This window comes from Oncorhynchus mykiss, chromosome 12, assembly GCF_013265735.2.
Source record: "Oncorhynchus mykiss isolate Arlee chromosome 12, USDA_OmykA_1.1, whole genome shotgun sequence".
NCBI lineage: Eukaryota > Metazoa > Chordata > Actinopteri > Salmoniformes > Salmonidae > Oncorhynchus > Oncorhynchus mykiss.
The window spans coordinates 15,648,007-15,792,185 of NC_048576.1; the positions used below are offsets into that span (position 1 = coordinate 15,648,007).

The 144,179-nt window shown below is 41.9% G+C and overlaps 5 protein-coding genes and 2 long non-coding RNA genes across 18 annotated transcripts in view; 1 reads left to right on the forward strand and 6 right to left on the reverse strand.

The window, feature by feature from the left end:
- Window positions 1-10,954, reverse strand: part of LOC110536798 (heterogeneous nuclear ribonucleoprotein K) — a 12,101-nt gene extending 1,147 nt beyond the window's left edge. The window contains exons 1-16 of one of the 11 annotated variants that reach the window (XM_036937024.1): window positions 10,781-10,954; window positions 9,356-9,465; window positions 8,730-8,783; window positions 8,536-8,633; window positions 8,231-8,287; window positions 6,809-6,852; window positions 5,583-5,655; window positions 5,351-5,464; window positions 4,943-5,071; window positions 3,536-3,843; window positions 3,285-3,338; window positions 2,812-2,854; window positions 847-862; window positions 618-650; window positions 437-504; window positions 1-166 (exon numbers count right to left, since the gene is read on the reverse strand). The exon at window positions 1-166 is cut by the window's left edge and continues 82 nt beyond it. In XM_036937024.1, the coding sequence (XP_036792919.1) occupies window positions 1-166; window positions 437-504; window positions 618-650; window positions 847-862; window positions 2,812-2,854; window positions 3,285-3,338; window positions 3,536-3,843; window positions 4,943-5,071; window positions 5,351-5,464; window positions 5,583-5,655; window positions 6,809-6,852; window positions 8,231-8,287; window positions 8,536-8,613 (1,183 nt within the window). In that variant the 5' untranslated portion in view covers window positions 8,614-8,633; window positions 8,730-8,783; window positions 9,356-9,465; window positions 10,781-10,954. The remainder of the gene's footprint in view (window positions 167-436; window positions 505-617; window positions 651-846; window positions 863-2,811; window positions 2,855-3,284; window positions 3,339-3,535; window positions 3,844-4,942; window positions 5,072-5,350; window positions 5,465-5,582; window positions 5,656-6,808; window positions 6,853-8,230; window positions 8,288-8,535; window positions 8,634-8,729; window positions 8,784-9,355; window positions 9,466-10,780) is intronic. The other 10 variants (XM_036937018.1, XM_036937016.1, XM_036937014.1 and 7 more) reach the window with 10 other exon arrangements.
- An 11,436-nt stretch (window positions 10,955-22,390) lies between these two features.
- LOC110537044 (BDNF/NT-3 growth factors receptor) lies at window positions 22,391-49,364 on the forward strand. Its single transcript, XM_036937025.1, has 18 exons — window positions 22,391-22,646; window positions 25,775-25,849; window positions 27,538-27,609; window positions 30,416-30,484; window positions 30,618-30,778; window positions 32,944-33,080; window positions 33,481-33,613; window positions 34,020-34,334; window positions 34,728-34,745; window positions 34,965-34,973; window positions 35,170-35,204; window positions 35,318-35,420; window positions 35,664-35,855; window positions 36,757-36,887; window positions 37,173-37,345; window positions 44,229-44,469; window positions 46,231-46,389; window positions 48,495-49,364. The coding sequence occupies exons 1-18, from the start codon at window positions 22,441-22,443 to the stop codon at window positions 48,678-48,680; spliced, it is 2,415 nt and encodes an 804-aa protein (XP_036792920.1). The 5' UTR covers window positions 22,391-22,440; the 3' UTR covers window positions 48,681-49,364.
- LOC110537046 lies at window positions 37,257-58,391 on the reverse strand. The gene is made up of 3 exons (XR_002475558.2): window positions 58,153-58,391; window positions 44,213-44,391; window positions 37,257-37,382 (listed from the first exon to the last, which is right to left on the reverse strand). It is a non-coding gene; the product is annotated as an uncharacterized LOC110537046 (long non-coding RNA).
- Window positions 58,392-60,560: 2,169 nt separating this feature from the next.
- On the reverse strand, window positions 60,561-70,967 carry LOC110537047 (E3 ubiquitin-protein ligase KCMF1). 2 transcript variants are annotated; one of them, XM_021622760.2, is made up of 7 exons: window positions 70,742-70,967; window positions 67,935-68,102; window positions 67,115-67,254; window positions 66,704-66,805; window positions 66,354-66,531; window positions 65,726-66,008; window positions 60,561-62,229 (listed from the first exon to the last, which is right to left on the reverse strand). In XM_021622760.2, exons 1-7 carry the CDS (start codon window positions 70,755-70,757, stop codon window positions 61,941-61,943), a joined length of 1,176 nt encoding a protein of 391 aa, XP_021478435.2. In that variant the 5' UTR covers window positions 70,758-70,967; the 3' UTR covers window positions 60,561-61,940. The 2 variants fall into 2 exon arrangements, with proteins under 2 accessions (XP_021478435.2, XP_021478437.2); XM_021622762.2 differs by lacking the exon at window positions 70,742-70,967 and adding an exon at window positions 68,334-69,182.
- Window positions 70,968-74,850: 3,883 nt separating this feature from the next.
- Window positions 74,851-109,863, reverse strand: LOC110537048 (calcium/calmodulin-dependent protein kinase type IV). The gene is made up of 11 exons (XM_021622763.2): window positions 109,434-109,863; window positions 84,884-84,962; window positions 84,716-84,778; window positions 84,528-84,610; window positions 84,366-84,438; window positions 81,163-81,253; window positions 80,821-80,895; window positions 80,388-80,463; window positions 79,646-79,772; window positions 78,149-78,301; window positions 74,851-76,627 (listed from the first exon to the last, which is right to left on the reverse strand). The coding sequence occupies exons 1-11, from the start codon at window positions 109,553-109,555 to the stop codon at window positions 76,457-76,459; spliced, it is 1,113 nt and encodes a 370-aa protein (XP_021478438.1). The 5' UTR covers window positions 109,556-109,863; the 3' UTR covers window positions 74,851-76,456.
- A 2,394-nt stretch (window positions 109,864-112,257) lies between these two features.
- Window positions 112,258-123,745, reverse strand: LOC110539118. Its single transcript, XR_002475864.2, has 4 exons — window positions 123,615-123,745; window positions 114,436-114,517; window positions 113,870-114,057; window positions 112,258-113,197 (listed from the first exon to the last, which is right to left on the reverse strand). It is a non-coding gene; the product is annotated as an uncharacterized LOC110539118 (long non-coding RNA).
- Window positions 123,746-134,624: 10,879 nt separating this feature from the next.
- The window catches only part of LOC110537049 (solute carrier family 25 member 46), an 11,201-nt gene continuing 1,646 nt past the window's right edge, over window positions 134,625-144,179 (reverse strand). The window contains exons 2-8 of the mRNA XM_021622764.2: window positions 141,720-141,762; window positions 137,419-137,476; window positions 137,080-137,157; window positions 136,827-136,927; window positions 136,195-136,251; window positions 135,888-135,945; window positions 134,625-135,498 (exon numbers count right to left, since the gene is read on the reverse strand). Coding sequence (XP_021478439.1) covers window positions 134,923-135,498; window positions 135,888-135,945; window positions 136,195-136,251; window positions 136,827-136,927; window positions 137,080-137,157; window positions 137,419-137,476; window positions 141,720-141,762 — 971 coding nt within the window. The 3' untranslated portion in view covers window positions 134,625-134,922. The remainder of the gene's footprint in view (window positions 135,499-135,887; window positions 135,946-136,194; window positions 136,252-136,826; window positions 136,928-137,079; window positions 137,158-137,418; window positions 137,477-141,719; window positions 141,763-144,179) is intronic.

Below are 144,179 nucleotides of genomic sequence, written 5' to 3' on the forward strand. Positions count from 1 at the left end.
TCTGCAGTAGATACTGGGCGTTCTGGATCTGGTCCTGTGTTCCATTGATGGTGATGATGCGGTCCTCGGAGCCCTCTAGTGGCTCGTCGATCTTGATGGACGCTCCCGACTCATGACGGATCTGCTTGATCCGCTGTCCGCCCTTCCCAATGATGGAGCCGGCCAGCTACGAGAAGTGGGAAGCCAGGGTTACTTCTCCCCAACAATGTGATCGGCACAATGACAACCAGGTAAAGGGGGCACAGTTTGGGGGGGGGGGGGGGGGGGGGGGGGGTATCAATCACATATGAATAAAGGCTGATGTGGGAACTTTTTGATCAATTGGGAATAATCTCATCTCGGTCCTTCTCATGAATATATTATAGGGATGTCTGTGTTGATCTGTGGTAAGGGTTGTTATTACACTTGGGACTTTGCGGATTAAACCTTTACTCACATCCTTGGGGATGGTAACTTGTGTCGTGATGACGGGACCCCCGATGTCACTGTATGACCCTCGGCCACCTGGAGAGACACTCAGAATTTATCCTCGTGTGGAAAGTCTCAAAACGACACGAAAACAAATACAAAAGCAACAAAATGAGACATTGATACAAATGTGATTCATTTGCACTCACCAGACTGAAAGGGCTCCCAGGAGGAAGTGTTGTCTTTGAAAATATGAAGGGAGGAAAAGGAAGGATAACAATACATCACACCGTGGCTGACAGACCACATAGACAGACCAACAAAGGACAGAGGGGAGAGCTGGTGGTGCTTACTAGACAGAAAGAACTATAATCTGACCAAAGACACATTCAAACAAGAGTGTAGACAACCATGACCAGAAGAAACTTAAAGACTCACCACCGTATCCACCACTCTGTATTCAGCAGAACATAGGGAGAGAAAGACAAATTGAGAGACTTATTACAAGACTGAAACATTCATTAAGTAAAATTCTGGTTTAAATGTGTTTGATATTGAGCTCTATAATTTGTGCATATGAATTATTTTCCACTATGCATGTTATTAGTACGGCCCGACCAACCCCGTCAGCGAATAGGAATGGTTTCACCTGAAGTTCATTTGTTAGTTTGGCGGCTCCAGATTACGTATTCAGCTGCTCCTTGGTAACCAAGGAGACAACTGTTGCCAGGCTACAAGAGGCCTAACCAGTGTGTTCGCTTGGTGAAGAGCAGCGCCAGTGTCCAAACCACCATGATTTGACTAGGGCAGGATAATAATTCCAATCCATTTATACACGTACAGTGCATTTGGAAATGATTCAGACCCCCTTTTCAACATTTTGTTATGTTACAGCCTTACTATAACATTTATTAAATTACTTTTCTTCCTCAATCTACACACTACCCCACAACGACAAAGAAAAAACAGGTTTAGAAATTGTTGCAAATGTATAAAAAAATATTTAAAAAACAGAAATACCTTATTTACATAAGTATTCAGATCCTTTGCTATGAGACTCAATTGAGCTCAGGTGCACCCTGTCTCAATCATCCTTGAGATGTTTCTACAACTTGGAGTCCACCTGTAGTAAATTCAATTGATTGGACATGATTTGGAAAAACACACCTGTGCATATAAGGTGCATCTGCATGTCAGAGCAAAAACCAAGCAATGAGGTCGAAGGATTGTGCCGAGGCACAGACTCTTCCTAGAGCTGGCCTCCAGCCAAACTGAGCATTCGGGGGAGAAGAGCCTTGGTCAGGGAGGTGAACAAGAACCCGATGGTCACAGAGCTCCTCTGTGGAGATGGGATAACATTCCAATGAGGACAACCATCTCTGCAGCACTCCACCAATCAGGCCTTTATGGTAGTGGCCAGACGGAAGCCACTCCTCAGTAAAAGGCACATGACAGCCTGCATACAGTTTGCCAAAAGGCACCTAAAATACTCTGACCATGAGAAACAAGATTCTCTGGTTTGATGAAAACAAGATTAAACTCTTTAGCCTGAATGCCAAGCGTCACTTCTGGAGGAAATCAGGCACCGCTCATTACCTGGCCAAAACCATCCCTACGGTGAAGCATGGATAGCAGCATCATGCTCTGGGGATGTTTTTCAGCAGCAGGGAATGGGAGACTTGCCAGGATTGAGGAAAAGATGAACGAAGCAAAGTACAGAGATCCTTGATTAAAACCTGCTCCTGTGAGCTCAGGACCTCAGACTGGGGCGAAGGTTCACCTTCCAACAGGACAACGACCCTAGGCACACAGCCAAGACAATGCAGGAGTGGCTTCGGGACAAGTCTCTGAATGTCCTTGAGTGGCCCTGGCAGAGCCAGGATTTGAACCCGATAGAACATCTCTGGAGCCCCCTGAAAATAGATGTGCAGCGACGCTCACCATCCAACCTGACAGAGCTTGAGAGGATCTGCAGATGAGAATGTGAGAAACTCCCCAAATACAGATGTCACAAGCTTGTAGCATCATACCCAAGAAGACTTGAGGCTGTAATCCCAGCTTCAACAAAGTACTGAGTAAAGTGTTTGAATACTTATGTAAATGTGTTTTTTCCCCCATAAATGCGCAAACATTTATAAAAACCGTTGATTGCATTGTCATTATGAGGTAGTGTGTGTAGATTGATGGGGGGGGGACTAATTAATCAATTTTAGAATAAGGCTGTAACATAAAATGTGGAAGAAGTCAAAGGGGCTGAAAAGGTTCCGAATGCACTGTAACTAAAGCCATTAAAATGCGTGTTCGACTTGCCTACTATTAAAACACCAGGCAACAGACTGAAGCTCTGTCACTCATCCATGCTAAACCCTCATCTAAAACACTTAAAATGCCCAGGTCACTCACCATGCTGTCGTAGCGGTCTCCTGGTCTTCCTCTCCTGTCGCTGCTTAGATAAGAGGGGAGGGAGGGTGTCGGGGTTAACATGACAAGAGAGGGATCAGTTCACCACCTCTGATGGACTGAAAGCAGCCCCCAAACCAATGGGCTGACAAGTCTGTACTACAAAAGAGTGATACCAGTCCTCCTGAAAGTGTGAAGAGCTAAGTTGTTTTTTAAATCTGTTGATAAGACACTGACATTGTGTTCTTATAGTCATCTACTCATGGGATGAGCGGTCATGTTTACAAAATAACTACCGTGTCATGGGTAGAACCGTATTGACGGTCATTAAATCAGCAGAAAAGGATTAAACAACATTTGACAGAGATTTGACAGAGATAGCCATTCTCCAATTGACTAACTCGATTTGGAGAGGTGAAGGAGTTCCACCCTAACCAATCTGCAGGTGCTGCCTTTGTTTTACACAAATGACTTACTTTGGTCTGTCGTCCATGTTGCCGTGATAGCTCTGATGAGAGAACCGGTCGCCTCTGCAACCACACGACAGGGTCAACATGACTCAGTGGAAATGTGTCAGAAAAGATTCCTTTAAAGGATTAGTCCAACAAAATAGGTTCATGTTCATTCTAGTTCTATGTACTCAGGCACAGCGAAGGCACATGGTTATAAACGTCACTGAGTGACTGATGAGGTGATAAGAGGTAGCCATAAACAACAAGTTCCTTACCCTCCTCTTGGGGGTGGTGGTAGGGGGAGGGGCAGGTTTCGAGCCCGGCTCCCTCCACGCCCTCTGGTAGGCAGGGGAGGGGGTGGTCCCCGGCGAGGGCTCAAATCATCATAGTCCCGCCTGGAGGAGGGCATGGGTCGGCCGCCGCGGCCTGGGGGCATGCGCTCAAAGCCACCCCGGCCCCGTACGGGGAACCCCCCCATAGGCCGCCGGCCCCGCTCCTCGAACATCATGGTGAAGCCGCCGTAGTCGTATGTCTCGTCGTAGAAGTTGGGGTCGTAAGGCTGGGCACGCCCTTTGATAGGAGCCTGAAGATAGAGAATACTATGAGACCATTGTTGAGATGCTACATATAACTGCCAAAATAAAGGAAATTAGGGCAACAAAGTATATTGAAAGCAGGTGCTTCCACACAGGTGTAGTTCCTGAGTTAATTAAATGAACATACCATCATGCTTAGGGTCATGTATAAAAATGTCCAGTTGCCCATTATTTTGGCTACCATGGCTAGAATAGATCTCAGTGAGTTTGAATGAAGGGTCTCAAAGGAGCATATGGGTTTAAAGGGTGTGTGTGTTGTCAGTCACCTGATTTCAAATCAATTCAACACTTATGGGAGATTCTGGAGCGGCACCTGAGAGAGTTTTCCACCACCAAATGATGTAATTTCTCGTGGTGTTTCCTTTATTTTGCCAGTTACCTATATAAATTAGTTTTGCTCTGGAACGACTACAATGTCAACAACTGTTGTAAATGGAATATATAAAAACAAACAAAAAGCATCTGCTGTTATTAAACAAGTACAATTCTAGTTTGACTGACTCATTGAGTTTCCATGTTTAGACACTGGTGATGGTGGTGAAGTGTTGCGGTCACTGGCTCAGAACTGAACTCACAAGAGCTGACACAATTACCGTATAATCCTTTTACCGACAATAATAGAAGACTTACAGTAGGGGGTTTAAAAATCAAATAAATTGTGGAACGAACAGTTGACTAAACACTGGGCGGCCAGGCATTTGTGCAGTCGCGTCAGTTTCCACGGTAACAAGGACCCTTTACAACACAATGAAACTTTGTTGCTCCTTGCTGAAACAAGCAAGGTGTTGTAGCAAATTAGTCTTTGGTTGCTTGATGAGTTGGCAATTTGAATCAGCTGTGTAGTGCTAGGGCAAACACCAAAACATGCACACAGGGGGGGTCACCAGGTCAGCGTTTGGGAAACCCTGGCCCAGGCAACAGCCCTCTGCAGAAGCACAGCACATGCAGTCAGGAAAAGAGGAGAAAATGTGCGTGCTAAAATGTATCCGCACGCTATTAAAACTACTATAACGGAGACTGCGTCATTTAGCTGACAAATAAGTCATCCAAAATTCCATGACCGTCACAGACCTAACTCTCACCCACCTCAGATACCAACTCCAGGATAACTTTGATGCAATCGACAACACGGTCTGGCTTTCCTCCAACCAGAACCACTCGGTCAGTGGAGTGAGGACAGCACTCCTGGAATAGCTTGATGGTAGTCTGGGTGTTCTGGTGGAGACATGAAGCCCAGCATGAAATAGACCCATAACACAACAGGAAGACGCAGCACAATGCCATATGTTCAAAATGGGTTTGACCAGTCTTCAGCTGTGAGCATTAAATGAGATCGTCAATACATTCCCCATAACCATTTGTGGACAAGTGGGCAACAAAGAAAACCTGTTAGGGCAGATCAAGCACATGCAATCTATGCACTTCAGCTAATTCTTGTAAATGAGTGTGGACTGAGTCAAGTCAGCATTTGAAATCAGTGGGATCCCATCTTACCTCTCTTAACTCCTTTATTTTGGTACCCTTCACCCCAATGATGCCTCCGGCCAGACTCTGATGGATCAGCAAACGCAGCTCGCAGTCAAAATCAATCCCGTTATAATGCTGGTACTAGGAAAAAACAGGTACAGATCAGTCAGGTGAAAGAAAGCCTTTAGCTCTCGACTTTGAGGATTAGGAAAAAGATAAACCTATACGTGTATATCTCTGGTGGCCGCGGGGCACTCACCTCTTCCAGAGTAGGGATAATCTTCAGCAGAATCTCTCCGATAGTCTCAATATCTGCACTCACACTCAGGATCCTGGTAAGGAATAGCATGTGGCCAAAGGCAACAAGGCAAAACAGAGGGAGGACAAAAAGCAAAAAATAAAGAAAAACTTACTTCCAGACTAACCCTCCTATGAAGCACAGAGCTAAAAATAAAATAAAAAAATGTAACGTTTAAAAACAAAAAGAAAACGAAGACTTTCCCAACACTGGACTGAAATGTGAACAACTTGATGGGCGCTCATTTATCTCACATCCAACAAGAGAGCGAGGCTTTAGGATTACAACATGAAGCACAAGGCTGACCACTGTCTGGAGGGGGGGGGCTCTGTCTGGAGGGAGGGGGGGGCTCTGTCTGGAGGGAGGGAGGGGGGGGGGGGGGGGGGGGGGGGGGGGGGGGTTTAACCATCACCACCAGCACTTGAGGGGGAAGAAAGAAAAAAGTTAATAAAAAAAACCTGCCATCACAATCATGCCACCGGCACACATTCTCAGTGACAGGGAGTCGGAAGGTAGAAGAGAAACAAAATAAAGAAAGCAGGGGGGATGTGAGTGGTAACCACTAGGTGGTGGACAGGATAGAGGGTGGAATGAAAGGTTTGGCAGGCAGTCTGGACTGATGGGGGGACTGAGAGAAAAACAAGAGGGGAGAAACCTAACGGAGGATAGAGAAACCCAACGGAGAGATGTAGCACAAGGGGGAAAAAAAGAGAACAGTGATGAGTTAGAGTGGGCGGAGCTTGAGCACTCAGATCATGAACAGTGATGTTGAGAACAGTGGGGTGGGGGAGGGGCAGGGAGTAGCAAGGTGGGCCACAAGGACAGAGTGGGAAAGATCATTGGCTTTCCACAAATCACAATTAAAAATACCACAGAAAGGTAACAGCAGCCAACAGCTGGGCTCCTCCCATTTAATATGATCTACTGAAAGTGGGTTCATTGATTTCATTTCTAGTGACAAAAAGGTCCAAATTAAATGGAAATACTTGAATGTGGGGGAAGAAGGGTAGAGGGGGGGAGAAGACAGAACAATTCAAATGGAACAATACACGTCTCTTGATAAAGGGAGAGGGAGGGGGGGGTTCTATATGTAGAAAATTTTCAAATGAAACAGAAGGCAGGCTATCAAAGACATGTGTTTTTCTCTGTTCTAATCAGGCAGTGAGGCAATAACTGGTGGGACATACCGCTCTGGGCCACTGCTGTCAGGGACAGATACACTGGCATTGTACTGCATTGGCCGTGGAGGTTGGCATTGGGCAAGGGCATTCAATCACAAGATGTCAAGTAAGGTGCCCGTTTAGGGAGGGGCACGTTTGTGGGCGGGCGGCGGGGCGGGGCAGGGCCAACCGGGGTGTCAGGTGGGCGGGCGTTCAGGGGCGAAGGTTGGGCCAACGTCAAGGTGGGCAACGCAGGAGGGGCATGTCGATCCAGTACATGGGCAACGGAGGAAGGTGGCCAAAAATAACAAAGTAAAGGAGAGGGAAGAGGGGGAGAAGGAATACATTTTAATTGAATACACGCTATACTCCACTATATAGCTTCCAAAAAAAACTAAACTAAACTAAAAAAAGATGGTGAGTGCACAAGAAAAAGGGCAGCTGGACTAAGCCAGCTCTAGCAAAGACACTTAGCTAAATGGACTGCATAGATACTACAGAGGCTGTAATATACTATAGGTCCGCTCAGGCTTTGAGACACCTGTTTAAAGGGGTTTTTATGGCATCGCCACAGTCCGGTATTGCTTCAGGGATGTAAGGGGCATTAGAAATCACGTTCAGAGACTAGTAGAGGATAGTTCCCTTTTATTGGAAACACAAGAAAAATGCCCACACCCACACTCTTCCCCAAATCTGATCCAATCAAGCCAAACCATGTCTGTTCACATGAGCCAACCTATAGATGTGTCATTTGGGAAAGAGAATCTGACTACTGTACAAAAACATCGCAAATATCCCTCCAAGTGTTCACAGACGTGCAACATTTGACCAATTCCACAGTAACAGAATGATGCAGACTGCAATTTTTCATTTTAAAATGTAAACCAACAAAAAAATACAATTAATGCAACAAAAAAACATAACTCGACCATCAATTTGCAAACGCAAAATTCGGTAACAGAATGATGGCACAAACCTTCCTTCTGTTAAACTTTGCAGCTGCACTGTTCAAGTAAATGTGTTTTTTGTTAAATGTTCAGTGGAAATTGTTGAAAGTAGTCCATGTGCATAGAGTTCTATGGTTTGTTTAACTTTCCAAATCATTGGTTTGTGTTTGACATACATTTTAAAGTAAAACATCTAAGTCTCTGCATCATTCTGTTAATGTGGAATTGATCCAATCAAGTCAAACAATATATTCAGATAACAGAATGATTGGCTATAGATGGGAGATGAGATATAGATAGATGTGCGTGTGTATATATAAGAGGGACACTATTTAGTACAGGGGTTACATTTCTTTAATAGGACGCATAAGGGTTGTCATTAGAATGGGGTAATTGGATACCATAATGTCTATGAAAATGTCAGGTTTATAAGGACAAAAATATAGCTTTACAGCAAATCCCCCAGTGGAGGAAAGAATTTGACAATGCCAACTGTACTCACGTCTGTGCGTAAGGCTTTTATATTCTTGCCACCCTTTCCGATAACAGCTCCAGCATTCTGAGGAGAAACAAGTGTTTCCTTAGGAACAGAGTAATGGGTCTGAGAGTCCGCTGAATGATATGAAACTTGGAAGATGGGATGTGATTAGCAAAACTCAGAACACCAGAAAAAACACCTACCTATCCAGGAAGACGGAGATGTAAGAAATACCATTGCGTATTTTACATAGTAAACAAACAAAAATCTAGGGAATTCCTGATTTAAAAGCAATAGGGCTACAATCCCATTTCTGTTGCAAGGCTTACTTTGCTCTGCAGCAGTACCCGCAACTCCACCATCTCATCAGTGTTGCGAGAGCGCTTGAAGGCCTGCTCCTCCTCCATGTCCTCAGCAGGGCGTTTTCCTGGAGGGAGAAACCTGGAAAGTTAGCCTAATGCTATGTTCTTCCCAATACGGGTTCCAGCCAAAAGCCAGGCGACAGCATCCACCCAGCCCTTACCAGTCCACTTCCTGGATTAAAATTAGGTGGAACTGCTCCCGAAACAGCAGTGACCTGGACAAGAGAAACACATGGCCATCTGACATGCACACATGGTGCCAGCATGTAGCTATACCAGTAGTCCAGAGATTTACATTAAAGTCTGAAAAGTACATGCCCATCAGGCAGGTCAGCAGTAATTTTTGGTTGCCCCTCACTTGCCCAAAAATTGTAATTAGCTATTTACACCCAGAAGTGCAATATATTGCAGGCCTTTCACCTACACATAGGGGAGGAACCAGAAAAATCAGTAATTGAATTATTAGTATTTTGGTTGTTATTCGAAAGAAATAACATATCAAAGCAGGCTTAACTTGCCATAAATTGTCTGTATTTTACATAAATAACGGGGAGGAACCAGAACGATCAGTTTTAGGCTACTGGAATTCTTTAAAAAGGTTTGATTGTTTGGTTCACTTGCCCAAGGAAAATCAAAGCATCCCTTAATGTCAATCCCTGTAGTCCCTTCTGACTGATAACAGCTATTAGAGAAAAGCAGTGTTATATTTCTAGTCTAATCAAGGCAAATGCATGACTTACACACAGCTTTGATGCGGCACTGCCAAAATAGCCTACAATAGCTTTACCGTTAGTGTCAGTGTTGCTGAAAGTGGTCTCTTCTTCCTGCTGCTCGATTTCTGTCTCCATTGTCTTGCACCAGCGGTGAAATGAGAACAGGCTCCTCACTGTGGATCTGCTGTGTGAAGGCAACAATGTAAAATTAGGCTATGCCTTTTGAGGACACTGAGGCTGCGTCAGACAAGACCGAGGGAAACTCACCTCACGATAAAAGCCTCACCAATCCAATCTTGTCACTAATGAAACCTGTTGCTGCCTTGCCCCTATTTACAATTGTAATTTGTATTAATTCTTGGCCACAGGATACACAAAAGTGTTCTCTACTATAATACAATGGAATGTATCCCAAATCACTGCCCTTGATATGAGTGGTTACCACTTAATCATCACATAATCATGATAACTGGGCTAAAATGAAAATAGTCCCCCCCCCCCAACAACAAATTGTAGGAGGTAGTTTGAGTCATTGTGAACCGCTAGCTAGGTAGTTATGTGGGTGTAGTATTCTCTGCCTCAAATATTATGAAAACCTATTTCTGGATGCCTGCAAGCCAATGAGTTACATTAACAAAGAACTGGATGATGACATTATCTAGATACTTAGCTAACGTTCGTTGACTACTGACGCAATGTTACTACTCGCAGCTGTTAACTAGGGAACTAGACAACATGCTAATGTTATACATGGAAACACTAAGTAATCTAGCCAAATTAACGTTTGCTACATAGAGTAGCTATATTTCCGGTGTTGCTACATTGAAGGCTTAATTAGTTAACGTTACTTGCTTCTGCACAAACACATATAGATTAACCTTAGCTAACGGCTAGATTACTTTTTTTTTTGTCAGCTAAATTGGTTTAACGTTAGTTGTCTGACTAACGTTAACCAGCAGTCTTAACCTGTATTAACTAACGCGAAACGATAGCCAGGTAACGTTAGTTATTATCACATTAGCTAACAACCTGGCTGCGTTAGTTAGCCACCAGCAGCTAACGTTAACTAGATGACTAACTACTCATCTGTACAAGTAGCTAACATACATACGCTGTAGATTACAGTGTAACGTTAGTGTATGTAAACGGCCTAGTGTCGTTTAACAATTGGCTGAATAAGTTAACTTGCAGCACATAGAGTCCAAATAATTGTAATACTTAACTAATGTTAACTGACGTTCTCAAAAGGGCAAAACAAATATGGTATCTAGCTAGCTAAATTAGCTAGGCTAGATTGCTAACGTTAGCTACATAGCTAGCTACCATTAGTTAGCGTAGCTAATATTAGCGATAGAGTTCACGAGGCTTATCCCCAACTGAGCCTAAAAGTAATTTAATTCTCATTGACCGATTACAATGCAAATGAACTAACAAACAACCTCTTTATAATTTAACTTTAACCACAAACCTAAAAAATGTAAACAAAATATTTAACAAACCGCGTTCTCCACAGCAATTTCTTGTCCTGAAATTGTCAGCAACTAAAACCTTCCGAATACAGTGAAACAGCAAAATAGGGAGTCAGTCTACTTTCTTCTTTCACTGATTGGAGAGAGCAGGTTCAAGATTGGGTATGTTAGTTGTCTCTCAAAGTCAACACGTCTTCAAAGAAATGTAAGAGGTCGACAAATTAGCTGACGCCAGGCACGAACCTTTGATTTACCAATCATGCAGAGCTATGTGGGAGTCGTTATAGCAACTGGGCGGGACTTACAAGTCCCGAGCCCCAGAGACGGTGCCTATCAATTCCTACCACTCAGTGGCGACCCTTCATTCAGGACGAGTGAGGCTCCACATTTTTAGCAACAAAAAAAAACAACCAAACAATTATTATTTTTTAAATGTAATTAGGGGGGCTTGCCTGTTTTACATGTTATTTTGGCATTAATAGTGTCACAAATCAGTTTGCAAACAATGTAAAAAAAAAAAAAAGAATAATATATAATTCAGTTAATAAAGCTGCATACACACATGGTCTCTTTTTTGTTTTCTTGCGTAAAGCAGCTCCACAATTCAGGTGTTTCAGCCTAGCTCAGTGCTTTCTGTGGTGGTGGGGAGAACCAGCAGAAAATAGGAGCATTGCGCCGTGATTGGCTCAGTGTTCCGTCACTCATTGGGACAGTACGTCACCGCCAAGTTTAAGTCCTTAGTAAGGGTAGACATCCAAAATTTCTGCCCTTTGGATCCTGCCATAGAATTATATTACAAGTGCCTTTCCAATAAGGTTCAAGGTCACTGGCCACAGATAAAATGACGTCAAATCACGTTATTTGTACAGTAGATTGGTCTGATCATGTCAACATCTTACTTTCAAAGCAAGCTGGCAGTCATCATCATGAATCTAGTCAACAATCTACTGGCAAATCCTTTTTAATCCTTATCATATGAAGAGAAATAATGAAGAGAAATTATAGATAAAACGTATCGGTGCTCATCGGCCATTGGACAAAGATTACGCAACAAGGTGGAAATCGCAAACTCAACAATGAGTAGATTGGAAGAAATCAGTGACAAACTGCAAGCATTGCAAAGCAACCACGAATGTCAGCCTGCTATTCAATGGAGTGGCTGTGTGTTTTTTCTTCTGAGTTCCCAACATAAATCCAGAGAATTCCAGACTTTGATGACAAAATTTGCCCACAAAGTACGACCGCGGCCCCTGCACATGGCGAGTCCAAAAATGTATTGTATGCTGCTGTATAAATGATGTAATATGCAAGGGAGATACAGTGGGGCAAATAAGTATTTAGTCAGCCACCAATTTTGCAAGTTCTCCCACTTAAAAAGATGAGAGAGGCCTCTAATTTTCATCATAGGTACACTTCAACTATGAAAGACAAAATGAGGAAAAAAAATCCAGAAAATCACATTGTAGGATTTTTTTATGAATTTATTTGCAAATTATGGTGGAAAATAAGTATTTGGTCACCTACAAACAAGCAAGATTTCTGGCTCTCACAGACCTGTAACTTCTTCTTTAAGAGGCTCCTCTGTCCTCCACTGGCTGTATTAATGGCACCTGTTTGAACTTGTTATCAGTATAAAAGACACCTGTCCACAACCTCAAACAGTCACACTCCAAACTCCACTATGGCCAAGACCAAAGAGCTGTCAAAGGACACCAGAAACAAAATTGTAGACCTGCACCAGGCTGGGAAGACTGAATCTGCAATAGGTAAGCAGCTTGGTTTGAAGAAATCAACTGTGGGAGCAATTATTAGGAAATGGAAGACATACAAGACCACTGATAATCTCCCTCGATCTGGGGCTCCACACAAAATCTCACCCCGTTGGGTCAAAATGATCACAAGAACGGTGAGCAAAAATCCCAGAACCACACGGGGGGACCTAGTGAATGACCTGCAGAGAGCTGGGACCAAAGTAACAAAGCCTACCATCAGTAACACACTACGCCGCCAGGGACTCAAATCCTGCAGTGCCAGACGTGTCCCCCTGCTTAAGCCAGTACATGTCCAGGCCCGTCTGAAGTTTGCTAGAGAGCATTTGGATGATCCAGAAGAAGATTGGGAGAATGTCATATGGTCAGATGAAACCAAAATATAACTTTTGGTAAAAACTCAACTCGTCGTGTTTGGAGGACAAAGAATGCTGAGTTGCATCCAAAGAACACCATACCTACTGTGAAGCATGGGGGTGGAAACATCATGCTTGGGGGCTGTTTTTCTGCAAAGGGACCAGGACGACTGATCTGTGTAAAGGAAAGAATGAATGGGGCCATGTATCGTGAGATTTTGAGTGATAACCTTCCGTCAGCAAGGGCATTGAAGATGAAACGTGGCTGGGTCTTTCAGCATGACAATCATCCCAAACACACCGTCCGGGCAACGAAGGAGTGGCTTCGTAAGAAGCATTTCAAGGTCCTGGAGTGCCCTAGCCAGTCTCCAGATCTCAACCCCATAGAAAATCTTTGGAGGGAGTTGAAAGTCCGTGTTGCCCAGCAACAGCCCCAAAACATCACTGCTCTAGAGGAGATCTGCATAGAGGAATGGGCCAAAATACCAGCAACAGTGTGTGAAAACCTTGTGAAGACTTACAGAAAACGTTTGACCTCTGTCATTGCCAACAATGGGTATATAACAAAGTATTGAGATAAACTTTGTTATTGACCAAATACTTATTTTCCACCATAATTTGCAAATAAATTCATTAAAAATCCTACAATGTGATTTTCTGGATTTTTTTTCTCATTTTGTCTGTAATAGTTGAAGTGTACCTATGATGAAAATTACAGGCCTCTCTCATCTTTTTAAGTGGGAGAACTTGCACAATTGGTGGCTGACTAAATACTTTTTTGCCCCACTGTATGTATACGGTAGCTAAGAAAGTAGTACTAAGTGTATGTTGTATAGCAAGCTGTTAGTAGCCCATGTGCCTCACCCTAATAATTTGGTCTATTTTCACCAACGCGATATTGTACTCACATCGTTCGTGGCCGATGTGTGCTTGTTTTGTACAGCTTTGACAGTGCTACTGATAGAAGTGGTGGCGCTTGGCTTGCACGTGCAAATTCAGCACACACAACATTCTATAATATAATTGTGGTATTTGATGTGTCAAATTAAAAGCTTATTTAATGTGTCAAATAGTGTTATATGACGTGTATCTTTTTGACGAGTAAAGACACAAACGGCATTCAATGTGCCTCACGCTAATAATTTGGTCTATTTTCACCTCTTCATTTCGCCTACTGTTCTAACTTGGTGGTGCACATATAGCCTATGATGTAATCATGTAATATTGTTAGAACTTTCATTGCCTGTTTATATGCCCCTTTTATTTATCCTACGGTTCTGACTTGTTGTACAGGGAGAACACTGTAAGAACGGCCCATGTTCTCAATTCTGTCACTGTACATTTCAAAAGTGCTGAACAAATAGTTATATTGACTACGTCTGTCGTCACTCGCTCATTGTCTTAATCGAAATTAGGGATTGCCTCTTATCCGCTTGTCATCCTCTTATGCCATAGTTTGTTCATCTCAATTGTCAGTAGAAACCACATTTGTTTAAGAAAGTCAGCCATCTCAGCTATGTTTTTTAAAAGGCAGTAAAGGAGGCTGAATGAACTGTTTTGCTGCCAGACAAGGCTTAGCTGAAAGCCAGGTGTAGCAGTGGTAAGGTGTAGGGACTGCTGTTGGGACTCTGCTGTTGAGACAGCTTTATGTAGGCCCTAACAGTTTGTGGGAACCGTTTTTCACCATTATAGTGCAATTCATGTAACGTTTAGTGTTGTGTTATGTAGTGACTTCACTGGCATGCACCCCACATTTATTTTTTTGCCCCACCAAGATTTACATGATAAAATCACTACTGTGTACACTGAACCAAAATAAAAATGCAACATGTAAAGTGTTGGTCCCATGTTTCATGAGCTGAAAAAAAGATCCCTGAAATGTTCCATACGCACAAGAAACATATTTCTCTCAAATTTGTATACATCCCTGTTAGTGAGCATTTCTACTTAGTCAAAATAATCCATCCACCTGACAGATGTGGCATATTAAGAAACTGATTAAACAGCATGATCATTACACAGGTGCACATTTTGCTGGGGACAATAAAAGGCCAATCTAAAATGTGCCGTTTTGTCACACAACACAATGCCACAGATGTCTCAAGTTTTTAGGGAGCTTGCAATTGGCATGCTGACTACAGGAATGTCCACCAGACCAGTTGCCAGAGAAATTAGTGTTAATTTCTCTTCCATAAGCCGCCTCCAACATTGTTTTAGAGAATTTAACAGTATGCCCAACCGGTCTCATAACCGCAGACCACGTGTATGGCGTCCTGTGGGCGAGTGATTTGCTGATGTTAACGTTGTGAACAGAATGCCCCATTATGGCGGTGGGGTTATGGTATGGGCAGGCATAAGCTAAAGACAATCAACACAATTGCATTTTATAGATGGCTATTTGAATGCACATAAATACCATGACGAGATCCTGAGGCCCATTGTGAGGCCCATTTTTTTAAGGTATTTGTGACCAACAGATGCATATCTGGATTCCCAGTCATGTGAAATCCATAGATTAGGGCCTAATCGATTTATTTCAGTTGACTAATTTCCTTATATGAACTGTAACTCAGTAAAATCTTTGAAATTGTTGCATTTTGCGTTCATATTTTTGTTCAGTATATTTTGCAATAAATCTGTGCATGGAGTGCGTGGCTGAACTATTGACAAAACATGAAATGTGTAAAGGGGAATGAGGTTGACACAGGTTGACACGGGTAAGATATGTTACATTGTGAACGGATGAAAAGGTTTACAGGTTACCAAGTTTCCTATGTTATAGTAGGTGATCATCATTGCAATGATTCAGAATAAACTAAGTAGCCTAACATCTGTTTTCAAAATGTAGCCCAAGCTAATTGTTCAGTCATGCATCGATATACATTGGTTTTATTATAATGTAACAATTAAAATCAAATCAAATCAAATCAAATTTTATTTGTCACATACACATGGTTAGCAGATGTTAATGCGAGTGTAGCGAAATGCTTGTGCTTCTAGTTCCGACAATGCAGTAATAACAAGTAATCTAACTAACAATTCCAAAACTACTGTCTTGTACACAGTGTAAGGGGATAAAGAATATGTACATACGGATATATGAATGAGTGATGGTACAGAGCAGCATAGGCAAGATACAGTAGATGGTATCGGGTACAGTATGTACAATGAGATGAGTATGTAAACAAAGTGGCATAGTATAGTATAAAGTGGCTAGTGATACATGTATTACATAAGGATACCGTCGATGATATAGAGTACAGTATATACGTATGCGTATGAGATGAATAATGTAGGGTAAGTAACATTTATATAAGGTAGCATTGTTTAAAGTGGCTAGTGATATATTTACATCATTTCCCATCAATTCCCATTATTAAAGTGGCTGGAGTTGAGTCAGTGTCAGTGTGTTGGCAGCAGCCACTCAGTGTTAGTGGTGGCTGTTTAACAGTCTGATGGCCTTGAGATAGAAGCTGTTTTTCAGTCTCTCGGTCCCAGCTTTGATGCACCTGTACTGACCTCGCCTTCTGGATGATAGCGGGGTGAACAGGCAGTGGCTCGGGTGGTTGATGTCCTTGATGATCTTTATGGCCTTCCTGTGACATCGGGTGGTGTAGGTGTCCTGGAGGGCAGGTAGTTTGCCCCCGGTGATGCGTTGTGCAGACCTCACTACCCTCTGGAGAGCCTTACGGTTGAGGGCGGTGCAGTTGCCATACCAGGCGGTGATACAGCCCGCCAGGATGCTCTCGATTGTGCATCTGTAGAAGTTTGTGAGTGCTTTTGGTGACAAGCCAAATTTCTTCAGCCTCCTGAGGTTGAAGAGGCGCTGCTGCGCCTTCTTCACGATGCTGTCTGTGTGAGTGGACCAATTCAGTTTGTCTGTGATGTGTATGCCGAGGAACTTAAAACTTGCTACCCTCTCCACTACTGTTCCATCGATGTGGATAGGGGGGTGTTCCCTCTGCTGTTTCCTGAAGTCCACAATCATCTCCTTAGTTTTGTTACTATTGGATACACTGCTCAACCATGAGTCTTTTCATTAATCCGAATAGAAATGTCCTCTGGTCCTCTGGTCCTCCTTGTAGAGACAGTTGGAGCCCCTGCAGAATTGAAAGGGGGTGGAGCACCAATCTTAGAAATGACTTGATAAGAAGTAGCTGATGAACTCCATTCTCTTACAGTGCATTCGGAAAGTATTCAGACCACTTTACTTTTTCCACATTTGCTATGCTACAGCCTTATTCTAAAATGGATTAAATAAAAAAAACAATAGGGCAAATGTATTAAAAATTAAAAACAGAAGTACCTTATTTACATAAGTATTCAGAAATTGAGCTCAGGTGCATCCTGTTTCCATTGATCATCCTTTAGATGTTTCTGCAACTTGATTGGAGTCCACCTGTGGTAAATTCAATTGATTGGACATGATTTGGAAAGGCACACACCTGTCTGTATAAGGTTCCCCAGTTGACAGTGCATATCAGAGCAAAAACCAAGTCATGAGGTCGAAGGAATTGTCCGTAGAGCTCAGAGACAGGATTATGTTGATGCACAGATCTGGGGAAGGGTACCTAGAAAGTTCTGCAGCATTGAGGGTCCCAAAGAACACAGTGACCTCCACCATTCTTAAATGGGAGAAGTTTGGAACCACCAAGACTCTTCCTAGAGCTTGTCGCCTGGCCAAACTGAGAAATCGAGAAGGAGAAGGGCCTTGGTCAGGGAGGTGACCAAGAACCTGATATTCACTCTGACAGAGCTACAGAGTTCCCCTGTGGAGACGGGAGAACCTTCCAGAAATATAACCATCTCTGCAGCACTCCATCAATCAAGCCTTTATGGTAGTGGCCAGACGGAAGCCACTCATCAGTAAAATAAACATGACAGAACAATTGGAGTTTGCCAAAAGGCACCTAATGGATGCTTAGCCCATGAGAAACAATATTTTCTGGTCTGATGAAACCAAGATTGAACTCTTTGGCCTGAATGCCAAGCGTCACGTCTGGAAGAAACTTGGCACCATCCCTACATTGAAGCATATTGGGGGCAGCATCATTCTGTGGGGATATTATTCAGCGGCAGGTACTGGGAGACTAGTGGGGATTGAGGGAAAGATGAACGGAGAAAAGTACAGAGATATCCTTGATGAAAAACTGATTCAGAGCCCTCAGGACCTCAGACTTGAACAAAGGTTCATCTTCCAACAGGACAATGACCCTAAGCACACAGCCAAGACAACGTAGGAGTGGGTTCGGGACAATTCTCTGAATGTCCTTTAGTGGCCCAGCCAGAGCCCGGACTTGAACCCAATCCAACGTAAATCTAACGTCTCTGGAGAGACCTGACAGAGTTTGAGAGGTGGTTGGAAATTGGCAGAAAAAGCTTGTATTTTTGGTTCAAAAGAGATTCAATACAGTACAATATAGTTTGTATCCTTCTGCACTTGACTTCCCCATCTAGGTACAATTGAGGACATGGGACTTCTCCAACTATTTGAACCCTCATTAGTCAATTTCTGTAATAACAACAAATTTATCTTCCAGTTGAATGAATTGGAAAGCTCTTGGATGATTACCTTTATCTTGGTTATGCAAAATGCCATTTCTCCCTGATTTGCCAGGCCTATTGAGATAGGCAAGTGTCAACTATAAGCAAAATAAAGAGCTCTCATCCTTCTCTCAAAGTCTGAGCCGGTTACCATGGAGACAGATATCATTCCGTACTTGACGTTTCTCATAGAAAAGCCTGCTTTCACATTTTCATCTGCATCCATAGCGACACTTGACATTGTCCATGCTATTTGGAAAGCCCTAAGTATCCATAGCGACACCATCCAGGTTGTGTATGTGTGTGTGTGGATCAGAGTGATGAGTTTAGGCACAGAATACCTCAGATCATGTCCAACAGTGTCTGGTCAAGAGGTTAAGCACTAAAGCACCTCACATTCACTCATTCCATCACGTCTCCCCCAGAGCTATATATTTAGATGTAAATACATGACTCTGGGTCCTCTACTGATTGTTCAGTGAGTAAACCATTCAAAGTAATCTGATCCTAATGAACAAATGTGAACAAAACATGACCTCATAGAATCACTCTATAGTACCAATCCCACACTACTCTGTTCTATCTTATACATTGGGTAAATCACAACTGGATACCTGTATCTATTTCTATTCTTCATAAGTGCCATGTGATTAAGCTAAGGTACAGGGTCAGAAAACTTATGCACATGGTTGCAATGTTTTATCCAGCTGACTTTATTGTTGGTCTCAGTTCATTAACCATTGATGTCTGAAATGTCCTTCACTTGCACATTGTGCTATTTCTGTGATCACTAAAAGACCTTGTCAAAATGATAGCCATTATCCCACAGAGATTCAATGGTCACACAACATCACAGCAGCTGTGTGTGTTGTTGACCACCCAGAATGAGAAGAACTGTGTCAAGTGACACTACCGTGGGTAGTTGATTTACTTTTGCGCAAGTGGAAAAGTTCCCAGATTTAAAAAGTTGAACTGAGCATATTACATATTTTTTAATAATCTATATCACTCTGTTGTATTTCACTGGCTATTCAATATGCTTCAATATGCTTCAATATGCTAACTTCACAATCACTCTTTTTTTAAATGCATAGATAGCAGACATATTTCATCTCATGACCCCCAAATAACATGTGTCCACCAACATTTCATTTTAAAACCATATGCTAGGTTAGGCTATTTTTGCTTTGACAAATTACAAGGAATATTTCGCTAGTAGCTATTTCTCCACTGTCTTTCTTCCTTGACTGGGATGGAAGACTCGGGCCAACTCTTTTCTCTGTATATATCAATGATGTCGCTCTTGCTGCGTGCGATTCCCTGATCCACCTCTACACAGACGTCACCATTCTGTATACTTCTGGCCCTTCCTTGGACACTGTGCTATCTAACCTCCAAACGAGCTTCAATGCCATACAACACTCCTTCCGTGGCCTCCAACTGCTCTCAAACGCTAGTAAAACCAAATGCATGCTTTTCAACCGTTCGCTGCCTGCACCCCCACGCCCGACTAGCATCACCACCCTGGATGGTTCCGACCTAGAATATGTGGACATCTATAAGTACCTAGGTGTCTGGCTACACTGTAAACTCTCCTATCAAACATCTCCAATCCAAAATCAAATCTAGAATCGGCTTTCTATTTCGCAACAAAGCCTCCTTCACTCACGTCGCCAAACTTACCCTAGTAAAATCGACTTTGGCGATGTCATCTACAAAACGGCTTCCAATACTCTACTCAGCAAACTGGATGCAGTTTATCACAGTGCCATCCGCTTTGTTACTAAAGCACCTTATACCACCCACCACTGCGACCTGTATGCTCTAGTTGGCTGGCCCTCGCTACATATTCGTCGCCAGAACCACTGGCTCCAGGTCATCTACAAGTCCATGCTAGGTAAAGCTCCGCCTTATCTTAGTTCACTGGTCACGATGGCAACACCCACCTGTAGCACGCGCTCCAGTAGGTGTATCTCACTGATCATCCCTAAAGACAACACCTCATTTGTCCGCCTTTCCATCCAGTTCTCTACTGCCTGTGACTGGAACAAATTGCAAAAATCGTTGAAGTTGGAGACTTTTATCTCCCTCACCAACTTCAAACATCTGCTATCTGAGCAGCTAACTCAATCGCTGCAGCTGTACATAGTCCATTGGTAAATAGCCCACCCAATTTACCTACCTCATCCCCATACTGTTTTTATTTATTTACTTTTCTGCTCTTTTGCACACCAGTATCTCTACCTGCACATGACCATCTGATCATTTATCACTACAGTGTTAATCTGCTAAATTGTAATTATTCGCCTACCTCCTCATGCCTTTTGCACACAATGTATATAGACTCTTTTTTTCTTTTTTTCTTTTTTTCTACTGTGTTATTGACTTGTTTATTGTTTACTCCATGTGTAACTCTGTGTTGTCTGTTCACACTGCTGTGCTTTATCTTGGCCAGGTCGCAGTTGTAAATGAGAACTTGTTCTCAACAGCCTACCTGGTTAAATAAAGGTTAAATAAAAAATAAAAAAATAAAACATTTGAAGCAAACACAGTCATATTTAGTTTTTTTCAAAGATGCAGCCCTACTTGTGCGTCAAACGGCACGTCACACTGATAATGGCCATCCATGGAACTGTGGTATTGTTGTGGAAGATGCACTGTCTAGGCCTATGGAACGAGTTTGTGGGTATTCAGAATAAAATTGGCACATCAAATATAGGTAATGTAATTACATTTTATTCAAATATTCAACCCCTTATTATAACTTAAATATGATGGTGATGTAGGGCTATAGTGAGTAGCCTATTCCCACCTATTTTTCCGAATATGTGTACATGATAAGCATGCAAATTGAAAGCTGTTGAATTAAATAGTCCAAAAACTGATAAATGTTGATAAACTGTCAGCCATACATATCACTGTCTCGAGCGTCTTAACCATCTCCCTTTAAAAGCAATTCCAGTGATGGCTGGCAGAGATGCGCTCGTACACAGCCATAATCGATAGACGAATGCAGGTACCCTGCCTCCATGCACAAGCACTCTGTCGCGCAACTTGGTCTCAGAGAACGTTGTATTATTCTGTACGTAAATCCGAAGTTTATTAATTTGTGGATGTCCACCATCCATTTTGTATATGTTAAGAATTAAAATTGGTATGGTATGTTACGATTTGAAATTTGTCTGATATGTTACGAATTTGCAATACATATGTTCTGTTGTGAATTTCAATTTGAAATGGCTAATGTTAGCTAGGCTAGGGGTTAGGGTTAGGTTAAGGTTCGGGTTAGGAGAAAGGTTAAAGGGTTAAGGTTATGGGAAGTATTAACTAACATGCTAAGTAGTTGCAAAGTAGCAAACAAGTAGTAAGTAGGTGCAACATTTCTAATTAGTAAAAAATCTAAAGTTGTTCATGATGAAATTCGAAGGCGTAACCTTTGGGTTGCTAGACGTTTGCATTATATGACCACCCAGCCACCCCAACCAACTACCCTCCTTTCGTTTGAAGTAAATGTCTTATTTAAACACACCAAACATAACATATCATATTTATTCGATTGTCCCGGATTTACATTCACTATGTTACGTCTAGTCTATGAGAACAGGCTGTGTCGCTACATCGCCACGCATTCTGACTCCACGGTGCTGTCTCTCTTATTTCGATCTCCATCAGTACTACGTATGAAGAAGAATCACCACGACAACGGTTTGCTCCTCAAAACATCTGGAGCACAACGTTTGACCATGCAGAGACAGTCGCTCTGCCCCTAAGAAAGAGACGAGAGAGGCAGCACCAGGACCGAGCACTTGACACCTTGCTTCACGGCATCGATATGCAGTAGTGTGATACCAATTCTGCGGAGACAGGGATTGCGCATTCGTGATCAACTGTAGTCTCATTCGTGGTGCCAAACTGATTCATTTGGCTATAGGGTGGGGGTGGGGGGTGGGAGGCGGGGGGATTCATAATATCCAGATTTGATCAATAGCCTACGGTACTGTGTGATATCGTTGGACCTGCGATGGGCTACAACGTATGGGGATATGGAATGGCTCGCTCGGGAATCTTTATCGTGTTGATGGGGTTGTGGAGGTTTAGCTCTGCTTGCCCTGCATCCTGCACTTGCAGCATCTCAAGGCTTGTTTGTATCGATCCTGACCCAGGGATCGAGGATTTCCCTATCCTTACGTTAGATGACATGGAAATGGACATCAACATCACCGATATGTAAGTAAAATGAATGGCTACACCATTGTAGACATGGTGAAGCCTACAATGAACTGCACAATAGTATAAATGTTAACGTTTTTAAGCACACCAATGTCAGATTGCTAAAACAAATACATAATAAAAGGGGTGTCTACTATGCCATGCAGGCTGTTAAACTCTCATGTTTCTCAGTTTTGTATGGGAACAACAAGCAACAACAAGCAAATATAATAGTGTGGGATAATTATCATGCAAAGGAGAGTTTTGTGCTTGTGACTGAGTGTGTGTGACTGTGTGTGTGAGCTTGCGTGTCGGGTGGTGTGGGTGCGCGCTGTTTGGAATATTTGAATTCGGGTATTTTCCTCTAGAAACCAGGCCCATGCAGTGATAGTGGAAATTATATTATGGAGGATTATGGCACGATGTCTGCCGTGGCCCCAAAATACAGGGACTGTGGGAAGAACGAAAAAAAACACGACGGAAAAATGTCAGATAATATTATGGACTCGAATCTATGTCGCCCCAACAAAATACCCAACGTAGCAATGGACTATGGAGTGGTTCTTGTCAATATCAAACAGGTACAGTGCCTTCAGAAAGTATTCAGACCCCTTGACTTTTTCCACATTTTGTTACGTTACAGCCTTATTTGAAAATGAATTAAATATATGTTTTTCCTCAGAAATCTACACACAATACCCCATAATGACAAAGCAAAAACAGGTTTTTAGAAATTTATACACATTTATTAAAAACTATAATAGAAAGAAATACCTTATATGTATTCCGTCCCATTTCTATGAGACTTGAAATTGAGCTCAGGTGCATCCTGTTTCCATTGATAATTCTTTAGATGTTTCTACAACTTGATTGGAGCCCACCTGTAGTAAATGCAATTGATTGGGCATGATTTGGAAAGGCACACACCTGTCTATATAAGGTCCCACATTTGGCAGTGCATGTCAGAGCAAAAACCAAGCCATGAGGTCGAAGGAATTGTCCGCAGAGCGCTGAGACAGGATTGTGTCAAGGCACAGATCTGGGGAAGGGTACCAAACAATGTCTGCAGTATTGAAGGCCCCCAAGAACAGTGGCGTCATCATTCTCAAATGAAAGAAATTTGGAACCACCAAGACTCTTCCTAGAGCTGGCTGTCTGGCCAAACTGAGCAATCGGGGGACAAGGGCCTTGGTCAGGGAGGTGACCAAGAACCCAATGGTCACTCTGACAGAGCTACAGAGTTCCTCTGTGGAGATGGGAGAACCTTCCAGAAGGTCAACCATCTCTGCAGCACTCCACCAATCAGGCCTTTATGGAAGAGTGGCCAGACAGAAGCCACTCATCAGTAAAAGGCACATGACAGCCTGCTTGGAGTTTGCCAAAAGGCACCTAAAGACTTTCAGGCCATGAGAAACAAGATTCTCAGCTCTAAGGAAACCAAGATTGAACTCTTTGGCCTGAATGCCAAGCATCACATCTGGAGGAAACCTGGTACCATTCCTACGTGATGCATGGTGGTGGCAGCATCATGCTGTGGGATGTTTTTCAGCAGCAGGAACTGGGAGATTAGTCAGGATCGAAGCAAAGATGAACGGAGCAAAGTACAGAGAGACCCTTGATGTAAACCTGCTCCAGAGTGCTCAGGACCTCAGACTGGGGCAAAGATTCACCTTCCAACAGGACAACGACCCAATGCACACAGCCAAGACAACCCAGGACGGGCTTCGGGACAATTCTCTGAATGTCCTTGAGTGGCCCAGCAATAGCCCGGCATTGAACCTGATCGAACATCTCTGGAGAGACCTGAAAATAGCTGTGCAGCGAGGCTCCCCATCCAACCTGACAGAGCTTGATAGGATCTGCAGATAAGAATGGGAGAAACTCCCCTAATACAGGTGTGCCAAGCTTGTAGTGTCATACCCAAGAAGACTCAAGGCTGTAATCACTGCCAACGATGCTTCAACAAAGTACAGAGTAAATGGTCTGAATACTTAAGTCATTTTTTTTTTTTTTACATTACATTTATAAAAACCTGTTTTTGCGTTTTCATTATGGGGTATTGTGTGTAGATGGACGAGGAAAAATGTCAAGGGGTCTGAATACTTTCCGATGGCAGTGTATGTAGCTCAAGGTCACAGTAGTATGTGTATAAGACAGTTTGCTTGCCATTTATTAAGCTTAGGCCACAATTTTTTTAATTGCCAGAGGTGCACGGGGTGAGGTCTGTGTAGAGAAGATAGTCTATAGTCCTTACCACTGAAAGTTGTTGGTGATAGTGAATTGTATCAGGCTTGTTATTGCAGCATATGTAGGCCTGTAGATTTGCCATATTTCAGTACAGTATGTCTAAACAATACATGTATATTCATGCTCATATCATTCTCAGAGTAAGATGTAGCCTAGTGTAGAGTACTGTAGATTAGTGTGCCTGTCACGTACATGGCTCCTAAACAAATCCAGATAGTGAGCAAACTATCGACACCAGCGTGCAGGTGCCAAACATCTAGACAGGGTGGTGTTTTATTTAACTGTCTTGTCCGAGACCCTGTCCACCTTCCTTACTTTAATCAAAGGAAAACCTTCATTGATGACGGTCTACTGGCATGTCACCTTGGCATACAAGGCATTCTCATTAAAGATTGAAAATGTTACATCTAGTTCATTCTAAACCACCATCACCCATCCAGGAGTTGTGTACTCTAGCATAAAGATGTATATATCATCTTAGCTGTTCTAGTCAGTAGATAAAGTATTTGGAGGAGTGTCTGAAGAGACACCAGTTTCTACCACTATCAAAACAGTTCAGAATCCTGTAAAACTGCCCAACGTGGGCATGATGGCCAAATACTCAGATATTTCCATATTTTTGAAAATACTATCCATCTATTGTCCCTGTATATCATCAGACACTAAATGCCTAAATATGGCTTGAGAAGTACTTTTTAAACCTTGGTGAAGGTCTATTGACCAACACGTTGGTTTACCATACATTGTGGACCATACAAGAATGTCAGTGTGTTGGAGTTTCTTTATGAAGAATTTTGAAAGGGAGTGCTATTTAAAATACTAATTTAGGGACAAGAACATGTGCATGTACTTTATTTGTAATAATACTAATTTGTAAATGTTGTATTTCAATTTTACAGATACATTGCAAATCAAAATCGACTATTTGACATTAATGATAACAGCTTGAAGTACTACTCGAATCTCAGAAATCTGTAAGTATTAGTACTACTCAAATGTTAATGTCATTACCCAGACTATTAGCATGTTATGGAATATGTCATGGCCAAAAGTTTTGAGAATGACACAAATATGAATTTCCACAAAGTTTGCTGCTTCAGTGTCTTTAGATATTTTTGTCAGATGTTACTATGGAATACTGAAGTATAATTACAAGCATGTCATAAGTGTCAAAGGCTTTTATTGACAATTACATGAAGTTGATGCAAAGAGTAAGTATTTTCAGTGTTGACCCTTCTTTTTCAAGACCTCTGCAATCCGCCCTGGCATGCTGTCAATTAACTTCTAGGCCACATCCTGACTGATGGCAGCCCATTCTTGCATAATCAATGCTTGGAGTTTGTCAGAATCTGTGGGCTTTTGTTTGTCCACCTGCGTCTTGAGGATTGACCACAAGTTCTCAATGGGATTAAGGTCTGGGGAGTTTCCTGGCCATGGACCCCAAATATCGATGTTTTGTTCCCTGAGCAACTTAGTTATCACTTTTGCCTGATGGCAAGGTGCTCCATCATGCTGGAAAAGGCATTGTCCGTCACCATGGTTGGGAGAAGTTGCTCTCGGGGGATGTATTGCTACCATTCTTTATTCATGGCTGTGTTCTTAGGCAAAATAGTGAGTGAGCCCACTCCCTTGGCTGAGAAGCAACCCCACACATGAATGGTCTCAGGATGCTTTACTGTTGGCTACTGATGGTAGCGCCCACCTTGTCTTCTCCGGACAAGCTTTTTTCCGGATGCCCCAAACAATCGAAAAGGAGATTCATCAGAGGAAATTACTTTACCCCAGTCCTCAGCAGTCCAATCCCTGTACCTTTTGCAGAATATCAGTCTGTCCCTGATGTTTTTCCTGGAGAGAAGTGGCTTCTTTGCTGCTCTTCTTGACACCAGGCCATCCTCCAAAAGTCTACGCCTCACTGTGCGTGCAGATGCACTCACACCTGCCTGCTGCCATTCCTGAGCAAGCTCTGTACTGGTGGTGCCCCGATCCCACAGATGAAACAACTTTAGGAGACAGTCCTGGCACTTGCTGGACTTTCTTGGGCGCCCTGAAGCCTTCTTCACAACAATTGAACCGCTCTCCTTGAAGTTCTTGATGATCCAATAAATGGTTGATTTAGGTGCAATCTTACTGGCAGCAATATCCTTGCCCATGAAGCCCTTTTTGTGCAAAGCAATGATGACGGCACGTGTTTCCTTGCAGATAACCATGGCTGACAGAGGAAGAACAATGATTCCAAGCACCACCCTGTTTTTGAAGCTTCCAGTCTGTTATTCGAATTCAATCAGCATGACAGAGTGATCTCCAGCCTTGTCCTCATCAACTCTCACACCTGTGTTAACGAGAGAATCACTGGCATGATGTCAGCTGGTCCTTTTGTGGCAGGGCTGAAATGCAGTGGAAATGTTTTTTGGGGATTCAGTTAATTTTCATGGCAAAAGGGGACTTTGCAAATAATTGCAATTCATCTGATCACTCTTCATAACATTCTGGAGGATATGCAAATTGCCATCATACAAACGGAGGAGGTGGACTTTGTAAATTAATATTTGTGTCATTCTCAAACCTTTTAGCCACAAATGTAGAGTAGGTTATGCTGAACTTTGTTAATGTGTAACTGACTTTTAAAAAGTTCTCTCTTTCTAAATCTCCCTCTCTGAACCAGAACTGTGACAAATACGGGACTGACTTCTATCTCATCAGAAGCCTTTTTCAACAATACAAGACTTCAATATCTGTAAGTACTGTAGTCTTTGATTGATCCTCTGTTTGGTGTTTTTCTTCTCATCCTTCTCCTCACAGATATAGTTCATGTACTCTCAAAAAGAAAATCTAGGGGCCACAAGCCAGTCAAAAACAATTAAGCCAAGTTCATATTATAGGGAAGTAGATTTGTACTATTTACCTCACACTGAAGTCATGGCTTCTAGTTGTATGGTAATTTTGGTCCAAATCTGCATGGATTGGCATGATGATGTATAGTCGAAGGAGTTGGCTCAAGCACATAGCGATCTGGGACCAGGGCATGGTAAGGCTCATGGCTGGGTAACAGGACAACACGCTCAGCAAACAGTGAGGAACATTGTGTTTAACTGAGCTGTGTGATCACTGCCAATAGAGATCCTATTAAATTACTAGAGGAGCTACTGTATGTCATTAAACCAAAAAAGTTCCAGAATAGGGTGAAAATGGCAGCCATATTGGTCAGGAAGAAATCCAAACCAGTCTATTTGGAATGAATGGCAGTAGAGGCATAATCCTGATTTTACTTATGCAGGAAAGGAAAATAAAAGTAAGACATGATATATAAGAAATGGTGTAATATAATTATTGTCAACCTAAAAGTGTAATGTAATTATAAATGCAGTTTATATGGGTTATATACCAATTTTCTATATAGATAGCCTCTAAAAATATGTAAACAGGCCATAAATGTCTAAATTTTTGTTTTCTTGGAAAGCTGAGTGCGATTATATGATGCAATGTCAGTACTTGTTGCATTTACAACTTGTCTAAATCAGATTTCAGCCTGTGTATGACTGTGGATTGACTGCATTGTTTGATTGGAATGTTGGCGTATTGGCAGTTAATTCATTAAAATGTATGGAATCGGCCTCCCGGGTGGCGCAGTGGTTAAGGGCGCTGTACTGCAGCGCCAGCTGTGCCACCAGAGACTCTGGGTTCGCGCCCAGGCTCTGTCATAACCGGCCGCAACCGGGAGGTCCGTGGGGCGACGCACAATTGGCCTAGCGTCGTCCGGGTTAGGGAGGGTTTGGCCGGTAGGGAAATCCTTGTCTCATTGAGCACCAGTGACTCCTGTGGCGGACCGGGCGCAGTGCGCGCTAACCAAGGTTGCCAGGTGCACGGTGCACCTCTGACACATTGGTGCAGCTGGCTTCCGGGTTGGATGGCGCTGTGTTAAGAAGCAGTGTGGCTTGGTTGGGTTGTGTATCGGAGGACGCATGACTTTCAACCTTCGTCTCTCCCGAGCCCGTACGGGAGTTGTAGCGATGAGACAACATACTACAACAATTGGGGAGAAAAAAAGGGGTAAAATAATAAAAAATGCATGGAATCATTGGGAACCCGAGTGGTGCGGTCTATGGCACTGTATCTCAGTGCAAGAGGCATCACCACAGTCCTTGGTTTGAATCCAGGCTGTATCACATCCGGCCGTGAGTCTCATAGGACGGCGCACAATTGGCCCAGCGTTTTCCGGGTTTGACCGGGGTAGGCCGTCATTGTAAATAAGAATTTGTTTTTAACTGACTTGCCTGGTTAAATATATGTATCTTTTTTAATTCCTCTAAAAGGATCTGGCTACAGTGTGGATAAATTCTTAAAATTCATTATTTTACACAGGGGTTGGGGAACAGAAGCAAAAACCTGAAAATAAAGGAAGGAACAGAATCAGAAAAGGGAACGAAAGTGCTCTATACTGTTCCCGGAACAGAACCGTCATTTGAAAAGCATGGGAACCAGTTAATAACTTTATTTTATGTTCTGGGCATTTTTTTTCTTCAGTCCCACAAATAATGCAACAAGGCGCCCATGCCAAAGCCCTCATTCCGTCACACATAAACGTATTCCAGTATCTGCCTGCCAGCTGTACATCTTTGCATATATGTGTGTGTGTAGGCAACGTGCCCCTCTCCCTCTGAAGTATAGGCTACTGTAGCCTACTGATGGCATTACAAGCGTGATTAAGAAATTAGAGAGGGATTTTTAATTGGAGAAGAATGGATGAACCTTTTCAGTGCTAGTTGCGTATACTATAGTATTCACATTTCACATTGGATTAATTAACTACAAAAAGGTAAGACTTTAGAAGCTTTTAATTTAGAAGGTTTTTAATTCTGATGCCGCTCTACACACACAAGCATGTTCGCTAGCTAGCTAGCACTGGTCCAACTCTCAGAGGTTCAAAGGCATTCAATGTTCCTCCAAAGAAGCCACTCTTTCGTAGGTATAATACTGTGGCCCTCAATTCAGATAATGCATGTCATACCAAGATGGCCAGTATTTCAAGCCCCCCACCCCCCTGGAACAGTGGAATGGAACAAAAAAATAATGGTTCTGTTCAGAATGAAACTAATGGTAAATAGTTTTGGTTACAACCCCTTACACTATATCTTATCAAATCACTGGCAAACCACGGTTGACCAACTCCCTGACCAAAATGGCTGACCTTTATCCCATCATTAGAAGGTTCAAGTCCATTCTAGTATTCTAATTACTAAATCTATGTTACTGCCAATCAAGGGAATAATTCTAATCAGTAGGAGAGGCGTAAGAGAGGAAGGAGTCCTGTCCGCACAATGCAAAGATAATGGCTGGACCGTACTTTTTCCATGCATAGTTAAACTGTACAAGGTGCAACATTTGAAAGGTGATAGAGCAAATAAAGCAAGCGTTCCAACATCGCATACTGTTTTGTTGTAACGACACACTGGTTATATAAATTGATTGTATTACAGTATTTATGTTTGACCTACAAGAGTTGTTTCATTGTAACCTTTATGATGTATTACTTTGACTTGTAGGAATCTGAGAGACAATAACTTGTCAACACTGTCCTGGAGGACATTCATAAACTTAAACATGACATCTTTGTAAGTACCTATCTCTATTTACTATGTTATGGGACTTATGTTATAGATAAAATGCCAATAAATATGTGATAGGAAGTATTTGAGCGTACTGTGTGTGTGTGTGTGTGTTAATGCTCAGTTTTTCCCCCTCTAGTCCTCTCCTGTCTGGTAACCCTCTGGAGTGTGTATGTGAGAACATGTGGATCAAACTGAGGCTGCAAGAGGACATTGACAGTTCAGAAAGTCAACAGCTGAAATGCATAGACGACCTTGGAGTGAGGAGGGCCATCTCCAGATTAATTCTCCCTGAATGTGGTAATGCCAACGAGAGAGAGAGAGAGAGAGAGAGAGAGAGAGAGAGAGAGAGAGAGAGAGAGAGAGAGAGAGAGAGAGAGAGAGAGAGAGAGAGAGAGAGAGAGAGAGAGAGAGAGAGAGAGAGAGAGAGAGAGAGAGAGAGAGAGAGAGAGAGAGAGAGAGAGAGAGAGAGAGAGAGAGAGAGAGAGAGAGAGAGAGAGAGAGAGAGAGAGAACTCTGGACCACCTATACTCCACACATGGAGACACATACAAAGCTCTCCCTCACCCTCCATTTGGCAAATCTGACCATAATTATATCCTCCTGATTCCTGCTTACATGCAAGATATAAATCAGGAAGCACCAGTGACTATGCTTGAGGCAAATAACACTGAAACATGCATGAGAGCACCAACTGTTCCAGAAGACTTTGTGATCACGTTCTGCGCAGCCGATGTGAGTAAGACATTTCAACAGGTCAACATTCACAAGGCCGCAGTGCCAGACGGATTACTAGGATGTGTACCGCGAGCATGCGCTGACCAACTGGCACGTGTCTTCACTGACATTTTCAACCTCTCCCTGGCCGAGTCTGTAATACCAACCTGTTTTAAGCAGACCAGCATAGTCCCTGTGCTCAAGAAGACTAAGGTAACCTGCCTAAATGACTACCAATCTGTAGTCTGTAGCCATGAAGTGCCTTGAAAGGCTGGTCATGGCTCACATCAACACCATCATCCTGGAAACCCTAGACCCACTCCAATTTGCATATCACCCCAACAGATCCACAGATGATGCAATCTCCATTGCACTCCACACTGCCCTTTCCCACCTGGACAAAAGGAATACCTACGTGAGAATGCTATTCATTGACTACAGCTCAGCGTTCAACACCATAGTGCCCTCAAAGCACATCAATAAGCTAATGACCCTGGGACTAAACACCTCCCTCTGCAACTGGATCCTGGACTTCCTAACGGGCCGCCCCCAGGTGGTAAGGGTAGGTAACAACCCATCCGCCACACTGATCCTCAACACGGGTGCCACTCAGGGGTGCGTGCTCAGTCGCCTCCTGTACTCCCTATTCACACATGACTGCACGGCCAGGCACGACTCCAACACCATCATTACATTTGCCGATGACACAACAGTGGTAGGCCTGATCACCAACAATGACGAGACAGCCTATAGGGAGGATGTCAGAGAGCTGGCCGGGTGATTCCAGGACAACAACCTCTCCCTCAACGTGATCAAGACAAAGGAGATGATTGTGGACTACAGGAAAAAGAGGACCGAGCATGCCCCCATTCTCATTGACGGGGCTGCATTGGAGCAGGTTGAGAGCTTCAAGTTCCTTGGTGTCCACATCACCAACAAACTAACATGGTCCAAGCACACCAAGACAGTCGTGAAGAGGGCATGATGAAACCTCTTTCCCCTCAGGAGACTGAAAAGATTTGGCATGGGTCCTCAGATCCTCAAAAGGTTCTACAGCTGCACCATCGAGAGCATCCTGACTGGTTGCATCACTGCCTGGTATGGCAACTGCTCGGCCTCTGACCACAAGGCACTACAGAAGGTAGTGCTTACGGCCCAGTACATCACTGGGGCCAAGCTTCCTGCCATCCAGGACCTTTATACCAGGCGGTGTCAGAGGATGGCCCAAAAAATTGTCAAAGACTCCAGCCACCCTAGTCATAGACTGTTCTCTCTGCTGCCGCATGGAAAGCGGTACCGGAGCACCAAGTCTAGGTCCAAGAGGCTTCTAAACAGCTTCTACCCACAGGCCATAAGACTCCTGAACATCTAATCAAATGGCTACCCAGACTATTTGCAGTGCCACCCCCTCTTTACACCACTGCTACTCTCTGTTGTCATCTATGCGTAGTCACCTTAATAACTCTACCTATATGTACATACTACCTCAAATAACCGGTGCCCCCACACATTGACTCTGTATCGGTACCCACCTGTGTATAGTCTTGCTTTTGTTATTTCACTGCTGCTCTTTAATTACTTGTTACTTTAATTTCTTATTCTTATCTGTATTTTTTAAAACTGCATTGGTTAGGGGCTTGTAAGTAAGCATTTCACCTGTTGTATTCGGGCATGGGACTAATACATTTTGATTTGATTTGTACAGTAAAACAACGTTGTTAAAAGTACTGTTTACGTTTGTCTCACAGAGGCTCCCGCAGTGGAGGTCAGTCCCTCTATCGTCACAAAGACGGAGGGAAGTGATGTCACAGCAGTGTGCAGTGCAACAGGGTCTCCTGCCCCTGAGATCTCGTGGAATTTGGACACCATCTTCACCAGCTATGAGGTGAGATGATGTTCTTTGTTTTAGTATATTATGAAGGCACAATCCTCTGACTATTACTAGAGCTAGGATGATGAGGCCATGTTGGCATAGAATAACTCCTGGCTTTATATGTAACTGAACCACATAGCACTACATTTTATTCATTATTTTAAATGGAACTTGTCACAAGTTTTTACATTTCAATACATATATTATGAAAAGCAATATCTAATTGTTTTATAATAATAGCAGTACATTATTCCATACTTTAAGGTGTTTTAGAACTTACAGCATTTAAGATTTGAACTCCAGATTTTTCACTATGATCACAATGATATGTTAACTGTATTTACCATGTATTATATGTAACTATTAATAATACCACTAATTCTTGCGCTAATAATGATAAATGTATTTACAGGTCAATATCTTGGAGCTGGAAAGCAATCTGACACTGTCAGGTCTCTCGCCTTCGGACAACGGCAGAGTGATCACTTGCAATGTGGAGAACGTAGTCGGCCAAACCGAGGCTTACCTCCAACTCAACATCCTCTGTAAGGACGTGTTCTGTTGTGTTGAGTACATGTGCCTTTTTCATTTACATTTTATTCTGGCACTGTGGTTGCAAAATGTTAAATGTCATTTTCACGGATGATTCTCCAGTGTTTTTTCCTGGATCGTCTGGTGACTCTGTGTCCTTACTGAAAATAATGTTTCTCACTTCTCCTTTAGTACTGTCCACTATCCCTCAACAATCTGATTGACTCTACATGTCTTCCTGTCACCTTGCCATACTCTTCTCCTCCTGTTCAGCTCCTGGTTGCCCTCAATGCCTTACCATACCATACCCTCCCTCCATCCCTCCCACGGCACTCCTCCAGACCTCCTTCCTCGTGTCTAGCACCCACTCCCAGTATCCTGTGACTATTCTTCCTTTCCTGTTCCTGTTGTCTCTGTCAGTTTGCCCCACTATCCTGGAGCTGCTGGAGCCATTGAGACTCCACCACTGGTGTATCCCTTTCAGTGTGACTGGGAACCCCAAGCCCGAGCTGCAGTGGTACCACCAGGACCAGGAGCTCCACGAACAAGAGTATATCAAGACTGAGATCCACAAGAGCCTTGGAAGTGTTCACCACGGCTGCCTACAGCTTGCCAACCCGACTCACATCCACAACGGGCAGTATACGCTGGTGGCCAGGAACGAGTTCGGGGAGGACCAGAAAGTAATTGATGCCCACTTCCTGCTCCCGCCAGACGAGGGCGACTATCCCTCAGGTCTCACTCCTGTTTCATTTATAGTTACTGCAATTCTATATAAGATGTTATATAATCGATATAAGCGGTTTTATACACTCTCAGAAAAAAAGAGCGCTATGTAGAACGATCTGTCCCCGTAGGACCTGAAAAAGTTTTTCAGATAGAACAGATCAGTTTCCAGTCAGATAAAACCCTTTTTGGTTACAAATAGCATCCTTTCAAGGGTTTTATTTGGAACCAGATATTCTATGTGGAACCAAAATAGTTCTATACGACCTGAAGTCTCCTACGGAGACAAATGGTTCTACATGGCACTCTGTTTTTCTGAGAATATACTGTTTTCTGTATAGCATAGTATATGTAACGGATGTGTGTGAATAACACAGCAACTCTCCTTTTCACTTTTTTCAGAACAGCCATATTACCCTTGTAAGTATTTCTTTAGATGTTGAATTTTGCTAAGAATTATCATTCTAAAATTTGCTGTTACAGAGACATGTATGTATGCGTTTTTCTCTTGACATGACATTAAGTTTAAGAGTTTAGGGATAATGACAGATTGACGATTCCTGCCTTGTCATCATTTCAATGTCCTCTGTCCACTGCTCGTCCTGTGCTGTGGGATATCGTCACCATGCTGGTCCTTAGACACCACTGGTAGGTGCTTTAACTTTAAAATCCTGTGGTCAACATTACATGACGTAGCTAACACATCTTTAATACTGTACATACCCCAACCAGACAGTATTTTCAGCGTTTGAGAGGAAATTAGATTGGATTATGTACTTCAATGTAAATGTTTGTATGCTTAATGCTATTTTCATTCTGTATTAAATATGTATTTTTCTCTCAGACTCACCACTACCCCCAATAGACGACAGTGTTGCAGTAAGTTAACATACACGCCATCATTTGTCATGCATGGTTATTTATATACAGTACTATAATGTAGTGCACTGATATTGGCAGGTATTTTATGTTGTCGAATGGTGTTTTCCCAGGTGTACGTAGTGGTGGGAATCGCTGGTGTGGCATTAATTGTATGTGTTCTGATGGTGATCATTCTGAAATACGGAAGAAACTCTAATAAGTTTGGGATGAAGGGTAAGCTTTTCTCTTTAATCTCAGTTGAGTCGTTTTCCAGACCTGTATTAAGACTTGCAGGACTCAGTTGGATTCCCATTTAAATGATAATGAACATTGTGCACATTTCTACAGTATATTTAGTCCCACCACATTGCAGCTTAAGTTTTGCCACATAACAACATACAGAAGTCAAACATGAAAAATACCTCTCACTCCTGTCATTATATTTCCTCCCACTGGGCTCCTCCACCTCCTCCTCAGGCTCCTCCTCCTCGGTCATCAGTAACGATGATGACTCTGCCAGTCCTCTTCATCACGTCTCAAACGGCAACAACACCCCGTCGTCCTCGGAGATGAGCCACGATGCGGTGATCATTGGAATGACAAAGATCCCTGTCATCGAGAACCCGCAGTATTTCCGCCAATCTGGCAGCATGCTGAAATCGGACACATGTGAGTTACCGTGCCGCCAAGGCCTGCTGGTGGCGTAACCTAGTCTTTTTCTGATAAATCCATGACAGGGACACTGTGACTGGACTGTCTTCTCCATCCACTTCCTGTCTGATGTTACCATGGCGATGACTTTGGTTGACCTCTTGCCGTGTGACCTGCAGTTAATGCTGTAGTATCAGACTGTACCGTAGAGAGGCTATCACTCAGTGGAGGCTGCTGAGGGGAGGACGGCTCATAATAATGGCTGGAATGGAGTCAATGGAATGGCATCAACCGTGATACCATTCCATTGACTCCATTGACATTCCAGCCATTATTATGAGCCTCCCCTGCTATCACTGGACATACATTCTGACCATAGATAGCTTTGGTAAACCCAGACAAACACATCTGACTTTTGCACTTGTTGTCCTGTGAGAAATGTAGTTCTGTTAATGGCTACCACAACGCCTACCATAATGGCTACCAAACTGGTCTGACAAGCGAACAGTACATCATTCTATTTTCGTCTGTGGATATCCTCTATACAGCAGTAGACTAGGGCTGTTGCTATAGCTTCAGTGTATGTAATGAGTAGGGCCAGGAGGTTTTCTTCACCTCTTGACCTGACTAATTATAACTAGGGCCAGGAGGTTTTCCTGGTCAGTTCACCCTTCTTAATAGGCCTTGTATGGGCCTTGGGCAGCAGATAGCCTAGAGCATTGGGCTAGTAACCGAGCCGACAAGAAGAAATATATTTCAATGTGCTCTTGAGCAAGGCACCTTAACCCTTCTTTGCTCTAGGGGCGTCGAAATACTATGGCTTACCCTGTAAAACAAAACATTTCACTGCACCTATCCGGTGTATTTGACAAAACATCCTTTTTTTCATAGCCTAACTGTGTCTCTCTTTACATCCCAGTTGTCCAGCACATCAAGAGACACAACATTGTGCTGAAGCGTGAGCTGGGAGAGGGGGCCTTTGGGAAGGTGTTTCTGGCTGAGTGCTACAACCTGACTCCAGATCAGGACAAGATCCTGGTGGCTGTCAAGGTAAAGTACGGTCCTCCACGCAGTTATTTCAAACTATCAACATACACTTTACAAAAGTCAAATAATGAAACAATGGGTCTTTTGTTCTGGCTTTGATATAAAAATTGCAGTTTGTGCTTTTCATTGTGCATTGTTTTGGATAATAGTACCACAAACTAATATCTCTTTGGATTTAATTGAACTTTGTAGGAAGGAGACTTTGAAAAAAATCAACAATCGCAGCAATCAATTATGATAATTATGTGTGCATGCGTACCCATGCACGCACATCCCTGTCTTCCTCAGACGTTGAAAGAGGCCAGCGAGAGCGGCCGTGCTGACTTCCACCGGGAGGCGGAGCTGCTGACCAACCTGCAGCACGAGCACATCGTCACCTTCTACGGCGTGTGTGTGGACAGCGACCCGCTCATCATGGTGTTCGAGTACATGAAGCACGGCGACCTCAACAAGTTTCTCAGGTACCGTCCTGTGTCCCGGTGTCCATTCTTCCTGTGTCTGTATTGAATAGAAAGAAATAAGACGTGTGCCAGTCAAAAGTTGGGACACACCTACTCATTCAAGGATTTTTCTTTATTTGGACTATTTTCTACATTGTAGAATAATGGTGAAGACATCAAAACTATTAAATAACACATACGGAATCATGTAGTAACCAAAAAAAGAGTAAAATAAATCAAAATATATTTGAGATAAAGTAGCCACCCTTTGGCTTGATGACAGTTTTGCACACTCTTGGCATTATCTCAACCAGCTCCACCTGGAATGCTTTTCCTACATATGCTGAGCACTTGTTGGCTGCTTTTCCTTCACCCTGCGGTCCAACTCATCCCAAACCATCTCAATTGGGTAGAGGTTGGGTGATTGTGGAGGCCAGGTCATCTGATGCAGCGCTCCATCACTCACCTTCTTGGTCAAATAGCCTTTGCACAGCCTGGAGGTGTGTTGGGTTATTGTTCTGTTGAAAAACAAATGATAGTCTCACTAAGAGCAAACCAGATGGGATGGCGTATCGCTGCAGAATGCTGTGCTAGCCATGCTGGTTAAATGTGTATTGAATTCTAAATAAATAATTGACAGCGTCACCAGCAAAGCACCATCACACATCATCCTCCATGCTTCACGGTGGGAGCTCCACATGCAGAGATGATCCGTTCACATACTCTGCATCTCACAAAGTCACGGCGGTTGGAACCAAAAATCTCAAATTTGGAATCATCGGACCAAAGGACAGATTTCCAACGGTCTAATGACCATTGCTTATGTTTCTTGGCCCAAGCAAGTCTCTTCTTATTATTGGTGTCCTTTATTTATTTTTTTATTTTTTTATTTTACCTTTATTTAACCAGGTAGGCTAGTTGAGAACAAGTTCTCATTTAACACTGCGACCTGGCCAAGATAAAACAAAGCAGTGTGACACAGACAACAGAGTTACACATGGAATAAACAAACATACAGTCAATAACACAATAGAAAAACAGTCTATATACAGTATGTGCAAATGAGGTAGCATAAGGGAGGTAAGGCAATAAGGCACTATAAGGTAAGGCAGTAAGGCACTATAGGCCATAGTGGCGAAATAATTACAATATCGCAATTAAACACTGAAGTGATAGATGTGCAGAAGATGAGTGTTCAAGTAGAGATACTGGGGTGCAAAGGAGCAAAATAAATCAAATAAATAACAGTATGAGGTAGTTGGATGGTCTGTTTACAGATGGGCTATGTACGGCACAGTGATCTGGGAGCTGCTCTGACAGCTGGTGCTGAAAACTAGTGAGGGAGATATGAGTCTCCAAATTCAGTGATTTTTGCAGTTCGTTCCAGTCATTGGCAGCAGAGAACTGGAAGGAAAGGCGGCCCGAAGGAGGAATTCGCTTTGCGTGGACCAGTGAAATATACCTGGTGGAGTGCTTGCTACAGGTGGGTGCTGCTATGGTGACCAGTGAGCTGAGATTTGGCGGGGCTTTACCTAGCAACGACTTACAGATGACCTGGAGCCAGTGGGTTTGGCGACAAATATTTTATTTATTTACCTTTATTTAACTAGGCAAGTCAGTTAAGAACAAATTCTTATTTTCAATGACGGCCTGGGAACAGTGGGTTAACTGCCTGTTCAGGGGCAGAACGACAGATTTGTACCTTGTCAGCTCGGGGGTTTGAACTTGCAACCTTCCGGTTACTAGTCCAACGCTCTAACCACTAGCCTACTAGCTACCCTGCCGCCCCAGCGAGGGCGAGGGCCAGCCAACGAGAGCATACAGGTTGCAGTGGTGGGTAGTATATGGGGCTTTGGTGACAAAACGGATGGCACTGTGATAGACTGCATCCAATTTGCTGAGTAGAGTGTTGGAAGCTATTTTGTAAATAACATCGCCGATGTCAAGGATCGGTAGGATGGTCAGTTTTACAAGGGTATGTTTGGCAGCATGAGTGAAGGATGCTTTGTTGCGAAAGAGGAAGCCAATTCTAGATTTAACTTTGGATTGGAGATGCTTAATGTGAGTGTGGAAGGAGAGTTTACAGTCTAAACATACACCTAGGTATTTGTAGTTGTCCACATATTCTAAGTCAGAACCGTCCAGAGTAGTGGTGCTGGACGGGCGGGCACGTGTGGGCCGTGATCGGTTGAAGAGCATGCATTTAGTTTTACTTGCATTTAAGAGCCATTTGAGGCCACGGAAGGAGAGTTCTATGGCATTGAAGCCCGTCTGGAGGTTAGATAAGTGTCCAAAGAAGGGCCAGAAGTATACAGAATGGTGTTGTCTGCGTAGAGGTGGATCAGAGAATCACCAGCAGCAAGAGCGACATCATTGATGTATACAGAGAAAAGTGTCGGCCTGAGGATTAAACCCTGTGGCACCCCCATAGAGACTGCAAGAGGCCCAGACAACAGGCCCTCTGATTTGACACACTGAGCTCAGTCTGAGAAGTAGTTGGTGAACCAGGCGAGGCAGTCATTTGAGAAACCAAGGCTGTTGAGTCTGCCGATAAGAATGTGGTGACTGACAGAGTCGAAAGCCTTGGCCAGGTCGATGAATACAGCTGCACATTATAGTCTCTTATCAATTGCAGTTATGATATTGTATACAGTATGTCGTGTCTTTGGCATCATTAAAGTGAAGACTGTTATTTTATCAACTCAATTCTCTGTAATTGTTATTACGTGGTTAAACTAATCATGTAAATGTAATTAAAACTTCTTAGGGCTAGGGGGCAGTATTTTGACGTCCGGATGAAAAGCTTGCCCAAAGTAAACTGCCTGTTACTCAGGCCCAGAAGCTAGGATATGCGTATAATTGGTTGATATGGATAGAAAACACTCTAAAGTTTTGGAACTGTTAACCTCTCTGATCTCCCCATCCCGGATCCGGTGTCAGGAATACAGACTCAAGCTCATTACCATAACGCAACGTTAACTATTCATGAAAATCGCAAATGAAATGAAATAAATATGCCATCTCTCAAGCTTAGCCTTTTGTAAACAACACTGTCATCTCAGATTTTCAAAATATGCTTCTCAACCATAGGAAAACAATAATTTGTGTAAAAGTAGCTAGCTAGCGTAGCATTTAGCGTTAGCATTAGTGTTAGCATCCAGCACGCAACATTTCAACAAAAACATAAAAGCCTTCAAATAAAATCATTTATCTTTGAAGAACTTCTGATGTTTTCAATGAGGATACTCTCAGTTAGATAGCAGATGCTCAGTTTTTCCAAAAATATTCTTTGTGTATTAGAAATAGCTCCGTTTTATACATCACATTTGGCTACCAAAAAAACCCGAAAATTCAGTCCTCAAAACGCGAACTTTTTTCCAAATTAACTCCATAATATTGACTGAAAACATGGCAAACGTTGTTTAGAATCAATCCTCAAGGTGTTTTTCACATATCTCTTCATTGATATATCGTTCTTGGAAGCATGGTTTCTCCCCTCAATCAAATGGAAAAGTACAAGCAGCTGGCAATTGCGCACCGAATTCCACGCAGGACACCAGGCAGACACTTGGAAAATGTAGTCTCTTATGGTCAATCTTCCAATGATATGCCTACAAATACGTCACAATGCTGCTAACACCTTGGGGGAACGACAGAAAGTGTAGGCTCATTCCTTGCGCAATCACAGCCATATAAGGAGACAATGGAAAACAGAGCTTCAGAAATTCTGCTCATTTCCTGGTTGACGCATCATCTTGGTTTCGCCTGTAGAATGAATTCTGGGGCACTTACAGACAATATCTTTGCAGATTCTGAAACTTCAGAGTGTTTTCTTTCAAAAACTGTCAAGAATATGCATAGTCGAGCATCTTTTCGTGACAAAATATCGCGCTTAAAACGGGAACGTTTTTTATCCAAAAATGAAATAGCGCCCCTAGAGATCAAAGAGGTTAATATAATGTCTATGAGTATAACAGAACTGATTTGTCAGGCGAAACCCAGAGGACAAACCATCCATGGGGGAAAAAATTTGAGGTCATAGGATTTCCCAATGGTTTTCTATGGGAAGCCCTATTTATGAGGAACCTGGTTGCAGTTCCTATGGCTTCCACTAGATGTCAACAGTCTTCAGAAACTGTTCAATGTTTTTCTTTTGAGAAATGAAGAAGTAGGGCTATTCATTCCATGTGTCACTCTGAAGGTCCCTACTATTTTGGTGCACATGAACAGAAACGTGCTTCACGTTGTTTTTAACCAGTATTAGAAACAGTTTATTCCATCTTAAGTTTTATCGATTATTTACATTTTCGGATACCTGAGGTTGGATTAGGAACGTTGTTTGAAATGTTTGGACCAAGTTTACAGGTAACTTATTAGATACTTTGTAGTCATGTTGGGCGAGTTGGAACCGGTGTATTTCTGAATGAAACGCGCCAAATAAATTTACATTTTGGGGATATAAAGAAGGAATTTATCTAACAAAACAACCATTCATTGTGTCACTGAGAGATTTGAGATTGCAAAAAGAAGATCTTCAAAGGTAAGGCATTTATTATATGGCTATTTCTGACATTTGTGTCTCACCTGCCTGGTTGAAAAATTATTTTCATGTGTTTGTATGCGGGGCGCTGTCCTCAGATAATCGCATGGTCTGCTTTTGCCGTAAAGCCTTTTTTAAAATCTGACACAGCGGCTGGATTAACAAGGAGTTAAGCTTTATTTTGATGTGTTACACATATATTTTCGTGAATGTTGAACATTGATATTCCTGTAGTTTGATATTCCTGTAGTTTCCTTGGGCACCAAGGAAAATCTTCAGATTACAACATTATAATTTCCTAATATAACTTTTCAGATATTTTAATATCTGATCAATTAGTCTTCTATCTAATGAATGAATTATTCTTTACCACACGTTAGTCTCATTCCAAATGTCGTAAGTTGTTGGTTATCTGCACGAATCCAGCCTTCAATATGAATCATCCATACATCAATTGTCTTAATCATTTATTTACTAACTAACTAAATCACAGAAATGCATAACAAACAACAATATATATGGTTACAAGGAAATGATAAGGGGAAGTGGGTATGGACTGAGAAGGCCGGGAAAGACAAGTGACACTACACAGTTGATAATTATAATAATTGAAACGCTAATCCTTTGCACATGAATGCTCTCTTATTCGGGAATAATTGCAATCAATATATATATTTACTCTCCGTGTGTTATCATGATCTCTGTAGGAATCGTCCGTCTTTCTGTTGGAAAGTTAATCTGAACTTCTCTTTGCATCCCTGGAGTCTTTCATGGTTAGAATGGATACTTCAGAGTCCCATTCAGAAATCTTCTTATAGAATAGATGTTTCGGCGGTTGTCAGTCTTCACGTTCAGTCAACATAAATTCTAGCTGCAGACTAGTAATTAGTATCGAAGATTTGCTCTTATTCTGTCGGTATCGATAGTCTCAGAGTTGAACCATTTCCACCAGTGTAGCCAATGCTCCACGTGGTTTGGTCAGGAATTCAACAACCAAGGAATGCATGGTCTCTACTCAAACCTTAGCCCTCTCGGTAATCGCGGTACGCTTGGTCTGAAGTAGGCTTCTCCAGGTGGGGTTTATATTTGGAACAGTAGAAGAGGGCTATCCCATGACGCCAGATCAATGTCTGTGCTCATGGGGCGGGCCAATGACTTAGTTAAATTTGAAAGGGAATTGGATTCTCTTTCATTAAACAGTTTAAAATCACATTACATCATTTCACAAATAGTTTCATCTTTACTCATTCATTTTATATAATAATTAGATGCAAATGTCATAACAGAGACTCTTGTATAAACATAATTATGGTAATGTGGCAGTATTGTCTCTCATGAGGTCACAAACATTAGACAAAATGGACCGGTCAAAGCTGGATTCTCCACTGACTGTTTACACATTCTCTAAAACATGGATATTGTTCAGTTCTCAAGTTCTGTGAGATAGAAGTTCCTTTGTTCTACTGTGAACCCTCTCTCTATACTGCATGGCCGGGGGGGAAGAGAGTCTCCTACAGGAATTTACGACCTGAGATAACAGAGCCTGGGTGTAGGGGGAAGAGAGAGGTGGTGAGAGAGAGAGAGAGAGAGAGAGTTGGTGCTTGCTATATCCAAAGAGGGCCACGTCATGACAGTTAGGACCGTGAGCGTGGCTGAGGTGCACCCATGACCAGCTCGGAAACCAGATTGCATAGCGGAGAAGGTACGGTGGGATTCGAAATCGTCTGTGATCTGTTTCTTAACTTGGCTTTCGAAGACCTTAGAAAGGCAGGGTAGGATAGATATAGCTCTGTAGCAGTTTAGTAGTAGTTTCTTTGCAGCAATACAACCATGAAGGCCTGATTCACGCAGTCCTCTCTGAATAGTTGATGTTGAGATGTGTCTGTTACTTGCACTCTGGAGCATTTATTTGGGCTGACATTTCTGAGGCTAGTAACTGTAATGAACTTGTCCTCTGCAGCAGAGGTAATTCTGGGTCTTTCTTTCCCATGGCGGTCCTCATGAGAGCCAATTTCATCATAGCTCTTGATGGTTTTTGCGACTGCTATCTTCTGTATACCATTTGTTTAACACTTTTCTTGGTTACTACATGATTCCATATGTGTTATTTCATACATTCATGTCTTCCCTTGTTATTTTACAATGTAGAAAATAGTAAAAGTAAAGAAATATCCTTGAATGAGTAGGTGTGTCCAAACGTTTGACTGGTACTGCATGTTAGTTTGATGGTGATACTGTATTTGAATTAAAACTGGAGAACTCCATTTCAATGCAAGCGTATGAGTTTGCACTTATCCTTCGCTGTAGTCAGCTGTAGGTAACTATAGTTTGCATTGTGTCTGACCCACCTGTGTTGTGGTGCAGGTCCCATGGTCCTGACATGGTGCTGATGGCTGATGGGCAGCACAGCCTGATGGTGGAGCTGACCCAGTCCCAGATGCTGCACATCGCCCAGCAGATTGCTGCAGGCATGGTCTACCTGGCCTCCCAGCACTTTGTCCACAGAGACCTGGCCACACGCAACTGTCTAGTGGGAGAGAACCTGCTGGTCAAGATTGGGGACTTTGGAATGTCCAGGGACGTGTACAGTACCGACTACTACAGAGTGAGTCTCATACATACATACATACATGCATGCATGCATGCATACATACATACATACATACATACATACATACATACATACATACAAGCAGGACAGGAATACTCTCACATGTATAATTTAAATTTAGTTCTGGTTTTGGTTTGTAACAGCCATGCAGTTTCAACAATAGTTATTTTAACAAAAAAAAATAATCTATTTTTAATGCCATTTAAATGCAAATTCTATAATCTGCATAAACATGCTGTTTCCATGGTTATAGGGGGCAACAGTGCAAATTGCACTGGCAGTTTTTTCCCTGAGCAAGGAGTTCATGGTTGACTTTGCGTTAACACTGCAATGCAAATTTAGCCGTGAATTCTACCTACACTATTTTAAGGCAAGTCTGTTTTTTTACTGTTCTTAAAATACCAAGATTTCATGAAAGCTCCTCCAGTATCTAACCCATTTCACATATTGTGAGGAAAAAATAATCTACCATAGCGGCTAGCCCAATCTGTTTCTGCTTTACCCAACTTTATTGTTGTTGTAATGCTGCACTGGGATTGGCTAGTTAAAGCACAAACCGATTGGGTGACCAGGCTAGCTGTTACTATCTAGTCTACACTAGAATAGTATAAACAGCCACTAGAGATTCTGGGTTAGAGTCCAGAATCTGTTGCAGCCGGCCGCGACAGGGAGACCCATGCCATGGGGCGGCGCACAATTGGCCCAGCGTCATCCGGGTTAGGGGAGTGTTTGGCCGGCAGGGTTGTCCTTGTCCCATCGCGCACTAGCAACTCCTGTGGCGGGCCGGGCGCAGTGCACGCTGACACGGTCAGAAGGTGCACAGTGTTTCCTCCGACATATTGGTACAGCTGGCTACCGGGTTAAGTGGGCATTGTGTCAAGAAGCAGTGCGGCTTGGTTGGGTTGTGGTTTGGAGGACACACGGCTCTCGACCTTCGCCTCTTCCGTGTCCATACTGGAGTTGCAGTGATGAGACACGACTGTAACTATCAATTGGATACCACAAAATTGTGGCGAAAAATGGGTAAAAGTAACAACAAATTATAATAAAAAATTATAGTATGGACAACGCTACAGACCTTACAGACAGTAATGTTAAGCCAGTAATATGATTTGTTAGTTCCAGACATGTTCTGTCTCCCAGTCCTAGGGTCTATGTAGACAACAGTACCCTCTGCTGCTGACTAGCCCTCTCTGGGGAGAATCATTACAAAATGTAACTGAGACCCATCATCCCCCAACCAGATAGCAGCATATGAATAGGCCCACTCACTAATACACATATAGGAAGACCAAGAATGCAGCTGAACAGCACTTGGCTCAACACATGTAATAATTAGCCAGTTATTGTAAACCGACACATGTGATGTCAATATTAGCCATGGCAGAAGATTGTTAATACCATTACAGGCAAAAAATGAATTGTGCGAGTTGGGTTTAAATACATTTATTTTATTTTTATATATCACATCATGACATTGCATTCCACGAGAACTCTAGGCTCACACACAATATACATATGTGTACATGTCATGTTAACCAAAGGCCTTATCGTGTAGGTTGGTTACTGACCTGACTGACTCAGTCCTTTCAGCTTCTTGTGGAGCTAAGTGACTCAACACCTATCCATTTAACCCTTTCTCGGGGGGGTAGCTTCTTTTCTTCACTACAGTTTGTTCTAACCTTCATCTCCTTCCTTTGACCTTCTCTGTGGTTTTCCTGGATGGTTCCTGATGGATCCTTTGTATGTTTCCAGGTGGGGGGTCACACCATGCTGCCCATCCGGTGGATGCCTCCTGAGAGCATCATGTACCGGCGGTTCACCACGGAGAGCGACGTCTGGAGTCTGGGCGTGGTCCTCTGGGAGATCTTCACCTATGGGAAGCAGCCCTGGTACCAGCTCTCCAACAATGAGGTCAGTAGTCTCTTATGACAGACAGCAGCACTCAATGGGATTTGGTTCTGGGTTCTGAGATGACAAGGTCAGAGACAGAAGCTCAAACCTTTCCTAAAGTAGATTGACTACACTGGTAACATAGTTAGGGACTTGTGTTTTGGACAGTCATGTCACATGACCTGGATTTTAAACTCTTATTTAAAGCTTTTTCAACAAACTGTCCCCTTTTATTTTTTATGTCAGATCGTCCGGCACCATCCTCAGACAATTGCTTTAATTTGTGGTGTAATTTTTGGAAAATACTTAAAATAAAGGTTCAAATTGAGGTCATGTGACATGATAGCCCAAAACACAGGTCCCTAACCATAGCATCTGACCTCCAATGATGAGATTTATCTCCAAATACATCACTCTGCTGTTGTCTCTTTTTCTAATCTTAGTTACAGTAGGTCACATTTGTATTGTCCACATAGATTTGAAATGTATTATGAATATACAGTACCAGTCAAAAGTTTGGACGCAACTACTCATTCCAGGGTTTGTCTTTTATGTTTTACATTGTAGAATAATAACGAAGACATCAAAACTATAAAATAACATTTATGGAATCATGTAGTAACCCAAAAAATGTAAAACAAATCAAAATATATTTTATATTTGAGATTCTTCAAAGTAGCCACCCTTTGCCTTGATGACAGCTTTGCACACTCTTGGCATTCTCTCAACCAGCTTCATTAGGTAGTCAACTGGAATGCATTTCAATTAACAGGTGTGCCTTGTTAAAAGTTTAATTGTGGAAGTTCTTTCCTTAATGCGTTTAAGCCAATCAGTTGTGTTGTGACAAGGCAGGGGTGGTATACAGAAGATAGCCCTATTTGATAGAATACCAAGTCCATATTTTGGCAAGAACAGCTCAAATAATCAAAGAGAAATTACAGTCCATCATTACTTTAAGACATGAAGGTCTGTCAATCCGGAACATTTCAAGAACTTTGAAAGTTTCTTCAAGTGCAGTCTGAAAAACCATCAAGCGCTATGATGAAACTGGCTTATGAGGACCGCCACAGGAAAGGAAGACCCAGAGTTACCTCTGCTGCAGAGGATAAGTTCATTAGTTAACAGTCTCTGAAATTGCAACCCAAATAAATGCTTCACAGAGTTCAAGTAACAGACACATCTCAACATCAACTGTTCAGAGAAGACCGCATGAATCAGGCCTTCATGGTCAAATTGCTTCAAAGAAACCACTACTAAAGGACACCAAAAATAAGAGACTTGCTTGGGCCAAGAAACATGGCCAATGGACATTAGACCATTGTAAATCTGTCCTTTGGTCTGAATTTGAGATTTTTATTTCCAACCACCTTGTCTTTGTGAGACGCAGAGTAGGTGAACAGATGATCTGCGCATGTGTAGTTCCCACCATGAAGCATGGAGGCGGAGGTGTGATGGTGTGGGTGTGCTTTGCTGGTGACACTGTCTGTGATTTATTTAGAATTCAAGGCACACTTAACCAGCATGGCTACCACAGCATTCTGCAGTGATACACCATCCCATCTGGTTTGTGTCTAGTGGGACTATGATTAGTTTTTCAACAGGACAATGGCCCAAAACACACCTCCAGGCTGTGTAAGGGCTATTTCACCAAGAAGGAGTGTGGTGGAGTGCTGCATCAGATGACCTGGCCTCCACAATCACCTGACCTCAACCTAATTGAGATGGTTTGGGATGAATTGGACCGCAGAGTGAAGGAAAAGCAGCCAACAAATGCTCAGCATATGTGGGAACCCCTTCAAGACTGTTGGAAAAGCATTCCTCTTGAAACTGGTTGAGAGAATGCCAAGATTGGGCAAAGCTGTCATCAAGGCGAAGGGTAGCTACTTTAGGACTTTATTGGTTACTACATGATTCCATATGTTAATTCATAGTTTTGATATATTCACTATTATTCTACAGTGTAGAAAATAGTAAAAATAAAGAAAAACCCTTGAATTAATAGGTGTGTTGAAACCTTTGACGGGTACATAGGGGTACATATCCCCTGTGGGGATAAATGCATTTCATTTGAATTAAATTGAAAAAGTACTGAGCAGTGGTAGTGACCCGTGGTGCTCCCCCTACAGGTGATTGAGTGCATCACCCAGGGGCGCGTGCTGCAGCGGCCGCGTTCTTGTCCAAAGGAGGTGTACGACCTGATGCTGGGCTGCTGGCAGAGAGAACCCTACATGAGACTGAACATCAAAGAGATCCACAGCCTGCTCCAGAATCTGTCCAAGGCCTCGCCTGTCTACCTGGATATTCTGGGCTGAGTGAGTCTGATCGGCTGTGTTTGTGTATGGGAGGGAATGAGGATGGAGTTGTGTGCGTACGAGCGAGCATACTGTTTGTATGGGTGCGAATAAGGGTGGAGTTTGTGTGTGTGAGCATACTGTGTGTGTGTGTATGGGTAGGATGTGTGTGTGTGTGTGTGTGTGTGTGTGAGACCATACTGTATGTGTGTATCTGGGTAGGATGAGTGTAGAGGTGTGTGTGTGAGCATACTGTATGTGTTTCTGTGTGCTGACTGTGCTTCTGCCTGCTCATCACATAGACAAAAGCCTTACATTTGATTGCCATTTCCTTTCCTTGTCCATTTGAAAATACTCTTAGGACCCGTTTCTCAAACCCAGATTAAAATATTCCTGGAGTAGGCCCAATTCTGGTTTAGTTAATCAAGAGCAAAAAATAGTATTTCATAAACATCAGTTAACCTTGAATTACATAGTCTTGGACTTTGACGGGGACTTTTTGAATAATAGTCAAAGAATAACTTAATAATGTCCATGAAACCAAATGATCAGTAATCTTTATTAAATTGTAATTTAGTCAAGGAGTAGGCCAAGGCCTCCCGGGTGGCGCAGTGGTTAAGGTCGCGCCAGCTGTGCCACCAGAGACTCTGGGTTTGCGCCCAGGCTCTGTCGCAACCGGCCGCGACCGGGAGGTCTGTGGGGCGACGCACAATTGGCCCAGCGTCGTCCAGGTTAGGGAGGGCTTGGCCGGTAGGGATATCCTTGACTCATCGCGCACCAGCGACTCCTGTGGCGGGCCAGGCGCAGTGCACGCTAACCAAGGTTGCCAGATGCACGGTGTTTCCTCCGACACATTGGTGCGGCTGGCTTCTGGGTTGGATGCGCGCTGTGTTAAGAAGCAGTGCGGCTTGGTTGGGTTATGTATCGGAGGACGCATGACTTTCAACCTTCGTCTCTCCCAAGCCCGTACGGGAGTTGTAGCGATGAGACAAGATAGTAGCTACTAATGTCACGGTCGTTCTCCTCTTCATCTGAAGAGGAGAGGCGAAAAGGATCTGAGGACCAATCCGCGGCGTGGTAAGTGTCCATGGTCAATCTTTAATAAAGAAAGTAGTGAACACTGAAAACTATACAAAACCAGTAAACAAAATAACAACCGTGAAGCTAATCATATGGACTGTGCTGAAACAAGCCATCAACATAGACAATCACCCACAAACAAACAGTGCAACCCAGGCTACCTAAGTATGATTCTCAATCAGAGACAACTAATGACACCTGCCTCTGATTGAGAACCATACTAGGCCGAAAACATAGAAAAACAAACATAGACTGCCCACCCAACTCACGCCCTGACCATACTAAATAAATACAAAACAACGGAAATAAAGGTCAGAACGTGACAACTAAACAATTGGATACCACGAAATTCGGGAGAAAAGGGGGTCAAATTCCCCCCCCCCCCCCAAAAAAAAGGAGTAGGCCAAATCTGGGTCAGCGAAACAGATCCTTAATGTACATTTTTTTATTGTACTGTGTTTGCTGTTGATAAACCAAGGGAAAATGACTGCATCTCAAAATCATCATGGACACGTGCCAACATGGATACAGCATTTCCTTGTTATTCCTAACATGAGGAACATCTCGTGTGGAGCGACATATAAAGTTGAGACGTGCAAAGAAAACTAAACCCATTGCAATGAAGTACCGCTTATATAGATGTCATGGACTATTTTTATGATGTGAGAACTTTCTAATTGATGTCAAGGGCTCTTGACTCTATTGTTTCCATGTTAAGTCATGTCTTTACATTTTGATTTGTGACTGGACTGTTGTCGTCATGGCCAACCAGAGCTGGCCATGAAGGGTACCTCTTAGGACTTATAATGACTTCATAACACATTCATAAGCAGTATGTAAGCATGTCATGAATGTTTTTCTCCATGTATTTATGAAATGTTAATGTACTGCAGCATGTAGGGTTATGAATGTTATGTTAAGTCTCTATGTATGTACCCTCAGTCCAGAGAGAATGAGAGCCATTCATCCACACAACCAACACTGTTAATCCCCTGAATGTTGATATCCATATGTGCATATTACGAAAACACATTAATCTTATTAAAATAAGCGTTTACCTTTTAAAAGACAATGGCATCTCTATGCCATATTTATGAATCTTTTTTTAATTTGTATTATTTTCTTTGTTTTTATTAATGTTTTCTGCTTGTGGTTCATTATCAGTGGTATTTTCTATCTGAATATATTTTGCTAGCTTCTTACATTGTCCATTGTCCATGTAGAAGGTGTTGGTGTTTTGAATGTGTTTAGAATGCACTACACATGTCAGTCTTAACTGCATAACTAAAGCACAGTGAAAAATATCCTAGTATAAAGTTGGAAGAGGGAGGAACTTTGAGTTGCCTCAACTCAAATCACAGCAGTATGGAAGTTGAGCATAGCATAACATTGTCCTTTTGTTTTGTCATTTGTGAAGAGCACATTCACCAGCAATGGCTGGTGATAGAGCATCCCCTTTAGAAAGAGCATCCCCTTTAGATAGAGCATCCCCTTTAGATAGAGCATCCCCTTTAGATAGAGCATCTCCTTTAGATAGAGCATCCCCTTTAGAAAGAGCATCCCCTTTAGATAGAGCATCCCCTTTAGAAAGAGCATCCCCTTTAGAAAGAGCATCCCCTTTAGAAAGAGCATCCCCTTTAGATAGAGCATCCCCTTTAGATAGAGCATCCCCTTTAGATAGAGCATCCCCTTTAGATAGAGCATCCCCTTTAGAAAGAGCATCCCCTTTAGAAAGAGCATCCCCTTTAGATAGAGCATCCCCTTTAGATAGAGCATCCCCTTTAGAAAGAGCATCCCCTTTAGATAGAGCATCCCCTTTAGATAGAGCATCCCCTTTAGAAAGAGCATCCCCTTTAGATAGAGCATCCCCTTTAGATAGAGCATCCCCTTTAGATAGAGCATCCCCTTTAGATAGAGCATCCCCTTTAGATAGAGCATCCCCTTTAGAAAGAGCATCCCCTTTAGATAGAGCATCCCCTTTAGATAGAGCATCCCCTTTAGATAGAGGATCCCCTTTAGATAGAGCATCCCCTTTAGAAAGAGCATCCCCTTTAGATAGAGCATCCCCTTTAGATAGAGCATCCCCTTTAGAAAGAGCATCCCCTTTAGATAGAGCATCCCCTTTAGATAGAGCATCCCCTTTAGAAAGAGCATCCCCTTTAGATAGAGCATCCCCTTTAGATAGAGCATCCCCTTTAGATAGAGCATCCCCTTTAGATAGAGCATCCCCTTTAGATAGAGCATCCCCTTTAGAAAGAGCATCCCCTTTAGATAGAGCATCCCCTTTAGATAGAGCATCCCCTTTAGATAGAGCATCCCCTTTATCTTCCAACGTATGATTCTTTTGGTGGCCCATAACTCTACTCCACTGTTTGTTTTGCATTTTCAGAGGCAACTTTACAAATGTTGTTGAGGTTGTTGTCGACATTGATAAAATGTTATAGTATATTGAAGCCGATAGGAAATGATGGATTTTGCCTTTTGAGGATATTTTATCTATGTCAGCTGTATTTGTGGGGAATTGACAGAGTATGGGCGCTGCTCTTAGTATGAGCCTTGAGTTAGAAAAGGTTTTCTGGTAGAATGCCCCTATTCAGCTATTTATGCACTTAAATTACTAATTTACTTGTTTCTATTTTGTATAGCATATTATTGCAACCAGGGTGTGATTCTGTGATCTTACATTGATTGATATACAGTATATCTCATATCCTATAACAGGATTTCCCACCTGTTGGCCAAATTCGGTCCGTGGGTGATTTTATTTGCCCCCCAAGTTTTTTGATAAAAAAATCATATACTTTTATTTTTGGACATAAAAATATAAAAACACCAGAAAAGCAGCCCCAATTGATTTTAATTTTGGAAATATGTTCCAAAGTATTACCACGCATAATAGAGATACAGTTGATGTCGGAAGTTTCCATACACCTTAGCCAAATACATTTAAACTCAGTTTTTCACAATTCCTGACATTTAATCCTAGTAAAAATTCCCTGCCTTAGGTTAGTTAGTATCACCACTTTATTTTAAGAATGTGAAATGTCAGAATAGTAGTAGAGAGAATCATTTATTTCAGCTTTGATTTCTTTCATCACATTCCCAGTGGGTCAGAAGTTTACATACACTCAATTAGTATTTAGTAGCATTGCCTTTAAATTGTTTAACTTGGGTCAAACATCTCAGGTAGCCTTCCACAAGCTTCCCACAATATGTTGGGTGAATTTTGGCCAATTCCTCCTGACAGAGCTGGTGTAACTGAGTCAGGTTTGTAGGCCTCCTTGCTCGCACACGTCTTTTCAGTTCTGCCCACAATTTTCTATAGGATTGAGGTCAGGGCTTTGTGATGGCCACTCCAATACCTTGACTTTGTTGTCCTTAAGCCATTTTGCCACAACTTTGGAAATATGCTTGGCGTCATTGTCCATTTGGAAGACCCATTTGTGACCAAGCTTTAACTTCATGACTGATGTTGCCTCAATATATCCACATAATTTTCCTGCCTCATGATGCCATCTATTTTTTGAAGTGCACCAGTCCCTCCTTGACATGCCCTGACCTTAGAGATCCCTGTTTATTCTCTATATTTTAGTTAGGTGTGACTAGGGTGGGTACTCTAGTTTTTGTATATCTATGGGGTTTTTTCTTTGTTGGCCGGGTATGGTTCCCAATCAGAGGCAGCTGTCTATCGTTGTCTCTGATTGGGGATCATACCCTTTGTCCCACCTTCAGTTGTGGCATCTTTGTTTGGTTGCATGTATTTTTGCACGATTTTTTCGTTCGGTGTATTGTTTATTGTTTTTTTGCTGGTTCACATTTTAATAAAATATGATGAACTCAAATCACGCTGCGCCTTGGTCTACCCTTAACGACGAACGTTACAATCCCACAGCAAAGCACCCCCACAACATGATGCTGCCACCCCCGTGCTTCATGGTTGGGATGGTGTTCTTCGGCTTGCTAGCCTCCCCCTTTTTCCTCCAAACATAACGATGGTCATTTTGGCCATACAGTTATATTTTTGTTTCATCAGACCAGAGGACATTTCTCCAAAAAGTATGATCTTTGTCCCCATGTGCAGTTGCCAACCGTAGTCTGACTTTTTTATGGCGGTTTTGGAGCAGTGGCTTCTTCTTTGCTGAGTGGCCTTTCAGGTTATGTTGATATAGGACTCGTTTTACCGTGGAATTAGATACTTTTGTACCTGTTTCCTCCAGCATCTTCGCAAGGTCCTTTGCTGTTGTTCTGGGATTGATTTGCACTTTTTGCACCAATCTCTAGGAGACAGAACGCGTCTCCTTCCTGAGCGGTATGACGGCTGCGTGGTCCCATGGTGTTTATACTTGCGTACTATTGTTTGTACAGATTAACATGGTACCTTCAGGCATTTGGAAATTGATCCCAAGGATGAACCAGACTTGTGGAGGTCTACAATTTTTTTCTTAGGTCTAGGCTGATTTCTTTTGATTTTCCCATGATGTCAAACAAAGAGGGACTGAGTTTGAAGGTTGGCCTTGAAATACATCCACAGGTACATCTACAATTGACTCAAATGATGTCAATTAGCCTATAGGAAGCGTCTAAAGCCATTACATAATTTTCTGGAATTTTCCACGCTGTTTAAAGGCACAGTCAACTTAGTGTACATTATGTAAACTTCTGACCCACTGGAATTGTGATTCAGTGACTTATACGTGAAATAATCTGTTTGTCAACAATTGTTGGAAAAATTATTATTAAAATCACGCACAAAGTAGATGTTCTAACCAACTTGCCAAAACTATAGTTTGTTAACAAGAAATTTGTAGAATGGATGAAAACTATTTTTAAATGACTCCAACCTAAGTCAAATCAAATCAAAGTTTATTTGTCACGTGCGCTGAATACAACAGGTTTAGTAGACCTTACAGTGAAATGCTTACTTACAGGCTCTAACCAATAGTGCAAAAAAGGTGTTAGATGAACAATAGGTAGGTAAAGAAATAAAACAACAGTAAAAAGACAGGCTATATACAGTAGCCAGGCTATAAAAGTAGTGAGGCTACATACAGACACCGGTTAGTCAGGCTGATTGAGGTAGTATGTACATGTAGATATGGTTAAAGTGACTATGCATATATGATGAACAGAGAGTAGCAGTAGCGTAAAAGAGGGGGTGGTGGGTGGGACACAATGCAGATAGCCCGGTTAGCCAATGTGCGGGAGCACTGGTTGGTCGGCCCAATTGAGGTAGTATGTTCATGAATGTATCGTTAAAGTGACTATGCATATACGTGTATGTAAACTACCGACTTCAACTGTATGTGACCGTATACAAACGTAAGCAAGGTCTGGAGTTCATGCGGTCTATTTGTAGTCTACAAATTACTTATAACTATGTTCCGGGCCCCTGAGCATCCGCTCAAGGAAGACATCGGCCACAGCTGAATCTATACTGAACAAAAATATAGACGCAACATGCAACATTTTCAATGATTTTATTGAGTTACAGTTTATATAAGGAAATCACTCAATTGAAATAAATAAATTAGGACCTAATCTATGAATTTCACATGACTGGGCAGGGGCACAGCCATGGATGGGCCCACCAATTTGGGAGCCAGGCCCACCCACTGGGGAGCCAGGCCCAGCCAACAAAAATAACATAATTCCAAACAGTCGATTTCTGAGTGGATAGACTATTGTAAGTATCTAAAGCCAGCTATATCTGAATCAGCCGTCTGAGTTCTCCAGAAAAGGGATTTATTACCAATAGAAATACTCCTCAGTTTCATCAGCTGTCTGGGTGGCTGGTCTCAGACGATCCCACAGGTGAAGAAGCCGGATGTGGAGGTTCTGGGCTGGCGTGGTTACACGTGGTGTGCGGTTGTGAGGCCGGTTGGATGTACTGCCAAATTCTCTAAAATTATGTTGGAGGTGGCTTACGGTAGAAATTAACATTAAATTATCTGGCAACAACTCTGGTGGACATTCCTGCAGTCAGCATACCAATTGCACACTCCCTCAAAACTTGAGACATCTGAGACAACTGCACATTTTAGAGTAGCCTTTTGTTGTCCTCAGCACAAGGTTCACCTGTGTAATGATCATGTCACACCTGCCAGGTGGATGGATTATCTTGACAAAGGATAAATGCTCACTAACAGGTATGTAAACAAATTTATGCACAAAATTTGAGCAAAATAAGCTTTGTGTGTGTATGGACAATTTCTGGGATCTTTTATTTCAGCTCATGAAACATGGGACCAACACTTTACATGTTGCGTTTATATTTTTGTTCAGTGTAGTTGATGATCTTTGTCCTATAAGCTATTGCAGTGGTTAGGATCAGTTGTGAGAGTAGCTTAAGTCTGATCCCCCATGTTGTACAGTAGAGCTGTGAGGCCTCCTGAACAGGTCCTATCAAGGATGTGATGACTTGGTAACTCTGAGGCAGTATCTACCAATATATGATTACCTAAACAACTTCCTATTAACCACCATCTCCCCTGCTTTTGACTGAATCTTCATGTTGATCATGCATTCCCTATTATGACTGGTCAATATGGAAAAGGACCATTAATGTCACAGGGATCTGTGGTGTTTCAAATCAGATTTTTTCTGCAGTGATATCAATATCAATGTAAAATCTTTCCACTTTCTCTATCTCTATGCTGTCTTTACTGGAGTAGGCTAAGGCCAGGATTCAATCTGGACTGCGGAAGATCCACGTTGTAGCACAGTTTGCATTTAACGGTCATTTCCAATTGAGCCAACATCTGCAGTGTTTACTTTGAACGCGATCTCCATGGCGACACTAACATGTATAGCCGAAAAGGGGCTATCGGATAGAATCTCGGGCCGAACTCTTACTCATAAACGTGATCTCTACACTACTGTTTTATCAGTGATACTACATAAGATCCCAGTTCCCATAACCTTTGGCTTTTGATATGGAGATTATCCAGTGCATTAATGTTTGCTGTGGCAATAATGCTCTTTAGTGAGTCAGAAGTGCACACCCAAACTCCTGTGCGTTGAGCCACTGTCAATTCAATTGCTGTATTATCACCATCATCCCTGTTGCATTCTTTGCTTAACACCACAAAAACCTGCCTTCAGCTATGTTGGACTGTCTGCAACATAACACTGAAAAAGCGTACATATTTGTTTGGCGACCATGATCTGTCAATGGTCGGTTCTTTCTTGACCAGTTCCAGCTTTTTAGGCCATTCTCTATTATAGTCATGTGTGTCTGCTCTGAATATTCTGAATCGCCTGTAATCTGCATTCCATTTTGTACAGTTCGTATATTTGTCTAAATGAATAGTATGTTCTATAGTATATTCTGTTTCAAACAGGTACTTTATCAAAAAACGTGTGACAAAAATGTGTTATGGGCCACTGGCAATATGTAAATACAAATGTATTAGTGCTAAAAAAACAAATATAATTTATTTGTGCTTGTTCATATCAGTGAGAATACTATCACATTTTTTGGTGGAACTTTCGAACTCGAGAAGAGATTCCTTTAAAATGGTATTTTCTCTATGAAGAAGGAACTGATTCAGTCCTATATCCCAGCTCACCCTTCTTTCCTATCTGGTGGAAGGACCATAGAGGTTATGACTGACTGAGTGCCGCCTGTCTGTGAGAAGGCCATAACTTCTTGGTCACCTGGAACATCGAAGGACCAAATCCAGCGACCAGGTGAACCAATGGGGACCATCATCATTTCACCACCCAACCACTCGTCTGGCCTATTGGTCTTCTTTCAGATGAATAACTGTGACTGCATCATGAATAATAGTATGTTATTTTGAATGTAATCTAGAAGGGATGGGACCTTTTTTTTGAATGTAATCTCTCGGGATGGGGGGGATTGCCACTGGTTATTTTGTAAATATGAAAAACCATTTTTTTTTATCACTGTGCAGATATGTTTTACTTGCTGGCTGAATGATGTCGAGTGAGAGTCAGAGTGTACACGGTCATACGTTTGTGAGTATGATGCCCCTGAACTGCGGTGTGTGTGTGTGTGTTTTTTTTTTCTCCCAGCAGATTGTGTCACTGCTTACGTAACATTCAATTCTATCAATCAAATCTTTGTGCATCATGCAAGTAACTTCTCTGCAGTTAATGGAATTGTTCCTTGTAACACTGTGCATTTAATAAAGGTGGTATGTCTTACAATAAGTTGTCTCCTTTCATAATGTCAGTTATAATTTACAATACCAATCTCATGCGTTATGATCCGTGAGGTTGTGTACATCTAAATAATTTATAGAACACCAAGCTGATTGAATTATCTGAGATATGGGTGTCTTTGTGCAGCTGTTCAATTGTTAGCAAGTTATGTGAAATTGTAAACCGGATATGCCAATAATATCTCATCAAATCAATTCACATGATATATTGCAAGTAGGCTACCGACCTGCAGCAGAATTCCATAGCACGCTCCCAATCTTGTACCCCAGTAGCCTCACCAGATCCATGCATCTCATAAATCACATTGATTTACTGCTCCTGCTCCACCATCAGGGCACACCATAGCAAAATGTTTTGGCAACAGAAAATGAGTTACTTGTTCAGATAGCTGTTCTTTCCAGGGAGGTACTTTCTTACATTTTGTGCCTACTGAATATGACCCAACTCTCTATTCTGTCTGATAGACAGGCAGAGTATCTAAGCAGTGTTGATTGATACTTGATATGTGCACCCACCATTGCGTCTGGTGGCTATTTTAAAAGAGCCAGCCCTCGCAGTTTTATGAAAGGAATTCCAAGGTCAAAGTTGGGATCTAACAAACACAGTTAAGTGACAACGGCAGCTGGCCCGTAGCAAAGGGCACACAGTCAAATCAAAACTAGCAGTGTGAAGTGGTCCCTAGGACAGTTCTTACATTTCCTCCCCAACTGGTTATTTGGTATTTTATCAGTATTTCTGGGGTCCACACAAAACATGAAACATAATACAGAATGACATAATACAGAACATCATTAGACAAGAATAGAACTACATACATTTTTAAAAGGCACATGTAGCCTGCATATACACACAAACTATCTAGGTCAAATAGAGGAGCATCGTTGTTCCGGTTTGCTTTCTGGTTTTGAAAGCAGGTTTGCTGTTTATTTGAGCAATATGAGATGGAAGGAAGCTCCATGCAATAATATAATACTGTACGCTTTCTTGAATTTGTTCTGGATTTGGGGACTATGAAAAGAGCCCTGGTGGCATAAGTGTGTGTCAGAGCTGTGTGTAAATTGACTATGTAAACAATTTGGGATTGATGCAGTCAGTCTCTCCTCAACTCTTAGCCAAGAGAGACTGCCATGCATAGTATTTATATCAGCCCTCTGATTACAATTAAGAGCAAAACACGCCGCTTTGTTCTAGGTTAAGATTTGGGGACCACAAATTCTTCTCTTAGTGCTTGGTCGATTTTATTAGGCACAAAATGGAGTGGTTCTCTATCTGAATTTACCCAATATAAAAAATTAAAAACCAAATTTTCCATTGCAAAACATTTTGCTACAGTGTGCCCTAATAAGCATAACCTTTGTTGCAGTCATAGGCAAGGATTCGATCAGCGGTAACCTGTGTAAACTGACAAATAGTTTTTCATTGCTTTTTAAAAAAATGTTTAAAGCGTGTAGGAGGGTGAACTGTGATAGAGCTGTCAAATCAACAAGCGGCTCCTGCATCGGATGCACGAGTAAAAATCCCATGCAGCAGTGTTACAAGTTTTTACACTGATTTTAACCTATTACTTCCTTAAAATGAATTACAATGTGTCATTTCCATATAGCTTACAATTCCTGTGGTTTGTGACAATGACCACCAGAGCTCACAGATTTGACAGCTCTAACACGGTTACACCACCAACACAACCCCACAGAAAAAGCTTATTGGTGGTTCCAAACTTCTTCCATTTAAGGATGGAGACCACTGTGTTCTTGGGGACCTTCAATGCTGCAGACATGTTTTTGTACCCTTCCCCAGAACTGTGCACAATCCTGCCTTGGCATTCTACAGTTAATTCCTTCAACCTCCCGACTTGGTTATTACTCTGACATGCACTGTCAACTGTGGCACCTTTATATAGACCGGTGTGTGCCTTTCCAAATCATTTCAGTTTATAGACACTAGGGCCTACTTGTTTCCATAGTGAGTGCAGTGTGTTGCTCACTGCTCAGTTATACTAGTAGTAAAAAGGTGCAGGCATTGATGTGCAGTGAGAGGTCAAAGTACACAGGGTCCATTGGTCTTTACAACCAGGGAAGTTGGTGCTGCACAATAGTATTTTGTTGAGCCTTGCTTTTGTAACCTTGTTTGGTACACACCCAGTTAAATAAAATAACTCCTTAAAAGGGATACTGCGAGATTCTGGAAATTAAGCAATTTTTCTACTTACCCAGAGTCAGGTGAAATTGTAAATACAATTGTAGGTACTGTTGAGTATGCTAATGTACCTGTAGACATCCAGTCATTGCTTAACTCTAGTTAGCATTGGCTCACAAAACTGCCTCTAACTTTCTTCATACTGCACGCAAAGACAAAAATGGTATCCACAAGTTCGCCTGACACGGGGGAACTAGAAAATGGCTTTATTCCCAGAATCTCACACTATCCCTTTATAGCCTAGCACATTGTGATACATATAACCTTTTACACTAGCAGATCCAAACCAAAACTGTACTGGATAAGGGTTGGATATTTTCTTCTCACATTGTCCTTTCCAGCAACTATGGTGGATGAGTAACCAGGCCAGCTCAGTTCAGCTCGGCTCAGTAGTGTGAAGAGCCCTATACAGTAGCCAAATAAGACACCACAAAGATCAAGAGGGAGGGGCTTGGTTTCATCAAAAGCTGTGCGCAGTTTATTGTATTCTAAATTTACATTAAAAATAAAAAAAAGTCTGCCCATATCCTAGAACCATTATGAAAGTTAACGCACAAATTCAATATACATCTCATTGTATTTTACAGAGGATAAGAGTATAGGCATGGAGGTGGTATGATTCATTACAAGGCTTAAAAGAATCAGAGAAACTAAAATAATAAATAGAAGGTGCTATCCTTAGCTGAGAAAAAATTATCATTCTTCAGTCGAACAAAAAACAATGCCTGCAATGTGGAAAGTCTCGCGCTCCCCTTCCTCAAAGAAAGTAATACAAATGAACTGGGCCTACAGAAGCAGAGAGATGGAGAAGAGTAGAGTGCGATCGATGAGAATGGGAGACTAGTTCTTCTGTACAGGTGCATAAATTAGAAACAACATCTGGTGGTTACACACAGCTTCTCATTAGAACAATCAACAGCTAGGAAAAATGTCAGAGACAAGATCTTGTTTTTCTGCTCCTAGTATTGTATTATTTTATCTGCTAAGTGAATGCAGATGTCTCGAGTTTCTCTTGAGTTTTGCTGTTAGTGCAGCAAGTTGATGTTATAGTCAGACGATGTCACAAAGGAGGGAAGGACCAACCGGAGCTGAGAGATAAACACATTGCATTGTTTTCTTTTTAAAGCTACTGCAGATTCCAATATGTTGTTTTTCTATTTCAAACAAAAAAGTTTTAAAAAGTTCCTAAATTATTCAGCATGTCAGTTTTTTTTGCAATATCACATTTTTCGGAAAAACTCAAATCATGTTTCAAGTAACCGTTTAAAATGGTTGGCGAGAGAAAGCGTCGGGATATTTTCTCTCTCCCTTTTTAATGATGAGGTCATTAAAAGTCATGCACGATGCAAAGAACCTCATGCAGTAGTTTATGGTTAACCATCCAAGCACTTTTTATTTGTTAAGTCATAAATACACACAGCAGCTTCACCATAGGGTGTCTGGTTCCTCTTCAGGTTTTGAATGTGGGGTATTTATAAGGAGATCATTTTGCATGAGAACAGGAAGAGAGATCTGCCACATCTACCTAATGCTTACCTGCTAAAGGAAAAAATTAGTTGTGTAGAACTGATTATCAACATTTGAGATATATATATATATATATATATAATCTCTCGCTCACTTAGCGCTGTGCACTCATCCACTTGCACTTTCCCCAATCGCTCCCGCTCTCCTTTTTTATGGTTGTACACAAATGTAACAAAGGTGACAGACCTGAAATTACAATCACCAAAAAACAAACCCCAAAAGATCCTGCTGCCCGCCCGTCACTGGCAGTGGCAGCACAGAGGACAAAGTCTGCGTGGTGCTGGGATATCATCAAAGAGGAGGTGGTGGAGGCTCCTTAGAGCTCCTAGAGCTGCTGTTGTAACCGCCAGTACCGCTCTCCCTGAGGTTGAGGTTCTCCAGGGCCACGTCTAAAGGCATGATATCCACGCAGCCCATGGCCCCAAAGCTGGCAAAGTCTCGCCGCTCGTCCTCGTCCGAAGAGGAGCTCTCCTCGCGCATCAGCGTGCTCAACAGCAGCTCCTGGACAAACAGGCTGCGGTCGGCGCGCTCACCCTCCAGCGCCTGCCGCTCCGCCTCCGACATCTTGGGCTCATTCAAACTGTAGGAGGACAGAGAGGAGGATACCTGGTTAACACAGACCAGAGGGACTACATGAAGGAAATGGGAGAGACGGTTCAAGGTAGTGGGAGAAAATACCTGGGTAGGCCTGTGGATGCTGAGAACAGATTGAGGTGGGAGACACCATGTAAAGGGGGTTGGGAGACACCATGTAAAGGGGGTTGGGAGACACCATGTAAAGGGGGTTGGGAGACACCATGTAAAGGGGGTTGGGAGTAGAGGCTGATTAATTAGGGCCGATTTCAAGTTTTCATAAATTCGGTAATCTGTATTTTTGGACACCGATTATGGCCGATTACATTGCATTCCGCGAGGAAAATGCGTGGCAGGCTTGACCACCTGTTACACGAGTGCAGCAAGGAGCCAAGGTAAGTTGCTAGCTGGCATTAAACGTATCTTATAAAAAACAATCAATCTTCACATAATCACTAGTTAACTACACATGGTTGATGATATTACCAGGTTGACTAGCTTGTCCTGCGTTGCATATAATCAATGCGGTGCCTGTTACTTTATTATGGAATCACAACCTATTTCGCCAAACGGGGGATGATTTAACGAAAGCGCATTCGCAAAAAAAAAATCACAATCGTTGCACAAATGTACCTAACCATAAACATCAACACCTTTCTTAAAATCAATACACACAAGTATTACTTTTTTTAAACCTGCATATTTAGTTAAAATAAATTCATGTTAGCAGGCAATATTAACTAGAGAAATCACTTCTCTTGCGTTCATTGCACACAGTCAGGGTATATGCAACAGTTTGGGCAGCCTGGCTCGTTTCGAACTAATTTGCCAGAATTTTACATAATTATGACATAACATTGAAGGTTGTGCAATGTAACAGCAATATTTAGACTTAGGGATGCCACCCGTTAGATAAAATATGGAACGGTTCCGTATTTCACTGAAAGAATAAACTTATTGTTTTCAAAATTATACTTTCCAGATTTGACCATATTAATGACCAATGGCTCGTATTTCTGTGTTTATTATAATTAAGTCTATGATTTGATAGAGCAGTCTGACTGAGAGGTGGTAGGCAGCAGCAGGATCGTAAGCATTCATTCAAACTTGACTGCGTTTGCCAGCAGCTCTTAGCAATGTTTGCTTCACAGCGTGATGCCTATCAACTCAAGCTTAACAACTTCTGAGATTAGGCTGGCAATACTAAAGTGCCTATTAGAACATCCAATAGTCAAAGGTATATTAAATAAAAATGGTAGAGAGAGAAATAGTTGACGCGTCATAATAACTACAACTTAAAACTTCTTAACGGGGAATATTGAACCACCAGCTTTCATATGTTCTCATGAGCAAGGAACTTCATTTTGTTTTTACATGGCACATATTGCACTTCTACTTTCTTCTCCAACACTGTGTTTTTGCATTATTTAAACCAAATTAAGCATGTTTTATTATTTATTTGAGACAAAATAGATTTTATTTATGTATTATATTAAGTTAAAATAAGTGTTCATTGATGTATTGTTGTAATTGTCATTATTACACAAACACACAGTCCGATTAAAATCGGTATCACCTTTTGGTCCTCCAATAATTGGTATCGGCGGTGAAAAATCATAATCAGTGGACCTCTAGTTGAGGTAAGGGTGTTGGGAGACGACACCGCGTAAGGGGGCTTGGGAGACGACACCGCTGTCATGACGTTCTGTTGGTGAGGTTTATGACCCCCATAAATACCTTTCCCACTTTTCTCTCTCTATAGATTTGACTCTTGGAAAGACTTAACATAGAGAGAGTATAGTAACATCAAAAGGTTGGGAACGGAACAATATTTCTGTAATCCAACCAGTTGAATGTATCTGTTGGTACTTAAATAATATGATGTCAGATCAGTTGTTGTCTGAAACATTATTACTGACGATAGGACGACATAAACTGTATCTTGGAAAGTCTACACATTCTAGTTATCGGATTCACATGGAATTGTTGTGCAATTTAAAATGTTTAAATATGAAACTATTTGTGAAAATATTAAATGTAATTTTAGCTTCTAAAAGTAAACTCTGCTCACTCAGTGGCCCCCGCCCAATTGAACAGACATTGGTTGTGAACTAGGAAACACGCCCTTCTCTCCACCACTACAAAAGCCCATTGACGAGAGTCAACCTGGTGTTCCCGATGACGTGAGGTCCATACATTTAAAAGGGCTAATATCAACTACAGAACTAAGCCAACCTCAGCGTGAGCTCTGGTTGCGAATAGTTGAAAGACTACAACCTAACGAAATTATCATTGTGTTCCCGATGACGTGAGGACTGATGTCCATACGTTTAGAAGAGCGAATTTCAACGTGGAAGTGACGATCGACACGCTGGAAGGATGAATTTTGACTACACCAGCCAGAATATAGCATGAGTTGAGTATGGCAACTTGGTATGAACATTGAACTCTTATTCACTAAAGAAGTGATACATCCTAGACGTTGTGTTATCAGCAGCAGCTGTAAACGTGGGCTAGGAAAGGACGGACAATCTCTTCAGAATGACAGGGTACTACAACAGATCCATTCTACCACACAACGATGTTACTACAACGTATCCGTTCTACCACAATACATATTCTTCCAAGGACAAGGGATATCTCAGCTGGGCAACCCAGCCTTCCATCTACCACTAATCTATCGAAGCGCAGCGCAGAGTAAATATTTATTTTATTTTCCTTTTCCAAATGGGCAGCAATTTAGAATGCATTAGATTCTGTATTTACGATAGCATAGCTTCATGAGGTCCTATAGAGACCCAATCCGTTTCTCAGTCTTCTCGCGCTTTCATTCAAACTCAAGCCCCTTTCTTTGTGTAACCAGCCGTCATATCGGCTCCGTCCGCTAGGGACGTTTTCTTGTATGACATAATTAGTAATCAATGTATGATCCATCCTGTGTATATGTAATTCTGTGTGATTATTTAGGTATTTAGTAAATAAATAATTAAACCAAATTTTCTACTGCTGATTCAACTTGTTAGCCACGGTTTGTGACGATAACCAAGAATTTTACGATGTTCAGATGTGACTGCTATTGATATAAAAGATTCCCAGGTCTTTAAGAGTTTATTCGGGAGACAACAGCTCTATAAATATTATTCCGTGGTGCCCAGATTTCCTAGTTAAATACATTTACATGATTAGTTTAATCAGATAATATTAATTACAGAGAAATTATTTTATAAAATATAATGTCATATCACTTAATCTGGCATAGCAAAGACACGACACCGAGTAGGTGTCAACCCACGACACTGCGGGGGGGTGGGAGATGACCCCCTACGACACCACGTAGGGGGGAGAAACAGGAGGATAAGGGAGGCCATGCCACAGGGAGTTGATAGGAACAACTTGGGTCCTGGGAGCTGTAACAATGTAGTAGAAGTCCAGAAGTCTGCAGAACATTGATCCATTTTTAAAAACACTAAGTAGAAGGCTCTGTCCACGAGTAGACAACTCACCGTGTGAGCAGGAACTGGGAGCTGTGGGAGGCCATGGGATTGCTCTCGGCCACGCCAACCGAGTTGGCGCTGGGAGGTGGGATGGTGGCACTGATGTTGCCGCCGGGGTTAGAGCGTCGTGTGGCGTTCCTGGCCGTCTCCAGCTGCTGGCGGGCCGCCTGGGCCTGCTGGCGCTCCAGCTGCAGCTGCATCTGTAGCTGCTGCAGCTGAGACGCAGACGGGCCCGACGAGTTGAGCTGGCCACCCGCCGAGCGCCGCACGCCCGACAGTTGAGACAATAGCTCTGTGGGGAGGGGAGATGAATGATTTTGAGATCATTTTGGTGACAGTCAAATGAACATTCTCCATTATAGACACGCTGTTGGGAGACACCACACTACTGTAGGGGTGTCACAGTGCTTTGGACAAGAGACATTACACAGTGGTTATACTTCATTGGAGACAGGAGCCATTCAGTCTCATGGAGAGAGAATTTTACTTATTTTATGTCAAATGACTCCATGAGTAACCAAGTACATAGGAGCCACAAGAGGGGAGAAACTATAGAATCTCTAACCATTTCTATGAGGAAGACCCTGTTTGCAGTTATACTGACAGACAGACTGGTCAGACCAGGTGTACTGCTCACCTGCTATAGGGTCCATGGCTTCCCTGTTACTGGGGGAGTAAGAGGAACTATGTGAGGAAGAGAGCCCCCCAGTGGAGCTGCTAGTAAAGTGCATGTTGGTCCTGCGTGCCCTAGGACCGCCCAGCCCACGACCGTGGTGGAACATCCGACGCACGTGCCGGACGCCACTGGACTCATCGTAAAACACAGTGGGTTAAGGAGTACAGACCAAGGGGCTCGCAAGTAACTGGAATAGTCACATCCACAGACGTGTATAGTTGTCGCATCCACAAAGGTAGGTAGGCACACACAAGCAGACCACACACACACACACACACACACACACACACACGAGCTGCGTAAAAGGATATTAAGTCTCTAGGTGCTCTGTGTTCAAGTGTGAGATGAGCAGCAAAGTCGTCAGTCACGTGATTGGGGTCCCCGCCCGGCAACGCAGCACATATTGGACAGATCTGAAATGAAGCAGTAAGCACCCTCTGGATATATTCAACTGACCATTCACAAGCATCAGTTGTCAAATAATTATTTGAGAATTGCGTTAATGCTTCCATGAGCCCTGGAATCAAATTTGGATGTATGAGATGTCATTGGATGCAATGTTTCCCCTAGATTTTTAGAGGTGGTAAACACCAAAACATTGTATTGAAAGAAATGGAGGCCACATTTTTTCAGGCAGAATAGCAACAGAGCTAGACTGAGGGACCAGTCTGTCCTGTCTTAGTGATGCTAGATAAAACACTAGGATGATATCCCCCACTTACCACCTCTGTGGAAGTCTCTGCATGGTCTGAGGTGACATGCTCCTGTAGGGATGTCTCTGTGTAGCCCATTTTACCACAGTAAGGACAGGAAAAGCTCTGGGGCTGCTCTACTGAGAACGCCTCGCCGCCGTAATACAGGTCTGCAAAGCAAAACCATCCATCTTTAGAGTCACATTAATAATAAATCGCCATAATACAACAAACCTCATATCGAATAATAATCACATTGAATTTGTTGAGCACATTTCACATGCTCAAAGCGCATAAGGTAGAAAACAAAAATACATTTCAAATTAATCATGCAAATACACTGAAAGCAAAAGGATCAACAAAAATCTAATTAATAATAACATTAAGTGCGAAGAGTTTTGCGGACCACATGACCTGACCAGGAAGAACAACAAGATAGCCCTGCTGGGCCACCTGACCAGGAAGAACTACAAGATAGCCCTGCTGGGCCACCTGACCAGGAAGAACTACAAGATAGCCCTGCTGGGTCACGTGGGCAGGAAAAAAAAACTCCTGTCCCTTCTCATAATGTAACATGTTTAATCTACACTGCAGATGCCCTTACCAAAGTCTACCCTGGTTAATCTACACTGCAGATGTCTTTACCAAAGACTACACTGGTTAATCTACACTGCAGATGTCCTTACCAAAGTCTACCCTGGTTAATCTACACTGCAGATGTCCTTACCAAAGTCTACCCTGGTTAATCTACACTGCAGATGTCTTTACCAAAGACTACCCTGGTTAATCTACACTGCAGATGTCCTTACCAAAGTCTACCCTGGTTAATCTACACTGCAGATGTCCTTACCAAAGTCTACCCTGGTTAATATACACTGCATGGCGTGCTCCGACGTGTGTCTCGTTGTGGTAGCTCCGCTCTCGTAGCACGATGCGCACAGGTCGTAGTCGTAGCAAATTAAACACTTGTACCGGCGCCCTCTGAAGTTCCCTTTTAAACACGCGTCACAGCTCACACCTGCAAAACAAGGGGGAGGATTCAATGTCAAAATGTACAGGCTAATAGCCCATTAAGGTAGTGCAGTAGGACACTGTGTGCAGACAGTCAGAAAGAGAGGCTGGATGACATTGGCACTAACCCACAAATGTGAATAGAGAGGAATTTTTCAAATCCACCGAACATCAATAGCAGGTCATTAATGAATGTCAGTGTGTGTGTGTGTGTGTGTGTGTGTGTGTGTGTGTGTACCTGGCTAGAACAGAATAATAGGGTCCCATCTTGTCCAGTTCTCATGCATTTGTACGTAATCATTTGCATTTGTTGTTGCAAATGCAAAACAGGCCTTTATATCACAGTGCAGTAAATTAAGCAGGCCTAAACAGCAGATGGACAGACGAGATGATCAGGAGAAAAGAAACAGAGTGTATAGACAGTGAAAATGAAAAGAAACACAAAACTGTCATCTAGCTGTCCCTTCGTGGTTTCTCGATCATATCACGTGGTGATTGCAGTGATACTGTACTGATACACATACTGTAGTTTCCTCCTTCCAAAAGGCACTATGTAAACTGCTATAACCAGCAGTTCAACTTTGTTAGTGCTGCTGAAATGAGACCATTTCACCGCTGTCATAAAGCCAAGGCATTTGACACATGTCCCTCCTTAGGTAACTGACAAAGCAAGAATCAAAATTGTGAAACTGAAAAAGGTTAGGCTATGCTGCTTGCTGTTCATTGCTCACATTTAGGGTACGTTCGTAAATTCACTCTGGAGTGCCAGAGTAAACTCTGGGCATTCTTAAATTCAGAGAGTTGTCATATTGTCCAGTTTGTAAATTCAGAGCGGTTCGCTCTTGGAGTGCACAATGGATGCTCTGGCTGAGGAATAGGGTTGATCCGAGTGTTCCGACCTAACAATGGCAGTCAAGCACCCAAGCTAACTTGCTAAAGTTGGCTAGCTTGCCAGCTACTTCCAGACACAAATGAGAGAACACCTCACTGACAATTTTACTCGGCCTAGTTAGGCTGTTTTCATGTCATCTAGAGCAAGGGTTCCTCCAGACGAGAGCGCTCTGAAATCGGAGTAGGGCTCCCGAGTGGCGCAGCGGTCTAAGGCACTGCATCTCAGTGCTAGAGGCGTTACAACCTGGAATCGAACCAGGGTCTGTAGTATCACAACCGGCCGTGATTGGGACTCCCATAGGGCGGCGCACAATTGGCCCAGCATCGTCCTGGTTAGGCCGTCAATGTAAATAAGAATTTGTTCTTAACTGACTTGCCTATTTAAATAAAGGTTCAATAAAATAAAACATAGCCAGAATTAATTTACGAACGCACCCACAGTCAGACAACTTCTGTACTGATCTATCATTAAATTGTCTGGATTCTCCAAATTGAGAATTTGCCCTTGCTCTGTGATGACAACAGCCCTTGACTTCCCATTCTTGATGTCAATAAAGCACTAATGGAAAAAAATGACACCAAATCATTTAGTTACACCCCTTGCTACACTACTCAAATGGTTTTCAGATGCCTGGTGTCTGTCACACCTATGGGTGTCTATGCAATGCTTGTCTGGACTCTGGATAAAGGTGTGCTGCTTAGGCAAACATCCTATTTGGAACTGTATGTCATTTTGACATAGCTATGGAGGGACAGTGACTGAGAACACTTTCACCATACACTGACAGGCCTTCCTTCATAAGTGCACAGATCCTTAGTTAGCTAACGTTACAGGAGAAAAAATCCAGACCTGGCTATTCATCCAGACCTAATATGACGTAGTCCAACAAGTGAGTCCAGCAAGCCAGACAGATGTCGAAGTAGCTATCAAGTAGGTTGATGCCGGGTGTTCTCCAAAACCGTGCTCTAACAGGGTCAACTTAACTAGCTAGCTAACTTATACTAGTTAGTCGATTCACTCTGTTTGCAGTTAGCTAGCATACTCTACTGATCCAATGAGTTAGCGAATTAGCTAAAGAATGTAACCATAACACCGGTAGCTAGATAACGTTAATTAAGTGAAGGTAGAAGACGGGCGAACTAGTTAGTAAACTAGGTAGCAGCTAGCTAGCTGCCTGGTTAAGTTTGGGCCACTGTGATTGAGGCCTCAAACTACCTTGATGACAGTGCATTCAGTGACCAAACCCTTCTTGGGTGGCATGGAGTATTTCAGCACTTAGTCCAGTTAAATAACTTGTTAACTAAACTACCTACGAAAACAATGTGGCCATACCAACACACACCACGCATTCACCCTTCCTAAAAAAGGCCAGTCTGGAAACTTAACTACTAGGCTAACGACGTTGTCATTGAAGAAAGCTAGCTAGCCAACGTCCTAGCTATAGCAACTGGCAGTCGGACCATCACTTTAGCTAGCTACGTTAGATAGCAAGCTACCTAGCATTAGCTAACTCGCTAGAATAAGAAACGACCGCTCACTAGAAGTATTACTTCTTTGAAACATGACTGTTCATAAATACGGAGACTGTCGTTATCAAGAATCAGCCTGGTTCTACTCAGCAATCAGGAGGTTGAGAAAATTCATGGTGGCCGCCATCATGAGCCCTGTCCAATGCATTGCAATACAAAACATGGCAACCCACTGACCAACCCCAGGAAGCTAATGTTAGCTATGGACGTCTATTTTTCACTTACCCTCATGTCGGGACATCCTACAGACGATGACACAGCCCCCTCCTCGGCCTCCCTAGCACGGATCACGCAGAAAATATACAGCTTTTAAGAGATAAACCTGGGACGCGATTTCTATTTCGTATTTTCTCTTTAAGATGGATCCTGAGCTTACAGTTCTGTGCTTCCCCCTCCCTGGCTGTCACGAAGAAGTACTGAGACAGAGAATTCGCAGTATGCTGAAGAAACACTAGGGGGTGCCCTTCACAATAATGTGGTTGTTCAACTGAAGAGAAGAGGGTAAAAAAAAAAATCTGCCTATAGAATCCATTTTATGATTCAGCCACCTTTTGTATTCAAAAGGTGAGACAAGAAAACTATTTTCCCAATGCAATCCCTGACTAGTTTGATGTAAAAAAATATATATATATACATACAGTACCAGTAAAAAGTTTGGACACACCTACTCATTCAAGGGTTTTTCTTTATTTGTTTTAACTATTTTCTACATTGTAGAATAATAGTGAAGACATCAAAGTAGCCACCCTTTGCCTTGATGACAGCTTTGCACATTCTTGGCATTCTCTAAACCAGCTTTGCCTGGAATGCTTTTCCAACAGTCTTGAAGGAGTTCCCACATATACTGAGCACTTGTTGGCTGCTTTTCCCTCAATCTGCTGTCCAACTCATCCCAAACCATCTCAATTGGGTTGTCAGGTGATTGTGGAGGCCAGGTCATCTGATGCAGCACTCCGTCACTCTCTTTCTTGGTCAAATAGCCCATACACAGCCTGAAGGTGTGTTTTGGGTCATTATCCTATTGAAAAACAAATGACAGTCCCACTTGGCGCAAACCAGATGGGATGGCATATCTCTGCAGAATGCTATGGTAGCCATACTGGTGAAGTGTGCCTTGAATTGTAAATAAATTACAGACAATGTCACCAGCAAAGCACCCCCACACCATCACATCTGACATCTCCTCCTCCATGCTTCACGGTGGGAACCACGTGTGCGTAGATCATCCTTACTCCTACTTTTGGTTGGAACCAAAAATCTCAAATTTGGACTCATCAGACCAAAGGACAGATTTCCACCGGTCTAATGTCCATTGGTCGTGTTTCTTGGCCAAAACAAGTCTCTTCTTATTATTGGTGTCCTTTAGTAGTGGTTCTTTGCAGAAATTCAACCTTGAGGCCATGATTGGGAGTCCCATAGGGCGGTGCACAATTGGCCCAGCGTCGTCCGGGTTTGGCCGGGGTAGGCCATTATTGTAAATAAGAATTTGTTCTGAACTGACTTGCCTAGTTAAATAAAGGTTCAATTTAAAAAAGGTCTGATTCACGCAGTCTCCTCTGAACAGTTGATATTGAGATCTGTCTGTTACTTGAACTCTGTGAAAAATGTATTTGGGCTGGAATCTGAGGTGCAGTTAACTCTAATGAACTTATCCTGTGCAGCAGAGGTAACTCTGGGTCTTACTTTCCTGTGGCGGTCCTCATGGGAGCAAGTTTCTTCATAGCGCTTGATGGTTTTTGCGACTGCACTTGAAGAAACTGTCAAAGTTCTTGAAAAGTTCTGGATTGACTGAACTTCATGTCTTAAAGTAATGACGGACTGTCGCTTCTCTTTGCTTATTTCAAATCAAATCAAATCAAATTGTATTGGTCACATACGCATGGTTAGCAGATGTTAATGCGAGTGTAGTGAAATGCTTGTACTTCTAGTTCCGACTATGCAGTAAAATCTAACAACTATTCTAACAAACAACACAACAACTACCTTATACCAAATAGGGCCATCTTCTGTATACCACCCCTACTTTGTCACAACACAACTGATTGGCTCAAACGCATTAAGAAGGAAAGAAATTCCACAAATTAACTTTTACCAAGGCACACCTGTTAATTGAAATGCATTCCAGGTGACAACCTCATGAATCTGTTTGAGAGAATGCCAAGAGTGCGCAAAGCTGTCATCAAGGCAAAGGGTAGCTACTTTGAAGAATCTCAAATAAACACTTTTTTGGTTACTACATGATGTTGATGTCTTCACTATTATTCTACAATGTAGACCTGACTGGGGCAAAGGTTCACCTTCCAACAGGACAACGACCCTAAGCACACAGCCAAGACAACTCAGGAGTGGCTTTGGGAGAAGTCCCTGAATGTCCTTGAGTGGCCCAGCAAGAGCTATGACTTGAACCCCATCAAACATCTCTGGAGAGACCTGAAAATAGCTGTGCAGCAACGCTCCCCATCCAACCTGACAGAACTTGAAAGGATCTGCAGAGAAGAATGGGAGAAACTCCCCAAATACAGTTGTGCCAAAGCTTGTAGAATCATACCCAAGAAGACTGGAGGCTGTAATCACTGTCAAAGGTGCTTCAACAAAGTACTGAATTCAGGGTCTGAATACTTATGTAAATGTGATATTTCAATTTTTTCTAAAAACCTGTTTTTGCTTTGTAATTTTGGGGTATTGGGTGTAGATTGATGAGGGAAAAAACAGTTTAATCAATTTTAGAATAAGGCTGTAAACTAACATACTTTACAAAGGCACTGTACATCCCTGTTAGTGAGCATTTCTCATTTGCTAAGATAATCCATCCACCTGACAGTTGATTAAACAGCATGATCATGACACAAGTGCACTTTGTGCTGGAGACAATAAAAGGCCACTCTATAATTTACAGCTTTGTCACACAACACAATACCACAGATGTCCCACGTTTTGAGGGAGCGTGCAATATGCATGCCGAAAGCAGGAAAATGCACCAGAGTTGTTGCCAGAAAATTGAATGTTAATTTCTCTACCGTCAAATCAAATCAAAGTTTATTTGTCACGTGCACCGAATACAACAGGCGTAGGTAGACCTTACAGTGAAATGCTTACTTACAGCCTCTAACCAATAGTGCAAAAAAAGGTATTAGGTGAACAATAGGTAAGTAAAGAAATAAAAACAACAGTAAAAAGACAGTGAAAAACAGTAGCAAGGCTATATACAGTAGCAAGGCTATAAAAGTAGCAAGGCTACATACAGACACCGGTTAGTCAGGCTGATTGAGGTAGTATATATATTCATGTCATTTAGCAGATGCTCTTATCCAGAGCAATTTGCAGATGCAATTAGGGTAAAGCGGGCACATTGGCAGATTTGTCACCTAGTCGGCTCAGGGATTCAAATCAGCGACCTTTCGTTTACTGGCCCCACACGCTTAACCTCTAGGTGTAAGGAGTGGAGCAGATACGGAGAGTCAAACATTTAATAGGGAACAGACATAGAACAAGACAGGAATAGAGCCAGAACACGGGTAACACGGACATATGACAATCCCGAAGCAGGGAACAGAGCTTGGGAACAGACATATAGTAATTGAGTCCAAGTGAGTCCAATGATCGCTGATGCGCGTGATGGGGGGAAGGCAGGTGTGCGTAATGATGGTGGCTTGAGTGCGTAATGCTGGAGATCCGAGCGCCAGGGGGAGGAAGAGCGGGAGCAGGCAATGACACTAGGCTACCTGCCTCCATCTATGTATGTACTATATATATATATATATATATATATATATATATATATATATATATATTACTGTATATGTATATGTTTTGTATGCAAGGTGTATGTGAGTTTTCTGCTACAAGGAGTAGTGCCCCATTGCAGGATCCATGGATCGTGCCCAATGATCATCACTCCATCACTCTTTCTCCACCTCTGCCTCTTACATTGGTGGCAGCAGTGGGATCGCCTTTGAACGAGTTTACCGTTGGCATGGGCTTGGTTCAAATGGGAGGAAAGTTTGAGAGAGAGGGGTAATTCTGTAACATGGTGTATGTGAGAATACTACTGCCTATGCCCAGGATAGTGCTCTCACATTTGCACCACAGGATCCATAGATGCCCCTTACATTTCAATCTCTCTCCACACTAACCTGTTACATACATTATGCCATAGACATTGGTCAGTATAGGGGTATCTTCCAGTACTGAGCGATGGAGACCACCCCACCTAATTCATCTACAATGTAGCGGAAACACTGGAAATGGTAGGTCACTAAAATAATTAAAAACATTTGTATACAAGTTCAAAAAGTACATAAGCCGTCTGATATACAAAACTGCCCAAACATATGTAACTTCATATTGTTTATTTTTTTAAATACTGCAGTCCTTACCAAATCAATGTTAATGGTAACCATTTTAAGACAACATTGAATTATTTAATGTTTCCTTGAGCATATAAAAGGAATATCAAGTTAATGTCTGTAAAGCCTTAAGAGGCCTCTAATACTTCACTGTTTAACACAGATCACGTCCGTCATGTGGTGTCAGCCAACTATAGTGCATTTCTACAGAGAACCGCAGCAGTTCAATTCAACATTCCTACATGCATTATTATCCACATCATTCATTTATACTGAAGGCAAAAGCATGCTAAAATTCAATATACAGCCTTTTCTTTGTAGATTAAAAAAATCATTCCATAACACGGCATGTCAGTTAATGGGTTAATTAAGCAATAAGGCACGAGGGGGTGTGGTATATGGCCAATATACCACGGCTGAGGGCTGTTCTTATGCACGACACAACGCGCAGTGCCTGGATATAGCCCTTAGCCGTGGTATATTGGCCATATACCACAAACCCCCAAGGTTCCTTATTGCTATTATTAACTGGTTACCAATGTAATTACAGCAGTAAAAATAATGTTTTGTCATACCTGTGGTATACGGTCTGATATACCAATGATGTCAGCCAATCAGCATTCAGGGCTCGAACCACCCAGTTTATAATGAGAGATAAATATTTTCACTAATATTGCAGCCTCTTCAATTGCATATGACAGAGGTGGGATATTGTCAAATAAAGCAGCAGCCTCAACCATTTTTTGGCACTGAATAGCTAAATCAAATCAAATGTTATCTACTCATCCATTTCCCTGCAAATGGTGTATTTGGCAATAAAAAAACTGGGGTGCCTTTTCAGTTGTACACAACATATTTTGTTATACAAAAGTGAAAAGTTCTTAATGCTAAAACAACTCTGCACTATGAAATAACCTTATGTTCCTTGAAAGTCAATTTGAATACAATCATTGTGCAAATGATTGATTTTAAAATGTTTCTAATCCATTTCTTAAGATATGAAATAGTTCTTACAAAGGGAGTGTAAAATCCAGTTAATAAGATACAATAATAAGGCATTCTCCTTAGAAGTTGTAATAAAGGTTACATTTATGACCGCCTGGAAAATGTGTCCAACCCGTTCACCAGATACTGTAGACTTACTCAACCAATATTGAAAATCAACCTAGATCCATTCTTCAGTCTATGTTCTGCCACCAAAGCAGCATGATGATTACCAGAACACATAATGACCTATTATCCTTATTCTGCCAATTGTTATGAATTAATTTACAAACTGGCAAATTAATACTGGGAACACTTGGAGGCCATTTTGCAGTTATAACATGGTATAATGGAAGCCATCCAATGAAGCTACTTGTGTGAGTTATGAAATGGGAATGTGCAGTAGTAAACTCTGATTTCACATGTACTTTAAATACTCGTAGGCATGTTGTTCCAATGTACCGAGTCAATATGGTTGTACATCGTTTAATAAATCAGTCACATGCAATAAAGCCAGGCAGAGTATCTCCAGTACAGAAGGTGAAACCACATAGCTCCTCTCAGCAATTTCACAGTCCAACAGGGTCATAACGACAGAGGAGCTCCACAGTTAGGATCCTTCCTGGATCTTTGACTGTGATTGGTCGTTCCGTGGCTGCTCCTCTTCTGCCTCTTTCTGATTGGCGGGGTTGTTGCAGTTGCTGTTCTTGCTGTTGTCAGCATTGCCGTGACTGCTAGCGCTGCCCAATCGTGACGAAGCCACCACGGCCTTTACTGCAGCCTGTCAACGAACACACAAAACACAGTATATCATTCATTGACACGGTTTAGGATTCATGTGTAGGCCCACTCTGACTATGCTGATGAATCTAGGTATTATAGCAATCATGTAAACTCAGCAAAAAAAGAAACATCCCTTTTTCAGGACCCTGTCTTTCAAAGATAATTAGTAAAAATCCAAATAACTTCACAGATCTTCATTGTAAAGGGTTTAAACACTGCACCTGTGGAACGGTCGTTAAGACAAACAGGTTACTGACTGTAGGCATTAATGTCACAGTTATGAAAACTTAGGACACTAATGAGACCACATGTAACAACACCTGCACAGGATCGGTACATCTGAACATCACACCTGTGGGACAGGTACAGGATGGCAACAACTGCCCGAGTTACACCAGGAAAGCACAATCCCTCCAACAGTGCTCCGACTGTCCACAATAGGCTGAGAGAGGCTGGGCTGAGGGCTTGTAAATTTAGGCCTGTAAGGCAGGTCCTCACCAGACATCACCGGCAACAACGTTGCCTATGGGCACAAACCCACCGTCGCTGGACCAGACAGGACTGGTAAAAAGTTATCTTTACTGACGAGTTGCAGTTTTGTCTAACCAGGGGTGATGGTCAGATTCGTGTTGATCGTCGAAGGAGTGAGCGTTACACTGAGGCCTGTACTCTGGAGCAGGATCGATTTGGAGGTGTAGGGCCTGTCATGGTCTGGGGCGGTGTGTCACAGCATCATCGGACTGAGCTTGTTGCCATTGCAGGCAATCTCAACGCTGTGCATTACAGGGAAGACATCCTCCTCCCTTATGTGGTACCCTTCCTGCAGGCTCATCCTGACATGACCCTCCAGCATGACAATGCCACCAGCCATACTGCTCGTTCTGTGCGTGATTTCCTGCAAGACAGGAATGTCAATGTTCTGCCAAGGCCAGCGAAGAACCCGGATCTCAATCCCATTGAGCACGTCTGGGACCTTTTGGATCGGAGGGTGAGGGCTAGGGCCATTCCCCCCAGAAATGTCCGGGAACTTGCAGGTGCCTTGGTGGAAGAGTGGGGTAACATCTCACAGCAAGAACGGGCAAATCTGGTGCAGTCCATGAGGAGGAGATGCACTGCATTACTTAATGCAGCTGGTGGCCACACCAGATACTGACTGTTACTTTTGATTTTGACCCCCCTCCCCCCCTTGGTTCAGGGACGCATTATTCAATTTCTGTTAGTCACATGTCTGTGGAACTTGTTCAGTTTATGTCTCAGTTGTTGAATCTTGTTATGTTCATACAAATATTTACACATGTTAAGTTTGCTGAAAATAAACGCAGTTGACAGCGAGAGGACGTTTCTTTTTTTGCTGAGTTTATGTTTGTCTATGCTTGCATTCAAAATACATTCAAAAGGATCTTGACACAACTACACAATCATGAGTTTAAAATGTCCTGTCATCAATAAATTAGACAAGGTACTACTTGCCCTCAATCACCGTACAAAATCCTATTGAGAAACGTTGTTTTGCATCTACCTTGAGTTTTCGGCGTGCATTGAACTCCTGCAGTTTCTTCTGAGCAGTGTCCATATGGGCTGAGTTAACTGCCTTCCCAGTCACCCAGGGGTGCTCCAGCGCTTGCAAGGTCGTCAGCCGTTTATTTGGATCCTGGACAATTAGCTTTCTCACCTACAGGACAGCAGTACGTAAGTAACTGGGCCACTGAGACTGAATTTATTATTTTCTTGGTTTCTGTCCACATAACAAGTCGGCCCAGTTCATAATGTGGAGATAAGTCAGAATGTACAGTAAGAGATGGATGATGGATGTCTTGTTTGCCCTGCATTTCTAGTTACCCTCCTTTTTTACATTATTTGATAATCAGACACACCAATATTTATTTTATTTAACTAGGCAAGTCAGTTAAGAACAAATTCTTATTTACTATGACGGCCTAGGAATAGTGGGTTAACTAACTGCCTTGTTCAGAGCAGAAGACATATTTTGACCTTGTCAGCTCTGGGATTCGATCTCGCAACCTTTTGGTTACTAGTCCAACGCTCTAACCACTAGGCTACCTGCCGCCCCCAACATGGACACACTCACACTGACATTTCACCTGGGAAACATTTCACCTGACCCAGTGGTACAATCACAGATGATCCATTATATTGACCGCTCTAACAATGAAAAGAAACGTCTTCAAAAATGGAAGGCAGTCAGGAGGAGGCAAGATCAAGTGGGACCATTCTAGCCAATGGCACAACTCTGATAGAAAGTGTTTTTTTCCCAAAGTTGCCGGGATGTCACATGTCCTATTTATATCAGTAAACTCGTAAAAACCTAAGCATTACGAAACTTCTATTCGATCAAATAAGGCACTGCATCTCAGTGCTTGAGGCGTCACTACAGACACCCTGGTTCGAATCCAGGCTGTATCACAACCAGCCGTGATTGGGAGTCCCATAGGGTGGCGCACAATTGGCCCAGGGTCGTCCGGGTTAGGGTTTGGCCGGGCTAGGCAGTCATTGTAAATAAGACTTTGACTTGCCAAGTTAAATAAAGGTAACATTTTAAAAAACAAATACATTTAAATTCAACACTCATTAACCTCCATACAAAACTCATCTCTTGGTGAGCAAAAAAAGAGGAAAAGCACCACTTGCTGGAGAAGACAGATTGTGGGTCCAGTTATGCAGCTTGTCACTTCCTGTCTTCTACAATGCAGCCAGCAGGTCTCCCACTGAACTAGGTTTTCATTCTCCACCAATTACTGATTTATCAATTACGCCTAAGTACCAGGGGAACATTTTTGCCAGCGTGACTGTGGTAACCTCAGGACCCCAGGGGTGTCTTAACTAAGAACCAAACAGAAACAAACGGAAGCAAGCGGAACAAAACTGGATGGGACCAACCTGAATTTGTCCAATAGAAACTCTAGTTTTCATTGAATAACATTTTGCAACAGACAAAAAGTTTTGCGACAGAATTGGCATCATGAATACACCCCTGGTAAAAGTAATTCAAACTCACCAGGTCCTTGGCGTTGAAGGACACATTGTCCCACCAGGGGGAGACAAACTCATATTCACAGTTGAGGATCCTCTTGAACATGTACTGGTCCCCTCTTTCATCGAAGAACGGTTCAAAGCCACATAGCCTTTCAGGGAGGATGAAATACGAGGCATACATCAACCACAGACAGCTCCTGTCTATTGATTCAATAGCTGGCTACAGTCTGACAGGATCTGATAGCCGCAGGGGCCTAAGCTACAACTCTATTAGAGGTGCAATCCTCCTTTCACTAAGGCTTTGTAGTCACACACTCTTATTCTCCCAGATTGATGTGCCTTTAAAATATGTTATTTTTTACAGTTTAATATTCATTAACTAGTAGGGAGTCTGTATACCAGCGATTCTTCTGAATGCTGTTGCTAGCAGTTACACTACCGTTTCCTGGTTTGCTGTATAATGGGGAACTCACAACCACATACTGAATCAAATATGTATACCAATCAGTATGTGAAAGAAACAAAATCACTCAGAAGCTATACAACAGGAATGCACCAACACCCTTGGTTCAGAAACCAAAATGGCCGAAAAATACAACTTAAAAAGGGTCTGCAATTCCTCAAAGAAAGAACACAAAAATTATTGATGTATTCTTTTTTGCTGCTAACAAATGAACAAAACTGTTGTGTGTAAAAATAACCGATGTCTTTTAATGATGTGATTCAGGGTTCAAGTAAACTTTTGAGGGGCTGGTATCCCTTACAAGATATATGTGATAACTCCCACCGACCACACGTCAACCTCAGGTCCATAAGCACTTCCTCGCAGAATCTCTGGGGCTGGAGGGAGGGGAGGAAGGATAGATAGGGGGAGATGAGAACAGGATGGAGGGTGGGAGGGAGGGAGGGGCAGCACAAGGGGGAAGGAGAGAGACAGTGGTGAAAACAGAGTAGGGAATTCTTACTCAGTAATTATTTATCCAAGGAAAAATGTACTATGTAGTATGTGGATAAACATTAAACAATATACACCCTGTCCTCATTGTAAACTTCTCTGCTCAAATCTTGGCAAGTTAAGCATGCAACCAAAACAAGAAACATCTGCTTGGTCTGAAATGGCAATCTCTAATCCTGTAGCTAGCAAATATTATGTTCCAAGTGAATGAAAAAGCCTCACAGTAATGGGTTACAACTTACCACAGTATCCTGGTGTACCACAAACAGTCTTCATTGTGACCTGATCATCAATGACCTTCGACAGACCAAAATCAGCTGCAAAATGAAAGAGACAGAGCTATATTAAAAATTATGCCTCTTTCTGGAAGTCCTAATATCTGGTATTTAGAATAAAATAGTAGAATAGAATACCGGTAGAATAGAAAATAGTAATAGATCATTCCAATAGAACATAATCGTTGGCATAGATTTCCTAACTATGCCTGATCAAGTCAGTTCTGTCTCTGATAGCAAACAGTGTCAATGGATGTTCTTTGGGATAATCGTAGTGAATCCCACAGGGTATTGAGTAAACCCACCAACCTATTTTGAGGGGAGCATCTGGTGCTGCGGTAGCGTATAGGAGGTTCTCAGGTTTCAGGTCTCGGTGCACCACGCCATTCTCATGCAGGTACTGGATAAAGACAAAGACACAAGGCAACACCATAGCACCCAGGTGGCTGTATATGACTCCTACACACATCTTGTGCTATTGATTTGTCTGCTGGTGTGTATGGAGCTGGACTGTTTGAGGATTTTGGGATTCAGCACCGCCGAATGAATCGGTGCCCGCTCCCACAATTCATTTTCTACAGAGAACCATAATATTCCTGCTTTATAGTGCACTGTTGAAAATGGTCTATGGATAAACAAAATGCAAAGTTGAATTATCTTATCATTGCCAATTCTGAGCTGTGTATTACACTGTGTGTGTGTGTGTGTGTGTGTGTGTGTGTGTGTGTGTGTGTGTGTGTGTGTGTGTGTGTGTCAGTCACCAGATGCCAACCCAATTGAACACTGCTGGAGCAACACCTGAGTAAGCGTTTTCCACCACCAACAATTTGTTTTGGTGGAAGAATAAAGTCGCATCGCTCCAATAGAGTTCCAGAGACTTGTAGAATCTATGCCAAGGGGCATTGAAGCTCTTCTGGCAGCTAACACCCTATTAACACACTTTATGTTGGAGTTTCCTTTATTTTGGCAGTTTCCTGTACACTGTGCTATGATACTGTGTTCTGGACATACGCATGATTTAAAGTGTGTTTTAAACTATTCTTGGGTTTAGCGAGTACATTCACCAGTGTCAACACAGTAACTCATCAAACAAGGCAATGTGGAACATAGAAGTCTACACAGTTACAGAAAACAGCAGCACAAGGCAGCTACCTTGATAAGCTGCCCATTGAAAAGACGAGGTGGGATTCAAGTGAGGGAAAGCAATATGTTCAAAGACTTTGTAGTGTCATGGATAAGGTATAGAGTATAGAGACCTACTCTACAGCTCACTGTCTTGATAATGACATCTGTTTGTAAAGCAACCTATTGTATAACTTATCTTCTGCACACTGTGGGTGGGTTAGTGGTTATGCAAATCCCTAGTTTCTTATGTAACATTAAGCTGTTAAAGAACCACATTCCATTCCACTGGAATGAAAATGCTAAGCATCAAGGTTAGTACGGAATGAGCTATCCTTATTATGCAACAAAACAGTCATATTTTCTCATTGGGAATGGCTAGGTTGAATAGACCTCGTTCACAGTGAATGAAGGCATCATTTTCTCCCCACACTATGTATTGTGACAACCCCTCGGTGTAATGGCTCTGTGATGTCAGAGGGGAGTTCTCCTCTCCTGCACAAAGCTCTATGGAGCTGACACAGATAAGGTGTCCTCTCTCATCTGACAAGTATAGTGTGGGATGGAGGGATGAAGAGAAGGCAGGAGGGAATACAGTAGCCCCCACCACACACACACATACCACCACAGATATCTCAGGTCTCCCACGGCTGCCATAGCACCACTCAAAATAAGATTTTCTGGCCAATAGGCCAACGACACAGCTCGGTGTTCTCATTGACAGTGGATCTCTTCTGCCAGAGAAAGTAAAGTACATGAGAGGTGGGCGAGGCGATGTATTTGGCCAGTGAGGAAAATATTACCTCTCAATCTTAAATCTCAACATCAAGAACCTTACCTAGCCTAATACCGCCTTTTACAGTAAACAACTTAACAAATCTAAAACGTGGTTCCAGATTCTCTGTGTTCAAAATAATAAACACATTGGGATACTAAGATAACACCAAATGAGAAGCCTATAATAAAGGACTCAAATCTGTCACTAACGGAGTGGGGATTTGAGTGTAGACGTGCCAGTGAGATTGGCCGGACATGAGGCGACCAAGATGCTCCACTGGGACGTTAGCTAGATATCCAGATGGCTTTGATCATGTAACAGACAGACTGCAGAACCTCTCCACCATTTCCGAAGTGGCCGTGTACACTGTAAATACATCACTCCCAATCAACACGGAACAGAGACTTCCTCGACGCTTGCTCAACAACACAAGGAAACTTAAAAAAGATCTGGAGGCTTCAGAAATCCCGTTTTTTTTCTCCTCAGTCAGCTCGTTGGGAAACCAGCAGCTGTTTCAGACTGCCTTTTCAAACAAGCCCTGAACTGATTTCAATAGACCGCTGTGTTGCAAACTGCCGCACGGGGCGATGTGTGGAGAGTTGGTGACTGAACAAGGGGGACTTCTTATAGAAATCCTTTGTTTACATGTTGCTTATAAGTGCATTTCACACTACTTTTGGATTATAATTGGATTTTAAGGCTCATGAATGTCCTGCTTAATAGAATGTTTGTGTTATCATCCCAAATCAACTGCATTATACTTTAAAAACACTTACAACTTCAACCAGTAAAATGGCTCTTTGGCTAGCCTATATCAATGAGCTAAGTTGTAGCATTCTAGCTAACAACTGCTGCATCCAATATAATCTTAGCAACTGTTCAAGCAAGAATCAAAACATCATTGTAAGCCTATGAGAACCCAAAACATGTATTCTGTTTAGAAGTAATAAAAACACATCTAGGCTATGTTGGAATGGGCGCAGTTGGCGATGGATTTGTTACTGCCGCGCGCATGTGTGCGTGACGTCATTGTGTCGTGTACTGGAAAATCGTACCTTTATTTAACTAGACAAGTTTGTAAATAAGAATTTGTTCTTAACTATGACAGCCTTCCGGGGAACAGTGGGTTAACTGCCTTGTTCAGTGGCAGAACGACAGATTTTTACCTTGTCAGCTCAGGGATTCGATCCAGTAACCTGGAAAGGGGTCTATGTGTTAAAAAATCACTGTTTAACTATTTAATCTCCTTAGTAACAGCAATCAAACAGAGGATCATGGAATACACTAACATGGGAATGCCTGTTCAACAGGACTCCTAACATGACGAAGAAGACATATGCCTTGGTGCATGTTGATGAGATGTCAAAGATAGCTATGGTTATGTGATGACTCAATGAAATCCAGCATACTTGATCCATTTACACTGTTGGTCCAACAATGCTGGTTCAAATTATAGTAAATGTAGGATTTGATTATGGAAAAAGTATTCTATTGGTGCCATTTTGTTCTGTAAAATGTATAGACAAGGGGACAGGCTGAGTGAATGTGTGATGGTGCCGCCCAGCTATGCAGGTCAAAAGCATTACAGTATGTCAAGAGGAAGTCAACTTACTGCAACAGCTTCTAATACTTGAATGACAGCATCAGCAGCATCCCGCTCAGTGTAAAAGCCCTTCTCCACAACCCTGAGAGAAAAATGTGTTGTGATTGTTGCAACAGAGGAATGGTACAGAGTGTGTGTGGGTGCGTGTGACCATTAAGGCAGTTAACTAACCTTTCAAATAGCTCTCCTCCAGTCACAAGCTCCAAGACCAGACTGATCTCTGAAGGGGTCTCAAAGATCTCTTTTAGTTTGATCTGAAAGAAATAAAACAAAAGACATCAATTTAGCATCAATAAAAAAACATAATAACAATCGTTAATTCTATGCAAGGACAGCACCAAAGTGTGTAGAACCCTTACAATGTTTGGGTGAGAGAGTCGAAGTAGAACACCTATCTCTGTCCTAACTATCTTCTTATCCACCTGCAGAAAAAAAACAGAAGTGGGTTAAGGAAGAAACATGTACCTGTTGTACTCTGGGTAAAAATATTACACGAAGAATATGATGAACATCCAGTAAGAACTCACTGTTTTCTTCAGTGTTTTCACTGCGTACGGCTTCAGTGTTCCCTTCTGTCGACATCTGCACACCACCGACGTCGCTCCCCTAAATGCAGAGGGAATACACAGTTAAGCTACAAGAACAACTGTCAAGTGGGTAGGGAGTAGGAACACATTGTGCACAACGCCCAAGATACTAACTCCTGGGAAATGGTGAATAGGCTTTGATGTAGTTCTTCTGTACTTCCATTATGGCTGGGTAGCCTACAGTGGCTACAATCTTAGAAAAAAAAGAGTTCCAAAAGGGTTCTTTGGCTGTCCCCATAGCAGAACCATTTTTGGTTCAAGGTAAAACCCTTTTGGGTTCCATGTAGAACTATCTGTGGAAAGGGTTCCACGTGGAACTGAAAAGGGTTGTACCTGGAACCAAAAATAGTTTTTCCAAGGGTTCTCCTATGGACAGCCGAAAAACCCGTTTAGGTTGTTTGAATTGTACTTCCATTATGGCTGGTTAGTACAATTGTCCAAAATAAACTAGGCAAATTCCAACACAATCCCATAGACCTATGCAGTACAACAGTAGTAGGCAGACATGGAGATTAGGCCTATATTCCTTCAGGTTTAAATATTGTCATGTGTTCAGTTGAAATGGGTCAGCAGTTCGTTCACCTTAGCCACTAGCTCTGGGAAATGAAAATCCCTGGGCCTCTCAGAGTAGGAGTGCCGATCTGGGATCTTTTTGGCCTTTTAGATCATAATGAATATGATTATATGGACAGGGGGGACCTGATCCTAGATAAGCACTCCAACCCTAAGACAAAGCTAACTAAGATCTACTTTAAATGTATTTAAACATAGTAGTTGTACAAGTAGTACTGTTAATTCTGAATATAATTCCCCTTTGCACATATCATATTTTACAGGTACAACCTGTAAAGTGCCAGAGGAGTTGATAATGAGAGTTTAAAGACAAGATTCCTTTAATGGGTCCAAGAATGCAAGAGGAATACACACTGTCCTGCAGTATGGATGTATATAAAAAGGTAGGCTAAATTCCAACGTGCAAATACATCTAATTTGGCTGCACAGCTTACAATTAGCAGGGAGAGGGAAGAGGCAGAAAGTGAGAGAGTGAGAGATAGGCAGCTTTTGTTTTCAGAGGAAAGCATCTGGGCTCTCAGGTGTCCAGACCCCAATATTCACCATTACTACAGAACACTCTCTCCCCCTCTCTCACACCTCCACTCTGCCTCTCCCTCTCCCACACATTCACTCTCTCTCCTTCTCCTGCCTCTCTCCCACACATTCTCTCTCTACTTCAATATACAGTGCATTCAGAAAGTATTCAGACCTCTGCCCTTTTCCCACATTTTGTTACTTTACAGCCTGATTCTAAAACAGATGAAAGAAAATCTACACACCATAATGACAAAGCGAAAACAGGGTTTTGGAAATGTTTAAAAAAGTGTTAAAAATAAAAAACTGAAATACCTTATTTACATAAGAATTCAGATCCTTTGCTATGAGAATGGAAATTGAGCTCAGATACATCCTGTTTCCATTGATCATCCTTGAGATGTTTCTACAACCTGATTGGAGTCCACCTGTGGTAAATTCAATTGATTAGACATGATTTGGAAAGGCACACACCTGTCTATATAAGGTCCCATAGTTGACAGTGCATGTCAGAGCAAAAACTAAGCCTTGAGGTCGAAGGAATTGTCCGTAGAGCTCCGAGACATAATTGTGTAGATGAACAGATCCGGGAAAGGGTACAAAAACATTTCTTCAGCATTGAAGGTCCCCAAGAACACAGTGGCCTCCATTATTCTTAAATGGAAGAAGCCTTCATCATTCTTAAATGGTTGTCCTTCCTTCCTGAAGGACAACCATCTCTGCAGCACTCCACCAATCAGGCCTTTATGGTAGTGTGGCCAGACGGAAGTCTCTCCTCAGTAAAAGGCACATGGCAGCCCACATGGAGTTTGCCAAAAGGCACCTAAAGGACTCTCAGACCATGAGAAACAAGATTCTCTGGTCAGATGAAACCAAGATTGAACTGTTTGGCCTGAATGCCAAGCGTCACATCTGGAGGAAACCTGTGACCATCCCTACAGTGAAGCATGGTGGTGGCAGAATCATGCTGTGGGGATGTTTTTTAGTGGCAGGGACTGGGAGACGAGTCAGGATTGAGGAAAAGATGAACAGAGCAAAGTACAGAGACCCTTTATGAAAACCTGCTCCAGTGTTCAGAACCTCAGACTGGGGTGAAGGTTCAACTTCCAACAGGACAACGACCCTAAGCACACAGCCAAGACAACGCAGGAGTGTCTTCAGGACAAGTCTCTGAATGTCCTTGAGTGGCCCAGCCAGAGTGTGGACTTGAACCCGATCGAACATCTCTGGAGAAACCTGACAATAGCTGTGCAGCGACGCTCCCCATCCAACCTGACAGAGCTTGAGAGAATCTGCAGAGAAGAATGGAAAAAACTCCCCAAATACAGTTGTGCCAAGCTTGTAGCGTCATACCCAAGAAGACTCAATGCAGTAATCGCTGCCGAAGGTGCTTCAATAAAGTACTGAGTGTAGGATCTGAATACTTATGTAAATGTGATATTTCTTTATTTTTTATAAATTTGCTACATTTTCGAAAAAACAGCTTTTGCTTTGTCATTATGGGGCATTGTTCCACACCTTCTTTCTCTCTGTCTCTCTCTTCTCTTGTCTCTCTCGGCCAGTGGGGAATACCATCACGGCTGGTCCATGTGAACAGACATAAGGCAGGCATGACAGCCAGATCACAGCTTCAATCCAAGCAAAACATCCAAGAGTCTGAGGAGAAAAGCTAGACTTGGACTGTACTCTGTCATTGTGCAATGGAGCTCAGGGGCATAAACTAGGCCTATCTGAGCAAATGACGCAAATCAAATAAACAATAATTGCAAAATATCATCAAATTGTTATCATGCTGACTAGATGACGTCATCCTAGCGTACCATCCTCCCTCCTAGGATCCCTCCCTGAAACGTCTACAGTCCCTCATTTTGTTAAATCATTCAATGTTAATGTCGTACAGAACAGAGGGATCTATATTCATGTGTTTGCCCTGATTGTACCACTCCTTCCAAAAAAAAAGAACATTGAAATCTGATTTGACCTGAACAAAGGGACGTCTTGTGTTTTCATGCTTCTACACCTGCATTGCTTGCTGTTTGGAGTTTTAGGCTGGGTTTCTGTACAGCACTCTGAGATATCAGCTGATGTACGAAGGGCTATATAAATACATTTGATTATTGTATTATCATATCCTCCATTTTCCTTATATTATCGTCCGACAAAATATGTCTAAATGTCTGAGTCAGTTCTTGAATAAACAACCCATTTATTCCATTAATTTACTCATTCATTTTCATCAATGCATGCCTTAATCCACTTTATAAATCCACCTCCTAATTCAACTTCTTCCTGTATTGTTTCGGTCATCCTTATTTCATGATTTATTTAACATTGTGTTGAACCTTAGCAGATAAAAGCATTATTCATCCTGAAGTCATTGTACAGACAGCAGATGAGTGAAGATGCTGGTTCGTTTAGCTTGGAAAGATGACACCCTGAGAATGACGTTTTTTGTTGCTGTCAGTTCTAGTGCTAAGATGTACAGAGACTGGCAACAGAGATCTACATATCCAGTAAACTGAACAGAGATCTACATATCCACTAAACTGGACAGAGATCTACACATCCAGTAAACTGAACAGAGATCTACACATCCACTAAACTGGACAGAGATCTACACATCCAGTAAACTGGACAGAGATTTACATATCCACTAAACTGGACAGAGATCTACATATCCACTAAACTGGACAGAGATCTACATATCCACTAAACTGGACAGAGATCTACATATCCACTAAACTGGACAGAGATCTACATATCCACTAAACTGGACAGAGATCTACACATCCACTAAACTGGACAGAGATCTACATATCCACTAAACTGGACAGAGATCTACATATCCACTAAACTGGACAGAGATCTACATATCCACTAAACTGGACAGAGATCTACATATCCACTAAACTGGACAGAGATCTACATATCCACTAAACTGGACAGAGATCTACATATCCACTAAACTGGACAGAGATCTACACATCCAGTAAACTGAACAGAGATCTACATATCCACTAAACTGGACAGAGATCTACATATCCACTAAACTGGACAGAGATCTACATATCCACTAAACTGGACAGAGATCTACACATCCACTAAACTGGACAGAGATCTACATATCCACTAAACTGGACAGAGATCTACACATCCACTAAACTGGACAGAGATCTACATATCCACTAAACTGGACAGAGATCTACATATCCACTAAACTGGACAGAGATCTACACATCCAGTAAACTGAACAGAGATCTACATATCCCGTAAACTGAACAGAGATCTACATATCCGGTAAACTGAACAGAGATCTACATATCCACTAAACTGGACAGAGATCTACACATCCAGTAAACTGAACAGAGATCTACATATCCCGTAAACTGAACAGAGATCTACATATCCGGTAAACTGAACAGAGATCTACATATCCACTAAACTGAACAGAGATCTACATATCCACTAAACTGAACAGAGATCTACATATCCCGTAAACTGGACAGAGATTTACATATCCACTAAACTGGACAGAGATCTACATATCCGGTAAACTGAACAGAGATCTACATATCCGGTAAACTGAACAGAGATCTACATATCCACTAAACTGGACAGAGATCTACATATCCACTAAACTGGACAGAGATCTACATATCCACTAAACTGGACAGAGATCTACATATCCACTAAACTGGACAGAGATCTACATATCCACTAAACTGGACAGAGATCTACACATCCACTAAACTGGACAGAGATCTACATATCCACTAAACTGGACAGAGATCTACACATCCACTAAACTGGACAGAGATCTACATATCCACTAAACTGGACAGAGATCTACATATCCACTAAACTGGACAGAGATCTACATATCCACTAAACTGAACAGAGATCTACATATCCCGTAAACTGGACAGAGATTTACATATCCACTAAACTGGACAGAGATCTACATATCCACTAAACTGGACAGAGATCTACATATCCCGTAAACTGAACAGAGATCTACATATCCACTAAACTGGACAGAGATCTACATATCCACTAAACTGGACAGAGATCTACATATCCACTAAACTGGACAGAGATCTACATATCCGGTAAACTGAACAGAGATCTACATATCCGGTAAACTGAACAGAGATCTACACATCCACTAAACTGGACAGAGATCTACACATCCACTAAACTGGACAGAGATCTACATATCCACTAAACTGGACAGAGATCTACATATCCGGTAAACTGAACAGAGATCTACATATCCTGTAAACTGAACAGAGATCTACACATCCACTAAACTGGACAGAGATCTACATATCCACTAAACTGGACAGAGATCTACATATCCGGTAAACTGAACAGAGATCTACATATCCCGTAAACTGAACAGAGATCTACATATCCACTAAACTGGACAGAGATCTACATATCCACTAAACTGGACAGAGATCTACATATCCACTAAACTGGACAGAGATCTACATATCCGGTAAACTGAACAGAGATCTACATATCCACTAAACTGAACAGAGATCTACACATCCACTAAACTGGACAGAGATCTACATATCCACTAAACTGGACAGAGATCTACATATCCGGTAAACTGAACAGAGATCTACATATCCGGTAAACTGAACAGAGATCTACACATCCACTAAACTGGACAGAGATCTACATATCCACTAAACTGGACAGAGATCTACATATCCACTAAACTGGACAGAGATCTACATATCCGGTAAACTGAACAGAGATCTACATATCCACTAAACTGAACAGAGATCTACACATCCACTAAACTGGACAGAGATCTACATATCCACTAAACTGGACAGAGATCTACATATCCGGTAAACTGAACAGAGATCTACATATCCGGTAAACTGAACAGAGATCTACATATCCACTAAACTGGACAGAGATCTACATATCCGGTAAACTGAACAGAGATCTACATATCCCGTAAACTGAACAGAGATCTACATATCCTGTAAACTGAACAGAGATCTACATATCCCGTAAACTGAACAGAGATCTACATATCCCGTAAACTGAACAGAGATCTACATATCCGGTAAACTGAACAGAGATCTACATATCCACTAAACTGGAAAGAGATCTACACATCCAATTGACTCAAATGGTGTCAATTAGCCTATCAGAAGCTTCTAAAGCCATGACATTCTGGAATTTTCCAAGTTGTTTAAAGGCACAGTCAATTTAGTGTATGTAAACTTCTGACCCACTGGAATTGTGATACAGTGACTAAAACGTGAAATAATCTGTCTGTAAACAATAGTTGGAAAAATTACCTGTGTCATGCACAAAGTAGATGTCCTAACCGACTTGCCAAAACTATAGTTTGTTAACAAGACGTTTTAATGATAGCGTTTTAATGACTCCAACCTAAGTGTATGTAAACTTCCGACTTCCACTGTAACTATCAGATTGTTCTTCTACATCATGGCCAGCGAGCTCCATCCCAGATCAGTGATGAGTTCCAGTAATCGACTAATGGATCATATTCATCATTCTGGAATGGCCATATCCATCCACAGTACCAAGATAACATCAGAATGGTTTATTGGGGGGAAATCTGCAAAAGTAAATCACACTGAAAGTAGGACATTTAGTAGCAATGAACAAGACAAACTCATATAGCTAATCCCATAAACAAATTTATACAGCAAATCCAATAAACAAGCTCAAATAGCTAATCCCATAAACAAAGTCATATAGCTAATCCCATAAACAAGTTTATATAGCTAAACCCATCAACAAACTCCAATTGCTAATCCCATGAACTCAAAATGCAACACTACTTTAGGTGGGACAATATTGCATTTAGGAGGGAATAAAACAAAACCCGACCCTAAGCAAAAGCAGTGACATTGATACATTGTGGGAGGCAACAAGTATGCCAAGGGAGACTAAATAAAAGTGGGCTCAATTGTTTGAAATGTGAATGTTTGTCATACTCCTTTATTTTAAGGCATCTTAATTTAATTCTCTACAAAAATCTTAATATGGTACAAATTAGATGAGTTAAGATAAAAACTGTCTATGAAGAGGATGACACAGACAAGAGGATTTTTATTTATTTAACCTTTAGTTAACTACGCACTAGGATAATAATAATAAAGCATCTGCAATCTGAATGGCATTATACGATCCCCCTGGAAACCACACTGACCTCACCCTCTTCAGTTAATAAGTGACAGGCAGAATCCACTCCCATTTATATCACCATTATGAAGTGAGACAAATGTCGGACAAGTGGAATATGATGACTGCAAATGTCACTCACAATTTAAGATAGACAACCTTATTTCAGATGCCCATTGTTTAAAATAAATGTCTCATTAATCTTTTACACAACTGATGGTTGTCGTCCTCACCAGGACTGTACAGGATTAGTGCCTGTCATGTGGCTTTACACAGCATGAATGAAAATAACAAATTAACTTCAATTTTAAAAAACGACTGGTTCTTTTCAATCATAGTTATTGGAATTTAACTCATGTAGAGCTTTTACAAAATGTATTTGTCGTAAAGTGCATTACAGCAAACAGGGCCTAAACCCCCATAAGAGATTTAGATTATTAATGCTACTCAACAATATGACTATGTAACTACAACTGTCGAAGTTACACCAACTGAATGAAACTCAAATAAACCCTCAAGCTTTTCTAAACCAGCAAAACAAGTAATCTGAATGAAGGCATATCTTTGCTGTTGCAGCTCATTGCTGCCTTCCTCACACAGCATTATGTAATCCCAGCAGAGATGCTGCTGCTCCTCTCAGGAGCAAGACGAGCTAAATTCATACATTCAGCTGGGGCCACTGCCTGTCTGCTCAGACACAGAACCAAATAGCTTCCCTCTGGACTCCGATTGAGAATGCTCAAAGTCCAAAACTTTAACTATGTGTGATGGTTTAACTGGGGCTAGGAGTTATTCCAGACCACGTGAATTGAGCCTGGAAAAACTTGAGCCCTAGGTAGGTAGCCCATAATGATTCCTGATCAGAGTAAACACCTGGCCCTAGTGATGGTATAAGGGCTCTATGGTATTTGTCCCCATGTGCAGTTGCAAACCGTAGTCTGGCTTTTTTATGGAGGTTACGGAGCTGAGCGGCCTTTCAGGTTATGTCGATATAGGACTCATTTTACTGTGGATATAGATACTTTCGTACCTGTGTCCTCCAACATCTTCACAAGGTCCTTTGCTGTTGTTCTGGGATTGATTTGCACTTTTCACACCAAAGTACATTCATCTCTACGAGACGCGTCTCCTTCCTGAGAGGTATTGTAACGCTCGTCGTAGGTGGAAGAAGAGGAGGACCAATGCGCAGCGTGGTAAGTGTCCATATTGTTTTAATACGAATACTGAACAAAAACAATAAAACGACAAAACGAACAGTCCTGAACGGTGAAGCAAAACACATAACAGAAAATATAATCACCCACAACTCAAAGGTGAAAACAGGCTGCCTAAGTATGGTTCTCAATCAGGGACAACGATTGACAGCTGCCTCTGATTGAGAACCATACCAGGCCAAACACAGAAATACCAAATCATAGAAAAAAAGAATATAGACTGCCCACCCAACTCACACCCTGACCATACTAAAACAAAGACATCACAAAGGAACTAAGGTCAGAACGTGACAGTACCCCTCCCCCCAAAGGTGCGGACTCCGGCCGCAAAACCTGAACCTATAGGGGAAGGTCTGATTGGCCGTCTGTGCGCGGTGGCGGCTCTGGCGCGGAACGTGGACCCCACTCCACCATAGTCTTTGCCCGCTTCTTTTCCCGCCTCAGTGGTGCCTTTAGAGCGGCGACCCTCGCCGCCGACCTCGGACTGGGGACCCTAGCAGCGGGCCCCGAGTGGACGGGAGATTCCGGCAGCGCCGGGCAGGCGGGAGACTCCGGCAGCGCCAAAGTGAAGGGCGACTCCGACTGCGCCGGAGTGATGGGCGACTCCGACTGCGCCGGAGTGATGGGCGACTCCGACTGCGCCGGAGTGATGGGCGACTCCGACTGCGCCGGAGTGATGGGCGACTCCGACTGCGCCGGAGTGATGGGCGACTCCGACTGCGCCGGAGTGATGGGCGACTCCGACTGCGCCGGAGTGATGGGCGACTGCGCCGGAGTGATGGGCGACTCCGACTGCGCCGGAGTGATGGGCGACTCCGACTGCGCCGGAGTGATGGGCGACTCAGACTGCGCCGGAGTGATGGGCGACTCAGACTGCGCCGGAGTGATGGGCGACTCCGACTGCGCCGGAGTGATGGGCGACTCTGGCAGCTCCTGACTGGCGGGCGGGCGGCTCTGGCAGCTCCTGACTGGCGGGCGGGCGGCTCTGGCAGCTCAGGACAGACGGGCGGGCGGCTCTGGCAGCTCAGGACAGACGGGCGACTCTGGCAGCTCAGGACAGACGGGCTCGGGCTTCCTTGACCGCCGTGCCAACTCTATTCTCCGGTATCCCTCCTCGCACTATTCCAGAGAATCCCAGGCGAGCTCCGGCACTCTCCCTGGGTCGACCAACAACCTTTCTATCTCGTCCCATGTTGTCACCTCCTCCAGATAGCGCTGCTCCTTACCACGCTGCTTGGTCCTTTGGTGGTGGGTGATTCTGTAACACTCGTTGTAGGTGGAAGAGGAGGACCAATGCACAGCGTGGTAAGTGTCCATATTGTTTTAATATGAATACTGAACAAAAAAATTAAAACGACAAAACGAACAGTCCTGAACAGTGAGGCAAAACACAGAACAGAAAATATAATCACCCACAACTCAAGGGTGAAAACAGGCTGCCTAAGTATGGTTCTCAATCAGGGACAATGATTGACAGCTGCCTCTGATTGAGGACCATACCAGGCCAAACACAGAAATACCAAATCATAGAAAAAAGAACATAGACTGCCCACCCAACTCACGCCCTGACCATACTAAAACAAAGACATCACAAAGGAACTAAGGTCAGAACGTGACAGGTATGACGGCTGCGTGGTCCCATGATGTTAATGCTTGCGTACTATTGTTTGTACAGATGAACGTGCTATCTTCAGGCGTTTGGAAATTGCTCCCAAGGATGAACCAGACTTGTGGAGGTCTACCATTTATTTTCTGAGGTCTTGGCTGAATTTTTTAGATTTTCCCATGATGTCAAGCAAAGAGGCCCTGAGTTTGAAGGTAGGCCTTGAAATACATCCACAGGCACACCTCTAATTGATTCAAATTATGTAAATTAGCCTATCAGAAGCTTCTAAAGCCATGACATTATTTTCTGGAATTTTCCAAGCTGTTTAAAGGCACAGTCAACTTAGTGTATGTAAACTTCTGACCCACTGGAATTGTGATACAATGAATTATAAGTGAAATAATCTGTCTGTAAACAATTGTTGGAAAATTACTTCTGTCATGCACAAAGTATTTGTCCTAACCGACTTGCCAAAACTATAGTTTGTTAACAAGAAATTTGTGGAGTGGTTGAAAATCGAGTTTTAATGACTCCAACCAAAGTGTATGTAAACTTCTGACTTCAACTGTATATGTTCAACATTGAACTCGCCAGCGCTAAGAGATATTTTGCCACTTGTCAAGCTTGCAGGCATATAGTTAGTCTGATCAAACACATCGGCCTCACCTTAGAAAGTGTAAGACCCCCTATAGTAACAATACGGTTTTTGGTACTGTTAACTCCTGTAATCTAAACCCATCTGAGCCAACAGGGATAGCCTATATTCAACTTTAAGTATAATGCAATGGGCTCTTTTTTCGGCTGGCGTTAAGGAGGCGCTAGTGTCACACGCACATTACTTTGCAATTTCGTCTCACCTGTGGGGAGAGGGGCATTCTTCTTACCAAACCACATGACCTCCAAAACAAAGGTCATGTGGTTTGGTAAGAAGAATGCCCCTCTCCCCACAGGTGTGATTACAACCTCTGATGGTTTAGAGCTTGAGGTAGTCACCTCATACAAGTATTTGGAAGTATGGCAAGACGGTACACTGTCCGTCTCTCAACACATATCAAAGCTGCAAGCTAAAGTTAAATCTAGACTTGGTTTCCTCTATCGTAATCGCTCCTCTTTCACCCCAGCTGCCAAACTTACCCTGATTCAGATGACCATCCTACCCATGCTAGATTACGGAGACTTAATTTATAGATCGGCAGGTAAGGATGCTCTCGAGCGGCTAGATGTTCTTTACCATTCGTCCATCAGATTTTCCACCAATGCTCCTTATAGGACACATCACATCACATCACTGCACTCTATACTCTTCTGTAAACTGGTCATCTCTGCATACCTGTCGCAAGACCCCCTGGTTGATGCTTGTTTATAAAACCTTCTTAGGCCTCACAACCCCCTATCTGAGATATCTACTGCAGCCTTCATCCTCCACATACAACACCCGTTCTGCCAGTCACATTCTGTTAAAGGTCCCCAAAGCACACACATCCCTGGGGCGATCCTCTTTTCAGTCCGCTGCAGCTAGCGACTGGAACAAGCTGCAACAAACACTCAAACTGGACAGTTATCTCCATCTCTTCATTCAAAGACTCAATCATCAACACTCTTACTGACAGTTGTGGCTGCTTTGCGTGATGTATTGTTGTCTCTACCTTCTTGCCCTTTGTGCTGTTGTCTGTGCCAAATAATGTTTGCATCCTGTTTTATACTACTACCATGTTGTGCTGCTGCCATTTTGTGTTGCTACCATGCTGTGTTGTTGCTGCCATGCTGTGTTGTTGTCTTAGGTCTCTCTTGTCGTGATGTGTGTTCTGTCCTATATTTGTATTTATATTTATTTTTAATCCCAGCCTCTGTCCCCGCAGGAAGCCTTTTGCTTTTTGGTAGGCTGTCATTGTAAATAAGAATTTGTTCTTAACCTTTCTGATCTCCCCATCCCGGATCCGGGATCGTGAATACAGACTCAAGCTCATTACCATAATGCAACGTTAACTATTCATGAAAATCACAAATGAAATGAAATAAATATGCTAGCTCTCAAGCTTAGCCTTTTGTTAACAACACTGTCATCTCAGATATTCAAAATATGCTTCTCAACCATTGCAAAACAAGCATTTGTGTAACAGTATTGATGGCTAACGTAGCATTTAGCGTTAGCATTCAGCTGGCAACATTTACACAAAAAAACAGAAAAGCATTCAAATAAAATAATTTACCTTTGAAGAACTTCAGATGTTTTCAATGAGGAGACTCTCAGATAGCAAATGTTCAGTTTTTCCTGAAAGATTATTTGTTTAGGACAAATCGCTCCGTTTTCTGCGTCACGTTTAGCTACGAAAAAAACCCTGTATCCAGGATTGTGTAAATCTATCAGCAAGCTCATTAGCATAACACAACGTAAACTATTCATGAAAATGGCTAATGAAATGAAATGAATCTATTTGCTCTCAAGCTTAGCCTTTTGTTAACACTGTCATCTCAGATTTTCAAAATATGCTTTTGAACCATAGCTAAACAAGCATTTGTGTAAGAGTATTGATAGCCTAGCATTGCATTAAGCCTAGCATTCAGCATGCAACATTTTCCACAAAAAACCATAAAAGCATTCAAATAAAATAATTTACCTTTGAAGAACTTCAGATGTTTTCAATGAGGAGACTCTGTTAGATAGCAAATGTTCCGTTTTTACAACAAAAAAAAATATTGCGCTTAAAACGGGCACGTCTTTTTATCCAATAATGACACAGCGCCCCTATAGGTTCAAGAGGACTGACTTGCCTAGTTAAATAAAGGTTCAATAAAAATGTAAAAACTTGTGCACCAGCCCTAACGCCAGGTTTGGCAACTTACAGGGGTGTGGAAATATTTGAGGCGTGTCCTTAAAAACATGATCCAAAGTGCTATTTTCAGGCAGCGCTTGTAGGGATATTTAAGAACAACCAAAAGCTGGTTTTAGGGGTAACATAGTTGGTTATGGCATGAATTTTGACAGTAGAAACAGCCTATTCAGCCGTGATGCACACTGCCCATATGCGCATGGAACAATATGTGATATGGGGCCTGTATATTTCGTATTTATAAACATAAAACACTCATGCTTCTTCCCCATTTAATTTTATTTGATTAAAAACCAAGCATAGTCTCCCCTACTCTCAATTAAGTCTGTTTTCTTTTTGTCCTGCCCAATGTAATCAAGTAGGCTAGTCAAGACTGTCAATAAAGGGTTTGGCTCCTGAGACCACTTGGAAATAAATCTTAATCACCAAAGCATTATTAAAATATCAAGTTTGAGAGGATTAAAACAGTGAGCTGACATTCCATTTGTATCTACTCTATGTATTGTAGGCAGGCCTACATTATTTTAGCAATGCTTGTAACATCTGCTTCCAACGCACACCCTCAATCATGTAGATCCACTGAACGCAGCTCACTCTCCAGATCCCAATCACCTGAATTCTAATCACCTGTTCACACACCTGTATGTCATTATCACACACTATTTAGTTCAGTTATTTGCACCCCATCACTGTGAGGTATTGTTTGTTTTGTGACACATTGCTTTCAGAGCGCTGAGTTTCCTGTGAATTACTCCTCCCATGTATGATAGTTTTTGCCTGCCTCACTAACGATGCCTATTCCCTGCCTGTACTTTAGCCTATCGGATTTCCTGTTCTCTACCTATTGCCTGATCTCCCGGACGACGTTACTAGCCTTTTCCCTGCCTGTACTGTTACCCTTTTGGACCCCTGTGTATGACCTTCTGCCTGCCCCTGTGGTCCTTTGCAAATAAACACCTGCTGCACCCTGCGCTTGAAACCAGCTCTCTGTCTCCCCTGGTGTTCATTACAATGCGTTGGAGGTGCTTAAAACCCCCTACATGTGTCCATGCCACCATGAAAGGAAAGATGAGAACCTCGGTGAATATCGGTGAACCTTGTATTTAGAAGTTATTTTCCTGTAACAGTTTTACATATTTTTTAAAACCAAGCCCCCCGTAGGCTACCCTTACCCTAGGCCTACTATACCGAAGGCTGGTTCAACAGCAATGCATGTATATTCTTTTTGTGCTGACGATTTTGTCATTACATTTTACATGTATTTATTGTTGTTGAAAAAACAAACAGCTTGTTTTTTGTTTCATATGATTAAAACCAAACTTATTAGAATCTTTCACTGTCCTGGTTTTATGGTGAGAATGTCTGTGGCACGCATGCAATGCAACTTCTAGAGAAGTGTGAATGCGATCTGTAAGACGGTTCCAATTTGTATATAAAACATGTTTGGGAGCAGTGTAACGGTGAGTGGACATTCTCCCTTTCTATTGGATCTTTGTTCAGCAACTGTGAAAAGTTTGGATGTCTGTAAAACATATTTAATTGTATATGCCCACAGGAAGAAATGATGGTACCTGTAAGTGTATTTAGACAGCCTATTTAAAATACGTTTTTTTGTTAAGAATTTGATTAAAATTATTTGCTCTCTTTTTAGGCCTTATCAATAATGAATGAAATCTTGCTTATTGACATAGTTTGGCATATCCATGCTCCATATTGTAATTTACAGTAGGCCTGGCCCCTATATCAGTGTGAATGTAATTTATAGTAGGCCTGGCCCCTATATCAGTGTGAATGTCATTTACAGTAGGCCTAGCCCCTATATCAGTGTGAATGTAATTTACAGTAGGCCTAGCCCCTATATCAATGTGAATGTAATTTACAGAAGGCCTAGCCCCTATATCAGTGTGAATATAATTTACAGTAGGCCTAGCCCCTATATCAGTGTGAATGTAATTTACAGTAGGCCTAGCCCCTATATCAGTGTGAATGTAATTTATAGTAGGCCTAGCCCCTAAATCAGTGTGAATGTAATTTACAGTAGGCCTAGACCCTATATCAGTGTGAATGTAATTTACAGTAGGCCCAGTCCCTATATCAGTGTGAATGTAATTTACAGTAGGCCTAGCCCCTATATCAGTGTGAATGTAATTTACAGTAGGCCCAGTCCCTATATCAGTGTGAATGTAATTTACAGTAGGCCTAGACCCTATATCAGTGTGAATGTAATTTACAGTAGGCCCAATCCCTATATCAGTGTGAATGTAATTTACAGTAGGCCTAGCCCCTATATCAGTGTGAATGTAATTTACAGTAGGCCTGGCCCCTATATCAGTGTGAATGTAATTTACAGTAGGCCTAGCCCCTATATCAGTGTGAATGTAATTTACAGTAGGCCTAGCCCCTATATCAGTGTGAATGTAATTTACAGTAGGCCTAGCCCCTATATCAGTGTGAATGTAATTTACAGTAGGCCTAGCCCCTATATCAGTGTGAATGTAATTTACAGTAGGCCTAGCCCCTATATCAGTGTGAATGTAATTTACAGTAGGCCTAGCCCCTATATCAGTGTGAATGTAATTTACAGTAGGCCTAGCCCCTATATCAGTGTGAATGTAATTTACAGTAGGCCTAGCCCCTATATCAATGTGAATGTAATTTACAGTAGGCCTAGCCCCTATATCAGTGTGAATGTAATTTACAGTAGGCCTAGCCCCTATATCAGTGTGAATGTAATTTACAGTAGGCCTAGCCCCTATATCAGTGTGAATACAATTGAAGACATGCAATTACTTAGAACAATGTGGACTGCAGATGGTTCAAATTAACATATTTAGCAAAGATAGTCTACATTGTTAAACAGCTTACAGAAACAAAATAAAACAAACTATAAAGGACTAACATTGGAAATGGAGTTGATTCCAAGGCAATACATAAAAGACTGTAAAGGAACCACATATTTAGCCATGGAGCACTTTCTGATTGGCCAATGAGGGGCCAAGCCTCAACACACCCACAACTTGTTAATTCATCAAAGCTCAGCCCTTTCGCGCTGCCAGCAACTGCCCCGATAATTCTGATTGTGAAAATAGCTAAAAATATTTCTGACACTCCCCGAATCTATAGCGCTACTGCCAGCGCTTAAATTTACCATTGCGTTAGGTTTGTTAAAATATAGCCCTATATCACCTATTTCCTGTCAGATAAATTAATTACCAACTTTAATGAATTCTAACTCCACAGGGCACCATCTCTCTGCTCACAAAAGACAGCAGACGGCTTCATCCCATTTCGACAGCATGGGAAGCAACAGCAGCTCCATATGGGTCTTCTGTAGATGGCTCTAATTTCCCCTGATCCTATGCATTAGATTCCCTCTCTATTCCATATCCCTGATTAGGGCTCAGTGGCAGATCCTTAAGCCCAGCTGTTGTCCAGATGCTATCAGACTGCCTTGTATAATACAATTCATTATGAATACGGAATGGGGCTCTTATAGATCCTGCAGCAGAGACAGAGACATATTATGCAGTGCAAGTGAACGATCAATAATGCACCTTTTGGTTTAGACTGTAGTCCTAAACCTCAAGCAGCACACCTCATATTACGATACTATATGATAATATTGAATGTACTTCATTGAAACACAGCCTGCCCTATTGTATGTTTCTATATCTCACCCTCTCTCCGAAGGTTAGGGGTAAACAAAAGCAAATAAAATATCACACGCACCAAACCACATACTCTCAATATATGCTGTCACCAGACCACCAAAATGTATCTGTTATAATCTGCTATGAAATCATAAACGTGTGCTGTTGCTGGTGTCTCACAGTGTCATTGTCTAGAGACTGTTTCGGTAGTAGGCGACATCCACATTGCTCTTATGAAATCCACAGAGTATCTCAAATGAGGACAATATGTTAATTTGGCCACTATGACTCACAAGCAAAAGTGACGAGGGAATTATTTGTATCTATTGTTCATGCTTTGAAAGTGTTGACAGTTCTACAGCAAAGTGCTATGAAGTTAAAGATTTTCCAAATGGACCATGGTCATAAATAACAATTATCGGTATAATAAAAATGGAAATGGACAGTATATATACAGTGCCTTCAGGAAGTATTCACACACCTTGACTTTTTCTACATTACAAAGTGGGATAAAAATACATTTTTTGTCAACGATCTAGACAAAATACTCTAATGTCAGTGGAAGGAAAATTATGACATTTGTAAAACATTTAAGAAAAATAAAACATCTTGATTACATAAGTATTCAATCCCCTGAGTCAATATGTGTTAGAATCACCTTTGGCAGCTATTACAGCTGGGTGTCTTTCAAGTAAATCTCAAGGCCTTTTACACACCTGGTTTGTACAATATTTCCACATTATTCTTGAAAAGATTCTTCAAGCTCTGTTAGTTGTTGATCATTGCTAGACAGCCATTTGCAAGTCTTTCCATCGTTTGCCAAGCTGATTTAAGCTGACACTAGGCCCAGGAACATTAAATGTTGTCTTGGTAAGCAACTCCAGTGTGTATTTGGCCTAGTGTTCTAGGTTTGGTATTTGGTATTTTATTAGGATCCCCATTAGCTGTTGCGAAAGCAGAAGCTACTCTTCCTGGGGTCCACACAAAACATGAAATATGACATACAGTGGGGCAAACAAGTATTTAGTCAGCCACGAATTGTGCAAGTTCTCTAACTTACAATGATGAGAGAGGCCTGTAATTTTCATCATAGGTACACTTCAACTATGACAGACAAAATTAGAAAAAAAATCCAGAAAATCACATTGTAGGATTTTTCATGAATTTATTTGCAAATTATGGTGGAAAATAAGTATTTGGTCAATAACAAAAGTTTATCTCAATACTTTGTTATATACCCTTTGTTGGCAATGACAGAGGTCAAATGTTTTTCACAAGGTTTTTCACAAAGTCTTCACAAGGTTTTCACACACTGTTGCTGGTATTTTGGCCCATTCCTCCATGCAGATCTCCTCTAGAGCAGTGATGTTTTGGGGCTGTTGCTGGGCAACACGGACTTTCAACTCCCTCCAAAGATTTTCTATGGGGTTGAGATCTGGAGACTGTCTAGGCCACTCCAGGACCTTGAAATGCTTCTTACGAAGCCACTCCTTCGTTGCCCGGGCGGTGTGTTTGGGATCATTGTCATGCTGAAAGACCCAGCCATGTTTCATCTTCAATGCCCTTGCTGATGGAAGGAGGTTTTCACTCAAAATCTCACGATATATGGACCCATTCATTCTTTCCATTACACGGATCCGTCGTCCTGGCCCCTTTGCAGAAAAACAGCCCCAAAGCATGATGTTTCCACCCCAATGCTTCACAGTAGGTATGGTGTTCTTTGGATGCAACTCAGCATTCTTTGTCCTCCAAACACGACAAGTTGAGTTTTTACCAAAAAGTTATATTTTGGTTTCATCTGACCATATGACATTCTCCCAATCTTCTTCTGGATCATTCAAATGCTCTCTAGCAAACTTCAGACGGGCCTGGACATGTACTGGCTTAAGCAGGGGGACACGTCTGGCACTGCAGGATTTGAGTCCCTGGGAGCGTAGTGTGTTACTGATGGTAGGCTTTGTTACTTTGGTCCCAGCTCTCTGCAGGTGATTCTAGGTGGTTCTGGGATTTTTGCTCACCGTTCTTGTGATCATTTTGACCCCACGGGGTGAGATCTTGCGTGGAGACCCAGATCGAGGGAGATTATCAGTGGTCTTGTATGTCTTCCATTTCCTAATAATTGCTCCCACATTTGATTTCTTCAAACCAAGCTACTTATCTATTGCAGATTCAGTCTTCCCAGCCTGGTGCAGGTCTACAATTTTGTTTCTGGTGTCCTTTGACAGCTCTTTGGTCTTGGCCATAGTGGAGTTTGGAGTGTGACTGTTTGAGGTTGTGTACAGGTGTCTTTTATACTGATAACAAGTTCAAACAGGTGCCATTAATACAGGTAATGAGTGGAGGACAGAGGAGTCTCTTAAAGAAGAAGTTACAGGTCTGTGAGAGTCAGAAATCTTGCATGTTTGTAGGTGACCAAATACTTATTTTCCACCATAATTTGCAAATAAATTCCTAAAAAATCCTACAATGTGATTATCTGGATTTTTTTCTCATTTTGTCTGTCATAGTTGAAGTGTACCTATGATGAAAATTAGAGGCCTCTCTCATCTTTTTAAGTGGGAAAACTTGCACAATTGGTGGCTGACTAAATACTTTTTTTGCCCCACTGTAATACAGAACATGTATAGACAAGAACAGCTCAAGGACAGCTCTACATCAATTTTAAAAAGGCACACGTAGCCTACATATCAATGCATACACACAAACTATCTAAGTCAAATATGGGAGAGGCATTGTGAGGTGTTGCTTTATCTGTTTTTTTTAACCAGGTTTGCTGTTCATTTGAGCAACATGAGATGGAAGGGAGTTTCATGCAATAATGGCTCTATATAATCCTGTACACTTTCTTGAAATTGTTCTAGATTTGGGGACTGTGAAAAGACCCCTGGTGGCATGTCTGGTGGGTGTGTGTGTCAGAGCTGTGTGTAAGTTGACTATGAAAAGAAATTGGGATTTTCAACACATTCATTTTTTTTATAAAAATAAGTGATGCAGTCAGTCTCCCCTCACCTCTTAGCCAAGAGAGACTGTCATGCATAGTATTTATATAAGCTCTCTAATTACAATGAAGAGCAAGATGTGCAGCTCTGTTCTGGGCCAGCTGCAGCTTAACTAGGTCTTTCCTTGCAGCACTCGACCACACAACTGGACAATAATCAAGATAAGAAAAAACTATAGCCTGCAGGACTTGCTTTCTGGAATGTGATGTCAAAAAAGCAGAGCATCTCTTTATTACGGACAGACCTCTCCCTATCTTTAAAACCATTGAATCTATATGTTTCGACCATGACAATTTACAATCTATGGTAACATTAAGTAATTTAGTCTCCTCAACTTGTTCAACAGCAGCACCATTCATTACCAGATTCATTTAAGGTCTAGAACTTAGGGAATGATTTGTACCAAATACAATGCTCTTAGTTTTAGTATATTACTGGCCACCCATTCCAAAACAGACTGCTACTCTTTGTGAAGGGTTTCAGTGACTTCATTAGCTGTGGTTGCTGATGTGTATATGGTTGAATCATTAGCATACATGGACACACATGCTTTGTTTAATGCCATTGGCAGGTCATTGGTAAAAATAGAAAAGAGTAGTGGGCCTAGAGAGCTGCCCTGCGGTACACCACACTTTACATGTTTGACATTAGAGAAGCTTCCATTAAAGAAAACCCTCTAAGTTCTATTAGATAGATAGCCTGAATCCACAATATGGCAGAGGTTGAAAAGCCAGGTTAAAGACTGCACAGAAAAATCATTGATCTTGGCTTCATAATACAGTTTATTCTTCTTTTTGTTGAGTTTAATCACACAATTTCTCCATTTGCAGTAAGTCAACCAGTCAGATCAAATTAATTATCTAAGTGAGTCTCAGAAATTGATCATACATGAATGTTATCTGATGTTAGTAAGTTATTGATTGTGTGAACCTTATTTTTAAGGCTACATATATTAATATGGGCTACCCTTTCCTGGGTAGCTTATCAGAGATAGACATAACATGGAAAAGAGAAAACATAGCAAGAAAAAAAGATATACATTCAGAAGTCCATTAATCAGTTGGTGTGTGTGTGTGCTGCGGGGTTGAAGCTGAAAACCCATATGCTTGGCTCTCTCATCCCTTCCAGGCTGGGATAAGTTATTTCCTGTCCAGAACAGCTACCTTGTCCTTGAACTTCAGGAACTTGACCACTATCGCCTTGGGCCTGACACCTGGGCCGGACAATGAGCCTGTCATAGTGGATGTAAGCCATGTCCCAACACGCTCTGGCAGCTTTCATGGCTGGGATAAGTTATTTCCTGTCCAGAACAGCTACCTTGTCCTTGAACTTCAGGAACTTGACCACTGGGCCTGTCACCTGGGCCGGTGGTGGGTTTTCCAGTTCTGAGGGCGCGCTCCATCACAATCTTCCTGTGATCCATCTTCAGTTTCTCCGAGATCATTTCCCTCACTTTATCCTCAGACTCCATCCAGGTCTCATGTGGAGACTCTGCAATTCCGTCCACAACCATGTTTTTTTGCCTTGATTGTCCCTCGAGATGATCAGATTTCTCTGTCATTGTTATCATGGATTCACATACAGAACTACGGTCCTCTCTCAATGAATTGCAGATTGCTGTCATCTTGTCGTCCTCCTGTTTAAACTCACCGAGCTGACCCAGTGAGAACTGCAAACTGTTCTTCAGGTTAGCTTAAAATATCCTTCAGCTGTGATAGACAGACAACACTGTCCTCAACGGTACTCCCACCGGCTTTGGTCTTTGTCATGTTAGCAATGTAGGCTACTCTGTTACCCTTCGCAGTTCCATACAACAACAAACAGCAGGGGTCTAGACAGCCACAAGCCCGGGACAATCCGCGGTCCCAGTTACAAAGGCTAACCGGTTCGCAGGCTGCGTACGAGCCCTGAAGAAAACCCTGCTAGCTTGATAGGCTGCTAGCTAGCAGCTAGGCTAGCTGCTATGCAAAACACACTCCTAAGACCCGGCCTTGGTTGGCAGGATCACGGGACAGATAGTAGCAGTCCCAGAAACTCATGCCAAGCGCATCACGGGATCCAAACTCAAAAAGGTAGCTAGCAACTAAGAAACTTTTCAAGAAACTTTCAAAACTTTCCAAAACAACAAACTGAGCTCTTCCTCATCCTGATGAAAGGTGCATTTGGTTATTGTCTCACAGTGTCTGTTGGAAAGCAGACAGAACCAAGTTTTCCTCTAGGATTTTGCCTGTACATAGCTCTTTTCCATTTCTTTTTATCCTAAAAAACGCCCTAGTCCTCGCAAATGACAATAACACCCATAACATGATGCAACCACCACAATGCTTGAAAATGTGAAGAGTGGTACTTACTGATGTGTTGGATTTGCCTCAAACATAACTATTTGTAATCAGGACATAAAGTTAATTTCTTTGCCATATTTTTACTTTAGTGCCTTATTGCAAACAGGATGCAAGTTTTGGAATATTGTTATTCTGTACAGGCTTCATTCTTTCCACTCTGTCACCAGAGGCCTAATGGTGAAATCCCTGACCAGTTTCCTTCCTCTCCGGCAACGGAGATAGGAAGGATGCCTGTGTCTTTGTAGTGACTGGGTGTATCGATACACCATCCAAAGTGTAATTAATAACTTCACCATGTTCAAAGGGATAGTCAATGTCTGCTTTTTTAAAATCATCTACCAATAGGTGCCCTTCTTTGTGAGGCATTGGAAAACCTCCCTGGTCATTGTGGTTAAATCTGTGTTTGGAATTCACTGCTCGACTGAGGGACCTTACACCCCTCATACGGTGTACACTCTGTACGCCGTATGTTTGGTGTACAGAGACGAGGTAGTTATTAAAAAATATTGTTAAACACTATTATTGCACACAGAGTGAGTCCAGGCAACTTATATGACTTGTTAAGCACATGTTTACTCCTGAACAGATTTAGGCTTGCCATAACAAAGGGGTTGAATACTTATTCACTCTCTTCTCATTTTTAATTAATTTGTACAAATGTCTAAAATCATAATTCCACGTTGACATTATGGGGTAATACATTTTAAATTCCCAATAACACAATAACATCTGGAAAAAGTCAAGGGGTGTGAATACTTTCTGAAGACACTGTATAAACATTACATACAGTTGAAGTCGGAAGTTCACATAACACTTAGGTTGGAGTCATTAAAACTTATTATTCAACCACTCCACAAATTTCTTGTTATAGTTTTGGCAAGTCAGTTAGGACATCTACTTTGTGCATGACACAAGTAATTTTTCCAGCAATTGTTTACAGTCAGATTATTTAATTTATAATTCACTGTATCACAACTCCAGCTCCAAATGGGCGGCAGGATAGCCTAGTGGTCAGAGTGTTGGACTAGTAACCGGAAGGTTGCAAGTTCAAATCCCCGAGCTGACAAGGTCATTCTGCCCCTGAACAGGCAGTCAACCCACTAGGCTGTCATTGAAAATAAGAATGTGTTCTTAACTGACTTGCCTGGTAAAATAAGTGTGGCTTGGAAAATTCCAGATCATGGCTTTAGAAGCTTCTGATAGACTAATTGACATAATCAATTGAGTAAATTTGATGTATTTCAAACTCAGTGTCATTCTGTCCCCTAAAGATGGGTGCGAAAAGTACAAATCAATCCAAGAACAACAGCAAAGGACCTTGTGAAGATGCTGGAGGAAACAGGTACAAAAGTATCTATATCAACAGTAAAACGAGTCCAATATCAACATAACCTGAAAGGCCACTGCTCCAAAACCGCCATAAAAAAAGCCAGTTTATGGGGACAAAAAAAGCCAGTTTTTTGAGAAATGTCCTCTGGTCTGATGAAACAAAAATAGAACTGTTTGGCCATATGTTTGGAGGAAAAAGGTGGACGCTTGCAAGCCGAAGAACACCATCCCAACCGTGAAGCACGGGGGTGGCAACATCATGTTGTAGGGGTGCTTTGCTGCAGGAGGGACTGGTGCACTTAACAAAATAGATGGCATCATGATGATGGAAAATTATGTAGATTATATTAAAGCAACATCACAAGACATCAGTCATGAAGTTAAGCTTGGTCGCAAATGGGTCTTCCAAATGGACAATGACCCCAAGCATACTTCCAAAGTTGAGGCAAAATGGCTTAAGGACAACAAAGTCAAGTTATTGGAGTGGCCATCACAGGGCCCTGACCTCAATTCTATAGACAATTTGTGGGCAGTACTGAAAAAGCATGTGTGAGCAAGGAGGCCTACAAACCTGACTCAGTTACACTAGCTGTCAGGAGGAATGGGCCAAAATTCACCCAATTTATTGTGGGAAGCTTGTGGAAGGCTACCCGAAACATTTGACCAAAGTTAAACCATTTAAAGGCAATGCTACCAAATACTAATTGAGTGTATGTAAACTTCTGACCCACATTCTTAAAATAAAGTGGTGATCCTAACTGACCTAAAACAGAAGTTTTACTAGGATTAAATGTCAGAAATTGTGAAAAATGTAGTTTAAATGTATTTGGCTAAGGCGTATGTAAACTTCCAACTTCAACTGTTCCTTTAATAACTTTGACAACTATTTGTCAATCCTTTAGATGACAATTACATGCATTGCTAGATTGTTGCTGTAGAATAATAGTTTCATTTAGCCAAAGCATCAGGGGATAAGCAGGAAATTGTGGTAACCCACTGCACTCTCTTTCTCCGGTGTGTATGTGTATGCGTGTGTGTGAGAGGGAGGGAGAGTCCGTGTGTAGATTACATTTCCATTGAAAACAGCAAAATAGAGGTAATGCATTAGATGCAATACCATTTACCATATCCTTCCATCACATGTTTACTAAGTAGCCCAATACATTTTTAGGACTATAGATTAGACCATAAAACACTAGCAGACAAACATGAGAACCCTGAGTACAGTACCCGTACAGAGATATGCTCACCGTCCCAATTCGGACTCCAACTCATAGTAGTCAGCCAGGGTCTCCTTCTTCGATCCATCTATCCAGTAGTCTGGAGCTGGGGATGCCCCTGCTCTGGACGAGGGTATAGTGACTTTACGCATCACCAGCTAGCAAAACGGATTCAAATATCTTGACAGCTCTTCTCCCCTGCTGCGATTCAATGCTTGACTCAGTTACAGTGGCGTGAAGAAAAGCGAGTTTGAAACCTTCCAAAACGAACCCGTATGGAAGAATATAAACATCAGTTACAATACTATTTGAAGGACTGGGTAACGTAGTGAATGAAATTGGTCCTAAATGCATATTATTGAAAGCCACCAGCCCGCTTCGCTACCGTAATGCAAGTGTACTGGAAAGGCAAGTATACAGAGAGGAGTCTGCGTTTGAGGTTTCCACCGGGTCTTACTGTCGCCGGGCTAACATCCAAAAACATTGTAGTTATCTTTACCTGAGGTCACAATCAAGTACGTAATGTGTGTTACCATAATCATTGTGGTGCTTTTTATGACACATAAATACCATTTGAACTATGTAATTATAACGTAATTATTTCCACAAAAATGTGTATATTGAGGGCCAAAAAATACATAATTAAATACAGATTTTACAGCCCTACAATAAACAGGAAATATTTTAATTGATCTTTTAAAGATAATTAATACTGACAAATAACAGAAATGCAATTGATGCTCAGTAAATAACACGTACCTTTCAATTATAACACTTTCATATTTGTCGAAGATGCAAGACATCTGAGTAAGATGTAGGTACAGTGCCTTCAGAAAGTATTCATACACCTAGACTTATTCCACGTTACAGCCTGAATATAAAATAGATTAATACAAATAAAAACATCTCACCCATCTACACACAATACCCCATAATGACAAAGTGAAAACATGTTTTTGAAATGTTTGCACGTTTATTGAAAATTAAATATAATCTAATTTACATAAGTATTCACACCCAAGTCAATACATGTTAAAATCACCTACAACTGTGAGTATTTCTGGGTAAGTCTCTAAGAGCTTTGCACATCTGGTTTGTTCAACATGTTCACATTATTATTTTAACACCCACCCGTAGCACGCGCTCCAGCAGGTGTATCTCACTGATCGTCCCTAAAGCCAACACCTCATTTGGCCGCCTTTAGTTCCAGTTCTCTGCTGCCTGTGACTGGAATGAATTGCAAAAATCGCTGAAGTTGGAGACTTTTATCTCCCTCACCAACTTCAAACATCTGCTATCTGAGCAGCTAACCGATCGCTGCAGCTGTAACATAGTCTATCGGTAAATAGCCCACCCAATTTTACCTACCTCATCCCCATACTGTTTATATTTATTTACTTTTCTGCTCTTTTGCACACCAATATCTCTACCTGTACATGACCATCTGATCATTTATCACTCCGGTGTTAATCTGCAAAATTGTAATTATCCGCCTACCTCCTCATGCCTTTTGCACACAATGTATATAGACTCTCTTTTTTTTCTACTGTGTTATTGACTTGTTAAGTGTTTACTCCATATGTAACTCTGTGTTGTCTGTTCACACTGCTATGCTTTATCTTGGCCAGGTCGCAGTTGCAAATGAGAACTTGTTCTCAACTAGCCTACCTGGTTAAATAAAGGTGAAATAAAAACAATTCTTCAATATGTCAAGTTGGTCAGAATCTGACAATTCTGTCAAGTTGGTTGTTGATCGTTGCTAGATAGTCATTTTCGAGTCTTGCCATAGATTTTCAAGCTGATTTAAGTCCAAACTGTAACTAGGCCACTCAGGAACATTTAATGTAGTCTTGGCAAGCAACTATTTTGCCTTGTGTTTTAGGTTATTGTCCTGCTGAAAGGTGAATTTGTCTGTCTTTTGGAAAGCAGACAGAACCAAGTTTTCTAGGATTTTGCCTGTGCTTAGCTCCATTGTTTATTTTCACCCTAAAAAAAAACTCTGTAGTCCTTGCCGATAGCAAGCATACCCATAACATGATGCAGCCACCACCACGCTTGAAAAAAATGAAGAGTTGTAATCAGTGATGTGTTGGATTTGCCCCAAATAGAGGGCTTTGTATTCAAGGACAAAGTAGATTTCTTTGCCATTTTTTTTTGCAGTTTTACTTTAGTGCCTAACTGCAAACAGGATGGATGTTTTGGAATATTGGCTTACATATTTTAACTCTGTCATTTTGGTTAGTATTGTGGAGTAACTACAATGTTGCTGATCCATCCTGTTTTCTCATATCACAGCAATTCAACTCTAACTGTTGTAAAGTCATCATTGGCGTCATCGTGAAATTCCTGAGCTGTTTCCTTCTTCTCGGGGAACTGAGTTAGGAAGGACACCTGTATCTTTGTAGTGACTGGGTGTATTGATACCACAGGAGGTTGGTGGTACCTTAATTGGGGAGAATGGGCTCATGGTAATGAGTGGAGCGGAATGGTATCAAATACTTCAAACACAGTTCCCAGGTGTTTGATGCCATTCCATTTGCTCTGTTCCGGCCATTATTAATGAATGCTTTCTTCGTTTTTACCCATCTGCCAATAGGTGCCCTTCCTTGCAAGGCATTGGAAAACCCTGCTGGTCTTTGTGGTGGAACCAGTGTTTAAAATTCACTGCTCAACTGAGGGACCTTTCAGATAATTGTGTGTGGGGTTTATAAATTAGGTAGTCATTCAAAAAGTACCATTATTGCACACAGATAAATCCATGCAACTTGTTAATCACATTTTTACTCCTGAACATATTTAGGCTTGCCATAACAAAGTGCTTGAACACTTATTGGCTCAAGACATTTCAGCTTTTCATTTTGTATTAATTTGTAAAAATGTCTAAAAACATAATTCCACATTATGGGGTACTGTGTGTAGGGCAGTGACACAATGTTCAGGCTGTAACAAAACAACATGTGGAAAATGTCATGTAATATATACAATATTTAACTGTTTTATCTTGATTACCATCGAAACACATTCAAATGAAGGGCTTGTCTAACCCTCTGTCCCAAGCCCAAACCATGCATAGTCATCCTCTAGGACTCCAGCAAAGCCTAGCTACAGAGGGGGACACACAGACACCATTTGATCCACTACCTGCTCTGTCGTTGTGAGACAAAAACTATAATCCCCAACAGGACTGTGAAAATATATTGATGTATCCGATTTGTCTATGGAGTACAGTACATGTACACATCTATTTTGTCCTCTGTATAATCCTCATTACTGTGCTGTGTACCATCGAGACAGCAGGGAACATCTTAAAATGTGGTAACTCATGCTGAACCAATGAACATCAAATTGTATTAGGGTAATAACATAAAGTGAAAACAATCTGGAGTGATACAATGATAACAATCATGATGTCTATTTTAAAAAAGGTAGTTACATCAGGTTTTGGTCAATCACGGTTTCATTGAACATCATATTTGTTAGACCATTACAAAAGCATTAGAGCATATAATATATAATATAAAATGTGGCCAACTTCTCTTGCATCAAGTGTGAAACTATAGTCCACAATGCTCTATAGAGATGTATACATAGATCGCTGTGAAAAACCAGATAAATAAAATAAAAATGAACGAGGGTTGTTTGGGAGAGGCACACTTCAAAGCAGTGCACTCTTGGTGTATGACAGCAAACACAGGCTCTGATTGAAAAGTGTCTGCATGGATGTCCACATCTCCTCCAGTTTCTCAGATACTCTAGATGCCTCCTCCGTGAGCTCTGGTTCCTGGGTGATCAGTCTGAGATGCAGATAGAGAGAGAGAGAGAGAGAGAGAGAGAGCGAGAGAGAAACTATACGGAGCTGGTGAAGGAAACTCAGAAGTAAGACAAACCATACAGGAAATACACACGTTATGAACCTTTGAAACAAAGTGTGTCTGTGGTGCTGTGAAGTCAAAAACACATTGTTCATGTTCTGTAAAGATACCATTTGAATTCAGGTACTCAACAAAACTGGGCTTAGTTTAAGAGTGAAACAACAGAACTACATATCAAGTCAAACATGTTTTCTTAATAAAACATTTAATTGTATTTGACTTCTAGAGATGTGGTCATTGGTTTCGATTGAATTGTGTATCACATGATATATAAAACCTTTTTTTTACAGTTCTGTACCGCTTTTCAATTTATTTCCAATGTTCTGACTCCATCTGCTGGTTGCAGATGTAAGTGGGTGACAGTCAATGCAACAGAAAATAGATTTCCCTCTTCCCCTAGTGACATCGTTGATATCATTTAACATTAAGCTGCTATTATTCCTGCTATAATTACTGCAGTAATAACATCATTGAACTCATGTGTAACAATAAAAACTCAACATGTCAATTAAATAATAACAGTGTTATAACACAGATAACAGCAGCTTATTAACATCGCTACAGTGTTGTTGACTAGAATATTGATGAGGTTACCTTTAGGAAGAGTGCCAGGTAGGCCTGTGCCAGATCAAAGTCCCTCTTGGAGTTCAGCTTGCTGGCCACCATCTTCAGAAAGTCTTGTAAGACGGAGACATCTCCACCCATATCAGGGGCCAGACCTCGGAGCTCAGCATCAATACCAGACGGACCCATCTCTTTCAGCATCCCCACAGGGCCATCATCTGGAGGAAACAATGAGGATGGATTATGACTCGTTGTATTTGTATTGACCTGAGGTATCAGCAGAGTTAAACTGTGCTAAAACATCCTCTAGTTACTAGACATGCTATTAATGTGACATCGGATTTAGCAGTAGGTTCAAGTATTGAGATTCTAAAAGATATTCTTCAGTTTTCATGGCTTGCAAGACGTTTCATTGATTTTGTCATTAAAAAATAAATAAATACATATAAAGACACTGAATAAAGATTTTCTAAAACGTGACCAGGATTGCGCAATAAAGTCGGGGACATATTTCCATTGTGTTCCCTATTTTGTTTTACATAAATACATTTACAATAACTAGGAGTAACTGCTAGCTAAGTGAGATTCAAACATACATTTGTTGCAGAGTGTGGCAGATTCTAGTTGTTGGAAGAAAGCGGACTTCTGTGCCAGGACTCCAAAATTCACAATCTTTGACTGTGGAAAAAGTAAACAAAATAAACATTATTGAACCCAAATAACATACAGTACTCAGATTTGCTACACACATAATATATTGTCTTAATTTTCTAACATCTGTGGCATTAGCTCACAGGCAAGGGAATAAAACAAATAATGCTAGAACCCATTTCTTGAATGCGAAATATCAGACATTTGAAAGCTCTAGTTTTGACCTTCATAATACCTCTGATGGCAGTAACTTTACAAGCACTAATTATGGTCAATATAGACTGAGAATAGTATCTAGTTATGGTAAGGGGTGAAATAAGTACAGCCAGTTATAATTGTAACAGTTTAGCAGATTTTTTTTTTTTAAAAGACCAGTCTTTACATGGCTAAAAGAAAGGGAATATAACATATACTGTTTACAGGAAACTCACTCTACATCCTTGGATGAAGTTGCGTGGAAAAAGGAATGGGGTGGTGAAATAATTTTCTGTCATGGACAAAGGAACTCAGATGGTGTAATGATATTAATTAACACAAATTTCAATCTGAATGTGCAAATAGTCAGGAATGATTTGCAAGGAAGGTGGATCCTTTCGAATATGAAAGCAGACAAAAAAGAGATTTGGCTCATTAATCTATATGTTCCAAACCAGGCTGATCCACACTTCTTCGAAACCATTTATACCAATTTATTGAACTTACAGACAACAAATGATCTAATCATTATGGTAGGAGACTACAACACAGTGTTAAGTACCTCAATGGACCGTAAAGGTAATCACTCTACAAACTATCATACCCTTAAGGAAATCACAAATATTATGAACACATTAGAAATAGTGGATATTTGGAGACCAAAAATCCCGACCTAGTGAGCGATACATGGAGACTTAATCAAGCTAGTCGTCCCTCTTGCATCAAAGGTTAAAAAAGTTTTAATAGGAGACCGAATGTGATCGGATCATCTAATTGCATTCACATAACTCTTTTATAGATTTTCCACGTGGACGGGGATATTGGAAATTTAATCAAAGTTTACTGGAGGACAACTTATTTTTAACTAAGACAAAATAATTTATAACTGAATTTTTCCAGTATAGGTTCAGCAAATCCCCTTACTGTTTGGGATACCTTTAAATGCAAATTAATTACTTAAAATTCATACAATGTGATTTTCTGGATTTTTGTTTTAGATTCCGTCTCTCACAGTTGAAGTGTACCTATAATAAAAATTACAGACCTCTACATGCTTTCTAAGTCGGAAAACCTGCAAAATCGGCAGTGTTTCAAATACTTGTTCTCCCCACTGTATATATTTACATCTTTCTTCGCATATCTTTTATATATATTTTTTCTCTCTCCTAAAACTCAACTTCAAAACACTCCTGCAACCCGCATCACCAATTTAGAAAAAAAGTATTATTTACCTCAAATCTGAAATCCACAATAGAAGCTAGCCAGAAGCTAACCAGAAGCTAGCCTGAAGCTAACCAGAAGCTAGCCTGAAGCTAACCAGAAGCTAGCATGAAACTAACCAGAAGCTAGCCTGAAGCTAGCCTGAAGTTAACCAGAAGCTAGCCTGAAGCTAACCAGAAGCTAGCCTGAAGCTAACCAGAAGCTAACCAGTTTACTAGCTAACGTTAGTATTCAGCTAACCACGGTTGGTGGTCATCAGCTATCCTTTAGCTCGAAAAGCTATCGGCAGTTTTGTACAACGCGACTCAGACCAGAGCATACCGGACCTATTTTTCTCTCCATATCCCCGGATTTCAACCGCAAGCTCTGGACATTTACACCTGGATCTCGCAGCTAGCTAGCTGCTATCCGTGTGACTATTGGCTTACGTCGATCCCGGAGCAAGCATAAATTATTTCGGAGCTAGCCAGCTGAAGAGTTCCATCAGCCACTCCTGGGCTACAATCACCTATCCGGACCCGTTTTACTGCCGATGCGTAGCCCCACCGGGCCTTCACAACTGGACTACCGACGTTATCTGCCCAAGGGAGTTATCCAACTGGCCCCTCCGTCGCGACGTTACCTGAACGCCCATCTGCAGCCCGCTAATCGTTAGCTGTCTTATTGGCTGCTATCTGAATAGGTCTATCGGACAATTTTCTTGGGGTACTATAACTATATCTATTTTGCCAATTGGATTGGTCCCCTCTACCACACGGAACCCCACTAATCTACCGAAGGAAACGCACGAGGTGGCTAAAAACAGACCTCCATCCTCTGCCAGCTTGCTACCGATGACCCGGCTAGCTGTCTGAATCACTGTGACCCCAACCAACCTCACAACTCACTGGACCCTTATGATCACACTCGGCTAAGCATGCCTCTCCTTAATGTCAATATGCCTTCTCCATTGCTGTTCTGGTTAGTGTTTATTGGCTTATTTCACTGCTTCTAGCTTCTAGCCCTGCTCATTATACCGTATCCAACCTTTCAGTTCCACCACCCACACATTCGATGACATCACCTGGTTTCAATGATGTTTCTAGAGACAATATCTCTCTCATCATCACTCAATGCCTAGGTTTACCTCCACTGTATTCACATCCTACCATACACATTTGTCTGTACATTATACCTTACATTATAACTTCTACTTTTAAAAATCTGCCTCTCTAAAAACAAGTCTCTCACTGTTTCCACCTGCTATAGACCACCCTCTGCCCCCAGCTGTGCTCTGGACACCATATGTGAACTGATTACCCCCCATCTATCTTCAGAGCTCGTGCTGCTAGGCGACCTAAACTGGAACATGCTTAACACCCCAGCCATCCTACAATCTAAACTTGATGCCCTCAATCTCACACAAATTATCAATGAACCTACCAGGTACCACCCCAAATCCGTAAACACGGGCACCCTCATAGATATCATCCTAACCAACTTGCCCTCTAAATACACCTCTGCTGTTTTCAACCAAGATCTCAGCGATCACTGCCTCATTGCCTGCATCTGTTATGGGCCAGTGGTCAAACGACCTCCACTCATCACTGTCGAACGCTCCCTGAAACACTTCAGCGAGCAGGCCTTTCAAATCGACCTGGCCCGGGTATCCTGGAAGGATATTGACCTCATCCCGTCAGCAGAGGATGCCTGTTTTTTTTTTTAAATGCCTTCCTCACCATCTTAAATAAGCATGCGCCATTCAAGAAATGTAGAACCAGGAACAGATATAGCCCTTGGTTCTCTCCAGACCTGACAGCCCTTAACCAACACAAAAACATCCTATGGCCTTCTGCATTAGGATCGAACAGCCCCCGTGATATGCAACTTTTCAGGGGAGCTAGAAACCAATATACACAGGCAGTTAGAAAAGCCAAGGCTAGCTTTTTCAAACAGAAATTTGCTTCCTGCAACACAAACTCAAAAAAGTTCTGGGACACTGTAAAGTCCATGGAGATTAAGAACACCTCCTACCAGCTGCCCACTGCACTGAGGATAGGAAAGACTGTCCACTATAATTGAGAATTTCAATAAGCATTTTTCTACGGCTGGCCATGCTTTCCACCTGGCTACCCCTACCCCGGTCAACAGCACTGCACCCCCCACAGCAACTCGCCCAAGCCTTCCCCATTTCTCCTTCTCCCAAATTCAGTCAGCTGATGTTCTGAAAGATCTGCAAAATCTGGACCCCGACAAATCAGCCGGGCTAGACATTCTGGACCGTTTCTTTCTAAAGTTATCTGCCGAAATTGTTGCAACCCCTATTACTTGCCTGCTCAACCTCTCTTTCATGTCGTCTGAGATTCCCAAAGATTGGAAAGCAGCTGCGTCTTCCCCCTCTTCAAAGGACACTCTTGACCCAAACTGCTACAGACCTATGTCTATCCTACCCTGCCTTTCTAAGGTCTTCGAAAGCCAAGTCAACAAACAGATTACCGACCATTTCGAATCCCACCATACCTTCTCTGCTATGCAATCTGGTTTCAGAGCTGGTCATGGGTGCACCTCAGCCACGCTCAAGGTCCTAAACGATATCTTAACCGCCATCAATAAGAAACAATACTGTGCAGCCATATTCATTGACCTGGCCAAGGCTTTCGACTCTGTCAATCACCACATCCTCATCGGCAGACTCAATAGCCTTGGTTTCTCAAATGTTTGCCTCGCCTGGTTCACCAACTACTTCTCTGATAGAGTTCAGTGTGTCAAATCGGAGGGTCTGTTGTCCAGGCTTCTGGCAGTGTCTATGGGGGTGCCACAGGGTTCAATTATTGGACCGACTCTCTTCTCTGTATACATCAATGATGTTGCTCTTGCTGCTGGTGAGTCTCTGATCCACCTCTACGCAGACGACACCATTCTGTAGACTTCTGGCCCTTCTTTGGACACTGTGTTAACAACCCTCCAGACGAGCTTCAATGCCATACAACTCTCCTTCTGTGGCCTCCAATTGCTCTTAAATACAAATAAAACTAAATGCATGCTCTTCAACCGATCGCTGCCTGCACATGCCCGCCCGTCCAACATCACTACTCTGGACGGTTCTGACTTAGAATATGTGGACAACTACAAATACCTAGGTGTCTGGTTAGACTGTAAACTCTCCTTCCAGAATCACATCAAACATCTCCAATCCAAAGTTAAATCTAGAATTGGCTTCCAAACATACCCTCGTAAAACTGACCATCCTACCGATCCTCGACTTTTACAAAATAGTCTCCAATACCCTACTCAATAAATTGGATGCAGTCTATCACAGTGCCATCCGTTTTGTCACCAAAGCCCCATATACTACCCACCACTGCAACCTGTACGCTCTTGTTGGCTGGCCCTCGCTTCTTACTCGTCGCCAAACCCACTGGCTCCAGGTCATCTACAAGTACAAGTAAGTTCCCCCTTATTTCAGCTCGCTGGTCAACATAGCAGCACCCACCTGTAGCACGCACTCCAGCAGGTATATCTCTCTGGTCACCCCCAAAATTCTTCCTTTGGCCACTTCTCCTTCCAGTTCTCTGCTGCCAATGACTGGAACGAACTACAAAAATCTCTGAAACTGGAAACACTTATCTCCCTCACTAGCTTTAAGCACTGAGTGTGTGTGAATGTGTGTATCCCACAACTGTTGCAAAGGAGTAAAAGATGTTAGGGACAATAGAGGATGATCCACAGCTATATATAATACAAATCGAGGTGAGGGCGATGGAAATGAATTTGGCAGTTAATCTACTTCAATTCGGTAAATGGCACTGTGTGCTCTTTTCAAAGGATGGATCCCAGTCGTTTATGGGTTATGGGATATAGGGGGTCGAGGGTGGTCTGCCGGGCATTGGGATGACAACCCAACTCGGGATGAGGAGGGCTTTTAGCGGGTGGAATAGTAGGGACCGATTGGAGGTTTACTTAGTAAAAATGCAAAGATCATGGTACAGCTATATAGACACTCAATCATCATGTTACTTTTTAATGGTACGTTTACCAACATATATTTTGATAAACAATAATTGAAAGTTGTGTCTCATTATGACAGGTGGTGAAATAAGTATAGCCAGTTACAATTGTAATGGCCTAGCAGATAATAAGAAAAGACCATCAGTATTTACCTGGCTAAAAGAGAAGGAATATATTATCTATTGTTTACAGGAAACCCATTCAACACTTTTAGATTAAGTTTTATGGAAAAAGAACTGGGGGGGGCGAAATATACTTCTCCCATGGGCAAAGAAATTCAAAAGGGGTGATGGTTTTAATTAACAATAATTTTGATCCAAATGTGCAAATTGTCCAAACAGATCCTCAAGATAGATGTATTATTTTAAATATTTTATTGGACAATAAACAGATATGATTTATTAACCTATACGGTCCAAATAATGATGATCCAAGCTTCTTTGAAAATATATATAAGAATTGATCAACTCTACAAGCAACACTAGACCCTATTATTATGGTGGGAGATTTTAATACGGTCTTAAATACCTCTATGGACCGGAAAGGAAATCACACTACAAAACTATCACCCTCAGGCACTTAAGGAAATCATGAATGTCATGGATATATTGGAATTAGTGGATATATGGAGGCTTAAATACCCTGACCTAGTGAGATATACATGGCAGAGGCTTAATCAAGCTAGTCGCCTTGACTACTTTCTTATACCATTCTCTCTGGCACCAAAAGTTTAAAAAGTGTTGATAGGGGACAGAATGCGGTCGGATCATCACATAATTGCCATATATATTACTCTTACAAAATTACCACGTGGGCGAGGATATTGGACATTTAATCAAAGCCTACTAGATGATAAATTGTTTAGAACTAGAACAGATGCAATTCAGTACTCATCTATAAAACAAAAGCTATTTAGATCAAAAGAGTCCATATTAACAAAGGAAACTTGAAGGACAAACAGTAAAGTTAGATAGCAATAAAAACGGTACTATAGAGGCTCAGAATAAGTTAGAGTAAAAACAAAAAGAAATGGAGGAACTTATTCAAGAAAGATCTAGTGTAATACATTATAATAATAAACTGGATGGAAATGGGGAAAAATGCAGCAAATTCTTTTTCAATCTTCATTATAGAAATGCTACCATTTTTTTTTTATTCAAACTTGTTACAAATGATGGAGTCACGCATGATTCACCAAATTATATTTTGAAAGAGGAAGTAAAGTACTTTAAGAATATGTTTTCATTTCAGGCTCCTCCATCTCCACTAACTGAAACTTATTGTTTGGATTTTTTTCCTAATAATAATAATGTAAAATTAACATCTGTACAGAAAGAGTCATGTGAAGGCCAAATTACAGAGGAGGAACTTCTTGATGGAATTAAAGCCTTTAAGGCTGGGAAAACTCCAGGGCTGGATGGCATACCAGTGGAAGTATACCAAACTTTTTTTGATATACTCAGAGGACCTTTATTAGCATGTTTTAACCATTCCTATATAAATGGTAGATTATTGGACATGCAACAAGAAGGTCTGATATCATTATTACTGAAACAGGACCCAAGTGGTATATACTGCATAAAGATCCAGTCCATTTAAAAAATTGGAGGCCTCTTACACTTCAATGTTGTGATGCAAAACTTCTAGCAAAATGCTTGGCACATAGAATTAAAAAAGTATTGTCAGATAATATTCATCCTAATATAGTTTTTTACATGGACGATACATTGGAGATAATATAAGACAAGTACTGGAAACAATAGAAATATCTAGTGACCTGCTTTTTAAATTATATGAACAAAAAATATTCAATTTGATTTGGAACGGCAAGCCAGATAAATTTAAAAGGGCCTATTTATATAACGAATATGAATTCGGTGGGCAGAAATGATTAAATATTAAAGTGTTAGACCTCTCACTAAAGGCATCAATCATGCAAAAGTTATACTTAAATCCAAACTGGTTCTCTAGTCAATTGGTACGAATGTCTCATCCTATATTCAGGAAGGGCCTTTTCCCCTTTATTCAGATAGGTGACTAGCTTGATTAAGCCTCCGCCATGTATATCTCACTAGGTCAGGGTATTTAAGCCTCCATATATCCACTAATTCCAATATATCCATGACATTCATGATTTTCTTAAGTGCCTGAGGGTGATAGTTTTGTAGTGTGATTTCCTTTCCGGTCCATAGAGGTATTTAATGCATAACATTGATCTAAAATCGACCCTAGAAATAGTACTGTTATGAGAGATTGGAGAGAGAGAGAGACTGGAGAGATTGGGTCAGTCAATTACTAATATACTAATACTCTTAGTAAAAGTATTTATCTTCAACTCGCAATCTGTGGATTCTATTCGATTAGATAGATTAAAATTGTACGTTAAACATCACAGCATAGTTGCGTAGAAACCCAAAGTGGGTGGCCAGCAGAGATAGATGGGATGGGCTGAAGGAAGCTGAGGGTTGTTATGTGGAATTGGAGACAAGTGGGAGTGGAGTTGCTGTGTGAGAGATAGAATGATGGTCAAAGATTATTATTATTATTTTTTTTTAGTCAAAATAAAACATAATAAAAAGTAAATTTGAATGACACTAAGTGGCAGTGTTTTTACAACTAATGCCGGTTTGCCTGAGGCTGATGCCGTGCAGGTGTTTGTGCACTCATAAACACACACTCTCATTCTAATAAACACATACAAACACATACAAGAACACACACATACATGTAATAGTGCCAGACATGCACACAAACAGACAGTTGTCCTTGATGTCCTTTGTTATACATTTATTATTACTTTTCTATTTTTTTTTTGCTGTTTTCTTCTGTCTTTTCCTTTGATCTCTTTAGCTCATTCTCTTGGTTGTCGGTGCATTGGGGGGTGGGGAATGGAATTCATTGTGGTTTTTTTTTCTTCCTGGGGGGGGGGGACTGTGGGAGGGGTCTCAAAAATATATATATATTTTTTAATTTTCCCTTTATTTAACTAGGCAAGTCAGTTAAGAACAAATTCTTATTTTGAATGACGGCCTAGGAACAGTGGGTTAACTGCCTATTCAGGGGCAGAACAACAGATTTGTACCTTGTCAGCTCGGGGATTTAAACTTGCAACCTTCCGGTTACTAGTCCAACGGACAGCTATTGGGGAACTGTGGGGGCGGGGTCTTGGGGGGATCGGGTTCACGTTTTTTGGCCTGGTGGTAGATCGGTCAACACGCCCTTGAGCAGGGCATTGACCCTGGATGCTTCTGTGTGTCACTCTGAATGGGAATCTGATGGATGACTGGTATGATGTAGTTGTTGAGTGGCTTCACCGCAAGTATATTGTATATTTTGAATATTCAATTTTAAAAAGAGCAAACAATCTTTCTTAAATTATACAGTGTTATAATATTTTATTTCCATACACAGTATTGTGATTTTTGGGTCTTCTCATATATTATGAAGAGATGACAACGGCATTACAGAACAATTGCTACACGTGATGTCTGTCATTGTGCATGTGTAAGGAGACGATGCCTTGGATTTAGCTCAGAAAGCTAAGACAGCCGTGAGTTGCACAGACAAACAGGGCTTAATACCCTGTCGGTGACACGTTTTTCTCCACAGACAACCACCAGTGTCAGAGGAGCAAGACAGTTATATTTTGTGGACCACCAGGTTTTGAAACCCAGTCAGTCACATGTTTTTCTCCACAGACAACCACCAGTGACATGCTCACCTTGATGATGTCGAGGTGGAGCAGGTTCTTCCAGCGAGAGTCGGGCAGCAGAGAGAGAGTGACCGGCTGCTGGTCCAGTTGCTCTGGAGACTCAGTCTATCACCTCAGAGTTGAGATCATCATCTTCCTCTCCATCTGTAGAAAAACAAAATGCAACCTAAAAATACAACCTGATACCATCAAATACCATGAAATATTGTTGAAGTTCTTGAGAGGTAATTTCAAAAATTGTGTTTGAATGTACTTTGGCACACTGATTATGGCACAGTATTGTTTTCCTCCATAAATATTGTGGTGGAACATTCTATTCAAGTGAGAGAGACTTGATAATTTCTTCAAACGATCATCTTTATTCAATATCGATTCAACGGTCTTGACTGTTGGGCCGAGAGCCTATCCTTTTACAGACCATGCTGTTCCTTATATACCTGATACCAAGATTGCTCAGTCATATCTGGTTCAACCCCCGCCCCATATAGATTGGGGGCACCATAAGCCACTTTGGGTTCATCCTCTGGTCATCTGCCTCTGCTGTTGTCTCCCAGATGACAGGATAATTAGGAATACTGAGGCCTTTGTTCTGTTCCTCCATGCTGTCTCGGTGACACCCACCACATCTGATCTATGGAATGCCAGCTGAAGGTTTTTTTATCACCAAGCCATCGCTTAATCAGTTGCCAGCCCAAGCTCCATAAAGACTCCTCTCAGTTAACTCAGAAAGAAGAGAGAGAGTCCTAAGAACCTTACTCTATTAAATAAAACAACCATTTGGTGCATAAATATAACATCTTGTAATACTGCTACCACAATATCTAGTCAAAAGGACCGTTACAAGTACCTATAAAATCAAGGACACACTTCCTCCATATTGAATATCTTCCATGATCAATGCTTGAATAATTGGCTGAAACCACTGTTACATGTGCCAGGCCAGATGGTGTGGGGGCTTTCTGGCCCCTGTGCTGGGTACAGAGTAAGTGCTGTATGGGCTCACAGTGGCTGTTCAGTAGCTACCTTGGTTGGGACAGGTTCCTGGCAGCATGATCACAGTGGGCTCGTAGTCTGAAGGCAGAGGGCACAGTGATACCATACTGCACAGCGTGTTGTTGGACCTGGAAACACACAACATGGAATAGTCACTCATCATGGAATAATCAAGAATACTAGTAAATATTACTAACCTACTTGATTTTAATAACACTGAATTGTACTACTGAATACTACCAATAACTTCTCATACTGCGACAGCATGTACTCCAACACATATCTTTTGAGATATCAAATTGACAATATTAACACTAATTTGAGTCGCATTTGTTCAAAAGACTTACCTAATCAAGATGTTTCCTTTATCAGCTAATTCTTGTTTGCAGCTAAAATGAGTTTAGATCTGATTAGATGAGTGCCTATACGAGTGTGAACATTAAATCTGCCGGTTCCCTAATAATGACATAACCCGATAATGATTTTGACTCCCACACCCCATCTTTCCTTGATGTGGTGGTGACTTACCATAAGTATATCCCCAAGCTGTCGACATGGGAGGAGGCCAGAAAGTCCCCAGTTGGTGACATGGTGAGACTGACTGCAGCAGAATCGACCAAGAAGCAGTCCACCAGGCTAAGAAAAAAAAGAAGAGAAATCAAGTCAAATCAAATCAAAATCAAATCAAATGTATTTATATAGCCCTTCGTACATCAGCTGATATCTCAAAGTGCTGTACAGAAACCCAGCCTAAAACCCCAAACAGCAAGCAATGCAGGTGTAGAAGCACGGTGGCTAGGAAAAACTCCCTAGAAAGGCCAAAACCTAGGAAGAAACCTAGAGAGAAACCAGGCTATGTGGGGTGGCCAGTCCTCTTCTGGCTGTGCCAGAACAGAACATGGCCAAGATGTTCAAATGTTCATAAATGACCAGCATGGTCCAATAATAATAAGGCAGAACAGTTGAAACTGGAGCAGCAGCATGGCCAGGTGGACTGGGGACAGCAAGGAGTCATCATGTCAGGTAGTCCTGAGGCATGGTCCTAGGGCTCAGGTCCTCCGAGAGAGAGAAAGAAAGAGAGAAAGAGAGAATTAGAGAGAGCACACTTAAATTCACACAGGACACCGAATAGGACAGGAGAAGTACTCCAGATATAACAAACTGACCCTATCCCCCCGACACATAAACTACTTCAGCATAAATATTGGAGGCTGAGACAGGAGGGGTCAGGAGACACTGTGGCCCCATCCGAGGACACCCCCGGTCAGGGCCAAGCAGGAAGGATATAACCCCACCCACTTTGCCAAAGCACAGCCCCCACACCACTAGAGGGATATCTTCAACTACCAACTTACCATCCTGAGACAAGGCCGAGTATAGCCCAGAAAGATCTCCGCCACGGCAGAATCCAAGGGGGGGGGGGGGGGGGGGGGGGGCGCCAACCCAGATAGGATGATCACATCAGTGACTCAGTGCACCCCTCCCAGGGACGGTATGAGAGAGCCCCAGTAAGCCAGTGACTCAGCCCCTGTAATAGGGTTAGAGGCAGAGAATCCCAGTGGAAAGAGGGGAACCGGCCAGGCAGAGACAGCAAGGGCGGTTCGTTGCTCCAGAGCCTTTCCGTTCACCTTCCCACTCCTGGGCCAGACTACACTCAATCATATGACCCACTGAAGAGATGAGTCTTCAGTAAAGACTTAAAGGTTGAGACCGAGTTTGCGTCTCTGACATGGGTAGGCAGACCGTTCCATAAAAATGGAGCTCTATAGGAGAAAGCCCTGCCTCCAGCTGTTTGCTTAGAAATTCTAGGGACAATTCAATGACTGAAGGCTGAGAGGGAGTTTCCACTGGAAAGCACTTGACAGCGATTACATTAATTGATACACTCAATTTATGATAAAGTGAAACAAAGATGGCCTGAGAAATCTCATCCATCTCAGTTTGTGGGGAAAGGAAATGAGAAGGCAGGGCTGGTGATATCACTTTACATCAGTAAAGTGTAAGGGCCCGGTCCAGAAACAAACCCTAACCCTCTATCCTCAACCCTCTATCCTCAACCCTCTATCCTCAACCCTCTATCCTCAACCCCTACCCCCAGTTAGGGACATGCTAAACTACTCCAGAAGTGACAGGAATGGTCTTACCAGCCGGAGGGGAGGTCCCATGTCCTGATGGTACAGTCCATGGCTGCCGCTATCAACTAGCGCCCGTCTGGGCTGAAAGCCTGAGGAGTATCATCAGACAAGAATAACAAATATTTGAGGTAGAGAGTGAGATCAAATCGAGAGAGACGTGCTAAACAGAGAAAGGGAGAGGGAAAGAGATAGAGATACAGTGGGGCAAAAAAGTATTTAGTCAGCCACCAATTGTGCAAGTTCTCCCACATAAAAAGATGAGAGAGGCCTGTAATTTTCATCATAGGTACACTTCAACTATGACAGACAAAATTAGAAAAAAAAAATCCAGAAAATCACAAAGTAGGATTTTTAATGAATTTATTTGCAAATTATGTTGGAAAATAAGTATTTGGTCAATAACAAAAGTTTATCTCAATACTTTGTTATCCACCCTTTGTTGGCAATGACAAAGTACAAACGTTTTCTGTAAGTTTTCACAAGGTTTTCACACACTGTTGCTGGTATTTTGGCCCATTTCTCCATGCAGATCATTGCATCAATGCATGGGATCATTGTCATGCTGAAAGACCCAGCCACGTTTCATCTTCAATGCCCTTGCTGATGGAAGGAGATTTTCACTCAAAATCTCATGATTCATGGCCCCATTCATTCTTTCCTTTACACGGATCAGTCGTCCTGGTCCCTTTGCAGAAAAACAGCCCCAAAGCATGATGTTTCCACCCCCATGCTTCACAGTAGGTATGGTGTTCTTTGGATGCAACTCAGCATTCTTTGTCCTCCAAACACGACGAGTTGAGTTTTTACCAAAAAGTTATATTTTGGTTTCATCTGACCATATGACATTCTCCCAATCTTCTTCTGGATCATCCAAATGCTTTCTAGCAAACTTCAGATGGGCCTGGACATGTACTGGCTTAAGCAGGGGGACACGTCTGGCACTGCAGGATTTGAGTCCCTAGCGGCGTAGTGCGTTACTGATGGTAGGTTTTGTTACTTTAGTCCCAGCTCTCTGCAGGTCATTCACTAGGTCCCCCCCGTGTGGTTCTGGGATTTTTGCTCACCGTTCTTGTGATCATTTTGACCCCACGGGGTGAGATCTTGCGTGGAGCCCCAGATCGAAGGAGATTATCAGTGGTCTTGTATGTCTTCCATTTCCTAATAATTGCTCCCACAGTTGATTTCTTCAAACCAAGCTGCTTACCTATTGCAGATTCAGTCTTCCCAGCCTGGTGCAGATCTACAATTTTGTTTCTGGAGGTCCTTTGACAGCTCTTTGGTCTTGGCCATAGTGGAGTTTGGAGTGTGACTGTTTGAAGTTGTGGACAGGTATCTTTTATACTGATAACAAGTTCAAACAGGTGCCATTATTACAGGTAACGAATGGAGGACAGAGGAGCCTCTTAAAGAAGAAGTTACAGGTCTGTGAGAGACAGAAATCTTGCTTGTTTGTAGGTGACCAAATACTTATTTTCCACCATAATTTGCAAATAAATTCATTAAAAATCCTACAATGTGATTGTCTGGATTTTTTTTCTCCATTTTGTCTGTTATAGTCTCATATTTTTAAGTGGGAGAACTTGCACAATTGGTGGCTGACTAAATACTTTTTTTGCCCCACTGTATATACACGGGACACGACAAGACGAGGACAAAGGACGTCTGACTGCTATGCCATCTTGGGGGCATGATAGAAAAGAAGCCTGGAATAGGAAGAGTGAAAGAGACTGGGTTGTGTGTCAGAAGTTAATGGTTCTCTGTAGGAAGACAGATAGATTTGGATTGTGTTGGGTACAGTGCCTTGCGAAAGTATTCGGCTCCCTTGAACTTTGCAACCTTTTGCCACATTTCAGGCTTCAAACATAAAGATATAAAACTGTATTTTTTTGTGAAGAATCAACAACAAGTGGGACACAATCATGAAGTGGAACGACATTTATTGGATATTTCTAACTTTTTTAACAAATCAAAAACTGAAAAATTGGGCGTGCAAAATTATTCAGCCCCTTTACTTTCAGTGCAGCAAACTCTCTCCAGAAGTTCAGTGAGGATCTCTGAATGATCCAATGTTGACCTAAATGACTAATGATGATAAATACAATCCACCTGTGTGTAATCAAGTCTCCGTATAAATGCACCTGCACTGTGATAGTCTCAGAGGTCCGTTAAAAGCGCAGAGAGCATCATGAAGAACAAGGAACACACCAGGCAGGTCCGAGATACTGTTGTGAAGAAGTTTAAAGCCGGATTTGGATACAAAAAGATTTCCAAAGCTTTAAACATCCCAAGGAGCACTGTGCAAGCGATAATATTGAAATGGAAGGAGTATCAGACCACTGCAAATCTACCAAGACCTGGCCGTCCCTCTAAACTTTCAGCTCATACAAGGAGAAGACTGATCAGAGATGCAGCCAAGAGGTCCATGATCACTCTGGATGAACTGCAGAGATCTACAGCTGAGGTGGGAGACTCTGTCCATAGGACAGACAAAGTATATTGCACAAATCTGGCCTTTATGGAAGAGTGGCAAGAAGAAAGCTATTTCTTAAAGATATCCATAAAAAGTGTTGTTTAAAGTTTGCCACAAGCCACCTGGGAGACACACCAAACATGTGGAAGAAGGTGCTCTGGTCAGATGAAACCAAAATTGAACTTTTTGGCAACAATGCAAAACGTTATGTTTGGCGTAAAAGCAACACAGCTGAACACACCATCCCCACTGTCAAACATGGTGGTGGCAGCATCATGGTTTGGGCCTGCTTTTCTTCAGCAGGGACAGGGAAGATGGTTAAAATTGATGGGAAGATGGATGGAGCCAAATACAGGACCATTCTGGAAGAAAACCTGATGGAGTCTGCAAAAGACCTGAGACTGGGACGGAGATTTGTCTTCCAACAAGACAATGATCCAAAACATAAAGCAAACTCTACAATGGAATGGTTCAAAAATAAACATATCCAGGTGTTAGAATGGCCAAGTCAAAGTCCAGACCTGAATCCAATCGAGAATCTGTGGAAAGAACTGAAAACTGCTGTTCACAAATGCTCTCCATCCAACCTCACTGAGCTCGAGCTGTTTTGCAAGGAGGAATGGGAAAAAATGTCAGTCTCTCGATGTGCAAAACTGATAGAGACATACCCCAAGCAACTTACAGCTGTAATCGCAGCAAAAGGTGGCACTACAAAGTATTAACTTAAAGGGGCTGAATAATTTTGCACGCCCAATTTTTCAGTTTTTGATTTGTTAAAAAAGTTTGAAATATCCAATAAATGTCGTTCCACTTCATGATTGTGTCCCACTTGTTGTTCATTCTTCACAAAAAAAATACAGTTTTATATCTTTATGTTTGAAGCCTGATATGTGGCAAAAGGTCGCAAAGTTCAAGGGGGCCGAATACTTTCGCAAGGCACTGTAGAAGGGAGTAGAGCAACGGTTGAGATAGGGGAGACAGATGGACATCTGTGGACTAGGGGAAGGAGGGGTTGAGGTCAGGAGGTGAGGTCAGATCCCCATAAGGGAGTCAACAGGGTTTAGTATCTGGTTACCTTCTTTCTGTTGAACCATAAGATGTAAGGATCGGAGAGAGAAGGAGGAGTGTCCTAAAGTGGGATGTATATAACTGTGATGGTGAGAAATGTTTTGCTGTCTGAATACAGCTGTACAGAACCTTTGGGAAGAATTAAACTTTGTTAAAGCTTCTCTAGTGTCCGTGAGTTATTTACTCTGAAAAATAAAAACCTAACAGTAGAATCAATGTAATTCACTATCATCAAGACCAGATCTAGGATAAAGCCAGTGTGTAAGCTCAGCAAGCATATATATATCTACTATATTGATTTTATATACAGTACCAGTCAAAAGTACAAGGGTTTTTCTTTATTTTTTACTATGTTCTACAATGTAGAATAATAGTGAAGACATCAAAACTGCGAAATAACACATGGAATCATGTAGTAACCAAAAAAAGTGTTAAACAAATCAAAATATGTTATATTATAGATCCTTCAAAGTAGCCCCCCTTTGCCTTGATGACAGCTTTGCACACTTGGCATTCTCTCAACCAGCTTCACCTGGAATGCTTTTCCAACAGCCTTGGAGTTGCCACATATGCTGAGCACGTCGGCTGCTTTTCCTTCACTCTGCGGTCCAATTCATCCCAAACCATCTCAATTGGGTTGAGGTCGGGTGATTGTGGAGGCCAGGTCATCTGATGCAGCACTCCATCACTCTCATTATTGGTTAAATAGCCTTTACACAGCCTGGAGGTGTGTTGCGTCATTATCCTGTTGAAAAACAATTGATAGTTCCACTAAGTGCAAACCAGATGGGATGGAATATCGCTGCAGAATGCTGTGGTAGCAATGCTGGTTAAGTGTGCCTTGAATTCTAAAGAAATCACAGACAGTGTCACCAGCAAAGCACCCCCATACCATCACACTTCCTCCTCCATGCTTCACGGTGGGAACCAAGCATGCAGGGATCATCCGTTTAGCTACTCTGCGTCTCACAAAGACATGGCGGTTGGAACCAAAAATCTCAAATTTGGACTCATCAGACCAAAGGACAGATTTCCACCGGTCTAATGTCCATTGCTCGTGTTCCTTGGCCCAGGCTTCTTTTACTAACTCAGTTGCCTGAGAGGAAGGAAACCACTCAGGAATTTCACCATGAGGCCAATGTTGACTAAAACAGTTACAGAGTTTAATGGCTGTGATAGTATAAAACTGAGGATGGATCAACAATGTTGTAGTTACTCAACAATACTAACCTAAATGTTAAAATATTCCAAAACATGCATTCTGTTTACAAAAAGGCACTAAAGTAAAACTGCAAAAATGTGGGAAAGAAAATATCTTTATGTCCTGAATACAAAAAGTTATGTTTGGGGAAATCCAACACTCATCACTGAGTATCAATTCTTCCTATTTTCAAGGGTGGTGGTGGTTGCATCATGTTATGAGTATGCTTGTCATCGGCAAAGACTATGGAGTTTTTTAGGCTAAAAAGAAATGGAATAGAGCTAAGCACAGGCAAAATCCTAGAGGAAAACCTAGTTCAGTCTGCTTTCCAACAGACAAATTAATCTTTCACCAGGTCAATAACCTAAAACACAAGGCCAAATATACCCAAGTGGCCTATTTAGATTGGACTTAATTCGGCTTGAAAATCTATGGAAAAACTTGAAAATGGTTGTCTACAGTAGCAATGATCAACAACCAACTTGACAGAACTTAAAGAATTTTTCATATAATAATGTGCAAATATTGTGCAATCCAGGTGTGCAAAGCTCTTAGAGACTTACCCAGGAAGACTCACATATGTATGTAAGACTCACATCGCTGCCAAAAGGTTATTCTAACATGTATTGATTGACTCAGGGCTGTGAATACTTATGTAAATGAGATATTTCTGTATTTAATTTTCAATAAATGTGCAAACATTTCTAAAAACATGTTTTGTCATTATGGGGTATTGTGTGTGGATGGGTGAAAAAATATATATTGAGTAAATGTTGAATTCAGGCTGTAACACATAAAATGTGGAATAAGTCAAGGGGTATGAATACTTTCTGAAGGCATCTGAATGCTGGTTGGTTTAACACTGAATTTGAAGTTCAGTTGGAAACCAGCTACTTCTCGCTGCCGCCATCCTTTGCATTGGAGAACTCATTGTTCAAATACACAAAAGCAAAGAATATGTCCGACATTTATTTTCAGCAAGGTTCTCAAGCGATGAACAAATTATCTTATACACTTCCCTACTCTGAGCTCCGTAAGGTCCTAAAACATTTACAAAAGAGGCAGTTCAATCTTCTATAAACGCTAAACTCAATCACCCCATTCTCATAAACCTGTTCATGTTCCTACTCTCACACTACATACTGTTCATAATGTACTGTTCATTTGTAATGTACTCTGTGAATACCAAAATGTGAACAACTTGATACTACATACCTACCAGTGGCATGTATTCATGGATGACAAAGTAAGCCAGGCTTCCCAAATAAACTGACCAATCATTTTTTCTTTTTTTTCTTCTTTGGTCTCTTTTTTCTTTGGTCTGTGTTTCATAATGCTCTTCATAATGCTCTTTTTAATTCGCAAGAGGCTGAATGTACACATGACCAAAAGTATGTTCACACCTGCTTGTTGAACATCTCATTCCAAAATCATAGGCATTAATATGGAGTTGGTCCCCCCTTTGCTGCTATAACAGCCTCCACTTCTGGGAATGCTTTACACATAGATGTTGGAACATTGCTGCGGGGACTTGCTTCCATTCAGCCACAAAACCATTAGTGAGGTCGGGCACTGATGTTGGGCGATTAGGCCTGGCTCACAGTCAGCGTTACAATTCATCCCAAAGGTGTTCGATGGGGCTGAGGTCAGGTCTCTGTGCAGGCCAGTCAAGTTCTTACACACCGATCTCGACAAACCATTTCTGTATGGACCTCGCTTTGTGCACGGGCATTGTCTTGCTGAAACAGGAAAAGGCCTTCCCCAAACTGTTGCCACAAAGTCGGAGGCACAGAATCATCTAGAATGTCAGTGTATCCTGTTGCATTAAGATTTCCATTCACTGGAACCAAGGGGCCTAGCCTGAACCATGAAAAACAGCCCCAGACCATTATTCCTCCTCCACCAAACTTTAGTTGGCAATATGCATTGGGGCAGGTAGTGTTCTGCTGGCATTTGCCAAACCCAGATTCGTCCGTCGGACTGCCAGATGGTGAAGCGTGATTATCACTCCAGCAAATGCATTTCCGCTGCTCAAGAGTCCAATGGCGGCGAGCTTTACACCACTCCAGCCGACACTTGGTATTGCCGATGGTGAACTTACGCTTGTGTGCGGCTGCTCGGCCATGGAAACCCATTTCATGAAGCTCCTGACAAACAGTTATTGTGCTTCCAGAGGCCGTTTTGAACTCGGTAGAGAGAGATGCAACCGAGGACAGACCATTTTTACGTGCTATGTGTTTCAGCACTCGGCGGTCCCGTTCTGTGAGCTTGTGTGGGCTACCACTTCACTGCTGCTCCGTTGTTGCTCCTAGATGTTTCCACTTCACAATAACAGCACTTACAGTTGACCAGGGCAGCTCTAGAAGGGCAGAAATTTGACGAACTGACTTGTTGGAAAGGTGGCATCCTATGACGGTGTCACGTTGGAAGTCACTGAGCTCTTCAGTAAGGCCATTTTACTAATCCACTAATTTGAAGGTGTGTCCACATCCACTATACAAAAGTATCTCAAAGCAAACCGAGCGAACGAAACAGCACCCCTCTGTCTCTGTATGTGTAGGCCATCTATCTGATGCTGTCTGGTCCAAAAGAGTATGACATTGTTGCCGCCCTTAGCATTGAATGCAAGGGAAGCCAATCAGCGTTGAGCTAAACTGAGCAAGCTCAACTGTGAATGGTGCTCTCCGGGTTGTGATGAAAATACGGTGTGGTTGAATTTATTCTGCCACTGTGTCTTCTTCTTGTCTCGGCCTTTAGGCCTATATATCACTGTCGCAAGGGATATGAACAAACAGCTTACATAGCAACACATAGGTTGTAATATGGATTTTTTTCTGTCTTCTCCAGTGATTTTACCCACGCACAGCTACTGATACCTACAAACATATATTGTCACTCGTAAAGCAAATAATAATTGAAAGACTTTCTGTACATACATTTCTGGATAAATTGGCACAACCCATCCTCTGCTAGTGCTAACAAACACAAAAGCAACAAATTGGCACATTCATACAATGTAGAAATTAGATTCTTTCAGATGAGATACACCAGAAAAATCGTGTGATTTGCAGAGAAGACTACCGACTGATAATTCACATAAATGACGCCAGGGTGAGTTAGTTTGACAGATGCAAGTTAAGTGTATTTCCTTCTATGACCATTGGGGATATTTATTGATTCCATGTATCATAGTACATATGATTTATTATTCAGTGCTTTGTGACACAGTGGAAGTGCTGACAATTAGGGACACCATTCTCGGCAAAACACTCGAAATGTGCTTCTGGACAGAAAAAATAATCAAGCCATCTTTTGGTATTTTAGTTTTTTTGAAAATGACAACCTTTTCCAGAATGAGCACAACCCAGACTGGCATGAAAAAAAACAGGGTTTCAAAGGGGCAACCACCAAGTCAAACTAACATTTAGGAATATTTTGCATTGTTTTTCTTTAAGCGTTTTGCAGCAAGGTGGAATAGATCACTTTGGTGATCTGCAGTACGGCGGCGTGTAGCGAGTACTGCACCACGATGGAGCCGAAGCCTTTGTAGAATCCCAGGGCTCCCTCCTCTCGCCGGATCACATTTACACAGTCCCAGATGCCTTCATACTGCGTGTTGATGGGCAGGACCTCAAAGCCCAGGTCTGTGTTGTCGATGATGGTGCGCGTGCCCTGGATGTGGAGCCTGTGCATCACCATCTCCAGCGGATAGAGGAGGACATCGGCACACAGACTGGCCACAAAACTAGCCATGAGTTCTGGGAAGTAAGCATCCAGCATGGTCTGGACCGTCTCCGAGCCGTCCACGGGCTGCTTGGCCGGACTCTTCCGGCGCAGGAGGAAGAGAACCAGCCTCTGCACGGTGGAGCTCACCACATAGTGGAGGACCCCGTGGAGCATGGTGGGGAGCATGAGACCCCATAGTGGCAGCAGGCGCTTGCTGTGGGGGACGCCCATTCCCATGACCCGGCCCACACCCTCCTTCACACAGTCCAGGATTCCAGGGTTGTCCCGGATGATCTCACTCTGGGGACACACAAAAAGGGACACTATGGGTGTGGTGCATATTTCATGGTTAATACAGAATGATCTGAAATTATCTCTGCATGTGTGTTTGGATTGAAAAGACCAGCTCTGTGAAGGAATGGATACATTTACTGATTCTTTGATACTGTTAAAAGGTTGAGTTTCGCAAAAACATGAAGTCATATTTATCTTTATTAGACAATGGACGAACGATGATCTTCACACTCAAGATTATCTTTATGTTGTTGGGAAACTCACCCAAAGTCAGTTAGAAAGTGAAGGGGAGTTTTAGAAGATACAGATGGACAAGATAAGGACAGCCAAAATACAACAGACCACAAAGGGATCATCATCCATATATAGTAAGTATGAAGTATGGACACACTCACCTGCACAGTTTCAATGAGGCTTGCTGAGTAAAATGGCATGGCAACCACACAGGTCAAACTGTAAAAAGGAGATACACAATGACTGGTCATAAGATCAAAGCATTCTACTGAAATAAAGATATCAGCACCATCTGATAACAGCATCTACTAAATGTAAAGTCCCTTCTCTATTACCCTGCACACTTTTTTATACATATGAATATGCACTCTATAGTTATGCAATTAAATGATCACTTACCATACTGTTACTTGTAAGTTACAGTATAAAAACCATTCATTATTTAGGAAAGAAAATAAATGTTATTACCCTTTCAGAGCCAAATGCCCAATAACTTGCTTGGGGTTCCATTTGTGGGAGAGTTCTCTGAGAACAAACAAACAAGCATAGTCAGTCCTCTATCCAAGGTACCAGGTAAGTAACAGTGTTCATTTATTTCAAACAAGGTGATTTAACATAATTCAGATTTTTAAGAATAAAAAAAGGTTGGTTTAAACTAGTTATTGTATTGTTTGAACACTTATTTTTGAAGTATACTCTATAGTTTGTTTCATGCCGTTTTTTTCCCATTCATTTAAAGCTGTTAGTGGTCTTCGATTTTGGTAATGGAACTTTGTGATCATCTCACTGGAACCCTTGGGAGCTGATAGATATGGCCTCTCTTGAGTATAATCACCTACCTCCAGCATGTTCTGGTAGTGGCTAGAGGCCACATTGTGAGTGGAAGTTTGACACCTAACGCCATTTAAAAGGATGACTTGCTATTGATGTTGTGCTCGATTTTTATCAACAGCAATACAAACATTTTATTTTTGTTTGTCGAAGTCTTGTCAAAGATATGGTGGGCGATCAGGCGAGGACTAAAGGCAATGACTAATATAAGCAATATTCCCATTGGCTAGTTTTCTTGTCTCAAATATCCTCCAACAGTAAACACATACCGTGGTAGTGGAGTGCATTCACTTATGATGCCTTCTGTTCCCAATGTGACTCCCTGTACCACAAAGGTGCTGCCCATTCCTTTCCATAAGGCCTTAGGACCCTGCAAGCAGACAATTCACAAAAATATACCGGCATTAAAACATGTTAGCCCAAAATCCACATTTTCAACATCTTTTGAACATTTTTTGTGGTGATATTTGTTAGGCCCATTTGTGAATGTTGGGTTTTGGGTTTGTGAAAAGCATTTACTACCTGACTCTTGGTGACATTATACATCACACTGATAGCAGTCAATGGGGACAGATGGTAGCACCTGGCGTGATAATTGACCTGGAAGCCACAAACAAACATTATTTATTTATTATTACTACTTACTTCAACTTAGTTCATTAAATACTTACTTCAAGCACACTGGAGGTGAAACCGTAAGTAGCATTATAATGGGCAACTGTGATACACCCATGAAGATTTATTTACTGTATTGTAGAAAGATTTGAGTCAACAGAGTACACCAAAGCCTAAGGATGGAACACATACAGACTCTGAACATGTGAATTCTGGCATATACTACATGGCTGACCGTAGGCTTACCTGGCACTGACGACGAAACACAATGCAAGGGTGAGCCAGGACATTTTCAGTAAAGAGACTGGAAGAAGAAGACATGGTGTGAACACAGTGCCTTCAGAAAGTATTCACACCCCTTGACTTTTTCCACATTTTGTTGTGTTACGACCTGATTTTAAAATGGATTCAATTGAGATTCAGCAGACATTGAATATCCCTTTGAACATGGTGAATTTATTAAATACACTTGGGATGGTGTATCAAAACACCCAGTCACTACAAAGATACAGGCATCCTTCCTAACTCAGTTGCCAGAGAGGAAGGAAACCGCTCAGGGATTTCACTATGAGGACAATGTTGACTTTATAACAGTCACAGCATTTAATGGCTGTGATAGGAAAAAATTGAGGATAGATCAACAACATTGTAGTTACTCCACAATACTAACACATTTTCATAAGTATTCACACCTGACTCAATATTTTGTAGAAGCACAGCATGCTCTGCAGCTTTTATAGCTGTGAGTCTTTCTGGGTAAGTCTCTAAGAGCTTTCCACACCTGGATTGTGAAACATTTTCCCATTATTCTTTTCAATAGTCTTCAAGCTCTGTTAAATTGGTTGTTGATCATTGCTAGACAAACATTTTCAGGTCTTGCATAGATTTGCAAGTAGATTTAAGTCAAAACTGTAACTCGGCCACAGGAATATTCACTGTCTTCTTGGTAAGCAATTCAGTGTAGATTTGGCCTTGTGTTTCAGGTTATTGTCCTGCTGAAAGGTGAATTCATCTCCCAGTGTCTGGTGGAAAGCAGATTGAACTGGGTTTTCCTCTAAGATTTTGCCTGTGCTTAGCTCCAGTCTGATTATTTTTTTAAACTGAAAAACTCCCTAGTCCTTAACGATTACAAGCATACTCATAACATGATGCAGCCACCAGTATGCTTGAAAATATAGAGAATGGTACTCAGTATTGTGTTGTATTGGATTTGCCTCAATCATAACACTTTGTTTTCAGCCCAAAAAGTGAATTCCTTTGTGTAGTATTACTGTAGTGCCTTGTGCAAACAAGATGCATGTTTTGGAATATTTTTGTTCTGTACAGGTTCTCTTCTTTTCACTCTGTAAACGTGATATTTCTGTATTTGATTTTCAATAAATTAGCAAACATTTCTAAAAACATGTTTTTAATTTGTGATTATGGCATAATGTGTGTAGATGGATTAAATCCGATTGTTTTCACATGCATTTTGAATTCAGGCTGAAACAAAACAAATTGTGGAATAAGTTGAGGGTAATGAATACTTTCTGAAGGCACTGTACATTTGTTTTTGTATTTATTATGGATCCCCTTTAGCTGCTGCCAAAGCAGCATCTACCCTTCCTGGGGTCCAGCAAAATTAAGGCAGTTTATACAATTTAAAAAAACATTACAATACATTCACATATTTCACAACACACTGTGTGCCCTCAGGCCCCTACTCCACCACTACCACATATCTACAGTACTAAATTCATGTGTATGTATAGTGTGTATGTTATCGTGTGTGTGTGTGTGTGTGTGTGTGTGTGTGTGTGTGTGTGTGTGTGTGTGTGTGTGTGTGTGTGTGTGTGTCTATCCCAATGTTTGTGTTGCTTCACTTTTCCATAAGGTGTTTGTTTTTTTTATCTGTTTTTTAAAATATAATTTTACTGCTTGCGTCAGTTCCATGTAGTCATTGCTCTATGTAGTACTGTGTGCCTCCCATTGTCTGTTCTGGACTTGGGGACTGTGAAGGGACCTCTTGTAGCATGTCTTGTGGGGTATGCATGGGTGTCCAAGTAGTTGTGTGTGCCACTACTGTGTGCCAGTAGTTTAGACAGACAGCTCAGTGCATTCAACATGTCATGTCAACATTCAATACCTCTCATAAATAAAAGTAGTGATGAAGTCAATCTCTCCTCCACTTTCAGCCAGGAGAGATTGACATGCATATGATTAATATTAGCTCGCTGTGTAGATCCAAGGGCCAGCCGTGCTGCCTTGTTCTGAGCCAATTGCAATTTTCCTAAGTCCTTTTTTGTGGCACCTGACCACACGACTGAACAGTAGTCAAGGTGCGACAAAACTAGGGCCTGTAGAACCTGCCTTGCTGATATTGATGTTAAGAAGGCAAAGCATCGCTTTATTATAGACAGACTTCTCCCCATCTTAGCTACTAATTTCCACATTATTTATTACAAGATTTAGTTGAGGTTTAGGGTTAAGTGAGTGTTTTGTTCCAAATACAATGCTTTTAGTTTTAGAAATATTTAGGGCTAACTTATTCCTTGCCACCCACTTTGAAACTAACTGCAGCTCTTTGTTGAGTGTTGCAGTCATTTCAGTCACTGTAGTAGCTGACGTGTACAGCGTTGAGTCATCCGCATACAAAGACACTCTGGCTTTACTCAAAGTCAGAGGCATGTCGTTAGTAAAAATTGAAAAAAGCAAGGGGCCTAAACAGCTACCCTGGGGAATTCCTGAGTCTAACTGGATTATATTTGAGAGGCTTCCATTAAAGAATACCCTCTGTGTTCTGTTAGACAAGTAACTCTTTATCCACAATATAGCAGGGGGTGTAAAGCCATAACACATACGTTTTTCCAGCAGCAGACTACGATCGATAATGTCAAAAGCACCACTGAAGACTAACAAGACAGCCCCCGCAATAATTTTATAATAAATTTCTCTCAGCCAACCATGCTCTGTACATACGGTGCATTCGGAATTATTAAGACCCCTAGACTTTTTCCACATTGTGTTACATTACAGCCTTATTTGAAAAATTATGACATATAAAAACAGAAATACTTTATTGACACAAGTATTCAGACCCTTTGTTATTAGACTGTAAATTGAGCTCAGGTGCATCCTGTTTCCATTGATCATCTTTGAGATGTTTATACAACCTGATTGGACTCCACCTGTGGTAAATTCAATTGATTGGACATGATTTGGAAAGGCACACCTGTCAGAGCAAAAACCAAGCCATGAGGTCAAAATAATTGTCCGTAGAGCTCCGAGACAGGATTGTGTCGAGGCACAGATCTTGCGAAGGGTACCAAAAAATGTCTGCAGCATTGATGGTCCCAATGACAAAGTGGCTTCAATAATTCTTAAATAGAATAAGTTTGGCACCACCATCTAGAGCTGGCCGCCTGGCCAAACTGAGAAATCGGGAGAGAAGGGCCTTGGTCAGGGAGCTCCAGAGTTCCTCTGTGGAGATGGGATAACCTCCCAGAAGGACAACCATCTGTGCAGCACTCCACCAATCAGGCCTTTATGGTAGAGTGGCCGGACGGAAACCACTCCTCAGTAAAAGGCACAGGACAACCCGCTTGGAGTTTGCCAAAAAGCAACTAATAGTCTCTCAGACCATGACAAACAAGATTCTCTGGTCAGATTCTCTGGCCTGAATTCCAAGCGTCACGTCTGTTGAAAACCTGGCACCATCCCTACGGTGAAGCATGGTGGTGGCAGCCTCATGCTGTGGGGATGTTTGTCAGCGGCAGGGAATGATGTCAAGGGAAAGATGAATGGAACAAAGTAGAGAGATCCTTGATGAAAACATGCTCCAGAGTGCTCAGGACCTCAGACTGGGGTGAAGGTTCACCTTCCAACAGGACAACGACCCTAAGCACACAGCCAAGACAATGCAGAAGTGGCTTCGGGACAAGCTTCCTAATGTCCTTGAGTGGCCCAGCCAGAGCCCAGACTTGAACCCAATCGAACACCTCTGGAAAGACCTGAAAATATCTGTGGAGCGACACACCACATCCAACCTGGCAGAGCTTGAGAGGATCTGCAGAGAAGAATGCGAGAAACTCCCCAAATACAGGTGTGCCAAGCTTGTAGCATCATACACAAGAAGACTTGAGGCTGTAATCACTGCCAAAGGTGCTTCAACAAAGTACTGAGTAAAGGGTCTGAATACTTATGCAAATGTGATATTTCATTTTTTAAATTTTATTTTATAAATTAGCAAACATTTCTAAATTTGCTTTGTCATTATGGGGTATTGTGTGTAGATAGATGAGCAGGATTTTTTTTAAAAATCCATTTTAGAATAAGCTTGTAACATAACAAAATGTGGAAAAAGTCAAGGGGTCTGAATACTTTCCGAATGCACTGTATTGGCTTACTGCTTTCCTTTTCCCAAACACTTTGACTGTATATATAATGTTTAATGACGGAAATGGTTTGTTTAATGTAAATGTTTACTTTCCTTTAGAAGTCAAGATGGATCATAGTCATCTCTTTACTACTAAACTACCACTGAATTACTGAAACATTGAATTAATTACCTTGCAAGCCCGATACCAAATCCAGCAAATCTGTTCAACTGCTCTGAAAGAGAAAGAACATATACATGTGAATGAATATCTAACAGCAACATTTAATGGAAAACCTTATTTATTGTTATACATAAATAAGTCATAGTCATGCAAGTCACTCAATATTTTGAGCATCATAGGCTAAGTAGCTGAGAAATTAGACTCTTCGAAATGTGTTTATTGTCAACAAACAAGCAGAGCATCAAGTATAGTGCAAGGGTCACAGCCTCACTGGGGGAAGCACACGTATTAGTCGGAGGTGTAAAGTCACCAAGACACGCAAACCCTCCTCAAATGTTATTAGTCGTGTACACAGATTTGCAGGTGCAGCGAAATGCTTGAGTTTCTAGCTCCAACAGTGCAGTAATACTTAGCAATAAAATAAAAAAGAATACACACAAAATTATCGGAAATATCAGAACGAGCAATGTTAGAGACTGGATGATATAAACATACACATACTACTGTTCAAAAGTTTGGGGTCACTTAGAAACGTCCTTCTTTTTGAAAGAAAAGCTATTTTTTTGTCCAATAAAATAACATCAAATTGATCATAAATACAGTGTAGACATTGTTAATGTTGTAAATGACTATTGTAGCTGGAAACGGCAGATTTTTAAATGTAATATCTACATAGGCCCATTATCAGCAACCATCACTCCTATGTTCCAATGGCACGTTGTGTTAGCTAATCCAAGTTTATCATTTTAAAAGGCTAACTGATTATTAGAAAACCCTTCTGCAATTATATTAGCACAGCTGAAAACTGTTGTTCTGATTAAAGAAGCAATAGAACTGGCCTTCTTTAGACTAGTTGAGTATCTGGAGCATCAGCATTTGTGGTTCGATTACAGGCTCAAAATGGGAAGAAACAAAGACCTTTCTTCTTTAACTCGTGAGGGTTCGATTACAGGCTCAACATGGCCAGAAACAAAGACCTTTCTTCTGAAACTCGTCAGTCTATTCTTCTTCTGAGAAATGAAGGCTATTCCATGCGAGAAATTGACAAGAAACTAAAGATCTGGTCCAATGCTTTGTACTACTCCCTTCACAGAACACAGCAAACTGGCTCTAACCAGAATAGACAGAGGAGTGGGAAGCCCCGGTGCACAACTGAGCAAGAGGACAAGTACATTAGAGTGTCTAGTTTGAGAAACAGACGCCTCACAAGTCCTCAACTGGCAGCTTCATTAAATAGTACCTGCAAAACAACAGTCTCAACGTCAACAGTGAAGAGGCGACTCCGGGATGCTAGCCTTCTAGGCAGAGGTGCAAAGAAAAAGCCATATCTCAGACTGGCCATTAAAAAGAAAAGAAAAGATTAAGGCCTCCCGAGTGGAGCAGTGGTCTAAGGCATTGCATCGCAGTGCTAGCTGACACAATGCCCATCCAACTCCCGCACAGACTCGGGAGAGGCAAAGATTGAGAGCCATGCGTCCTCCGAAACACAACCCAACCAAGCCGCACTGCTTCTTGGCCCAGAGTTGTCCAGGTTAGGGAGTGTTTGGCCGGCAGGGATATCTTTGCCTCATCACGTACTAGCGACTCTTGTGGCGGGCCGGGCGCAGTGCACGCTGACCAGGTCGCCAGGTATATAGTGTTTCCTCCGACACATTGGTGCGGCTGGCTTCTGGGTTGGATGGGCATTGTGTCAAGAAGCAGTGCGGCTTGGTTGGGTTGTGTTTCGGAGGACGCATGGCTCTCAATCTTTGCCTCTCCCGAGTCTGTGCGGGAGTTGGATGGGCATTGTGTCAAGAAGCAGTGCGGCTTGGTTGGGTTGTGTTTCGGAGGACGCATGGCTCTCAATCTTTGCCTCTCCCGAGTCTGTGCGGGAGTTGGATGGGCATTGTGTCAAGAAGCAGTGCGGCTTGGTTGGGTTGTGTTTCGGATGACGCATGGCTCTCAATCTTTGCCTCTCCCGAGTCTGTGCGGGAGTTGGATGGGCATTGTGTCAAGAAGCAGTGCGGCTTGGTTGGGTTGTGTTTCGGAGGACGCATGGCTCTCAATCTTTGCCTCTCCCGAGTCTGTGCGGGAGTTGGATGGGCATTGTGTCAAGAAGCAGTGCGGCTTGGTTGGGTTGTGTTTCGGAGGACGCATGGCTCTCAATCTTCGCCTCTCCCGAGTCTGTGCGGGAGTTCAAGCGATGAGACAAGACTGTAACTACTACCAATTGGATACCATGAAAAAGGGATGAAAAAAAATAATAAAAAGATAGGCAAAAGAACACGGACACTGGAAAGAGGAACTCTGCCTAGAAGGCCAGCATCCCGGAGTTGCCTCTTCACTGTTGACGTTGACCCAATCCACTGCAGACTTGTTGATGTGGATGGGGGAGTGCTCTCTCTGCAGTCTCCTGTAGTCCACAATCAGCTCTTTTGTTTTGTTGAGGGACAGGTTATTTTCCTCCTCCCTTTAGGCTGTCTCATCGTT

Bases quoted from the DNA above. Each gene is read 5' to 3' on its own strand.
- LOC110537044 (XM_036937025.1), top strand. From the start codon at position 22,441: ATGGGCTACAACGTATGGGGATATGGAATGGCTCGCTCGGGAATCTTT. The intron at 36,888-37,172 runs GTAAAGTACGGT...TGTCTTCCTCAG, and splicing joins AGATCCTGGTGGCTGTCAAG to ACGTTGAAAGAGGCCAGCGA. The intron at 46,390-48,494 runs GTCAGTAGTCTC...CTCCCCCTACAG, and splicing joins ACCAGCTCTCCAACAATGAG to GTGATTGAGTGCATCACCCA.
- LOC110537047 (XM_021622760.2), bottom strand. The intron at 66,806-67,114 runs GTAAGTGGGGGA...GCTTCATTTCAG, and splicing joins CAGAGACTTCCACAGAGGTG to ATCTGTCCAATATGTGCTGC. The intron at 66,532-66,703 runs ATATCCTTTTAC...ACTGTGTTTTAC, and splicing joins ACAGAGCACCTAGAGACTTA to GATGAGTCCAGTGGCGTCCG.
- LOC110537048 (XM_021622763.2), bottom strand. From the start codon at position 109,555: ATGCGTAAAGTCACTATACCCTCGTCCAGAGCAGGGGCATCCCCAGCT. The intron at 84,439-84,527 runs GTTAGTTAACTG...TTTTTCTCTCAG, and splicing joins GGAGGAGAGCTATTTGAAAG to GGTTGTGGAGAAGGGCTTTT. The intron at 79,773-80,387 runs GTAAGGGATACC...CCTCCCTGAAAG, and splicing joins GGAGTTATCACATATATCTT to GCTATGTGGCTTTGAACCGT.